The 115,910-nt window shown below is 44.8% G+C and overlaps 4 protein-coding genes, 2 long non-coding RNA genes, 1 other non-coding gene and 2 pseudogenes across 8 annotated transcripts; 6 read left to right on the top strand and 3 right to left on the bottom strand.

Annotated features, from left to right (window-relative positions):
- Window positions 1–11,750: 11,750 nt before the first annotated feature.
- LOC111978215 (SUN domain-containing protein 1-like) lies at window positions 11,751–31,365 on the bottom strand (annotated as a pseudogene).
- Window positions 31,366–36,479: 5,114 nt separating this feature from the next.
- LOC111977578 (HEAT repeat-containing protein 1 homolog) lies at window positions 36,480–43,410 on the top strand (annotated as a pseudogene).
- LOC111978837 (small nucleolar RNA ACA64) lies at window positions 37,725–37,849 on the top strand. Its single transcript, XR_002879240.1, has one exon. It is a non-coding gene; the product is annotated as a small nucleolar RNA ACA64 (small nucleolar RNA).
- On the top strand, window positions 38,224–39,221 carry LOC111977645 (uncharacterized). Its single transcript, XR_002879068.2, has 4 exons — window positions 38,224–38,368; window positions 38,529–38,767; window positions 38,969–39,086; window positions 39,158–39,221. It is a non-coding gene; the product is annotated as an uncharacterized lncRNA (long non-coding RNA).
- On the top strand, window positions 39,344–42,190 carry LOC111977643 (uncharacterized). The gene is made up of 5 exons (XR_002879067.1): window positions 39,344–39,479; window positions 39,623–40,079; window positions 41,513–41,660; window positions 41,769–41,932; window positions 42,069–42,190. It is a non-coding gene; the product is annotated as an uncharacterized lncRNA (long non-coding RNA).
- A 4,159-nt stretch (window positions 43,411–47,569) lies between the features above and the next one.
- Window positions 47,570–53,103, top strand: LOC111978556 (arginase-1). The gene is made up of 8 exons (XM_024008670.3): window positions 47,570–48,526; window positions 48,686–48,758; window positions 51,052–51,226; window positions 51,356–51,515; window positions 52,112–52,206; window positions 52,309–52,413; window positions 52,550–52,686; window positions 52,774–53,103. Exons 1-8 carry the CDS (start codon window positions 48,419–48,421, stop codon window positions 52,935–52,937), a joined length of 1,017 nt encoding a protein of 338 aa, XP_023864438.1. The 5' UTR covers window positions 47,570–48,418; the 3' UTR covers window positions 52,938–53,103.
- Window positions 53,104–53,208: 105 nt separating this feature from the next.
- On the bottom strand, window positions 53,209–65,833 carry LOC111978554 (prolyl 4-hydroxylase subunit alpha-1). The gene is made up of 15 exons (XM_024008668.2): window positions 65,675–65,833; window positions 63,824–63,930; window positions 63,497–63,593; window positions 62,154–62,305; window positions 61,496–61,633; window positions 60,732–60,980; window positions 60,242–60,453; window positions 59,513–59,689; window positions 58,841–58,911; window positions 56,522–56,621; window positions 55,915–55,968; window positions 55,652–55,717; window positions 55,381–55,449; window positions 55,164–55,260; window positions 53,209–54,993 (listed from the first exon to the last, which is right to left on the bottom strand). Exons 1-15 carry the CDS (start codon window positions 65,689–65,691, stop codon window positions 54,923–54,925), a joined length of 1,677 nt encoding a protein of 558 aa, XP_023864436.1. The 5' UTR covers window positions 65,692–65,833; the 3' UTR covers window positions 53,209–54,922.
- Window positions 65,834–66,184: 351 nt separating this feature from the next.
- lg18h10orf88 (linkage group 18 C10orf88 homolog) lies at window positions 66,185–70,601 on the top strand. The gene is made up of 6 exons (XM_024008669.2): window positions 66,185–67,065; window positions 67,336–67,533; window positions 68,116–68,185; window positions 68,380–68,580; window positions 68,833–69,197; window positions 69,633–70,601. The coding sequence occupies exons 1-6, from the start codon at window positions 66,905–66,907 to the stop codon at window positions 69,838–69,840; spliced, it is 1,203 nt and encodes a 400-aa protein (XP_023864437.1). The 5' UTR covers window positions 66,185–66,904; the 3' UTR covers window positions 69,841–70,601.
- A 4,325-nt stretch (window positions 70,602–74,926) lies between these two features.
- htra1b (HtrA serine peptidase 1b) lies at window positions 74,927–108,458 on the bottom strand. Of its 2 annotated transcripts, none has more exons than XM_024008843.2 (9): window positions 107,793–108,458; window positions 98,454–98,553; window positions 96,411–96,615; window positions 79,852–80,046; window positions 77,596–77,628; window positions 76,889–77,024; window positions 76,257–76,314; window positions 76,061–76,156; window positions 74,927–75,305 (listed from the first exon to the last, which is right to left on the bottom strand). In XM_024008843.2, exons 1-9 carry the CDS (start codon window positions 108,247–108,249, stop codon window positions 75,137–75,139), a joined length of 1,449 nt encoding a protein of 482 aa, XP_023864611.1. In that variant the 5' UTR covers window positions 108,250–108,458; the 3' UTR covers window positions 74,927–75,136. The 2 variants fall into 2 exon arrangements, with proteins under 2 accessions (XP_023864611.1, XP_023864612.1); XM_024008844.2 differs by having other exon boundaries at window positions 76,910–77,024.
- Window positions 108,459–115,910: the final 7,452 nt, after the last annotated feature.

The raw sequence follows: 115,910 nt of genomic DNA, 5'->3' as shown, positions 1-115,910 counted from the left end.
TTTACACATTTTCACCGTTTTATTACAGTTACCTTTTTTATGTGATCAAATGTTGTTGTTTTTTCATCTACGGTCACAATGAGATAGGGTGCAGGCCAGCCTGCCAGCTTAGTTGAGTCTGCCACTAGTACAGTCAGTGCAGTCAGCTCAACTTTTTATTGAGACAGTGTCTGTGCCTCGGTCTAGGTCGGAMAAAACTTAACATGGCAGTGTTGGCCTTAGCAATCTCACTGGATAAAATACCTCCTCTGTTCCTGTCGTTATTGAAAGAGATTGTGATCAGTGGAGATTTTAGCATGTAAATCTTGGTGGGGCAAACAAACCAAAAAATGTTTTAGATGCCAGCAAAGCCACTACACAACACAACACTAAACAATACATTAATTGCACTGTAACGGTTTCAAACGGTGCCCACAAACTGTTAGGGCCTACATAAAACTGTCCCAACAGCGAGCTTTCTTTTCAGCACCATGGAGTGAATCCTTACCACTGCTACACCTGGCTATCAGTGGAGCCTTGTCTGGCACCAAAACAGTTCATTCAGCCTCATTTACTGCCTTAAAAAAACTAAACATAGCTGATATGGCTGACTTGCTTAAACAAATGTGGTTTCTACTGACAATTAGGATGTACAAACTATGGCATAAGGGGACAACGAGCAGATTAGAGGCAATCCGTAATTTCGATTAAGACATAATGAGCGAGCTAGGACGGACATAGTCAATATAACTATTTGTTCAGCACTTTTGAAATGTACAGCAACAGAATTAAGAACATGGGCTGTTCTTACAGTATTCTCCCTGTACACCAAGTCAGAACCGTAGGATAAATAAAGGGGGTATATAAGCAGACAATGAAAACTCTTACAATATTCAATGATTACATTTCTCTAAAACAGGCTATAGGGAGAAAGGGACCAAATTATTAGGGTGAGGCACATAGGCTGCTAACAGCTTACTACACAACATACACTTACTATTACTTTCTTAGCTACAGTATACATATCTCCCTGGCATATTACATCATTTATGCAGCAGCATACAATACATTTTTGGACTCACCTTGTTGTGCCTTGCTCACTTGAACAGGAAGGTGGTGCGGCTGTCCTTGTGGGCAAATTTTGTCATCAAAATKTGTCATCAAGGTCCGGCATTCTCTGGATTTATGGTGCTTTCAAGACAACTGGGGGGGGAAACAAGGTTGAATCATGACGTCAGTGATCTTCAGGTCGGAGCTCTAGAAAGAGGCCTGAGTTCCCGACTTGGAATTCTGAGTTGGAGGACCGTTCAAAATGTATTTTCCCAGTCTGAGCTCTTTTTTTCTGAGTTCCCAGGTGTCTTGAACTCACTGAAGTCTGAGATTTCCCAGTTCCAAATTTCCAGTTGTTCTGAACCCGACRGAAATCATGCTGGATTGACAGCATGAATGTTTATCCTTTTAAGCTTGGAAAAGAGACCCTTTTACACCCAGACTTGGACCACATCCCACTCCACTGAATAGCACACTAGTGATTGGCTTTAGTAACGCTTGCAGTTAACCGCCACTGATTCCTTCCAAACCACTCATTGTTGAACTTGTCCAATGGCCGATGAGCACGGATACATTTTATCTATACTTTCTCTTCATATGACAAGGATTGAAAAGGATTTGCCAGTAGATTGTCGACGTGATTCATGATGATGACTGCTTGTCTAGCTTGCTAGATAAGATTTTGAAAGTATGATGTTGACCAGATCATTCCATCAAAGCTTTTTTTGTATACCCCTTTTCATGGTATCCAATTGGTAGTTACAGTCTTGTCTCATTGCTGCAACTCCCGTACGTATCTGGAGAGGCGAAGGTCGAGAGCCGGGCGTCCCCCGAAACACAACCCAACCAAGCCGCACTGCTTATTGACACAATGTCCACTTAAACCGGAAGCCAGCCGCACCAATGTGTCGGAGGAAACACTGTACAACTGGCAACTGTGTCGGCGTGCATTGCGCACGGCCCACCACAGGAGTCGCTAGTACGCGATGGGACAAGGAAATCCCTGCCGGCCAAACCCTCCCCTAACCCGGACGATGCTGGGCAAATTGTGCGCCGCCCCATCGGTCTCCCAGTCGCGACCGGCTGCAACAGAGCCTGGACTCGAACCCAGAATCTCTAGTGGCACAGCTAGCACTGCGATGCAGTGCCTTAGACCACTGCCCCACTCGGGAGGCCTCAGTCCATCAAAGCTACGGTAGATATAATGTGATTTGACATCATTTTATCTGTGGCCAATGACCTTGAGCCTTCTTGGATGGGCACTTATAATGTAACTCTATGGCAGCACTCAAGGGGCTTCAATTTTCGAGCTCTCTCCATAGATTTTGCGGTGACGTAGTGTCCCCATGAGTGGCAAAACACTGAGCCAATCACTACGCAACTAGAGAACATTACCAACCACTACGCTCCGTATTGTCCACTGGCTGCCCCACCACCACAGAAAGCACTGAGCTAGGATGAAACACCTGCATTTTGGAGCTGCCTTACTCAAGAAAGCAAAAAAGAGACCATGTTTGTATGAAGCTTTTTAAAATTGTTTGCAAACTGATATGGGACAAGTATTAATGCCAAAATAACATGCAAAACAGGCAATAAAATATCTCTATATATTTGCTTTTTTGCTAAACAGGTGGGGCTTGCCATGAATGACGGGTCGCCACTGATTGTGATAATATCTCACATCTCAAAATAGGACTATGTAATGCTAGATCCCTTACTTCCAAGGCAGACATAGTCAATGACCTAATCACTGATCATTACCTTGATGTGACCTTAATGTGATTGGCCTGACTGAAACATGGCTCAAGTCTGCGATTACTCACCTCAGATTAGACAAAGAGTTTTTCTTCAATTAGTCGGACGGGAGGGATACCCTACAGATACCCGACCAGGCCCAGATCCCCGTCATTCGCTGAAGAAGGAAACTGAGATTTTGCCTTGTGAGGATCAGGCGACGATCAGGCGACGAGTAACTAATCAGCCTTTGCCTTCCGTCCCGTTCAATCGCTGGAAAATAAATGGGACGAACTGTAAGCACGTATATCCTACCAACGGGACATTAAAAACTGTAATATCTTGTGTTTAACCGAGTCGTGGCTGAACGACGACATTAAAAGCTGGTGGGTTATTAACTATATCGGCAGGATAGAACAGCAGCCTCTGGTAAGACACGGGGCGGGGGCCTATGCATATACGTAAACTACAGCTGGTACACAATATCTAAGGAAGTCTCGAGGTTAAGTGTCTCATGATAAGCTGTAGACCACACTATCTACCTAGAGAGTTTTCATCTGTACTTTTCGTAGCTGTCTACATACCACCACAGACCGATGCTGGCACTAAAACCGCACTCAATGAGCTGTATACCGCCATAAGCAAACAGGAAAACGCTCATCCAGAGGCGGCTCTCCTAGTGGCCGGGGACTTTAATGCAGGGRAACTTAAATCAGTTTTACCTAATTTCTATCAGCATGATAATGGTGCAACCAGAGGGAGAAAAAAATTCTAGAGCAACTTTACTCCACACATAGAGACACGTACAAAGCTCTCCCTCGCCATCCATTTGGCAAATCTGACCATAATTCTATCCTCCTGATTCTTGCTTACAAGCAAAAATTAAAGCAGGAAGCACCAGTGACTCGGACTATAAAAAAGTGGTCAGATGAAGCAGATGCTAAACTACAGGGGAAAAAAGCACAGACTGGAATATGTTCAGGGACTCTTCCGATGGCATTGAGAAGTACACCACATCAGTCACTGGCTTTATCAATAAGTGCATCAAGGACGTCCGTCCTCATGGATTACAGGCAACATCCGCACTGAGATAAAGGGTAGAGCTGCCGCTTTCAAGGAGTGGGACTCTAACCCGGAAGCTTATAAGATATCTCGCTATGCCCTCTGACGAACCATCAAACAGGCAAAGCTTCAATACAGGACTAAGATTGAATCCTACTACACCGGCTACGACGCTCGTCGGATGTGACAGGGTTTGCAAACTATTACAGACTACAAAGGGAAGCATAGCCGAGAGCTTCCCAGTGACACGAGCCTACCAGACGAGCGAAATAACTTCTATGCTCGCTTTGAGGCAAGTTACACTGAAACATGCATGAGAGCATCAGCTGTTCCGGACGACTGTGTGATCACGCCATCCGCATCCGATGTGAGTAAGACCTTTAAACAGGTCAACATTCACAATTCCACAGAGCCAGACGGATTACCAGGATGTGTACTCTGAGCACTGACACAACAGTGGTAGGCCTGACCACAGACAACGATGAGACAGCCTATAGGGAGAGAGGTCAGCGACCTGACTGTGTGGTGCAAGGACAGCAACCTCTCCCTCAACGTGATCAAGATAAAGGAGATGATTGTGGACTACAGGAAGAGGAGGACCGAACACACCCCCATCCTCATCGACGGGGCTGTAGTGGAGCAGGTTGAAAGCTTCAAGTTCCTTGGCGTCCACATCACCAACAAACTAACATGGTCCAAGCACAGTTCTGAAGAGGGCACAACAAAACCTATTCCCTCTCAGGAGACTGAAAAGATTTGGCATGGGTCCTCAGATCCTCAAAAGGTTTTACAGCTGCACCATCGAGAGCATCCTGACTGGTTGCATTACTGCCTGGTATGGCAACTGCTCGGCCTCCGACCGCAAGGCACTACAGAGGGTAGTGCGTACGGTCCAGTACATCACCGGGCCAAGCTTCCTGCCATCCATGACCTCTATACAAGGCGGTGTCAGAGGAGGCCCTAAGAATTGGCAAAGACTCCAGCCACCCTAGACATAGACTGTTCTCTCTGCTACCGCACGGCAAGCGGTACCGGAGCGCCAAGTCTAGGTCCAAGAGGCTTCTAAACTGCTTCTACCCCCAAGCCATAAGGCTCCTGAACAGCTAATCAAATGGCTACCCAGACTATTTGCCTTGACCCCCCCCCCCCCTCTACTCTGCTGCTACTCTCTGTTATTATCTATACATAGTCACAATAACTCTACCTACATGTACATATTACCTCAATTATCTCGACATCGGTGCCCCCGCACATTGACTCTGTACCGGTACCCCCTGTATATAGCTCCGCTATTGTTATTTACAGCTGCTATTATTTGCTATTCTTATCTCATACTTTTTGGGGGGGTATTTTCTTAAAACTGCATTGTTAGTTAAGGGCTTGTAAGTAAGCATTTCACCCTAAGGTGCTGTTGTATTCAGCGCATGTGACAATTAAAAATTGATTTGATTTGAATTTACTGTGTTAAATGAGGACTCTCCTCCTGGTTACACTAGTGACCATATCCCCCTGCACATCCCATAAAGGCGAAGGTGTTGCTAAAATTTATGACCTCAAATTTGAATTTACGGGAAAAACATGACTGCGTTTTCGCCTTTTAAGCTTCTAGTCATGAAATCTATGCAGCCTACTCAATCACTTCCAACATGTCTCCAAACCTACATATTGCCATAGTCAAACCCTGGATCTAGTTTTGTCCCGTGGAATAAATATTGTGGATCTAAATGTTTTTCCTCATAATCTTGGACTATAAGACCACCATGTTATTACGTTTGAAATCGCAACAAATAATCTGCTCTAACCCCAACCAAAGATTATCAAAAACTGCGATATAAATTCTCTGACAACCCAAAGATTCCTAAATGCCCTTCCAGACTCCCTCCACCTACCCAAAGTCTTCAGAGTACAAAAATTAGTTAACCACCTAACCAATGATCTAAATTTAACCTTTTCGTAATACCCAGAACTGCCAGGACATAGGATTTTTTTATCCTGTATCTCTCAACACATTCACAAAAATAGTAATGGCCTCTAAACCTTCCAGCTGCCTACTGGACCCTATTCCAACTAAACTACTGAAAGAGCTACTTCCTGTGCTTGACCCTCCTATGTTGAACACAATAAACATCTCCCTATCCTTTGGATGTATACCAAACTCACTAAAAGTGGCCGTAATAAAGCCTCTCCTGCAAAAGCCAAACTTTTTTTTTTTTTACTATCGGCCTATATCTTATCTCCCTTTCCTCAAAAAAATGTGAGAAAAAGTTGTTGTCATTGCCTTCCTGAAGACAAATAATGTATACAAAACGCTCCTGTCTGGTTTTTGATCCCATCATAGTACTGAGAATGCACTCATGAAGGTGGTAAATTACCTTTTAATGGCATCAGACCAAGGCTCTGCATCTGCCCTCGTGCTCCTAGACCTTAGTGCCACTTTTGACACCATCGATCACATTCTTTTGGAGAGATTGGAAACCCTAATTGGTCCACACAGACAAGTTCTTGCCCGGTTTAGATTTTATCTGTCGGAAAGTTATCAGTTTGTCTCTGTGGAGGGTTTGTCCTCTGACAAATCAATGGTAAGTTTTGGTGTTCCTCAAGGTTTTAGGACAACTGTTGTTTTCACCATATATTCTACCTCTTGGTGATGTCATTCGGAAACACAATGTCAACTTTCATTGCTATGCGGACGACACAATTGCCCACCCTGGAAGCCTGTGTTTCAGACATGAAGAAGTGGATGGCGGCAAATGTTTAACTTTTAAACTCAGACAAAACAGAGATGCTAGTGCTAGGTCCTAAGAAACAAAGAGATCTGCTGTTTGATCTGACAATTAAATTTGATGGTTGCACAGTCGTCTCAAATAAAACTGTGAAGGACCTCTGCGTTACCCTGAATTTTCTTTTGACGAACATATCAAGAATATTTCATGGGCAAGATTTTTACATCTTCCTAATATTGCAAAATTCTGAAACTTTCTGTCCAAAAATTAATCCATGCTTTTGTCACTTCTAGATTAGACTACTGCAATGCTCTACTCTCCGTCTATCTGGATAAAGCACTACATTAACTTCACTTAGTACTAAATACGGCAGCTAGAATCTTGACTAGAACAAAAACATTATATCATATTACTCCAGTGCTAGCCTCTCTACACTGGTTTCCTGTTAAGGCAAGGGCTGATTTCAAGGTTTTACTGCTGACCTAAAAAGCATTACAAGGACTTGTTCCTACCTATCTCTCCGATTTGGTCCTGCCGTACATACCTACACGTACGCTACGGTCACCATACRCAGGCCTCCTTATTGTCCCTAGAATTTCTAAGCAAACAGCTRGAGGCAGGGCCTTCTCCTATAGAGCTCMATTTTTATGGAATGGTCTGCCTATCCATGTGAGAGACGCAGACTTGGTCTCTACCTTTAAGTTTTTACTCATCTCTTCAGTAGGTCTTATGATTGAGTGTAGTCCTGTCCGGTTTTGCGCCCCCTCTGGCTCTTGTGGTGGACAAGAGTTTTGTGGGCTATACTCAGCCTTGTCTCAGTGTAGTAAGTTGGTGATCTGTTGATATCCCTTCAGTGGTGTGGGTGSTGTGCTTTGGCAAACTGGGTGGGATTATATCCTGCCTGGTTGGCCCTGTTCACCAGATGTGCTACCTTGTCGTGCTGCTGCTCCAGTTGTAACTGTTCTGCGTGCGGCTATGGAATGCTGACCTGTTCACTGGACGTGATACGTTGTCCCCAACCTGATGTTTTCGACCCTCTCTCGCCCTCTCTCTCTCCCTCTCTACCGCACCGGCTGTCTCGACCTCTGAGTATTCAGCTATGGAAAGCCAACTGAAATTTACTTCTGGAGGTACTGACCTGTTACACCCTCGACAACTACTGTGTTTATTATTTGACCCTGCTGGTCATCTATGAACGTTTGAACATCCTGAAGATTGATCTGGCCTTTTAATGGCCATGTACTCGTATAATTTCCACCCGGCACAACCAAAAGAGGACTGGCCACCCCYCAGAGCCTAGGTTTCTTCCTAGGTTCATGTCTTTTGAAGGGAGTTTTTCCTAGCCACTGTACTTCTACATCTCCATTGCTTGCTGTTTGGGGTTTTAGGCTAGGTTTCTGTATAAGCAATTTGTGACATCTGCTCATGTAAAAAGGRCTTTATAAATACATTTGATTGATTGAATTGTCAGCAAACATGAATACATACAGTACCAGTCAAAAGTTTGGACACACCTACTCATTCAAGGGTTTTTGTTTATTTTTACTATGTTCCACATTGTAGAATAATAGTGAAGACATCTAAACTATGAAATAACACAAATGGAATCATGTAATAACCCAAAAAGTGTTTTATAAAAAATATATTTGATATTCTTCAAAGTAGCCACCCTTTGCCTTGATGACAGCTTTGCACACTCTTGGCATTCTCTGAACCAGCTTCACCTGGAATGCTTTTCCAACAGTCTTGAAGGAGTTCCCAAATATGCTGAGCACTTGTTGGCTGCTTTTCCTTCACTCTGTGGTCCAACTCATCCCAAACCATCTCAAGGGAGCATGATTATCCACAATAGTATTGAAGACATCTGCAAAAAGGCTGAAAGCTGAATCAGGTTCAGGGATAGCGGAAATATAATCAAGATCACATGTAAAAAACCCTGTTCACTGAAGTTTTTAAATAGCCTCTTTGTGATGACACATGGCTCAGATTTTTGTATTCTCACATCTCTAACACAAACAACTGGGTAATGGTCTCTAGTGTCTTGTGTGAAGACACCAGTAGAAACACACTGAGTATACCAAACATTAGCAACAGCTTCTTAATATTGAGTTGCACCTCCCTTTTTACCCCAGAACAGCCTCAATTCGTCAGAACATGGACTCTACAAATTCTTGATACACACGAGAATCTGTTGAGCGTGACAAACCAAGCAGCATTGCAGTTCTTGAATCAAACAGGTTCGCCTGGCACCTACTACCATACCTTGTTCAAATTCACTTAAATATTTTGTCTTGCCCACACATACACGATCCATGTCTCAATTGTTTCAAGGCTTAAAAATCATTCTTTAACCTGTCTCCTCTCTTTCATCTCCACTGATTGAAGTGGATTTAACAAGTGAYATCAATGAGGGATCATAGCTTTCACCTGGTCAGTCTATGTCATGGAAAGAGTAGGTGTTCTTAATGTTTTGTATACTATGTATATTTCTCTGGTGTATTTGTTAAAATAAGATCAATCAGAGTTGACTTTGAAGGATCTTTAGGGTTGGGCCGTGTAGGCTTAGTCACCAGCTGGTTTAGGTTTAGTCTGAAGCCTGCATTTACCAATCATAATTTAGGTCACCCAGTATAATAACTTCTGATTTAGTAAAAGAAGACAACTAGTTAACTCCTCAAGTGCACAAAGGTTAGCCGAGGGAGTACGATAGAMCCGTATAACAGTTATGGATAMATTTTYCCCCAGACAAAGGCTTGAAGATAGTAGCAAAAAAAGTTGGCAGAGGTAAATGGATTTCAGTTAATAAGAAACAGAGAAAATATGTTTTATAAGAATGGCCACTCCACCACCTCTACCCTCTCTGTCAGCGCTGAACACATTATAACCCTCAATATTAAAGCTGCAATATGTAACTTTTTGGGCGACCCAACCAAATTCAMATGTTTATTATAGTTCTGTAATKCTCATTGAAAKCAAGTCYAAGAAGCGGTAGATCTGTTCCATGTTTTGTTTTTTGAGTCTTTTACTTTCGGTTTTGTACACCAGCTTCAAACAGCTGAAAATACAATATATATATATATTTTTAAATATATTTCACACTGTATTAGATAGTTGGTTTAGATAGTACAATTATTCTCTATATCACACTTGCTTGTTTTGTCACATAAACTGATATTAGGTGAACTATTAGAATTTAGCAACCAGGAAATGGCAGAGCTATTTCTGCATAGTGGATCTTTAATATCATAGTCCAGAATATCCCAAGAGTTCCAAGTTTCAGTCAATACCAGAGTGTCTGGGTTCATCTGCATAGCCCAGTCAATATTATAAGAGTATAGAATATACAGTGTATATAATAGTATATTTTATCACCGCCTCAATAAAGATTATATCACAAAAAGCTTATTGTGGTTAGGCTAGAATTTCTATGCTGTAGTTCATGAGTTCATCACCGGTCCACTGATGGCGCATTTCCAATGAGGATTTACCCGTAACAGATGATCTAATATACAGTATTGACTAGATACTCAAGTGGCCAGTTTAACAATGAAATAAGCACCTTAAAAAATGGATGGCTGTCTGGAGCCGGCAAGATCAGGTTCATTCTAGTCAACGAGAGGGCAGACACGCTATGAACAATGGGCACAACTCAGATATAAAGTGTTTTTTCGAAAAGTTGCCGGGATGTCACGTGTCCTACTTACATCAGTACACTCGTAACAACCTAAACATGTAACTTCTATTTGATCAAATAAGCCACACATAGCAACTAAGCCATTCATTTTTTTGTTAACTAAATTCAACACTCTCATTGACCTCCATACAAAAACTCCTCGCTTGGTGAGCGGRAAAAACGTCACCTGCTGGAGAACACAGATTTTGGGCCCAGTTATCCCTCTCSCTTCGCCTCTTCCTCTCTGCCCCAATGTTTAACCCAGAAGGCTCAGACTTTTGTTTCCATGTATGCAGGCCATGTCTCAAATTCAAATTAGTATCATGTTACCTTTRGTGTGGTTACATAAGACAGGTTACTTAAACGAAAGTAGGGTTGGTGGRTGTATGAAGAACRTCTAGCAACCCAATGGTTGCGAGTTAAAATCTATCTCATAACAGACAACTTTAGCATTTTAGCAACTACTCACTACTTTTTAGCTATTTTGCAACTACTTAGCTAACCCATCCACAACCTTAACCCTTTAACCTAACAATGCTAACATTAGCCACCTAGCTAACGTTAGCATTAGCCACCGAGCTAACATTAGGAACAACAAATTGTAATTCGTAACATATCMTACGCATTGCAAATTTGTAAYATATTGTACAAATTGCAATACATAACATAYAAATTATAATTCGTAACATATCATACGAAATGGACGGACATCACAAATGAATACCATTCCAAACGTAACATATACTAATTTCAGTGCCCCGTATTTTCGTTGACTATGTTATGTCTACCCCGGAGTCCAGGTTGCACTAGGCCATGGTTCCAGCAGACCTGCTCTGACTTTGAGCCAAGGTTAGGCCACTGGTACTTTTCAGCATGCTTTTACATAACAATGGCTTACTGTGAACATGGGTTTACATCTTCGACRGTTAACACCTTCCCAAAAAGCAACGGTCTTGATTATGCAGTTATTGATCCTGCTCTTCACAAGTCCTCACTCTCAGCCCTAGATATGGAAACACTTCCCTAGTAAAAAAATCAGGGTGTATACACTAGTGTAACRCTGCTGTTACAGTCAAAAAGCAGCATGAGTCGCATTCATTGAGCAGCTCCTGTGAGAGAATATAGCTACTCTTTGCTACTGCTGCCCCTCCCTTATTGTTGAGTATAGCGACCCCCACTACCACCCCACTACCCCACTACCACCCCAGATGACAAGCTAGGACTAGGGACTGCTGCATTTGAGAATTCTGCACCGAGCATTTTCTCTGTTCAGTCTAGGATATAAAAACTGTCCATATAGCATTATTGCCATTTACTGGACTGGACATRATGGGTCAGAATCTGTGTGAATGGGGGCACACTTCAGGAAGATGGGTGGAGAATCAGACTTTAACCAAGCTGTGCCTGTGGGGCATGATAAAACAAAACATCCACATTTTTTAAAACTTCTCAGCCTAACATTTCCTTTCAAAGTTATTTAAAAAAGCAAAARTACTTTTTAAAATCAATGACCGTTACTTTACAASAACTGGAAATGAAGGTCTTTATTTGAACATTTCTTACAAGTTACAAAAGACAAAAATAAAATTATATTWAAAAAAAAACACCTGTATAGTCCCAAGCCAATTTTACAAATAGTCTGAAAAGCMTTTACAAAAATATATTACACAGATTGCTAAATCAGTAAGTCGGGACAAACAAATAAATAATGAGATTTACAACTGGGCACTTTTAAATTATCGATAAAASGTTAATGGTCAAAGCCTGATTTCTGTGGCTGAAGGGACCAGTGCAAGATATCCTTAACTTACTTGAGCAGTAATTCCCTTTAAAAAACAAACGAAATCAACATTTTAATAACTGCAGCATATACATCTTTCAAAGCATTTGACATTAGTAGACTTAAAATGACATACTATTGACAAAATGTATACTATTGACAAAATGTACACGTTCACATTATTCGTAAGAGAACATGCACCTGGTTTAACCATGTGCGAGAAGGGGCTCAACACGCAAGAATCCAGTTTGGTCTCAGAATACGTATAGCTCATGTCTAAATAGACTGAGAAAAATGTACTTGAAACATTTTTCAACCAGTAGTAAAGCACTGATTGTCATCAATAATTTTTTGCATAATATGCCTCCAGTCATCCGCAGAACATTCAAATGTAGGCAGGGTGGTCTGCTCTGTGCCATCAGTTGATACTGGGGTGACCGTGCACTCTGATGCGGTAGAGGCAGGTGTACTCCGTGTGTCCCCAGTTGGACAGCACCCGAAMCTCAATGGTCTGATAGGCTTCATCGTTCTCCTCCTGTGGATAGATAGCATAGGACACTCAGTTTACACTCAAGTTGCAAGACCTATAACTTGCCAAGTCACCATCTCTAATAGTGCTAGAGATAAATGCCATGTGGACAGTGTCGGGAAAGCTAYTCTGAAATCATAGTTTACCAAACTACCAATTACTTAAGATGCTAAAGCAAGCTAAATATACTGTAGTTTACTTAACTAAAGCTACTTTGAAACAGTAGTTCACTACATCCAAGCTACTTTGTGATAGATTATCATATCTAAAATCTGAAATGTCATAGACGAACAATTGCAAGAACAGATCACTCTGGAATCAGATTTTAACACAATGTGTAATTGAGCCTATTAAACACAAAAATGTGTTTTCAAGTGAGAATTAGGAAGKTCTGATAGCGAAAAAGGACATTCTTGCATATTTCATTTTCTTTTTGCAAAAACAGTGTGTAGTTCCAATAGTTAGTTACTTTTTTGCTGTGTAGCAGTATAACTAACTACTGAAAAAAACCACCAAGATTTGAATTAAGTTCATSTACCACCAAGCTACTGCAAAATGYAGTTAAACAACATGTACTTCACTACTCCCGAACACTGCATGTGGACTACTTACATAACATCTACATCTGACCAATCAAGCCCGTTGAGGCAGTGTTGAAGTGTACTTACGGTGACGGGATAAGTCTGTAGCGCGTCCCCATCCTCCTGGTAGGTATAGCTGCCAAGTAGCTTACCCTCCTCCTGGTATTCATCATCCAGACCCTGGAAACCGACGACACAGTTAGAAAACAGCAGAGAGCCACAGCRGTAAGTGTGTCAATCAGTACTGCTTCACCAGAGCACATTCACAGTAAACGTGACTGACTTGAGCATCTACTAGGTGTTCTTCTGAATGGCTTGTAAAGACAGTAATAACCAACATGTGAAATGTTAAATTGGGTAAGCAGTGTGGCTTACATAGACGTTAAAATGGCGCGGGGCGCTGTTGATGTTGCCTGTTGGCGACATGTCTTTGGGGATGTGCTCCAATGAGAAGGCAGAGGGCACGATCCTCATGGAAAGACGCATCACCAGGTAACCATGGGAACCCTGAAACGCCCAGCAGTTCCCTGGATGGACGTCAGGCTGCAGTAGAAGAGAGAGCATTGAGATCAGACCAGTGGATGAATGGGTTGGCTAGGCAGTATCAGGAACTAAAACGCTCCCAATATAATCCATTAATGTAATAAAAATCACCAAGCCATCAAAAAAAAGACTAGTCTCATGTGGTGACTTGAGTCGTACCTGTATGACCACGCGAGGAGACTGTGAGAAGTACCAGAGTGGGAGGCCGAACAGACTCATCAGTGCCGTCTTTGTCTCATACGTCTCAGAGCAGCGAGTGCCCAGGATGTTGCCACCTGCACACACGTAGCCATGATGTCACTTTCACGACCGTACACAAATGTCAGCCACCCTCACAACGAGGGCATAGCTGAAGCCAGTCACAGCAGAAACAGTGTACTGTACAAAGCCAAAACAGATCATTCTAAATAATAGGCAGTAGACAAACAGTCAACGTAGGTCTCCACACCCCGCCACCACAACAGCTGTGAAACTTTACCTCCAGACTCCAGAGCGTAATCCACCAGGCCGGTCCGATCCTGGGAGTAGAGTTTCAGAGCATTCTTCACCATCAGCTGCACATGCTGGAGGAGCAAGAGGGGAACAGAGTTGTTGGGTGAGGAACTGGAATAATGCAGACAGACAAGAAATAAGTCATTTAAAACACTGAATCTAATTTAAAACAATATTAAAAAAGTATATATGGCCTCCCGAGTGGCGCAGCGGTCTAAGGCACTGCAACGCAGTGTTGCGGCGTCACTTCCGGCCGTGACCTAGGCTGTGTCACAACCGGCTGTGACCGGGAGTCCGATTGGGYGGCGCTCAATTTGCCCAGCATCGTCCGGGTTAGGGGAGGGTTTGGCTGGGGAGGCTTTACTTGGCTCATCGCACTCTAGTGACTCTTTGTGGTGGGCCGGGCACCTGCAAGCTGACATCGGTTGTCAGTTGAACGGTGCTTCTTCCGACACATTGGTGCGGCTGGCTTTCGGGTTAAGCGAGCGGGTGTTAAAAAGCGCAGCTTGGCGGGTCGGGGGACGCATGACTCGACCTTCGCCTCTCCCGAGCCCGTTGGGGAGTTGCAGCGATGAGACAAGACCGCAACTGGATATCACAAAATTGGGGAGAAAAGGGGGATAAAAACTACAAAAACAAATTATTCAACCAACAAAAACGATAAATGTTTTTTCTTCACAAAATCAAACAACCTACCTCCTCGGACATCCCGGCCCCAACAGTGTGCATCACGGTCTGAGAGACAGTCTCAGTGCTGAGCATCTCCTGCCTGGCCCTGCTCTCCTCAAGCTGCAGGCTCACGTTCTGCAGGATGCTGAGCTCCAGGGAGGCCAGAGAGGCGTGCAGGTCGGCCCCGCTCACATAACGCTCAGACAGCCACTGCAGTAGCGACTCAGGGAGTTCCTTCTCCCCGGGTTCGGAATCTCCGGCCTGCTCACTGCCGTAGAACAGGATCCGCAGTTCCCGCCTCACCTGGGGAGACACCTGCTCAGACACCTGTCACAACCACAGAGGTCAAGGGTCAACAGAGCGGATTTATATAAAAGATCTTCAGGAAAAAATATTATGCTGAGATTCAGTCAGATATAATATTGAGTGTCTATATAGGACCAGCTATTCAAAGGAATGGAAGAGGCCATCTGGAAAGGCACATACTGGAGCAATGCATGTATAGAACAGAGAGAGAGAGCGCAAGCAACTCACCATGTCATGGAGTTTGTCCAAGCGGTCACCCATGCCCTGGCATCCCATCACCCCCTGCAGGTCCTGCCTAATGCTCCCCAGTGCCGCCTCCAGCCGTTGCACCTCCGCCAGCAAGGCATCATGGGACTCACTGTCCACACCCACAATCGAAGGGCACACACAGGGAGCAATATTAAACACCACTCGTGATTTCATTCAACTATTACAATCCAAAGGCAAAGGGTTGTGTGCTGAACTCACCTGACTGGCGCAGGAACTGGCGTGGCACTGGCAGTCTCAACTTGCCTCCTCTGCACCTCCTGAAGACATCATCAACATAACATGGATATATGACAACAAATACATTTTATACAGGTTCAACAGTAAGGTCTGTACATTTATATAAAATATTTTACCTCTATTTAACCAGGCAAGTCGATTAAGAACAAATTCTAATTTACAGTGAGGGCAAAAGGCCTTCTGTGGGGAYGGGGGCTATACATAGAACGTAGTATAGGATCTATGGATGTGTACCTCTGTCTTGGCAGCCAGTGTCTGCAGTAGAACCTCTAGTTGAGCAAGACGAGACTCTTGGCCCTGCTGCTGCACCACAACCTGCTCCTGCACAACACAGRAAGAGATTAATGAGCATCACATCCTGCTCCTGCACAACACAGGAAGAGATTAATGAGSAGAGGTAAAAAAGAAAAAAAAAGAAAGTATATATATATTTTTTAAGTTACCCAAGTAAGCGGACCAAATTATATACTCATTTACTTTTCATTACAAGCACAATTACTATCTGCTCCCTGAAATGGACCCCTGACTATCCAACCTGGAGAGTCACCTGTTCCCTCTGCAGTGCTGCATCCTTSTCCAGCTCTCTCCTCAGTAGGGTGAGTCTCTCCTCCAGCAGGCCAGACACCCACAGCCCCATGCCGTCCCTGTCCATCTGGGTGTCCAGCTGCTCTCGTAGAGAATGGTAGAGACCCAGCACTTCTCCGTGCTGCTGCTCCTGCCTCTGGCCCCTTCCCTCCACCTTCTCCCACAGTTGGGCCAGCCTCTGCTCCAACTGGGCCAGGTGCTCGGAGTCCACAGACACGGCCACACTGCCTGGCTGTTCACATACAGTGGAGGGGGATAGGGGTCAGGTCAGCTATACAGAGTATCAGGCCTTATCCATAGAATTGGAAGGTCTTAAGGAAGCTGACARTTATATAATGGTTGATTGAATACGTGCATCAACACCCCTCCTACCTGTGAGACAGCTGGTGGTAGTGGTGGTGGAGTCATGGTGGACTGCCCGTCTTTGGTCTGGACTTGGGCAGAGGTGAAACTGAGGGGGTAGGCCGTCCTCCACTCAGTGACGTTAACGGCAGGCAATACAGACAGCAGGCTGGACGGACCCCAGTGCCACAGAGCTGGGAGAACATCGAGAACGGAGGATTTAGGAGACGGAAGAGGTCACAGTGGGTGATTGTTCAGTACTATGGATAAGCAGCATGAGAGCTTTGGGATGGACACCGAGAGCGGTGCTACTCACCCAGTAGGATGAGGAATGGGAGCAAAATCAACAGGAGTTTGAGGAGCTTGGCAGGGTAACTACGACAACAGAAAAACACTTGTTAGTGTGATCACATATTATGGAGCTCCATCCACTACCACATACAGGTCACTGCCAAAATAATGGAAACACTTGAGTACATTTTATGTTGGCGTTTCCTTTAKTTGGGCAGTTACCGGTTCCTTGAGTATTACTCTCAGGCCCAAGAGACTCACCGTGTCAAGACGAAGATGTTGAGCAGAGAGAGAAGGGTAACCAGATGGTACCATCCAGTCCCAAGCCACCAGAAGACCCCCGTCGCTGCCTTGCCTGTACACACAAAGACAGACAGGGAGCAGATTAGTGAGCGTTCTTCAGGAGGCGGGAGGGGTAGACGAGGCACGTAAACACAGCACTAAGGATTAGAGAATCAAGTACATTCACCAGATGAGGTAAGAGGCAAGGACATAAATGCAGTGCAACAGGTTACGGGGTTAGTTAGTACAGACAGAGGCGATAAAGAAGGCTGAGCAAAAGTGTTCTCTGTCAGCGTAGATGCACAGTACAGCAGAGAGGAGCCTTTTTCAAGGAGAGCACAGCTTTAGCAAATCGCACCACTCCAATCAAACTCCTGTACAGTGTGACAAATCGCTCCCATTCTTGGCACCAACTTTAAAATGCCCAGAGAGACAGAAGCAGCAGGCAGAGGGGGGGATCACTTCTGCAGACAGTCTCTGCAGTTTCCTAGCCTAACGCATAGAGCAGTGAATTAGAAATGACGAAACGCAAAGGAAATGAGACAGGTAAGAATGTTAAACGGCAGTTAGTCATCTTAAATGGGAAAAGGTTAGAGAGATAGATATACTCCAAGCCAYCATTCTAATGGGTTTCACGTTAGGTAGGCAGACACACAAACTAGCCATGGGGAGACTAGGACTAGGAGGTATCATGCAGGGGTGTATCTGGAGGCTGGTTACACACGGCAAAATTATGACCTGGGGACCTAACTGCCAACCAGGGAACCGACAGCATCCTCCTCATCACGGCCCAGACAGCTGAGCCTGCCTCCTGCCCAACCCACAACACACTTGAGCCTGGGGACCAAAACATAACTTCATCTACTTACATACGACAGTAAAATAAGGACTAAATGTAGAACTCGTTTCAAGTATATCAGGATAGGCCAGAGTTTGCTGGATTAATAGGTAACCTGTGTAAACAGCGGCGAGCCACAGTGCTCCCAACACGTGGTGTGACCGGGAGGCCCATGTGGTGTAGGTTGCGTGTGTCTCTGCGTGCTGCTTCCGTTTGCAGTCATCACCTATTAGCATCAGCAGGGTGGATGAGCAGCAAAGGCAGAAATTAAACATGAAAATAAAAATGTTTTGAGAGAGGCAGGCTAAAAAGGCAGGTAGCCTAGCAGTTAAGAGCTCATGGCCAGTAACCAAAAGGTCGATGGTTCGAATCCCCGAGCCGGCAAAGGTTGAAAAATCTGCCGTTCTTCCCTTGAGCAAGACAGTTAACCTCCCAACAACAACAACTATTCCCCGGCGCCGAAGACGTCGATTAAGGCAGCACCTCTCTGATTGAATGCATTCAGTTGTGCGACTGACATATCCTCTACCAAGAGTACACTAACAAAAAGTACGTGGCAGGTGTGTGTCGTCACAAAGGTTACATAGGCTTACATGACAAATAACACCAACTCACATTCTTCTATTATTCACAGAAAACACRTCGCCTTGTAGTACATAGTCAAGGGTTCATGCACAAGCAAAGATATCGGTGTGGAGGTCAGTTACTCACACAGAGAGCCAATCAGATTYGTGCGCTTCCCGTCAGTCCCCAACTCCTTCACATGCATGCTTCCGCAGTAGCTGGAGAGAGCTGCAACCAATAAGAAAGAAAATCAGATAAAAACTAGCACAGCTACATATCRGTCGAGCATCCCTCTTTCCCTTTCTTCACCTGAACGCAGGCCGAGAGAGCGAATTTGCATGTCACCAGGGCAATAGCCAAAGCGAAGGTAGCCCATTTGTTTGGGAGATAGAGGGTGAAATCTGTGGGGTAAAAGTGCCATACAAACAGCCGAATAGGAAGGTGGAGTGATGTTAAAAGGAGTGAGAAAGCTGTAGGCAGGAAAAGCTGTGTTAGTGTCAGCCTCTGTCCCCCTGTTGAGAAAGATAGAGGACAGTCAGAAGCAGGTGACGAGGAGTTTTAGGTTAGTCAGTCAGCAGTGAGAGCCACCATGGTCATTCACACAGCCACTGCAACCTCCAGTGTCAGTGCAGATTCAKTACAGTGCAAGAGATTGCAAGCAGGGGTATTCCTAACATCAAGTTTCAACCAGTGACAACTAAGTACAGTCCCATGCAAATCATGCAACACCTGACTTGTGGATGCCCAACCCCGATGAATAATCTTTCAGCCTTTAAAAAWGCAAAGTGGAATACCTCCATTAACACATTTCCTGCCCCCACTGCCCATCTTCAGCAGAGCAGCCTGTATGAGCCCAGTCACTACAGACACTGTGGAAGCAGCTGCCCTACTGCTATGTTGCAGACTGGTGTCTAATACTGACCACAGCCCACCGAAAGAGACAGAGGATATTAAAAGGGAATAATCCGGCCTCCCGAGTGGCACAGCGGTCTAAGGCACTGCATTGCGGTGTTACTACAGCCTGGGGTTCGATCCCAGGCTGTGTCATTACCGGCCGTGACCGGGAGTCTCATTGGGCGGCGCACAATTGACCTAGCGTCGTCCAGGTTAGGGGAGGGTTTCGCCGGTGGGGGCTTTCTTTGGCACTCTAGCGACTCCTTGTGGCGGGCCGGGTGCCTGCAGGCTGACTACAGTCGTCAGTTGAACGGTGTTTCCTCCAACACGTTGGTGCGGCTGGCTTCCAGGTTAAGCGAGCGGGTGTTAAGRAGCACGGTTTGGCGGGTCATGTTTTCGGAGGAYGCATGACTCGRCCGTCGCCTCTCCCGAGCCCGTTGGGGAGTTGCARYRACGAGACAAGATCGTAATCACGAAATTGGGGAGAAAAAGGGGGCMAATAATCCAGATTGTATGATTATGTTGCACTTTAGCAAAGCATTGTCAGATTTCCTGACAGCCTATGCAAATCATGTGGTGGTAGCCTATCTCAGCACTACGCCGCTGTTAAGAATGCAGGAAAAAGTTGAGACCCAACTAAAACGTTGAATTATCCGCTATCCGCATTATTTATGACACAAAAGTGGGACGCTGCAAGGCAGATATGAGAGAGAGAGTGAAAGGCAACGCTGGCGCTGTAAAGACAGCAAGAAGCCGAGCCGGCGCAGAAGSTGATACCTTCTCCATTCTTGTGTGTCCTCATCAGTACACTCTTTAAGAGCAGTGAGAAGACGTATGCCACAGAGGCTGCTGYCCTCCTGCTCACAYGCACACAGGTGTCYGAGACGGACACCAGCAGACCTGAATCAAATCGATTCAACTTTATTGAAAATGCACAAAATCACAATGAATGTCAAATGTAAGAAAATGAAAATTGACATACTYGTGCATCAGCAATGACAACAACAACAAAAAAACACTGTGGATGATATGCCTTCAAATGGAATGGGAAGGAAAAACACTCCCAGATACAACACATGCAGTACTGAGCGCATACATATTATAGTACTTGGCTCTCACCCGTTTTGTGCTTGCGGCTCTTGTCCCTGGCGTAGACCATGGAGGGAGGGGACGTAGAGGGGGCTGTCAGGGCCTGGTAGCTGGTGGCAGAGCAGGCACCAGTGGAGGACGAGGAGTGGGTGCTTAGAGCCTCATGTCTGTCCGAGGGGATAGGGAAGTCCTTACAAAAGCTACCGTTCACCATGGAGGTCTGGGTCTGTACAGAGTTAATGTCTCCATTGGTCCCACACATACTGTGGTCTACCGTCATGGTCCGCTCTGTAACGCACAGACAGATTTGATAATGAAACACAAAATTGGCCTTTTTAAAAGGAATCCATTCAAGACACTGATGTCTCAAGCATGACAAGTAATTGTGATCGATAAGGTCGTAAAATAAATAAATAAATAAAATACTTTTATCTTCAGAAGCTTCATCCAAACCCCAGAAGCTGCCGACCAGCGTGCGCTCCTGGATGCACGACTCGTCCAGCATGGAGGCGTCACTGGCGGTCACGCTGCTGTTGTGCTGCTGGGAGCCATGCTGGCTCTTACGGGGCGTGGTGCAGAGCAGAGACTGGGAGCAGGAGACAGAGTGCTGCTGAGACCTCCTGCTCTTCAACCCCCTGGGAGAGGGAGAAGTGAACAGTCAGATTAGACATGGAAGCCACTGGATGTAACACGCAGGCCCAAATCCATAGAAGGAACCCCAGGGCAGCAGCAGCATCACTTACTTGGACTCTCTGCGACTGGCTCCTCCTGCGCTGAAGGAGGCACCGTGGTACACGTTGTGGTTCAGATTAGAGTCTAGGCTGTCGTCGCCATAGAGACCAGTGATAGTGTGCAGACGCAGGCTCCGCCGAGACATCCTGGGAGACTCGAAAACACTGGAGTGATCCTGTGCTCCTTCTCAAAGTCCAGGGCTGTTGTTAAGAAGCTGGAGCTGGGAAAACAAGGACGAAAAGACAGGAATGCATTTAGATTAAAATTCATATAATAAACATGTCATTTTCTAAGAAACAGTGAATCATTTGATTGGCAACATCAATGATTCTAATTCTAAAATCATATGTCACGCAAAAATACCAAAATAGATCCTAGTATTTAACTTCCTCTTCCTCTAGCATGCAGACAAAGCATGGAAGGCGCAATTGTTCCCCAATGGCAGCAAACATCTTACCGTAATGGCACTGTCACCCTCTGCTAGTAGTGCAAAACTTAAGCTGAGAGGCTGCGGTTGTTCTATTCCCCTGTCACCACACAGGGCTGGTTTGACAGGAAATGAGCACTGATGTTCCCCCATCACAGTAAAGAACACAGGAAGAGAAATGAGGCCACATGATGGGGCCTTCTCTAAACATGGTGATATTACAGCAAGAGTTGGGGACCTACATCTACTGGAAGCTGCTATAGACACACTTCTCCCATATTCCTTGCCCAGAGTTGGCCCAGATTTCAACAGAGATGAGTTATGCTCAACGTAGCCCTGCCAAGAGAAAGAAAAAAAAGCAAACTGTTGTTGCCATCTCTCAAGGAACAATCCCGGCATTCATATTGTTCGCCTTTGAAACCGTTTCTAAATCTGTACATGCGACTGATACCAGAAACGATCATTGGGCTAACTGAAGTCCCAGTTGGGAATAGCACAACGGTAGTACAACGTAACGGTAACTTTCCATATAACAATGCATGACAGGCTATTACAGCCTGAAACCTAATCTCTATAATAAAACACACACACAGAGCAAACAGGAGTAACCCTGCCTGCTGTCTAAAAATAGGCAAGCGCACAGACAAAGAACATAATGAAAGAGGATGATACATACAGATCCCCCCCACATCACCCAGCTCTCCAGAGTCCACCTCTCGTCACCGTCGCTCATCCCAGGGAAAAGCAGACAAACATCACAGACACTCACGCGAGACAGGGGCGATCAGGCAACTTAACACTACTTAATACTGTATGTAGCCAATGCTTCGTGTTTACTTCCTGTTGCCAGCGATAGACAAGCCTATTAGAGATTAAACTCCCCCCTCCCTTATCCTCTCCTCCTGTCTCTACAAAACAATTACACCAATCTATGAATTATGCACTTTGACATGATGAGTGATGTCAGTCCTTAGGTACTACAAAAAGGAGGAAGAGACTTGTTTAAAAAAATATATATATATATTGTGAAAAAAACACAAAAAAGTTACATATTGGGGTGTTCTTTTATGATATATTGTATTGCAATATTATTTTTGCACTAGTAGTCTGTAACTGCACCAAAACTCCATATTTTTTTCCTCCATAACTTTTTCAAAAATAGAGAGCCAATTTGTTTAACACTTATTTCCATGACTGTTCAAAACTCATTCTCATGGCTGTCTCTTGTTGCTCTGCAGCAGACATGGTGAGCAATATGTTTGGAACATGATCGAATCGCAATACATATCGTATCGGCACCTAAGTATCATATCGTGAGGTCCCTGGCAATTCCCAGTGTCCACATCAGTGTCCCAGAGCTTATTTAATATGATCTCATAAACGAAAGGAGAAACTCTCCAGGGCCCTTGCCCATGTAAAAAACCCAACAAATCACCCTGCTCTCCGGTTCTTTCCCTCCATGTCTTTCTATTCATGTCCTAAATTAAGCTGACAGGATTACAGAGGGCCTTGGCAGAGCCAATTATGTGCTTTCCGCTGCTTTGTCTGTTGCCCCTCCTGCCCCCTGCTAGGGGCACTCTATGCCCCTCCGTGGGACAGCAGTGAGTACTCAGCAGTCTCACCCAAATCCCCAGTCTGGGGTCTGGGCCAGGGGAGCCAGGCCCAGGACAGCTGCAGTGAGACCAGGCTGATGGGTACAGCAGTCCCTCTTCCTCTCGTACTCAGGGAAAAAAGTACAAGACATGTTTGTCACGGTTCTTACCCATCAGCTCCTGCACACACACCAAGTTGGTTATAGTTCAGACTAGAGGTTCTCAGCTCCAAAAAGTTGCACGCGGACAGACCCCAGGACAATCAGACCCGGACGGACCCGACAACAACAAGACCTAGACCCGATCCGTACCCTAATGGACCAGTGACAAAAAAAACAAAARAAATGCTCTCTGTTTAACGAATAGGTCTTTATATGTTGGCTAGGCCTTCTATAAGTCAATTCATAGGCTATGCAGAGCAGTGGTCAGGCCCATTCGGCTGTAGTTACATAGACCCAATGACAAACAAACATGACCCGACCCTGAGGGGAAAGTTAGAAATTTGGACCTGGACCCGTGAACACCTCTGAAACAGACATTCAATCATGACATATGACGGTTACTTGATTCCAAAAGATAGTGAGTATGTTTACATGCACACTAATGATAATTTGATATTAAACTGATTATGGCAGTAGTCATGTAAACTTAACTCTGCTTATTAAGGTTATAATCGAAATAAGCAGTTTAAATCGGAGTTCCAGCGTTGGCGCAAGCGTCCCTCTTCTCCGCGAGGGAAGGGAGTTCAGAAAAACTGAAATTATGCAATTTAGAAATAGTTTTCACGTATAGGCTTCCAAAAATAACATGGTGGCTGTGGTAGAACATTTCTTTTGATTGGCAATTTCCTTAAACCAAACTATTATATTTCTGATGATTCCACCAGAGCTGTTGCCAGAGAATTGAATGTTCATTTCTCTACCATAAGCCGCCTCACGACCACAGACCATGTGTAACCATGCCAGCCCAGAACCTCCACAACCAGCTTCTTCACCTGCGGGTCTCGTCTGAGACCAGCCACACAGACAGCTGATGAAACTGGGTTCGCGCAACCAAATAACTTCTGCACAAACTGTCTCAGGGAAGCTAACCTGCGTGCTCTTCATCCTCACTAGGGTCTTGACCCGACTATAGTTCGAYGTTGTAACTGACTTCAGTGGGCAAATACTCACCTTCAAATGGCCACTGGCATGCTGGAGAAGTATGTTCTTCACGGATTAATTCCAGTTTCAACTGTACCTGGCAGATAGCATGTAAGGAGTCATGTGGGTGAGCGGTTTGCTGATTTAAATGTTGTGAACAGAGTGCCCCATGCTGGGGTTATGGTATGGGCAGGCATAAGCTACTGACAACGAACACAATTGCATTTTATCGATGGCAATTTTACTGCACAAAGATACCGTGACGAGATCCTGAGTGTCACGTTCTGACCTTAGTTCCTTTGTTTTGTCTTTTGTTTTAGTTGGTCAGGGCGTGAGTTGGGTGGGTAATCTATGTTTTCTATTTCTGTGTTGGTTTTCTGTGTTTGGTCTGATATGGTTCTCAATCAGAGGCAGCTGTCATTCGTTGTCCCTGATTGGGAACCATATTTAGGTAGCCTGTTTTCTGTTGGGTTTTGTGGGTGGTTGTTTTCAGTCTTTGTGTGTCTGCACCAGATAGAACTGTTTCGGTTTTCACTTTGTTGTTTTTGTATTTTGAGTTGTTCACTTTCATTAAATAAGATGAACAATTACCACGCTGCGCATTGGTCCTCCGATCCTTCAAACTTCTCCTCCTTAGACGAGGAGGAAGACGACAGCCGTTACACTGAGGCCCATTGTGGTATCATTTATCTGCTGCCATCACCTCATGTTTCAGCATAATGCACAGCTCCATTTCGCAAGGATCTGTACAGAATTCCTGGAAGCTGAAAATGTCCCAGTTTTTCCATGGCATGCATACTCACCCATTGAGCATATTTGGGACGCTCTGGATCGACATGTACGACAGCGTGTTCCAGTTCCCGTCAATATCCAGCAACTTCGCACAGACATTGAAGAGGAGTGGTACAACATTCCACAGGAACAGCCTGATCAACTCTATGTGAAGGAGATGCATGAGGAAAATGGTGCTCACACCAGATTCTGACTGGTTTCCTGATCCACACCCCTACCTTTAAGGTACATGTGACCAGCAGATGCATATCTGTATTCCCAGTCATATGAAATCCATAGATTAGGGCCCAATGAATTTATTTCATTTGACTGATTTCCTGAAATGAACTCAGTAAAATCATTGAAATTGTAGCATGTTGCATTAATGTTTGTTCAGTGTAATAAAAAAAACTTGATTCACTTAGATCAAACAGGGATCATAAGGAGTAGGATTTCTTCTTACCAGGAACTTGAACTTTCCAAAAGTGGCAGTATCATTGTATGCTGAAAAAGTATTTGAGAGTGGAATGGGCATATTTGAGGGCAGTCTTTTAAAAAAAAACACACGTTCGGTCTGGTATTTATTTCCTGGATTGAGCTATTGTATAAATCCCCCAAAGCAGGTAGAAGTAGAAATGGACTAATCTCAGCTCCATTTAAGTTAAGAGGAACAAGACAGGGATGCCCTCTGTCCAGTTATTTATTTTCTTTAGMCACGGAACTCCTATCATCAATAAATCAGAACCCATTGCTCAATCCTGGGAATAGAGATTGGTGGATAACAACATGTGATATCATTGTATGCAGATTACATTTTACTGTATTTATCTGAACCAGAACATTATGTCATAATTTCTTTTGTAACTGTTGGACACGTATGGTACTGTGTCAGGATTCAAAGTAAATTGGGAGACAATTAGAAAGTGGGAATAATTTCAGTTGACTTTTCAAACTTGGAAAGTAGATTTCAGTGGAAATGGACAAAGGCACATGCCATGGGTGTTTTGATACCAAGCAATTTGGAGGAGGCCTATAAAATCAACTACTCTCCTCCTTTACYAGATAAGATTCAATCCGATGTTCAGAGATGGAGAACTCTTCCCATTTCTATGTTAGGTAGGGTGAACATATCACAACGGTTGATGCATTTAGTCCAAGCCTTACCAGTTTCAGTTCCATCCAACTTCTGTAAGAAAATAAATGGCCTACTCTCCAATTTTATTTGGAATGGTAAGAACAAGAGCCAAATTGAATGTTTTACACTTACATTAAAGCTGGAGGTCTTGGACTGCCTCCTATGAAAATGTATTACTGGGCCACACAACTGTCTTCACTTAAACAATGGACAGCAGACTATCCTTGTGCTTGGAGGAGTATTGAAGCCATAAATGTAATGCCATATAAATAAATAAATAAATAAATAAATATTTATATATATTTATTTCACTACTTTGGGTTGGTCCAAGGCTTTAAAGAAAAAAGACAACCCAATGATTTTCATTCAAATTCGGGAAAACGTACATAAATTCATGAAACGGAATAAATCCATATGCTTTTTGGAACAACCCAACATTATCTCCAGCATTTAAAGACAAATATCTTTAAGTCCTTTTCCCAACGTGGCATCATACATTTTGAGCATATGTATTATAATGGCTCTCTTTCATTAAATAAATTACAAGAAAATGTGGGTATGTAAGAGCAATTTCTTWAAAAATTCTTACAACTAAATAAAATCTTGAAAAAAATACAAAAAGAAGCTGCAATGCCAAAGTTGACTGCAAAGTTACAGTGCATTCGTAAAGTATTCAGACCCCTTGGCTTTTTCCACATTTTGTTACGTTACAGCCTTATTCTAAAATGGATTGAATTGGTCCCCCCCCCCTTCAATCTACATACAATACCCCATAATGACAAAGCAAAAACAGGTTTAGACATTTTTGCAAATGTATTAAAAATTTAAGGGAAATATATTTACATAAGTATTCTGACCCTTTACTCAGTAATTTGTTGAAGCACCTTTGATTACAGCCATTAATCTTCTTGGGTATGACGCTACACACTTGGCACACCTATATTTGGGGAGTTTTTCCTATTCTTCTCTGCAGATCCTCTCGCTCTGTCAGGTTGGATGGGGAGCATCGCTGCAGCCATTTTCAGGTCTCTCCAGAGATGTTAGATCGAGTTSAAGTCCAGGTTCTCGCTGGACCACTCAAGGACATTCAGAGACTGGTCCCGAAGCCACTCCTGCGTTGTCTCGGCTGTGTTCTTAGGGTCATTGTCCTGTTAGAAGGTRAACCTTCACCCCAGTCTGAGRTCCTGAGTGCTCTGCASCAGGTTTTCATCAAGGATCTCTCTGTACTTTGCTCCGTTCATTTTTGCCTCAATYCCAACTAGTSTCTCAGTCCCTGCCGCTGAAAAACATCCCCACAGCATGATGCTACCACCACCATGCTTCCCCGTAGGGATGGTGCCAGGTTTCCTCAAGATGTGACGCTTGGCATTCAGGCCAAGGACTTCAACTTTGGTTTCATCAGACCAGAGAATCTTGTTTCTCATGGTCTGATAGTCCTTTAAGTGGAGCTTCCGAGTGGCGCAGCGGTCTAAGGCACTGCATCTCAGTACTAGAGGCATCATTACAGACCCTGGTTCGATCCTTGGTTGTATCACAACCGGCCGTGATCGGGAGTCCCATAGGGCGGCACACAATTGGCCCAGCATCGTCCAGTTTAGGGGAGGGTTTGGCCTTCATTGTAAAATATGAATTTGTTCTTAACTGACTTGCCTAGTTAATTAAAGGTTAAAACTCCAAGCGGGCTGTCATGTGCCTTTTACTGAGGAGTGGCTTCCGTCTGGCCACTCAACCATAAAAACCTGATTGGTGGAGTGCTGCAGAGATGTTTGTCCTTCTAGAAGGTTCTCMCATCTCCACAGACGAACTCTGGAGCTCTGTCAGAGTGACCATTGGGTTCTTGATCACCTCCCTAACCAAGGCCCTTCTCCCCCAATTGCTTAGTTTGACCAGGCAGCCAGCTCTAGGAAGAGTCTTGGTGGTTCCAAACTTCTTCCATTTAAGAATTATGGAGGCCACTGTGCTCTTGGGGACCTTCAATGCTGCAAAAATGTTTTGGTACCCTTCCCCAAGCCTATGCCTCAACACAATCCTGTCTCCAAGCTCTACAGACAATTCCGTCAACCTCATGACATGGTTTTTGCTGTTCCATGCACTGTCAACTGTGGGACCTTATATAGACATGTATGTGCCTTTCCAAATCATGTCCAATCAATTGAATTTACCACAAGTGGACTCCAATCAAGTTGTAGAAACATCTCAAGGATGATCAATGGAAACATGACACACCTGAGCTCAATTTTCTTGTTTTATTTACAGATAGTCACGGGCACACTCCAACACTCAGACATAATTTACAGATAAAGCATGCGTTTAGTGAGTCTGCCAGATCAGAGGAGGTAGGGATGTTCTCTTGATAAGTGTGTGAATTGGACCATTTTCTTGTCCTTCTAAGCATAAAACATGTAACGAGTACTTTTGGGTGTCAGGGAAAATGTATAGAGTAAAAAGTAAATTATTTTCTTTAGGAATGTAGTGAAGTAAAAGTAAAAATTRTCAAAAATATAAATAGTAATGTAAAGTACAGATACCCCAAAAAACTACTTTCAAATAATTTTTACTTAAGTACTTTACACCACTGCTGCAAAGTAGGCTTACCTGGCAGAAGTATATCATGAGTAAGTATATAATTTGTATCTATTACTTGTAATTTGCTAACTTTGCCATAAAATGAGCAGCTGTACAGAAAGAACCATTGCTAGACCGGCAAAGACAGCACATTCAGCACTCACTAGACTCGCAATTAAAAGGGCCAGATGCACAATTAGAAGGGGATTATACCAAAAAAAGTCACATTTTCTTCCAGACCTAAAAAAAATATATACTTACGGGATTTAACCATTGACTTGGACACAAAACATCCAATTGCATTGTTTCTCTGAACAATTGTACATTTGAGAGTGATTTATAAAAAATGAATGTTAACCTTAAAATAAAACTGAGAAAACAATTTACGGGAAAAAAAAACAGATTTTTTTGGGCCCCCCTTTAGAGCTGTTTTTTAACCATTATTTTAGCAGATATATTGACAGAACAGTGCACTATTTTCACTTGTACACCAAGGACTGGGGGAAGAGTTGCAGGGGATAAAAGAGAAGAATGTGCCTATTTGAAAGCTAGAAGAAAAAAAAAATTGTAGCTCCCGACATGTTTAATAAAAAAAAAATTAGCGCTCATGCTAGAAAAGGTTGGAGACCGCTGGCCTAAAACTACCCAATCAAAATATTATCTATCCCTCAGGATTGAAAGTGGCCACACGAGCTGGCAGTTATAAACTGTTAAAATTCCAGTCATTAAAAATCTTAATTCCAAAATGTCTAACGCCCAACAAAGTGGGAGAAATAGCTACTAGTGTTGCTTGTTCTTTCCTCCAGAATTTGCAACTCATGTAGCTACACACAACCATCTTTGGTAAATTGTGAAGGGAGAATGTCAAATGTCACTTCAGTAGCCTTTTCAAACTTGAACCAATCAGCGAGGGAGTTCGATTAAGCTGAACCGCGGTGCACCAGTCTATGGGCAAAAGTGGAGCATCTCCCTTCTCAAATCGAAATCAAATGTGACTTGTCACATGCTTCATAAACAACAGGTGTAGGCTAACAGTGAAATCCTTACTAACATGTTATTTTTCAAAAATGTAGAGTGAAAGAAAATAGTGACAAGGAATAAATACACAGTGAATAACTAAAAACAGTGAGTGATGAACAGTAAATAATGAACAGTAATCTGCGAGCTCGGCCATGTTGTCAAGGCTGAATGGTGCATCATAAAGAAACATACCTCTTTTCCATATAACATATTTTTGAATTCCAGACTAGTCTTAATTTGGGGAGACAGTTAAATCGTTTATATGAAAATAAACTCATTACTCCACGTTCTTAGCCTACATCACTTTTTTTTTGAGCCGACATCAACGTCGACCAGAGCAGGGCACCTGCGTTCAGTTCGCGTAAACGTTTGCTATGTTGTAGAATGGTAGTACTGAACGACACGTTCAACCAAAACGTCGTTGTACGTTTTTAAAGTGACTACGTTTGCTCTCGTTTTGTGGGTGTGGCTTGAAGCAATGCGTTGCCATAAAAGGGAAGTGGCCATGCTGCCAGAGTTTACCAACCCAACCCCTTCCAGTGTTTCAACTGGTCGTTAAGTACAGCACCGTTTCCGTTCAATTGACCTATCCAGAAAGAAAAACTTACTGAACGCCGCCCCTGCCCACACCCGGAAGGCAGCCCGGTTCAAAAACGAATGCAATCAATTTTCACCCGATACAATCTCCTACACTGTGGCACCCCGGACAGATAATCGAATCCCCTCAATCAGCGCAATGTTCAAGGGAGGCTGAGAGCCTCACGCCCAATGGTAATTTGCCGTGGGCGGAATCCCGCGAAAAATGAACTGTCAAACAACAATTTCGTTACTTGCACACCCATCTTCTGCACATCTATCACTCCAGTGTTTAATTGCTATATTGTAATTATTTCGCCACTATGGCCTATTTATTGCCGTACCTCCCTTATCCTACCTCATTTGCACACACTGTATATAGACTATTGTATTAATGACTGTATGTTTGTTTATTCCATGTGTAACTCTGTTGTTGTTTGTGTCGCACTGCTTTGCTATATCTTTGCCAGGTCGCAGTTGTAAATGAGAACTTGTTCTCAACTAGCCTAACGTTACCTGGTTAATGAAGGTGAACATAAAAATGTAAAAAAGACTGGATGTTTCCACTTACCTGGCTGGGCTGATGGGACAGGTGATGCGCAGTGATTTCTCAGAACAGTAGCATTTCTCCGTCATATACCTAGCGTGGAGGTGTACATTAGATAGCTAACGTTAGTTTGACAAAGATGCGTGGCAGGCTCTCAAAATAAAACTAATCTCTGAATCCTTACAAACCAAAGTAACGTTTCATTTACACGTGAGTCTCAATATAACCATGAACAATTAATTAAAAATATCTCACAAGAGTAAGGTTATCGACATTTCTCTAATCTCTACTATTTCGCGGACCACGGTGTCGGTGACTGACCAACATATATTCTTCTGATGTTTTATGGAGGCGGTAAATAAACTTCACTGGTGCTTTATCGCCACCCTGGACTGGAGTAAAACACGGTGCTTTTGTTTTCTTATCTACACGGACAACAGCTTTTTATGTTATTTGAAGATTCTAAAATGACTGCTGTGTATTTTCACTACATTGAATATAGTATATATATATATATATATATATATATTTTAACTTAAGAAATAGATAATGGTTGTGGTTTGGCCACTTTGATTTTGAAGTACATTTCGTGAATCGGAAATAAAATACCGTTAGAATTGGCCCGAGTCATGTAGTAGCGAATAACTACTGTTATCAAAGCTGGAAGTTTAATAGCTAGCATAGGCTAGGCTGGCAGCCGGCTGAAAAGATGGCTGATGTGGAGCGTAAATATAATGGCGGGGAATCAAGGAGAATTTGAATATAGGAAACGGAGCAAAGTAGCATACAGTGATGGAAATGCCCCTTATCTTGTAGGAGTATGTTTTAGGAGCAGCAGGCTGGATTACCAATTTTGAAGAAACCATTTGAGATATCCAAACTGGTGGAGAGAGTGCTGGGTAAAGTGAATGCTGTGAGTTTTACGAGAGGCGGGCATGTTTTGACATTTCGTTCTTTTGGATCAGAAGGAGCTAGTTTTGCGTCTCGCCCGAAAAGTGCAACTGTCAAGGTGGTCATTTATGGCGTTAAGTGGGAAGTCGATGTTGCAGAGATTTAAAATATTCCTGGAGTGATTGATGCTTGTCGGATGAATCGTGTGGTGAATGAAGAAAAAGTTATGTTCTTTTGTTTTTTGATATGGTCTCTCCCTACTCCACTGCAGTTGGGATATATAAACTACAAAGTCAGATTATTGGTTCCAAGACTAAGTGTGACTGTAAAACTTTTGGACATGTTTCAAGTGTTTGCAGAAGGGCGAAGCCGAGATGTCCAAGTTGTTGAAAAGATAATATCATGTGTTTTGATATATGTGTAAAGGGTTGCGTCAATCAAATCTGGTATCAGGATAAAATGTGATTCAGAGTCACCGAATATACTTTAAGTATTTTTTATTAAACTCAAGCGATAAATGGTAAATGCAATTTTCGTATATACAGGTTCTCTGTATCACCACGCAGGGCAGAACAGAGAACTGACTTGTTTCCTGACAAAGTTCATCTAATATACTTCTGACAGAGTTAGTTCCCGCTTCTGAGCTGGCCTGTCAGAGTAGAGGCTAAGTGTGGTTTAGACTTTACTCAGCCTATCGCTGGCGCACAGGCTGGTCCCAGCCCCTGGCGCTCCAACTGTCCGACGCTGTTGCTGTGTAGATTACGCGCCCACACCCAAGACACTGAGGTCACACAAGCTTGGTTCCTGCTTTTCGTGTCCTCACTTAACACAGACGGTTCTGCAACATTGTTGAGCTATTTACACCTGCATAGAAAACATACTGTTCCCGCTCAAGGTTAACCACAGCTTCTCAGCACACTATCTGGGGCAAAATGTTACTTCCAGCACACACACACAGACACCCCCATTATAGGCCAAGCATATTTTCAATCCTCACACATGTTGTAATTGCGGTGGGAACCATGAAGCCACGTCTTTGGAATGTCCCACAAGGGTGAAAGAGAATGAGGAGGCCAAAGTCAGGGCTGTCCAGAGTTTTTCATTTGCAGCAGCTGTTAAAAGGGTTGAGAGTTTGAGTGGTGCTCCTGAGTCCATGGTGGTGGATAGGCCTTCACGGAAGGCTGGAGGGGTTGCCGTTCAACAGCAGGACCAAGAAATGTTAAAGATTAAGAAGGTGGACTTTGTGGCCTTTATAGCTATGGTGATTAATGCCATTGCGAAGGTGGAGAGGAAGTCCAGGAAAATAGATAGAATTGTGGATGAGGCAGAACGGTTCCTGGGACTCAGAGTTTTTGACGGAGGGGATGCATGGACTATTGACACGACGTACCACCCTCTCAGGTCATAGAAGGGAGATATGGAGATTTGAAAGGAAGGAAGAAGTTTTGGTTTTGTAAATGTTTTATTTTTGGTGGATTAAGTTAGGGAAAACCATCTCACATGGGTTTTATTTTAACCTTGTTCCCCCCCCCCCCCAATCCTGTCCAGTTGGTGGCGGCAATACACCTTTTGGGGTTGTAGTCTGCCATAAAATCCACAGAAGAAGAATGTTGTAAGTTGATGTGCCTACTGTTAATGTCTTGCTTTACCTTACCACTGCCTTTTCTCCTGCATGTTCCCAGGGTGCACAGGGCTTGAGGAACTCCTGAGCATCGAGCCTGCGTTCAGTGAGTTCCAGGAGACCCTCTTCAGCCAAGCCTCGGTGTGCCTGGAGCGCGGTGTCCAGTCCAAGGAGGTCAACGAGAAACTGGACGCAGGCATCTTACTGTTTCTCACACGGCTGTCTCCATACTTCCTGCTCAAGCCTGCCCAGAAGTGCATAGAGTGGCTTATACACAGCCCCCCCAAAGATAACTTGTCAGAGGGATTGTTTTTAGTACTTCTGAGAACTGAAGTTGTCTCACTGCTATGAAAGCTTAATGTAGACTGAAAATAGGTTGACATTTTGTCTACTGGTATTTCTTTCCTGTAGCCCTCACAGATTCCACATCCACCTGTATAATGGGGAGAGCCTGCTTTCCTGTGTTTTGCCCTTATTACGAGACTAAGGTGTTTGTCAGTCATTCAGTTAAAGGACCCCACTAACCTATGGAATTGGCTGGAGGGGCTTCAGGTAATTGTTATATGATTTATGAACATAACTATTGGAAGTTGACAGATTTGTTATTATTTTTCATTACATGATCAGCATGTCATCAATGGTCCTGTATGGCTCCGTTGATAGAGCATGACGCTTGTAACGTCAGGATTGTGGGCTCGATTCCCGGGACCACCCAAACATAAAAGGTATGCACTTATGACTATGTCCCTGTGGATAAAGGCGTCTGCTAAATGGCATATCATATATTATCAATGATCAATATATTTTGATTTCCTGACAGAAACCAGGAGTTCCCTTGGCCAGACGAACCCTAATCACTGACTGTTACAAAGACTTGGGCTTCATGGGTTTCCTCTACATCCTGGTCACTAAGTCAATCAAGGTAAACCCAATACACTGCTTTACATCTCCATGTTTCTTCAAGTATCAAGCACAGAGCCTCATCTTGACCTGCTAGTCATTTCTGCAGGCATATTCAGAAAATTCTGGAAACTGCCCAACTTCACGTGATTTTCTCTTTCCATGCGTCCACCCTTACTGTSCTACCTGCTGCCTCACCTGGTTCACGCCGTTGTCACCTCCAGCACTGGTGAGTAGAGGGTTGTGCGGTATCCAGATGTTCATACCTTCATACCGTTTTTTGTACCATACCGGGGTATACAGTATTACCAAATGTGCACACAAGGGGAGCTATAAAAAAAACTGAGGCAACAGGGATCTTGATCCAAGAGGGGATTGAATGTCTCTGCTCTAACCAAGAAGATTGATCATGAAATCTAGACACTTAGCTAGCAAGTTAGCAAACCAAATGCATAACCGAAGCCTGCACTGGATATAATTTATTTGACACATCTTAGATTTCTTATAGTTATACTTAACTTATAGTTATAAACAGTGGTGTAGCATGCAGCCCTCGCTAGGCAGGGGTGCCCCCAACCCAAAACATTTAAAATACTTAATTATTTTTACGGTATTAAAATTTCTAAATACCCCGGTATAAACGCTATATTGCCTATATTGCCTAAGTCTAGTGAATAGCAGTGCTATACCTGCATCTGACTAACTATAGGATCAGTTCACCCTCCTCAAAGCCATTATGTGATTCTTCCTTTTTCTTACCCTCTGCAGTCTTTTGGCTGCAGATCCTCAGGGACTCGAGACAACTCCCTCCTGCTGAGCCTGAAGCACCCGCTCCCCTCCCTGAGGCACACGGCTGTGGAACAGCTATTGGGAATTGTCACCTTGAGACAGTAGGGCTTTGACCTGGCCTTCCTATACGAGGCTCTGTTGGAGCGCATGAAGGAGGACGTCCCCGAGGTTGTGGCTGCAGCTTTGAAGGCTCTGGAGGTGAGTGGCTGGAACATCAGACTTTAAGGTACGTTCATATTGGAATCTACTAGGATTAAACCTAATTTATCCTATATATCCTACTCAACTCTTTCTTGATCCAGAGGACACTGTTTCATGTCTACTCACTGCTGCCATGCGTAGACCTCTCAAAGGCTGGGAACTGGTTAGTACTGTTCTCACCTTATTGAAATGTACATCAATTCCCCAGATATCTCCATATCCATAGTATGGTAGTGAATTGGTTCCATGTGCTTCCTCATAGGTGTCCACAGTCGAAGGAGGCAGTGAGGGTTCTGGAGGAACCCAGACTGGTTGAGGGGATCTCTGACCTGAGGGCTCGTGTCGTAGGGGATCTGTTGCCCTTCCTTGTGATCACCTCGGCCCTGCCTGACTCCCCAGACGGCCACTTGTGTGGCCCAGTCTCCACCCTCTTATACCAGCACCACCGCACTCAGGGCTGGGCCCATGGTAAACACATAAGAACATGGAGTTTCACAATAAAGGTCATTTTTTTTGTCTTTGTTAACACTTGGAAATGGCTTACTGAGAATGCAATGGAGGATACTTTTGTAAATAGAGGGATCAGGTATACTCTAAACTCGCTGCCACTAATATAAAGTTCTGCTTGTTAGGATTATTGACTTCCTGACACTAAGGTTGTCTGTGTACTAACTACATCCTATATCTGCTCTCAGCACTCAACGACGTGATGGAGAGGATTTCTCAGCCAACCAGCATCTCAACACTGACCAAGAACCTGTCTAACATGGACCCCTTCTCCAAACGCAATGCTATGAGTGATTAGTAAAAATTTGTTGGCGTATCCAAAGTACCATTGAAACAAACCTGCCTTGCTTTCCTGAAACTGATATGATGATTTTTGGATCTCCGCGACCTAGCTCAGGTAATATCCCTTTTTGTGGCTCGAAATTTGGATTAACATGCTGGTTTCAAGAGGAAATTGTCATAAGTAACACAACTCACCCTTGACCTCATTTGCATGTCTTCTAGCTGGCTGGGATGGTAGCGGGACAGCCTGCGGGAGAGGGCAGTGTTCATGGTGCTGAGCCAGACCTTACTGCAGGGCCTGGGGGACATGAGTGAGACCCAGCACCTCCACACTCCCCAGTGTGTCTACTCCCTGCTGGAGCCTGCAATACTGGAACTTACCCAGAAAGCCTTGCCTCAGGTGAGTGGGGGTGGCAGTTTGTACAACTACATAAATCAGAAGTTTCCTTTTGGGATATTTACGTTACGTCTTTCTACGATTTCTACGAATTCCTTAACCCTTTGTATGCTTTTCTGTACTGTTGAAATTGGTCTGAAGTGGTTTACCATCTTTTCCTCTTGTGTTGCCTGMAGCAGGAGGATATTCATGGTAGAGTACCTGTAGAGGGTAGGGCAAAGAGACGGCATATGGGGTGCTGCTGGTGTCACTGCTTAGAGGACTCCTATCCAGCCTCAAGTGCCACAACGCTTCCTTCAAAAATGTTCCTTTTTTGAAAGCAATTGGCTGCATATTGTTTTTCATCATGTTCAAGTAAAGGCCTGGATATCACCAGTTACTTTAGCCACTTGGTCACACACTGAGTAAGAAGGAAAGAGGCTGACAGACGGCTTGCTTCCTGTCTGGATTTCCTGTCAAGTGAGTCATGGTGGAACCCAGAGAAGCTGGACAGCAACACGTGCTGCTACCGCCATCTGCTGTGTCGTATGTTTGATGTCATCGTCACTGGGGCAAGCCAGGGGCCCCTTGCAGCCAGCTTCAGGGCCCTGATGACGCTACTCTTCTAGGTACTGAAACTTGATATGTTACACACTGGATTTCAGTGCACAGACGGATGCTTCACTCAACTCACTCGAAGGATAGTCCATCGTTCCTCTAGGTATGCTACAATATAACAATGAGGATGATGATGATAATCAATGTAAGGTACAGAGTGTTTGGAAGTAGGCGAAACAAAGCAATCTCCCGTTTTTATGATCAACTGTCTCACTTTGTCCACATTATTCCATTCCTCAAACCCCTCCATTTGTCCCAGGTCCACCTGAGTGATCCCCTGGAGCTCTTCAAGTTCCTGTGTGAGGCTACGGCAGTAACCTAGGAGACCAGCTGGACTGTAAGATCAATGCCATCCTGCAGACCCAGGCCCTCTGTGGGCAGCGCCCTCCTCAGCGCCCAGCCAGGGGAAACCCTCACACTGCTGGCATCGGGCTCATCACCAGGTACCCTTATTGGTGTAATCTATATTACATTACCAGACATGGATCATTTTATTGTATTTCATGTATAGAGTTTGGCACAGTCTGAAAATGACCTGGGGTTTATCAGTGGTCTGGGGGTGAGAGAACGGTCTACAGTATTGTGGTACGTTAAGCTTATTGCCTGCTCTGTGACGGTGTAATAAAACCCATGTGCTCACAATCACTGCAGTAGAAGACATTTCAACAAGTGGCTGTTGTATTACTGGTGTATTAGTAACAAAGTTGTAAATGTTTCTTCCCTCCATAGTGGTGCTCTCCCTGCTGGCCTGTCTGAGCTCCTCKGTCTGTGAGGTGAGGAGGACAGCCACAGCCACCCTACAGACCCTGGCCCAGGTGGACAGCTCTCCCTTTCACCCCACCATCGACAGGTGGGTGAGGGTGAGACACAAGTGAATACTTCATTTGTATTCTCAATTAAGCATTGTTGGTACAAAGTATCAAAATAAATCCTAAACACACACCTATTTTGTCTTATATTCACATGAAATGTTATTATACACACTCTTTCCAAATCGATGTGTTTCTGTAGGCCATGGGGAAGTTCTGTGAGGAGGCTGGAACAGGGACAGGCAAGGCCCGGGACAAGACCTGCTAGTGGGGTTGGAGGAGCTGCTGCTCAGTGTCCAGGTGGCCAGCTGCCCTGCCTACACCTCCAAAACCATACAGAGGGCTCTGGGAGAGGTGAGTGGACAGGGAGTGACAACAGACATTTAAGTAGTCCTTGCTGGAATATGAAAGATTGAAAAAACTCTGAGGGCTCTTTATATGGGAGCTCTTATCTGGGTGTTGGTGGTTTTTGTAAAGCCATATATTTTATATTCCTGCCTCCTTTTCTCCTCAGTCTGTGCCRTCTGTTCTAATGCCGGAGCCTGCTGGAGCAGAGCRGGCCGGAGAAACCCACCATTCTAAAGGACAAAGGCCYTGCTCATGCAGCTGGTCCTAGGGAAGTACAATGAACAGGCAGCCCCCCACCACCTGGTGAAGGACCAGGCCTGCATGGAGCTCTTCATCGAGGCCCTGGGCACGGTGTCTAAACCCTACCCTGATATCCCCTGCTTCCAGATCATCGCCCTATAACGGGTACGCTACTGTAGCAGCATACTCTGTGATGCAATATCTGTATGCTACTTATTTCCAATATTGTAGGAACAAAACAGAAAAATTGAATAAAACGTTCAGAAAATTCTCCAATGACAACCCTCTTTAAAAAAAATAATCTGTTTCAAAATGTTTTCTCCCATTTGCTCATACTGAACATGACCCTGTTGTCACATCACCAAGGCATTCTACTCAGCCCTGTGAGATGAGAAGGTCCAGCAGAGACTCATAGGGGTTTGACCTGCTGGTGGAGAGCAGGAGTGCTGTCTGTGCCCAGACCGTTGTCAGTGTCTTCAAACGGGTGAGGAGGAAYCTTTGCATACTGCATCTACTAGCACCGCACTAGATGCTAATGCTATCCTYTCACTGTAGAGTGCTGTGGACGGCATGCTAGTGGCTAACGAGCTAGACCCGCAGGWGYAAGATGCTGCAGAGGTGAGGAAYATCTACTCTAACTGGGCCTACAATAAGACCTAGCTWGATACAATAACCTCAATGGTTGCAATGCAATTTGACTTGAGTGACTGTGTTTCTGTGCCTTTTATATAGGAAGGCCAGGACACTTCTCAGGCAGTGCCAGAAGAGGGCGCTGTGTCCTGGGAGAGGGTGACTCATCCTAGAGCTGCTACAGCACAAGAAGAAGTTGCAGAGGCCTCAGATGCTAGTTCCYGCTCTCTTCAGCATCCTCTCTTAGGTACAACCAGCCATGCTGTTTCTCAGTGCCTTGGCCTTAGCTAGGCCAGCCATGTGTCCAGTTACCTACACTAGCATACTATTTAGAATACTACAATGGATGTTGGGACATAGACCAAGTGATGTTTCTCTCTGGCCACTCAGGTGCCTGGAGACGTCAACCGTGGAGCAAGACAACCTAGAGTACGCCAAGCATGTAGGCCATGTCTGTTCAAYGTCTGCCAGAAGCTCTCCCCCGACAGAGGACCCGTCAGCAAAGGTGAAGAGACGGAGAGACCCTGCTTTAGCCCAGGAGCACCCCCGAGGCTTTTAGGGGGTGTGTGTGTGACTGACTATGTTTGTCCTCCACACACAGATGTGCTGGATGAGTTCAACATGGAGCATCTCTCAGCCATCACGGAACCATTTCTCAGCTATTAGATAGCTTTTTCCAGTCRAAAGTGTGCTCCCAATGACCTCTTGACTCCGCCCCATCCTTTTCCAGGAGAAAGTCCTGCACATCATTAAGGCCATCTTCACGTTCATGGGCGCCAACATCACATCTGGACGACGCCTAGCGCTTTCAGATCATCAACAGCACCACTAAGTCAACGAACTAGCGGTCAGTGACGTTGGATAGCTACGACCTGTCCCATTGTCTCACTTCCACTCATCATCTAATAAGCTATGGATGYTAATTATATGGAGTTTTGGTTTTTTGATACAGTGCATTCGGAAAATATTCAGACCCCTTGACTTTTTCCACATTTTATTAATGTTACAGCCTTATTCTAAAATGTATTTAAATAAAATGTTCTCATCAATCGACACACAATACCCCATAATGACAAAGCGAAAACAGGTTATTTGACATTTTTTCAAATTTATTAAGAAATTAAAACATACCTTATTTACCTAAGTATTCAGACCCTTTGCTATGAGACTCGAACTTGAGCTCAGGTACATCCTGTTTCCATTGATCATCCTTGAGATGTTTCTACAACTTGATTGGAGCACCTGATTTGGAAAGGCACACACCTGTCTATATAAGGTCCCACAGTTGACAGTGCATGTCAGAGCAAAAACCAAGCCATGAGGTTGAAGGAATTGTCTGTCGATCATATATCTTACTGGCCAATAAAAAGACAAGATTAAGATGGGCAAAAKAACACAKACACTGGACAGAGGAACTCTGTCTAGAAGGCCAGCATCCCGGAGTCTCCTCTTCACTGTTGACGTTGAGACTGGTGTTTTGCGGGTACTATTTTAATGACGCTGCCAGTTGAGGACTTGTGAGGTGTCTGTTTCTCAAACTAGACACTAGGGCCTCCCACTCCTCTTTCTATTCTGGTTAGAGACAGTTTGCGCTGTTCTGTGAAGGGAGAAGTACACCGCGTTGTACGAGATCTTCAGTTTCTTGGCAATTTCTCGCATGGAATAGCCTTAATTTCTCAGAATAAGAATAGACTGACAATTTTCAGAAGAAAGTTTTCTAATGATCAATTAGCCTTTTAAAATKATGAACTTGTATTAGCTAACACAACGTGTCATTGGAACACAGGAGTGACGGTTGCTGATAATGGGCCTCTGTACGCCTACGTAGATATTCCATAAAAAATCTGCCGTTTCCAGCTACAATAGTCATTTACAACATTAACAATGTCTACACTGCATTTCTGATCAATTTGATGTTATTTTAATGGACAAAAAAAATTGCTTTTTTAAAAAACAAGGACATTTCTAAGTGACCCCAAACTTTTGAACGTGTGTGTGTGTGTGTGTATATATGAAGGAGGTGGCCAGCACTGTGAAGGCCCTCGCTATCCCACAACTACCCAGGTACACAGACTACATTTCTGTGTTTACAGTAGATACAGGCAGCACAGTTCAGACCAGTGCATTTGGCAGCTCAATTACTCATATTTCATATTTTCCTACAAACACTTGAATAGAACTTGTCAGGTTGTCCCCAAAAATATTGACACATAATACACCATAGGTATACTAGTCACTGTTGGTGACCGTAGTCTCCTTCCCCTCCTCCTGTTTTGTCAGGCTGATGCCTGCAGTGCTGCAGACTCTAGACATCACCTCTTTCCTCTCTGCTAATGAGGTCTACATGTTGAGTGCCGTCACAGCCCTGCAACACGTCACTGAGACCCTGCCTCACTTCATCAACCGGGACAATAGGACACCGCTACAGGTAACGTCTACTATACCATACACAAACATCCTTCTGTTTTTTTAGTTTTTTTTAACGTAATACATCTAATGGAACGTGTTATCCTGAAATTATGTGCTGGTGTAACAGCGTAATGTTGCTCGACTGAGGCGGGTGGCAGAGAAGGCCACCACCACCCCAGAGCTGGCTGTGTGACTGGCCTCCCTCAGGACCACCGTGGCCACCAAGGTTCCCTCCCAGGGTCCTGCTGCCAACCCTCGAAAAAGTACTAGAATAAGATGGACTCCAAACAGGTATTTGGTGCCTAACCTGCAGTAGCCTGTGTGATATGTAAGGATGGAGTAAATACATAATGGATAACGTGTTCACACTGTGTGGTCATGTACGGTATTGATTTGGTACAATTAGGAGTGTTTCATTTTTACGCAGCCAGCTTGTTCCCCTGATGGGCATCTTGAAAGAGCAGGTTGGTCACATGGAGAAGGATCAGCTGACCTCCCACCAATCAGAGCTCACGTCCTTCCTGATTTCTTTGGACTTCCGGGCCCAACACTGCCAGGTCTGTCTCTCTGTCCCATGAATTGATGACCGTTTGTCTGAAAGTCATCGCTTTGTTTTGACTGCTGTGTTTGGTTTGCAGGGTGATCTGGAGAAGACTAAGGAGATGGAGGGCTATCTGATTGACTGTCTCCTGGTCTTGGTCATGAAGCTGTCTGAAGTCTCCTTCAGGCCACTGTTCTTCAAAGTAAGAGTCCTTATGATCCCAACTACCAGTTATGTATGTTGTTGTTTTTTTTGACGGTAAGCTGATTTCCAACAGCCATAGATCACAGTGTAACTGCAACTTTTATCTGCTAGAGACATGATTTTTAAAATCTGTTGGTCCCAATGCAGMTCTTCGATTGGGGCATGACTGAGAGCGCAGCCAAGGACCGCCTGTCGGACAGCATGGCAGACAGCATGGCAGACAGGCTCTAACCCCTAGGGGTTCTCCATCCTGTTCGCCGGTCACCTGGTCAAGCCCTTCTCGGACTTGCTCCGCCAGACCAACATCACAAAGACAGGTGCGTCTCTGCTCTCTCTCCTGTGTGGTTACACACTGCCTGTTAATCTAAGAGCTCTAAAAAAGGGTCTGGATTAGTTTGGCTTTGCTGTAAAACAAAAGTCATGCTTGATGGGGATTTTCCAGGTTCACTGCTGGTTCTCAATAACAAATGTGAAGGATAAACGCAAGGCAATCTTTTTCGCTCATTTTTGTCTCTTATCATGCATTCCTTCCCTTGTTCAGACGAAGCATTCTTCGACACAGAGGACAACATTGAGAAGAGCTGCCCGCTGCTGGAGTACATAGTGGACTGCCTCCATAAGATCTGCCTGTATGACACAAAGCGCTTCGTCAGCACGGAGAGACCCAATGCCCTCATGACCCCTCTGGTCGATCAGGTCAGCCTCCCCTCTCTCTCACATTACTTTAATAAAGGACTCATCCACAAAAATGGCCACCATTACAACTGAGAGACTTCCTAATATGGATGCCTTACACATGTCCCAATGCTCTAATCTGTTCTTGTGATCCCCCATTACCCCCCTATAGCAGTGGTGTATAACTGTCTGTGTATAGTTGGAGAACACCCAAGGTGGAGAAGAGGTTTACCAGACCAGAGTCACCAAGCACCTGGTGCTGTGCGTGGGCCACTTCTGCTTTGCCGTAATAGACGACACTCGGTGGTAGACCCTCAACTACAAGATCCTGCTGAAGACACGACACAGCTCGGCCAAGGTGAGATATCTGGGACATGAGAAGGCTGTACACACAGCTGATGTTGATCCTGAAGTTGGATTCTGGATATCTTTGATATTTGTTCTCTTCATCAATTCTCCACGTCTGGTCTTGAAGAGTGGCATGATGTTCTGGCTTTTTGTCCCAGTCTAGTGCCAACAGACATCTGATTCAACTAATCATTAAAGGCCCAGTGCAGTCAAATGTAATTTTCCTGTTTTAWATATACACTGCTCAAAAAAATAAAGGGAACACTTAAACAACACAATGTAACTCCAAGTCAATCACACTTCTGTGAAATCAAACTGTCCACTTAGGAAGCAACACTGATTGACAATAAATTTCACATGCTGTTGTGCAAATGGAATAGACAAAAGGTGGAAATTATAGGCAATTAGCAAGACACCCCCAATAAAGGAGTGGTTCTGCAGGTGGTGACCACAGACCACTTCTCAGTTCCTATGCTTCCTGGCTRATGTTTTGGTCACTTTTGAATGCTGGCGGTGCTTTCACTCTAGTGGTAGCATGAGACGGAGTCTACAACCCACACAAGTGGCTCAGGTAGTGCAGCTCATCCAGGATGGCACATCAATGCGAGCTGTGGCAAGAAGGTTTGCTGTGTCTGTCAGCGTAGTGTCCAGAGCATGGAGGCGCTACCAGGAGACAGGCCAGTACATCAGGAGACGTGGAGGAGGCCGTAGGAGGGCAACAACCCAGCAGCAGGACCACTACCTCCGCCTTTGTACAAGAAGGAGCAGGAGGAGCACTGCCAGAGCCCTGCAAAATGACCTCCAGCAGGCCACAAATGTGCATGTGTCTGCTCAAACGGTCAGAAACAGACTCCGTGAGGGTGGTATGAGGGCCCGACGTCCACAGGTGGGGGTTGTGCTTACAGCCCAACACCGTGCAGGACGTTTGGCATTTGCCAGAGAACACCAAGATTGGCAAATTCGCCACTGGCGCCCTGTGCTCTTCACAGATGAAAGCAGGTTCACACGCACATGTGACAGACGTGACAGAGTCTGGAGACGCCGTGGAGAACGTTCTGCTGCCTGCAACATCCTCCAGCATGACCGGTTTGGCGGTGGGTCAGTCATGGTGTGGGGTGGCATTTCTTTGGGGGGCCGCACAGCCCTCCATGTGCTCGCCAGAGGTAGCCTGACTGCCATTAGGTACCGAGATTAGATCCTCAGACCCCTTGTGAGACCATATGCTGGTGCGGTTGGCCCTGGGTTCCTCCTAATGCAAGACCATGCTAGACCTCATGTGGCTGGAGTGTGTCAGCAGTTCCTGCAAGAGGAAGGCATTGATGCTATGGACTGGCCCGCCCGTTCCCCAGACCTGAATCCAATTGAGCACATCTGGGACATCATGTCTCGCTCCATCCACCAACGCCACGTTGCACCACAGACTGTCCAGGAGTTGGCGGATGCTTTAGTCCAGGTCTGGGAGGAGATCCCTCAGGAGACCATCCGCCACCTCATCAGGAGCATGCCCAGGCGTTGTAGGGAGGTCATACAGGCACGTGGAGGCCACACACACTACTGAGCCTCATTTTGACTTGTTTTAAGGACATTACATCAAAGTTGGATCATCCTGTAGTGTGGTTTTCCACTTTAATTTTGAGTGTGACTCCAAATACAGACCTCCATGGGTTGATAAATTTGATTTCCATTGATAATTTTTGTGTGATTTTGTTGTCAGCACATTCAACTATGTAAAGAAAAAAGTATTTAATAAGAATATTTCATTCATTTAGATCTAGGATGTGTTATTTTAGTGTTCCCTTTATTTTTTGGGGCAGTGTATTTCCACACTGAGGTAGGAATAATACTGTTAAATTGTGAAAATGATAATGCCCTTTTAGGGTAAGAGCTGTTTGAAAAGACCACCTATAATTTCGTCCTGTTTTGGTAGGTGGAGTTTTGGCCTTCCAGTGTGGCATCACCAGGCGGTAAATTAGTTAATAGACTAGAGTTCGAATCCTCTCGGACAATAACAGCTAATTTTCAGTTTTCCCCTCCCCACTCAGACCACTCCCAGACAATCCTTGCTAAATTCTTGTTTAAGTAATTGCTCTTTGCGAAGAAGCTTTAAAAAAAAAAGTTTTCTAATAATATTTTTATTTATTTAAAATAATTGCAGTATGGTACTTAAATGTTACCCAGAAATTATTTGATATTGAGGTACAAACATCTGCATTGGACCTTTAAGACCACGATTAGSTGGTTTGTTAGTGCTGGGTCGGCACAAAAACCCACCTGCAGCTCTCCAGGACCAGGAGTGATCATCCAGTGACYGTGTTGTCCCCTCTCCCGTCAGGTGCGTTTCTCTGCCCTGCTGATGCTGCTGGAGCTGCCTAACTAATCCGAGGGAGTACTACATGGTCCTCCTGCCAGAGACTGTCCCCTTCCTGAACTGATGTAGGGTAGGTTGACTGTGTCATAACTTGTACACAACCTGTTTTCTATCTCTGCTGTTGTACTGTTTTGTAATGTTAGCATATTAAGACCTGTTTGTCTACCTTGTTTTCTGTGCAACATCGTTTCATTCCACTTCAACAGATGTGGAAAACCTCTTCAAATGGGCATATTGTATTATGATCTATAGCTATAATTTGATAGCAAACTTTTGCTTGCACATTTTTTTATTTTGCCTGTAGCGTAGCTAAAAAGGAGCGTTGTTCATAATGTATGGTTTGGCAGAATGCAAACCTCCCTCTAATGTGCCTCCAAGGTGGGTGAAGAAAGTGGTTAATACCAGGGTTGGGTAATGGAAGCTACGTATTGATGTGTTTAGGGTAGTTAGGTTTCTTGGTCGATGGCCACCATTTTGTGAAAGAATGGCACTGGAGGAGATGGCGGACGTTTTAAAAGCTCCTAACCGATTGTGCTATTTGTTTTTTTTTCACGTTTAACTTATTTTGTACATAATGTTTCTGCCACCATCTCTTATTCCCGAAAAGAGCTGCTGGATATCAGAACAGCGACAACTCACCTCGAACTGGACAWATATTTGTTTTCTTTAACGAGTCGAATGTAAAGGATTTACTCCAGATACCCGACCAGGCCCAAATCCCCGTCATTCGTATTGTTGGGTTCTGAGAATATGAAAATATACTTATCCATGTCACTGATGGAGTGCTGAGGTTTAGAGGGCCTACACCAGAAGTTAATGGTTATAGGAGGAAGGTATATAGTGTGCAATTAAGCTTGCAATGTGTTGAGTGCAGGGAAGCGATTACATGTGGCAGGCATTGATAAGGGGAGAGAGCCATGGATCAGTGATGGAGGGAGATTGAGGTCAGGTTTACATTTACATTTACGTCATTTAGCTGACGCTCTTATCCAGAGCGACTTACAAATTGGAAAGTTCATACATATTCATCCTGGTCCCCCCGTGGGGAATGAACCCACAACCCTGGCGTTGCAAGCGCCATGCTCTACCAACTGAGCCACACGGGATCAGGTCAGGTCACCTTAAGGGAGAAATAAAAGTTTATGGCCCGTATCACTAGTGTTCTGCCTAACAGTAAAGAATGATGTTTGTACAGATGGGTAGGAGGAGATTCAGCCTATGAGGAACGGTTAAATATCAGTGCTTATGTGAAAAATGTTTTTGTCTAATGCAGCTGTATTGATCCTCTGGGAAGAATAAACTTGGTTACGCTTTCATAATGTCTGAGTTTTTTACACTGAGAATTATAACCTAACGGTATGAAGAACAGATGCCAATATAGGGGATGTAGGTTCAGGTGCCTTGTGAGAATTTGTCGGCGAGTGGGTAACCCGCCTCATCMGTCCTATTGGCCAATGTACAATCAATCATTGGAGAATAAACTGGATGAGCTCCATTCAAGACTATCCTACCAACAGGACATTAAAAACTGTAATATCTTATGTTTCATCGAGTCTTGGCTGAACGACGATGCGGATAATATACAGTTGGCTGGTTTTTCCATAAGACAACAGCTGCCTCCGGTAAGTCTAAGGGTGGTGTCTATCTGCCAATAACAGCTAGTGCACTCCGACTGTATAAAGCCATAAGCCAAATTGCGTTGTGGTTGGAGGAGAACACTTACATTTTGTCAAGGCGAACAAGGGTGGCCGAGACCGAGGCGAAAGGGTGGCCGAGACCGAGGCGAGTGCACTTTTCGGGTTTGGATGCTGAAATAATGAGTGGACGAACGTACGCGGGTAGCCTATAACAGCGCATTTGTTAATAAGCGATTGTTTGACAATCAGATGAAAACGTTGACTGATTGGGTTTATGCCACATTAAAAAGCATAGGGGGCGTGTCCATAAGGTAAGCTAAGATTTCCCTAAAGTAAATTGAATTGCCAAAGTTATATAGCCTAATTAGCTTTATCCTGTCTATACAGAAAKAAAKAAATTCGTTCTTACTTGGCCACTRAACCAGAAAGCATAATTTGGCCACAGAGGATCATTAGCTTCTTTAAATATATATATACTATTTGTCACATGCGYCGAATTCAACTGGTGTGGATTGTTTTAAATCGCAAAGCCTACAGTCGGAAGGGTCCGCAATTTGGGCAGCGCGAACAAATACCAAAAGAGTTGATTGTTGAGTTGCGACTGTATGTGAAAAGCAGAGATCCAGCCGGGCATATMGCAATATTTAAAAATTCAATCGCTGAAAAACTGTTTGGAAAGCAAATGGCTATTGCTGTAAATAAGATCGGCCATATCCCCGGTGTGAAATAMAAGGCGGAAGATTAGGTTATGCAATTTTTAATTCCGAGTGGAACAAAGCCGCTAACCCTTGAAGATGCTGGGGCGGTGCCGAAACTTTTACCTCTAGACCCGACSGTTACAGCTGACATGGCTCCCAATTGGGTTTAGGCTACTGTACCACGCTCACGCCGGTGTGTCGTCACACTGGTGGTGCGCCTTTTGATTTCAGTGAACAATTTGATAGTATAAGCAACTCCTGCGCAGCTCTTCTGTGCTCCTGTACAGTGTGTCCCGACACAGGATAATGGTCCTTATAAAGAGCTCGAGAGGATTGCAACTCGCCTTCCGAATTTATAAGCGAAGTCATCATCACTCAGTTGGAATTATTGGAGCGCCTTTTTCAAAAGGACAGGTGTGTACTGTAATTTATTATAGGCTATTGATAGGTATACCATTCGATATGTTATCGAATAGGCTTAATATACTACCGTTCAGATACAATAAACTATACATTTGTGCTATATTATGTGTTGCTGTAATACACAGTCCTATTAATCTATCTCTATTGCAGCCGAGGGATGGTGTGGAGAAAGGACCAGACCTCATTCGCTCCGCCGGATTGGTGGAAAAGCTCAGAGCGCAAGGTGACGTCCTGATATTGCSTTTTACACTCATTCTGTAATATAGGCTGTAGGTAGCTACAGTGCAGAAATGAAGACRCTTGCGCTGAATAAAATTGTGAAAATAGATAATGTACAGTGAAGGGAATCTGTTTACAATCTGTTTTCTGTAAGCTATTGATTTGATCAAATGAGTAAGTGATCTCTCTAAGATCAGTCTCCAGATATCTAACATTTTGTTTTACTTGGCTTGGCAGAAGTGTTGAGATTAAATAATTTAACATATTGGGGATCAGTTTGAAACCTGGTGTCAAATGACAATAGCATTTACACAAGCGAACAGCATGATTTACTTTCCATGGCCACATTCAATTCAGAGGAGGCTGGTGGGAGGAACTATAGGAGGACGGGCTCATTGTAATGGCTGGAATGGAGCAAATGCGTCAAACAAATCAAATCAATAAAAAATGTCACATGTGCGACTTACTGTGAAATGCTTACTTACAAGTCTTTAACCAGTAATTAAGTTAAGAAAAATAAGAGTAAAGAAAATATTGACAAAATAAACAMGTTTTTTGTTAAAGTAACACAATTAAATAACAATAACGAGGCTATATACAGGGGTACCTGTATCGAGTCAATGTGGGGGTTTCCATATGTTTGATGTGTTTTCCATATGTTTGACGTATTTGATACAGATCCATAAATTCCATTCCAGCCATTACAATGAGCTCATCCTCCTATAGCTCCTCACACAAGCCTCCTTTGCTTAAATTCCAGGGCAGTTCTGAACCATATGAATGAGTGACAAAACATAGGCTAGGGTACAAAGAGAATCCTTTTGGGGAAAAATACACCTGAACTTAAACTTGAGATCATGACCAGCGTATCACCGACAGGAGTGATGTCCTTTGGAAAGACTACCAGTGAGACTGACCTGTCCTCTGAAGTGTTTAGTCATAAGAAGTCTTCCTGGGAAGGCAGGAGAGGGACTGAGGGATCTGTGTGATCCAAATGGATTAACACGTGAGCAAGATCTGTCTGTCTGTGTCCCCGTGTCAGCTTCTGCCCATGTGTGTGATCACGTGAGATCAGAGACATCCTAGGCACCCTCTCTGTTTTATTCATGGCACACAGCACAAGGGATCTGATAGGCCTAGCTCTCCTGACCTTGCATAACTCCCCCTTCCATGTGTGTCTGTGTGTTTGGGTTATGACAATGGTAGCCTCCTGCACACAGTATGCATGCCAGTGAAAGTGTGCTCACTCACTCACCCACCAGCAACAGTTGAGGGCACTTTGGGGGAACAAGTGCTCTGTCAATGCTTAGCCTGTCTGTGTGCTCTATAGAGAGAATAGCAGACAGACATCTCAATCACTAACATAGTAACAAACACAGTAAAATAAGTAATTTATTTAAACTTCGAGAGAGCTCATTTGCATTGGCAAAATGGGGAGGATTCAACATTTTGCATCTAGGCAAAATGGAGGAGTTGTTTTACATTGCAAATAAGCTTAGAGGCAAGGACTAGGTCAGGGGTATTCAACTCTGACAGACCTGGGCAACTCCAGTCCTCGGGGSCCTGATTGGTGTCACACTTGTGCCCCAGTCCCAGCTAACACACCTGACTCCAATAATCAACTAATCATGATCTTCAGTTTAGAATGCAATTATTTTAAATCAGCTGTGTTTGCATGAGTTGGGGGGAAAGTGTGACACCAAGCAGGCCCCCGGGGACTGGAATTGCACAGGCCTGCCCGACGAGGTCCGGAGCCTGCTGGTTTTCTCTTCTACCTGCTAATTAATTGCACACTCCTGGTGTTCCAGGTCTAAATCAGTCCCTGATTAGAGGGGAACAATGACAATACAGTGGAACTGGCTTCAAGGTCCAGAGTTGAGTTTGAGGGGACTAGGTTATAACATGTACATCACATGTCAAACTCATTCCACTGAGGGCCGAGTGGCTGCGGGTGTTTCGCTCCTCTCTTATACTTAGTTGATGAATTAAGGTCACTAAATTAGTAAGGACCTCCCCTCATCTGGTTGCCTAGGTCTTAGTTGTAAGGAAAAACCAAACCGGCAGACGCTAGGCCCTCCATGGAATGAGTTTGATACCCCTGATGTACATGGATGGTACATTGTAATTACTATGGTGATCCATTGATACCTTATTAATGAGAGTGTGTGGCTTTTCTTTTCAAAGTGATGCATTGAGAGCTTCTTCCTTGATTAATTTTGACACCAGATTACTGTAAGTGCATTGACTAATACATTTCCTTCGGTGACTGTTGTGTTGCCCAATCTCATCCTCCGCAGGCTGTGCAGTCAAAGACTATGGCAACGTGACGTTTGAGGAGGTGGCCAACGATGAGCCCATAGGCAATGTGAAGAGACCCAGAGCGGTGGGCAGCGCCAACCAACGTCTGTCTGCTGCCGTCCACGCCGTGAAGAATGACGGACACACCTGTGTGATGCTGGGAGGAGACCACAGGTGTGTGTGTCATATCCACTCATATTAGAGCAAGAGCCCAGTGTCAACAACCAGCCAAAATTCGCAGGATTGTGGGCAGGGTGTTTTTCCTGACTATATGATATGGAATTCACTCATGATTGTGTCCAGTTTGGCGATAGGCTCGATCCAGGGGCATGCAGCAGCTAAGAAGGACCTCAGTGTGGTATGGGTGGACGCCCATGCAGACATCAACACACCCCTGACCTCCCCTACAGGCAATATCCACGGACAGCCCATGTCCTACCTCATCCATGAGCTGCATYCCAAGGTGATCTCTCTATCCTTCTCTCTCTCCTATTCCCCCCAAAGGCATCCCCAAGTTTTAATATTTAAAATACTGTACCATACAAAATGTGGTTGTTTTGCCCTGCAACAGAGTTGAAAATGTTAGATCAGCCACACCTTGGTATTCGCAATACCAGTATTTACACAGTTGTGCAATGTCAGTTAGTTTTGAGGGTTTACTGTAAGACTTCCTCTTCCTGTGCACGTCCTTGGTCATCATACATTTTTTCGGAATTGATTTTAAAAGGAAAAATGTTGATAGAGAATAGTCATATCAGTTATGTTTACATTTTAGGTGGTGACAGTATATATTTAATTTAACCTTTTATTTAACTAGGCAAGTCAGTTAAGAACAAATTCTTATTTACAATGACGGCCTAACGGGGAACAGGTGGGTTAACTGCCTTGTTCAGAGGCAGAACGACACATTTCTACCTTGTCAGCTCGGGGATTCGATCCAGCAACCTTTTCGGTTACTGGCCCAACGCTCTAACCACGAGGCTACCTGCCTGCCCCAAAATTCTACATGGGTGTGAGCTACAGTTCTAGATGCGGACTTGTCTCCTTTTCTTTGATTAGATTCCAGTTCTGCCCAACTTCTCCTGGATAAAGCCATGTGTATCAGCCAAAGACATAGTCTACATTGGCTTGAGAGACGTGGACCCAGAAGAGCAGTATGTTTTTGCCTGTCATTCTGACTCATACATCGTATTATATAAGCTTGCACTACATCCATTTGTTTACTGAAGAATTAAAACAAACTCTTCCATTTATAGCCATATCCTGATGTTGCTGGGTATCAAAGGTTACTCCATGACCGAGGTGGATCGCCTTGGAATATCCAAAGTGATGGAGGAGACGTGTGACTACATCTTCTCAAAGTATAACCGCAACAATTTTGTTTTAATTTCTTGCTATTAATGGTAGACTACATCAGACACTGATAAATCAATGTGAATATTGGGCATTGACGTGTTCTGCTGGCAAAACACTGATTTGAATGAATTGATTTAACAGGGTGAAGAAGCCCATCCATCTGAGCTATGACATCGATGCCCTGGACCCATCCATCTCCCCRGCCACAGGAACCCCAGTAGTGGGAGGGCTGACCTACAGAGAGGGAATCTACATCACAGAGCACATCTGTCAGACAGGTGAGAGGGCTCTCACACACAGTAGAGGCTGCTCCAATGTGTCTGTGGTCAGTCAAGTGTGTGTTGAGCTGTGTTTCGTCTCCACAGGGATGCTGTCTGCAGTGGACATGGTGGAGGTGAACCCAAAGAGAGGCAAGACAGAGGATGAGATCAGCTCCACGGTCAACACTGCAGTAGATCTGATACGTGGCTGCTTCGGAAAGCTCCGGGAGGGAAACCACCCTGCAGACTACAAGATGCCCCTGCCTTGAGCTGCCAACTACCACAGAGCCTTCTATTACAGTGAAGGGCTGTGGCCAGCACCACCTTTCTGCACTTCAAAATCATCTACTCTTTTTCTGTAATCTAGTTAACAAATTGCCTTTTGTATCAAATCATGAAGAGATTAAAATAGATACCATATTTTTTCCCCCAGAACTGCTTCAGGGTTTGGTTGGTATGAATATTGTAATATAGGAATACTTCTGCAGTTCCAGTCAATTGAGTCTGGTCTRGACAAATGTCACACTGACTCGCTCACACTGTAGTCTTCAGTGAACACTTATTTATTTAGAAAACATTAAATCTCACATGTACAATATCTGGCCACACATCCCATTATTACATTTCAAATAAAATAAGGACYGCACCTTGRAGCAGAGGAGGCTGGTGGGAGGATAGGCTCACGTTGTTTCCATTCCAGACATCGTAATGAGCCATCCTATCGCCTCCCACCAGCCTCTTCTGCTTTGGAGTGTATATAGCCACATTCTCTAACAGATTTCCCAGGGTCAGCATAGGCTTAAACTGTGGAGTGATGCATGGGATTAATAATCCTATTGATTCTTAGCACCATCTTTCATTCAGAGATWAAATCCTTTGATTATCAGACCAATGAATGATCAGGTAGGAGCTTTGCTTCTGTAACAAAACGGATGAGTCAGCACTTACAGACTGCTGTATTTCACCAAGGCAGAAAGAGGAGTTGGAGAGACGGGAGGAACAGAGGGACTCAGACACAGTGGCTTTGAATGTCAGTGTTTATCTGTGCAGCAGTAATGTTTGCCCTGGAGTGAATGACCTCAGGGCTATTGCCCCGTGCCAGACATGGCATTGTAGATATATGCAGCATTTACCATGAATGCAAACATTGCCTTCCGCAATAGGGATCAAACACTGTATTAGATAGTCACTGTTCTGAGACCTGCCCCAAGTGTGATAATAGCCCAGACCCTGTGCATACTGTACTGTGTAAAACTCTAAGCATGTTAATGTTTTTTGATGGTAACATTAGAACAAGTCTTTGCCCTCACATTGATGCTTTCYTATCGAATACCTCAGGTAGTACTGCCACATTTTAAGACGCATAAACAACTACAACGGTCATAATTTAGAAGCCTGGCCTGCATATAGTATCATCCTAATAACTAACCCTGATTGTCATAGTGCAACCAACCAATAAACCTCCATCCTTCCCATGAGCCCTCTATCTAGCCCCAGTCCAACCCGACACCTGTTAGAACATCCATTTTTGTGGCTCTGGCCAACATCAACCCCTGATTACAGGATCATTGGGTTGTCCCCCCATTGAAGTTGAAGGTCTGATATGTGGGGTCATCTGATTCTGACCTGTTGATGAGGGGGACAGTGACAGTGCATTTATAACTGGTCTCGGTCATCTGTGTGCTGGGAAGCAGTGGGGGAGGAAGGGATTGGAGTGATGGTTAAAAGGAGTGGAGGAAGGGATTGGAGTGATGGTTAAAAGGAGTGGAGGAAGGGATTGGAGTGATGGTTAAAAGGAGTGGAGGAAGGGATTGGAGTGATGGTTAAAAGGAGTGTTTCAGGTAGAGGAAAAGAGTAGTGCACACCAAAACATGTAATGTGTAGGAAGTTGAAAGGGAGAAGCAGCTGTGTTGCTTGCTCTAATTAACTTAGTATCTTGTATCAAAGTCCCTGTTAAGGGTGAGAATGAAATAAAAAAAAGTTCCTCAGGTTAAGACAGCTGTGCAGTCGGAGTGTGCAAAACCCATGACGGAAGGCACAGACTGGGAGCGAAGCGCTTCGGACCCACTGGTGAACCACTCACACACACTTCAACTACAAACAAATGTGACATCACATGAGCAGCCAGAGCCTCAGTGAACACTGAGTTTTGGAGAGCAGGACGAGAGGTCAGAGGGCACTTCACAGCCCACAGAGCCAAGAGTCAGGAGGGTCCAGGAAGAGGGATGAGAGGAGAAAAGCGTATTCCGTTTGATCATTCTGACTCGTTCAGAGTGCAACGTCTTCTGAACTCCTGGCCTCGCTCGTGCATCCACTTGTTAGACACTGGAGAAGGAAGAGGAAACTAAGTCAGGAGGACATGACCAACAAGTACCCACTTAACTGCTGCAGCAAACCGTTAGCGGACCTGACACAACCGTATCACTGCCCTCGGGGCAGACCTGAAGTTCTCAGGGTGTAGGAAATAGGATGTAATGAGAGACAGGTCGGCTCACCCCACTTGTTGCCCACTAGGACTGGGCAGGCCGCGTGCCGCGTGCTGTAGTCACCCTCTCCACTGGCAAACAGGTTATACCAGAACACTGCACTTCCCTGAAAAGTTTACACATACACAAAGCTCTTTATTTAGCATCAACATGACAAATAAATAAACCCCATCACGCACTTAACAGGACAATTATTCAAAGTGAACACCACAGCTGTGTGTTTCACCTTTTTGGGCCACACTGCAGCTCCCACATCAGTAAAGACAGTGGCTCCCCCTGAAGGCACGTCACTCATCTGCAACAAGAGAGCCTCGTCAAGCCATCGCATCATACCACTTTAATACGAGAGCTTTTTATTTTTTTCCAACCTAATCGAAACCCATTTCTTTTTAAATGGAACCTTTGAAATTAGATTTACACATGRGTAAAATGGAAGACCCAAAATTGTATCCACATCTATGAACTAGAGCTGAAATAGTGAATTGCTTAATACTAACGTAAATGAGCCAGGTGGCGATACGGTTYCCGGTGCCCAGCTCCTTAAATGCATCCGGTTCATCTTTCTACAAAGACATGGAACATACACAAAGGTTCAATAACACTAACAGTGAAGTCAAGGAAAAACTGCCATCCACATATGAACCCACTAGCAACAGTTGATGCACGTGTGCCAGCCATCAACAGTCACCCACTGGCTCTCAGTCATACAGCATAAAGGTCATAGTTCCCTGACCAGAATAGAAAGAGAAGCCTTGTTTACCCGTCCAAAGTCAAAGTGGGGCTCGTATTGCCCGCCCACGCCGTAATTTGCCACCTGAGGAGAGATGAACAGAGGACAAACTCAGTGACAGATGCTGTGTTGTCATTAGAGACACTCGTCTAGTACTTTGGTAGGCTCTTCCTAAGTAGAAAACAGCAGTAAAATTGATTCCTTTTGCATTCATTGCTTGCACTGAGTTTTTATACAGTTGCTATAATAGGCATACTGTATAAAAGGGAAAGGGGGATACTTAGTCAGTTGTACGATTGAATGCATTCAACTGAAATGTGTCTTCCACATTTAACCCAACCGATCTGAATCAGAGAGGTGCAGGGGGCTGCCATAATCGACATCCACGTCTTCAGCGCCCGGCGAACAGTGGGTTAACTGCCTTGTTCAGGGGTAGGACGACAGATTTTTACCTCGTCCGCTTGGGGATTCGATCCAGCAACCTTTCGGTTACTGGCCCTACGCTCCTCCTACCCGCCAATGTATATTCACATCATTGGTTGCTAAACTACACAGATGTACTGCCAGGGTATCCCCTCCTGCCAGTGCTCCAGTCCTACTAAAGTCCCTCAGCCACCCTGATGTTCGGTTGTGTTACCTGTAGCTCCTCTGCAGTCTTGACATTCAAGCCGGTGATATCCTCAATGCGCTGGTTTATCTTGTCCACTACTGGATCTTCGTAGGCGGTTAGCCATGCACTGTGATGAGAGACGGAGAGTTTCAGAGTAGTAAAATACATCTTTATTTAGCATCAAAATTGCAGTCAGGCAGCTGTAAAATGTTATTCTAGATTAGTGTGTCCACAGTTAACAGTTAAGATAGCAGCATGGACAGCATGTGGTAGTACTGTAGGTTAGAAGGGGTATACAGATGTAGGATCTTAATTTGATCACCCTGTTGCAGGAGAGCTTTCCTGCAATACAGGAAATGTAAAACGTGTAGTGCATTTGAGGTTTAAAAATGCTTCGGAAGACTTGATTTTCCCTTACGAAAAATGCATCGACCCCTACAATTATGATCCACATAATTCACATTTCCTGTTGCTGCAGAACTGTTTTCTTGCTGTAGCAAACTGGCTCAAATTAAGATTCTACGTCTGTAGGAGAAGGAAACAGGCTTGTTGAAACAGGTGAAAGAGAACATATTTATCCAGTCTCAGGGCAAAAACATTAAAAACTAACCGTTTCTCACCAAGGAAGTTGGGGGCATTTATGAGGAAGTGACCATTTATGAGTTTGGGCTATTCATTTAAACAAACAGACCCCAGTCCCTTCTGTCCCTCTGTTACAGACCTTGCTGTTTGAAATGTATAAATATAGATTGAAACGCTATGGAGTAACAGAAGATGCTGGTAAGTGTCCAGCAGGGAGCAGAGTTGACTGGGGAGACCAAGATCTCATCCTTTCATTGGGTAGGGGCCAAGCCTCACTTCAAAACATGTTGAGTCAGACAGGCCCACGTCTCAGGCGCTGTTTACACTCCCTCATTTAACATGAATGTTAGATGAATAGAATAGATGAATAGGAATTGCCTCAATCTATTCATTCTGAAGTATACATGTGCGAGTGTCCTCACTGGATGACAGGGTTATGTTGGAAGTACTGTCATTAGAGTCCGGGCAGAATGCTGGCTCACATCCTTAGATATAAATACTCTCAGCTGCATGGTTACAAAAACGTTTTCTGTATCGGAGTGCTTCATTAAACCATTCATCTAACAAGAAGAAAAATCTAGAGCCTAACCGAGAACCCTGATAACTAAATGCCCCTAAGATAATTCATAAACACATTGAGCAGGTCAACTGCAGTTAATCTATTTCCACAAGGGGGCGCTCTATAACCACACCACATTAATCAGGCTTGAAGGGAACAAATAGGCAGGCAGACCCCTTTCTACAAGAGGAGATTCCACCCATACACTGAAACATCATTCTGTAAGATGCGCTAGAGCCTGCACCAAGATAACAGAAAAACTCCTGTTTTCAAAGAAAAAGAGTAGGAAAAACAGCCGTTTGCCACTGCATGGATTGTGTTGTCATGTCGATCTGATGGGTTGGAGAGGAGAGGAAGTGATGTCATTGCAGCAGGAGGAGAGAGGTGGAAAGGTAGGTGTATCCGTAAGTAAAGTTTCACAAAAGGGGGTGAGAGGTAGGGATGAGGAGGGCAGACAGGGCCTCATGCAGGCCCCTCTCCGTCACCTTTGACCCCTTACCTCTTGGAGACTCTAATGGGCTGTAGTGAGTTTCCCAGTTTGGGGGTCATGCACGGTGGTACGCCTTAGCTAGTATCCCGGATGGTTCACATTACAGTCACAGATCACAGTGAGGAGGACAGAGACACAGAGGAAGAGGAGAGACGGAGAGATAGAGACATCACTGAATGATCAAGCAACTGTATGAGAGACAGACTGACGCTAGGCCAGGGCATGCGGACCATCAGGTCTAAAACCATTGCAGTACATGACTTGCAACTTGTAATGGTCACAGCCAAAACATAAATGAGACGCTACCAAAGGTAGAATATATAAAACTGGCCTAGTCGCACCCCGACTACTGTTAATGGAATCATAACAAGCAGGTACTGGTCTCCTGTTCCTCCCTCTTGTTATGATCAAAGCAGTGGCGGGACATCTTGGCAAGAGCGCGGGCCCAGAGGGACTGAATTATACCTTCAAAATCAACCTAGCTTCCAATATACCCAAAGTGTCTACCATCTCACAGGAATGTTACTTGTTCAGGCAATATTTCCCCAAACATACAAACTGTCAATTTAAAATCCGTTATAATCCCTCTACGCTTAAATTGCAGAGTTCCCGATTAGCTGTTGTGCTCTTGCCAAGGTTCCTGCCCAAGCGGAGGGAGAGGATGCGGGGTGCGGAGGGGTACAGCGCTGTGCCCATCCCTGCCTGCTGGTCTTACCTCTTGCTGATGCGATAGTGGGCGGTCTCCAGTACACCAGTAATGGGGTTGGAGATGGTGGCCCGGCGCAGCTGTGGAGCCAACAGCCAACCGGCAGAGAGGACACGGGTTACAGGGACAATCCCTGTTACACACTGACTGGCTGCTGGACCCACATACACTACGAGGCTACATTAAGTCTGTGCTGTGTGTCCCTGCTGGGCCCCCTTACCCTCTCCAAGAGCTGAACTCTAGCTTGAGTTAGGGATCTTTATAATTTACATTAATACACGATTCATGCAAAAGTCTGAGTTCTGTGTTGATATGAAGCTATGACTTAGTTATGACCACTCGATTCAGTTATGACCTTTCGAGTTGATGTTCATTGCCGAGTCACCAACTCACTTCTAGTTCTAACTGTGCTATCAAATACTACTCTATGTACCAAACAAATGGGATGTTGCTCTTATCCAGCCAGTGTGTAACAAATAAACACACACACGGGAACACAGTCAGGTCCTCGTGCAGGGTGGGCATCCCCAGTCTTCTTACGRCAGCATGCATCTTAGACACATTCTAACATCTACCACACCTAAGGTTGCATCATTTCCCCCCCAAAATTATCCTTATTATAATTCTGGAAAACCACACGCCAGACCCAGTCTTCCCCCGGAGGTTGAACTTTGAACTCACCCTGGGTTTGGCAAGCTCTTTGACCTTCTCGATCTCGCTGTTGGAGAGGATGTCGTGGTAACGGATGATGCGTGGGCGGTCCCACTCGTCCTCCTGCTTGACGGGACCCAGCACGTACAGGGGGTGGCGGTTGTTGTCAGAGTAACGACAGAACATACGACTCTGGCGACGCGGGGTCTGACAGATGGAAGAGAGGGATACAGATCATACATGATCCATTGGGCCACCCGAGCTCCCCCCACACGCTTAGTGGAGGTCAATTTGCAGTGTATAAATGTATTCAAATAAAGCCTTTCAAGGGGACTAGGAGTTAAAATACATAGCCATTAGAAGCTGTGCATGCAGAGTGTGTGTGTTAGCCAGTGGAGGCTGGTGAGGGGAGGACAGTTCATAGTAATGGCTGGAAAGGATTGAATGGGATCCAAAAAATGGAAACCATGTGTTTGATACCTTTCCATCTATTCCATTCCAGCCATTACTACGAGTCTGTCCTCCGATTTAAAGTGCCACAAGCCACTGGTTAGTACAGTTCAGTGGAGGCTGCTGAGCAGAAGACGGCTCATAATAAATAGCTGGAAAAAATCAAATGGAATGGCATCAAACACATGGAAACCAAGCGTTTGATGTATTTGACACCATTCCACTAATTCCGCTCCAGCCATTACCACGAGCCGGTCCTCCCCAATTAAGGTGCCACCAACCTCCTGTGGTACAGTTAGTGGCTCTCACCATCTTGATGCCTTCGCCGCGACACAGCTGTTCATATTTCCTCCTCTCAGGCAGGTAGTCTGCAGGTCTGCCCTTCTTGTCAGATGCCTCTCTCTTCTCCCGCTCTCTCTTCTCCTTCTCCTTCTGGCCCTCCTCCGCCTCCACCTTGTTCTGCTTGGCCAGCTGGTACTCAAAGTACTTCAGGTTTCCGTTGGCTCGCTGGTGGGCAGAGTCTGAGAAACACAACAGACTCGGTTAGGACAGAAGATGAGTACAATGATGAGTCCTGCGCAGTACAATCAAGACATGAAAAACAAATATCATACACATACTTGGGTGACAGTCCTTAAAAATGTATTTCAGTAATCTGACTAGGTTGGACTGGTGAAAGCCATAGGGAGGTAACCCCGTTTTCAGTTATAGATTCAGACACAAAGTATCAATTTCAAAAGTATTCAAACAGGCCCTTGGCATTACATAATGTACAAGTACTACAGCAGTCTCCACTCACCCAATTTGAGTAGTCTCTTGGTGTAGTCCAAGGCTCTCTCTAGCTCCCCCTGCTGGTAGATGGAGTAGCTGAGGTAGTCTAGGATGGTTACCATGTCCACGCTGGACTCCTCTCCCCCATCCAGCTGTTTCAGGGCCTGCTCCATCCACAGCTCTGTGTGGTAGTAGTCGGCATCAGAGTAGGCGATCTTCCCCAGCTCAAAGCAGTCCTCCACTGTCATAGGGCTCATAGCGACATCCTTATTGGTTCCTGTGTGTAGATGTTAACATGTGCAGAGTGACACACACATCTCCATCTCAGCAGCATTTGCATGCAGTTCACTTATATGGCATCTCTTGTAAGTCGCTCTGGATAAGAGCGTCTGCTAAATGACTTAAATGTAAATGTAAATTTCAAGCATCCATGTGGACTAACTGGGGTGTTCCACTGCATGTGGTGAGCACGGTGCACAATTTCCCCCTGCAACAGTAGGAGCAGCCATCACTGAAGCTCTAACATAACCTCTGCCGGCAACACGTCCGCTGCTAATCCACTCTTGGTATGAAGCTCCCACCGCATGCCCTAAGCCCCTAGCCAGCCTCTCCCTGCCTGCCCCTCACTAGGCAGTTCCCCCATGGAGATGGTGAGCGTGTCTAGCCAGTAGATGCCCTAAGCCCCTAGCCAGCCTCTCCCTGCCTGCCCCTCACTAGGCAGTTCCCCCATGGAGATGGTGAGCGTGTCTAGCCAGTAGATGCCCTAAGCCTCTACCTCCCAGCCCCACTCACCAGGAAGCTCCCCTGAGGAGATGGTGTGTGTGTCCAGCCGGTAGGTGTCCTGAAGCCTCATCAGGGCCTTGGCTGCCCCCGTCTGGTCGTCATCATTGGGGAAGTACTGTCTCTGGATGGTCAGGTTAGAGATGAACCCTGGAGTATGGGAAGGAAAGACGGTTAGGAACATCAATTCTACCATCTTCACACAGGGTGGTATAGATGCTAAAAGACGCTTGGAGAACAATGGCATGACGTCATTGTTTTAGCACTATCCGCTGAGTTGTTAAACTACATGGTTCAATGTGCCAATAAATCAGCACAATCTACTCTGAAGCTGAAATTGGGACTGTGTGTGTACTCTGCTAATGAACATGCATACAAAACAATAAATATTGGAGAGCAACGTACAATACGGTGAACTTAGCAAAACGAGGAATGTGGTAAGTGCATGGAGGCCGTCATCTATATGCACTTCAGTTATTTCATTMATCTCTGTAGAAACAGACCCTGTTCCATCACTTCAGTGATTGCTAAAAATGCCCGATTATATGACTGATTATATTGTTTTTTAAATTTTATTAAGTTGTCAATTAGCACTTAGCAATAATTGAATCTTTATGTGGTAACATAGCATTTACAGTCATTAGAAGAGAGGCGTATGAGTAACCCTGACCATCAGACATGTCCTTGAGGACCAGGCTCTCCAGCTCTCCCCACTCTGTGTTGAGCCTCTTCATCAGCTTGAAGGCGTTGACCGGGTGGCCCAGGAAGCCTTCTGGGTCCTGAGTGGCTGTGGCCGACAACACATCCAGCTTCTCAGCCCACCTGGACACACCATGGAGGGAAAAGGCATTCAATATAGGCTACTCCTCTTGACCTGCACTGTTGGAACTTACCAATTTCACTGTACCCTGTGCACGTGACTAATAAAGAAAGAAAAACAAGTGACTCAGAAGCAAACAGTGAATCCTTTTCATATGACATGCAACTTCATATACGAACTCATGTATAAACTCCCACACACACATCCATCAGCAGCTTTGAAAAGGCAAAAAAAGAGAACAGTTACATCATGTCCTGCACGTGACACACCCTGTTGGTTTATTGTGTCATCTTCATAGCCAGAGAAAACTAGGTCTCTGGTTAGCCAGGCCCATTGTAAGCTAGAGACATGGCAATATGACACCCTCTAAAGACATGTTACAGATACAGGTAGTGTCGTGAAGCAGGATATGTACACCACCGGAGGCTGGTGAGGGGAGGATAACTCAGCGTAATGGCCGGGACGGCGCAAATGGAACGGCATCAAACACCTGGAAACCATGCGATTGATGTACTTGATACCAGTCCACTGATTCCGCTCCAGCCATTACCACGAGCCCATCCTCCCCAATTAAGGTGCCACCAACCTCCTGTGACGTACATTCCTCTCTTTGACAGTCTTTATAGCATGGTGCCTTGTGGGAGAGAGCAACGTAACCAAGAGCGAGAGAGTAGCTATCTGGGTATTGGGGCTCTCAATTTATAACCTGCCAGAGCCTGTGACTGTGGGAGACAGATGGATTGAATTGATATATAACGAGGACTGCCTGTGACTGTGGAGACAGATGGAGATATAAAGAGACTGCCTGTGACTGTGGAGACAGATGGAGAATAAAAGAGACTGCCTGTGACTGTGGGAGACAGATGGAGAATATAAAGAGACTGCCTGTGACTGTGGGAGACAGATGGAGAATATAAAGAGACTGCCTGTGACTGTGGGAGACAGATGGAGATATAAAGAGACTGCCTGTGACTGTGGGAGAGCAGATGGAGATATAAAGAGACTGCCTGTGACTGTGGGAGACAGATGGAGATATAAAGAGACTGCCTGTGACTGGGGAGACAGATGGAGATATAAAGAGACTGCCTGTGACTGTGGGAGACAGATGGAGATATATAAAGAGACTGCCTGTGACTGTGGGAGACAGATGGAGATATAAAGAGACTGCCTGTGCATCGGGGCTCTCCTCTCACTTTTTGACCTGCTCTAGTTTGTCCTCCTCAGCTCTGATGTAATCCTTCAGAGAGGTGACCAGGTCCTTCTCTGTGTACAGCAGATCGGTCATCTGACCTAGGGAACACAGTGAAACACATAGGGKTCAGAAGTTGTACTCGTTCTTCTAYGCGTTCAACATTGTAGACATGTTTGTAATGTTCACGTCGGTGATAAACAACGTCTTTCATAGGGAGCAATGCCGTTCAAGCCAATGTTTGTGACCAAGACAGGCTGGAAGCGATGAAACTACTGAATAAAGGGATCAATGGAGAGATGTTCATGAAACGAGAGGACATTTAACCTACCAATGGAAGTGAAGAAATCTTTGTCAGCGGAGGACGTGTAGAATAGACAGGTCAACAACACACAACAGACTCCCCTCAACTCCATCTTTGCACTGCCGCACAGGGGTCTGTAAAACGAGGTAGATGAGTTGCTCGTCCGTTACATATCATATTAATACCTGTGAGATGTTCGGGCACTTGGACACACTATCCACTGATGATCTCATGACAGGAAACTTCTGAAAGACATATTTTTATGAAACTAACAGCTGCAATCAAAATACTTCTGCGAGTCTCGGCATGCTAAGTGGCTGAGCAGAAGCTTGTGAAAATGTGTTGCCCACACAGGGGATACAGCTTTGCCAGACTTGCCTTCAGAACCCACCGAGTCTGCACGCACCAAGTGAATATACAGCCACTGCCGGCACCCTGCATGGCCCTTTTCACTGCTCTCACAAGGCCTTTGTTCTTTACACAACTACTACTGTGTCAGCCACGCTGCTAAAAAACAACACTTCATAGACTCAAAGCGGGGATTTTAAATGACTGTCTATAAAAAACATGTTTTAACTATATGTCTAGCTAAGAGGTCAGTACTCCATTTGACCAGAGGGCATTTGAGGCTTTAGGATGACAGAGTACAAGTTGGACAGTGAGAGCAGCAGCTGCATCCCAAGGAGAGCAAGGGGCAGAGGGGGCGGGGGCCGAGGTAGAAGGGAAAGGCTTGATTTCCCTTTTGGGCTGCTATTTACAACGAGCAATCAAATACCTGGGAGAGTACACAAACGGCTGGCAGTAGGTGCTGTAAATAAATAGGCCAATGAGCTTCATTTCCTTTTATGATGGTCTGGATTTGATTTTGGATAGGTAGGTACCCTTGAAACAGATGTGCAACAGGTGAACAGAGGCCCAGGGCAGATGACCTATCACCCAACCCTATCTAGGTAAATGGAAAGTAGGTCTTTCATCAAAAGGTCAGGAATGTGTGAGATGTGACCCAACACGACTACAAAGAGCTATTAGATTAAGAAAACTGGTGAGGAGATGCAGAGGTGATGCATCTGTGCCTGCTATTACTGTTCACTAAAATAAAGTGTAAATGTTATATAATACATTTTAAATTCAATGGAGTGTATGGACGTCCCAAGGCTCCCAGACAGCAAGGACCCTACAATTGTGGAGAGGTTCAAACCAGGGAGTATAATTCAGGGAGACAAGACTGCCACGTACATGCCCCTCCCCCCATCGCAGGGATTTTTGGAAGCACCATCAAAATAGATTTCCTAGCCTTGGAGTAAACCATACTGCCAAAAACTAGAGTTGACTGCAAATTAATGTTTTAACACATTTTTTATGGGCTTGCAGATATGTTTCTGTACATTCTAATTAGGCAACTATCTACTCTTGAAATGCCAACATTCTCAGCGTTGCAATATGTGAAGAAATCTTTGTCAGCGGAGGATGTGCAACAATGTTCCTACCAATTGTTTCCAGCAACATGCATGTTACTGTCACACGTAGCAAGTAAATAAATACTAAGGAGATTAAAAAATAATAAACTCTGCGCATAGCAAAATTTTACTCCAGCTGCGACACAAAACTTTTTTTTATACCTTAACACATTTTGTTCCTACTACAGCAGGCCAAATATCAGCTGCGATAAAATTAAAATAACTCAAATGTATTGTTCAATTTGCAACAACGATGTGACTGGCAATTTTACAATGTAAATCAGCGGTAACATCAAGGTGTTATTTCAGAGAGGGATGCAGCAGACCAAAACGAATGGTCATAGTGACTGTAACGTTCCTCTAATACTTCAGTGAGCAATATCATGCAGTAATTTAGAACATCAATTACATATTTCGGTACCTTATTCCGCTCAGCATTTCTTTCGGAAGAGGGTTCAAATCCCCACGTCGAATGCCACCGCTGTTTTCTCAAAATCCTCGGTATTTTGAACTGGGCTGCGGTTAACTGGTAGGTTTATGTACCGGTTTCCATTTTCTCTTTATTGCCATTATACAGGATGGGGAATGTCGCCACCTGGCGGTTGGATTTAAACAGTGAGTGAAATACAGTATTGCTGTGTAAATCTGTGCCCTGGTTTTAATGTCTATGGTAAATTCACTCAAAACTACTCCAGTCAGTCTTTCATGTTAAAAAAAACTAAAGAGGGAAAATAAATAACATGTTTAAGGCTAGTTGTTTTTCCATTGTTTTTAAATGTTGTTTTTAATATAAATGTTTTTGTTTTTCATCCACGAAATGTCACCATTAATTAATAATTTATATTTGTAATTGGATGGTTACTACTATCATTATTAATTTTTACAGTCTACTGGTTTGGACTCTTATTTTGAAGGAAGAAAAGCGTTACACAGAAGTAGAAGATCCACAGGGTCGTCGCTAGTCAACACAGCCACAAAGTCATACATTCCGACCTATTTCTACATTTTCTCTTCTAAAATCTAATTTTAAGCCTAAACTTAACCACACGGCTAACATTATGTCTAACCATAATCTTAAATTAAGACCAAAAATGATTTTGTTTTTATGATTTTTGAACGATTTTTGAACAAAAGCCAATTTTGAGTTAGTGGCTGTGCTATTTAGTAGAAACCGATCCACAGAAGGGGAAAAAAGCGTAACCCAGAAGTGCTTCATTGGTGGTGTAACATCATAAACAAGCCGTGCTTTCATCGAAGTTGCTAGCTAGTTAGTCGTCTGGTCGCCAGATATGCTTTCTAAAACGATTGGTTGATGTAAGGTATGAATTGTAGCGTTTTAACTGACGTTTCCATCCATTGACCCAAGAATGGACGGGCCGCCTGTATGCTAGCTAACATGCTAACGTTAGCTAGCATTTCCTTGAGAGTCGATAGGATTGCTTGATATGTTTTTTTACGGTTACCGGCTGGCATAGACAAACCAACAGTGTGACTGAAATAACTGTTTCTGCCCCAGCATTTGTTCATAACGTCACTGTGCTGTAGAAGAGGAATCTGTTTTGTATTTTACTAGTCCATTTGGCTAGCTAGTTAGCTACCCAAGGCCAGATAGGTATTACGTTTAGGGAAAGCGGCCATCATCATAATCATCATGGCCAGTATTGACGTGAGCACAAGCAAAGATGGACCTGTCAACGGGCACACGTCATGGGCTTGCAAATCACAGGAGCGCCAATTCTCTGACATCCTTCTCCCAGTAGAGTCAAGTAACAACACTGACATCAGTCAGATCGACAGAGACACACCAAACGGGTAAGACACCTTGTTTATCATCTTCTCCACTGACAGACATTCCCATACCACAGTGACCTCGTCAACCTTTAAATGACCACACCTAAACGGTTTATGCATGCCTTAACTCAAATCGAAACGTTCCAGGAAGCCCCAGACTGTCATAGCTAGCTATCTAGACTAACTTCCACTCTCTAGAATAGTTACAGCACTGATATTAAAATCCTTGATTTTCTTAATAAAAATACTGCTACCCTTTGACATTTTGATCTCTCTCTTGTTTGTCCTCAGGTGTGTTCCAGTGCTCCTGGAGCAGTTAGAGGAGGGGTCTCCGTGTGTCATCACCCTGTGCTGTGCACCCCACTGCCCTGCCCTCATCACCAGCCTGCTGGTGACCAGCGAGGCCCGCACAATCGAGGTCTACTCCCAGGCTGGGGACTACTGTGGCACCTGTCGCGGGGAAAGAGACCCCAACACACAGCCTGACAGGTGTGTATGTATGGATATATATATATAATAGTCATTTACAACATTAACAATGTCTACACTGTATTTCTGGTCAATTTGATGTTGTTGTAATGGACAAAAAAAAGACTTTTCTTTCAAAAACAAGGACATTTCTAAGTGACTTAGAAAGCAGCTAAGTGAAATTCTATTATTGCAATTCTGTTACTGGGTGTAAATTTATTTCACTATAGATCAGTAACCCACTTTATTTTTTTAAAGTTAAGCTGTCATGTCATAGCTGACACACCATTCTTTCTGCAGACATTTTTTAAACTTAATCCAGAGCAGATATTTACGTTTTTGGGAAGCGTGGTCACATAAAAAAACGGACAGATTTGACAGAAATTCTGTTACCAAACTTTGCATCTGCATAGTTTGTCCAGTAAATGTTTTTTTAATAAACATTTCTGAGTAAATTATTAAAAGCATTCCTTGTGCATAGAGTTGTATGGTTTTGTTAAACTTAGAAATTCATGTTTTTTGTTTGGCATACATTTTAAAGCAAAAAATGGGTACAGTATCATAATTGGGTGTAATGTGGTACGTCCTCTCTCTGCTTTTCAGTGCAGAGAGAGGACCCTTCTACAGGAAACACTTAATATTGGAGTCCCCTGCTGCATCATGTGAGGTGAAGGTATGCATGTCAACCACAGCTTTCAAATCAACAGTAGTGTCTGTTACTACTTCAGTCCCGTTCCTGTTTATTCTCTACTAGCACAAAGCAATGTCTCTGTGAACATGAAATCCATTGACTCATCCCCTTTACCTGTCTAGTTAGGATTATTATGGGTGGTGCCCTTTCTTGGGCTAACCTCTGCGTTTTCTCAGCTGCTGTCTCTTGGTGGGCGAGGGAGCGTGGCTGTGGCTCGGGTCGTGATGGGCCTACAGACACTGACGCCTGTGGACTGCTCTCTGAGCCTGGGGCCCAGCATCGACATGCTCCGTGTGCAGTCCATGGTGGAGGAGATGGGTGCCAGCCTCTCACCGGGGGCCCAGAGCCTCATGAACATGGTCCAGTTTCAGCAGAAGGTGGGTTCTCCGCTGACGTCAAAGCATCACAGTCACCAATACAAGTCAATAGAAACCTCAGTGGAAAATTACGCAGTCCGAAATTACACAGGAGACACTGGCTCTATTGTATTGTGTTGTGTTGTATTGTTCATTCTTCTACCCACCAAGATGGCTGTCAGATAGCGAGAAGCTCAAGACTAGTGAACAGAGAACACAGAAGACAATCGCTGTATTGTATGGTAAATCAAGCTCTTTGGTATTTTTTTCCAGAACAAAGCTGACTCACTGAGTGCGTTTCTGCCCCTCCTCATGAGCAGTGGGGCTCTCTCTGCTCTTGCTAAAGTAACGAACGGACCCTCTTCAGCTCCAGCTGACATTCAACACCCCTCAGTCAACACTAGCCTCCAGCCAGACGAGATGTCTGACTCTGCCTCCTCAGATCCATGGCCCCAGTCTCGTGCAGCCTGCGATACTCACACCGGCCTGGCAGACATGATGTCACCCTTTCTTAACGGCCAGCCAGGAGGACGGAGGCCATGCATCAGCCCAGACTTGCTCCCTATGCTGCAGAGTGTGTGTGGGCAGGTGACGCAGCTCCGCATCGAGGATGCCTCAAAGACATCCAACGGCCCGCGGTGAGTATGATGACTGGTGGTGGGTCTAACTACAATGTAAAACTCCCTCTGAATGTTTACATGGTGTGGTTGGAGTAGAATGGCGTCCAGATGTTGTGGTTAGGAGTCAAGTGGATGGAGGATGTCAGGGCTGACCATGTCTGTCTGGGTTTGGTAATGGGTTTGGTAATGGTTCTGGTAATGGGTTTGGTAATGGTTCTGGTAATGGTTCTGGTGGCATTGTGGTGTGTCTGTTTATGTTCCAGGAAATGTCTGAGTATGGTTTGTCTGTATGACCATACAGGTCTTGTTGTCAGGGAAAACTCCCGGTCCAGTGAAACCTGTGAGGATAGCGAGGATATGTTCAAGGGCAATGTTATCATGGGAGGGTGACAGCACCAAAGGGAGGTACTTTAATTCTTATGAAAACCTATTCTGTGATGGATCGTCTTGCAGGCAGGAGCATGCATGCTGCAGAGGGCTGGAGCAGGTTCTGGAGAGATGTCTGGGCGAGATGGAGAGGAGGCTGATGGAACACATGGACCAGAGACTGGATGCCATGCAGCTGCGCCTGGAAACGGCCTTACTGCAGACCCTGGCCCTTCCCCTTAACCACCTCAAGACCACAGCACCCACGCCTGACCAGCCTCAGGCCCTGCACTAACTCCATCCCAACTCCGGCCTCTAACCAAGCCACAGCCCCTGCCTCATCCCCTACCCCAGCCCCCATTGACTCTAACCCATTGCATTGGCTCCAGCCCCTACCTTATTCCCAGCCCTAGCCCCCACTGACTCCAGCCCCTACCTTATCCCCAGCCCCATGCACAGCCCCTACACTGGCTGCGACCAATAACCCGCACCCAATAACCCGCACCCAATAACCCAACTCCCCAGAGACAAGCTGCTTATTTTACTGTAGTTTTACCACTTGTGCACGTTTGTAAAATAATGTCTGACTGTTGTAAATTTGACTCCCTTTCATATTCTGTGTATTAACAGACTGGTTTAAATAACTGCACTGTATGATCAAGAGTGAAAATAAATCTATTTATACTGTAACAAAACTACAGAATATGTTTATTATTTTTTGTGCAAGGGTAAAAGAAAATAAGAATCTAACACAACCTGCTCTCCAGTCCACACCTGCTAAACATATTCATTCCTCTGTAATGTAAAACATGAAATGTTTATGTTGGTAAAGGAGAAGCACTAGGTGGAGCCGTTGGTTTGGTGTCTTTGGTAGGACTCCATTGCTGCATCCTTGAACAGGTCACCACACCCTGGGCTGATCTTTCTGGGAAAAGCTCAGCTGACTAAATATTTGAAGGATTATGTGAAACATGAATTTACCAGAATGATGTGCTGGATGTTTGGCGTGGATTACAGTACCAGCTAAATCAATAAATAACTATGTCTGAGAACAATCATCCTTTGTATAAATCATGATCATGCATCAAACTGGATRGAAACAGTCGAATCCCACTGGGCACAGACACAGTAAAACATTTAGTGGCAGAGACACCATGTGACGGCTGCCACTGCCTGCTTTAACAACCCTGGATGATGTCTGTCTGTGTTGTCCTCACTCCTGATCATTCTACATAAATCCATTGGGCCAGGTTACAGAGTGGGCCAGTGTTTTCCTCCAGGATCTGTAGACTAGACATGTATACTTCAGACCGCTTCGAACTACAGCGCCGTAGGTCAGTGCTGGTTGACTGGACCCGGCCAGGCAGAAGTAGGGCACAGCTTCCTGTAAGCAAAGGGCAGGTCCTAGTATGCTCACTAAGAAAAGCATGTAGTGGTACCAACTGTATCAACGCTATCCAACTGCTGGTGCTGCTACTCTGCATGGCAATGAAGGGAACTAATCAAAACCTGTTGTATTAGGATCTTTATGAAGTGTAAAGTAGTGGGAAAAAATCAACACAGCAGTACTGTAGCCTACTATGTCTGTGTGCTCTTGGAAATTAATACTCTATTTGTAACATACAGATTAGGGCCTGTATGTCACAGAGTAGGAGTGTTGCTCTAGGATCAGTTTAGCCTTTTAGATGTGTGACCATGTTGCGGCATTGACAGGTGGGACCTGATCCTAGGCCAGTACTCAGAGGCTGAGCCCAGAGCAATCAATATTTTAATGATTTGAATACAACAGTGAAAGAATGGCCTCGGGCCTGTCAGTAAGAAACCCTTCTCAGATCGACATAATTCAGATTTATTGTACTGTTAGTTTTAATATTGCAGATAGATTGTATTGTTAGTTAGCACAACGTATTCTCATTTGGCCCCAGCCCGACACTGATATTAACCTGGATGGATGAGTCATCCAGTAAACTAGTCTCTATTATTAATACATGTTCATCACATCCTTAGCGTTCATCTACACTGTAACTGTAGCCTTTCAGGGGGTAGTCTACATCCCCACTAACACATGGGAATTACATTAACATCAGATCACTTAGTTTGACTAATGGGACATTTACAGTATTTCTAGAAACCTTGAGCTTATCCTTCACAGTACATTAACCAAACATTTCATCGATGAGGCCTCTGTAACTGATGTCACACGGTGTTTGCGTCCCAAATTGCACCCTGTTCCCTATATCGCGCACTACTTTTGACCATATCCCTAAGGGCCCTGGTTAAAAGCAGTGCACACAACATAGGGAATGGGGTGCCATTTGGGACGTTTGAAAGGTAAGAGTGAGGTCATGTTTTCTATCTAGGTTTTGAACCCAAAGAACATGTAACGGAAAGGATACTGTCGATTATTACGTATTATACAACGGGTGGGTCTAATCCTGAATGCTGACTGGTTGAAACTGCATTCCAGACGGTGTCTATTCCACAAGTTAACGTAATGGATCCTTCCCTATATATAAATCACCTCATACTGTGGCTCATTCACATGATACTTAATGTCGCACCCTAAGCAGTTCGCTGAGGATATATGGATGACCATAATAAAATGTAAGAGATGACCAATGGCTTGAGAGATGACCTAATTCTGTCTGTGTCTTTCCTTTACTGCAAATCAAATCAAATGTTATTGGTCGCGTACACAGATTTGCAGATGTTATCCCAGGTGCAGCTAAATGCTTGTGTTTTTAGCTTCAACAGTGCAGTAATACCTAGCAATACAAATACAATACACACATAATCCAGAAAAATGTAGAAATGAAGAAATATCAGAACGAGCAATGTCAGAGACCGAAATATATACAGTATATACACTCAGTGTACAAAACATTAGGGACATCTTCATAATATTGAGTCCCCCCCCTTTTGTCCCCGGAACAGCCTCAATTTGTCAGGGCATGGACTCTACAAGGTGTTGAAAGCGTTCCACAAGGATGCTGGCCCATATTGACTCCAATGCTTCCCACAGTTTTGTCAAATTGTCTGGATGTCCTTTGGGTGGTGGACCCATTCTTGATACACACAGGAAACTGTTGAGCATGAAAAACCCAGCAGCGTTGCAGTTCTTCACACACTCAAACCAGTGCGCCTGGCACCTACTACCAAACCCCGTTCAAAGGCACTTAAATATTTGTCTTGCCCATTCACCCTCTGAATGGCAAACGTACACAATAACCCGTCTCCGCCCGTTAATTTACACTGATTGAAATGGATTTAAGTGACATCAATAAGGGATCATAGCTTTCACCTGGATTCACCGGGTCAGTCTATGTTGTGGAAAGAGCAGGTGGTCTTAATGTTTAGTACACTCAGTGTATATATATATATATATATAAACACCTACTCATTCAAGGGTTTTTCTTTATTTTTACTATTTTCAACATCGCAGAATAATAGTGAAGACATCATAACTATGAAATAACGCATATGGAATCATGTAGTAACCAAAAAAGTTTTAAACAAATTAAAATAGATTTTATATTTTATATTATTCAAATAGCCACCCTTTGCCTTGATGACAGCTTTGCACACGCTTGGCATTCTCTCCACCAGCTTCACCTGGAATGCTTTTCCAACAGTCTTGAAGGAGTTCCCACATAAAACTTTTGACCGGTAGTGTGTATATATATACCTGCAAGTTCCTGGACATTTCTGTGGAGAATGGCCCTAGCCCTAGCCCTCCGATCAAACAGGTCCCAGACGTGCTCAATAGGATTGAGATCCGGGCTCTTCGCTGGCCATGGTAGAACACTGACATTCCTGTCTTGCAGGAAATCATGCACAAAATGAGTAGTATGGCTGGTGGCATTGTCATGCTGGAGGGTCATGTCAGGATGAGCCTGCAGGAAGGGTACCACATGAGGGAGGAGGATGTCTTTCCTGTATCGCACAGCGTTGAGATTGCCTGCAATGACAACAAGCTCTGAGATGCTGTGACACACCGCCCCAGACCATGACAGACCATCCACCTCCAAATCGATCCCGCTCCAGAGTACAGGCCTCAGTGTAAAGCTCATTCTTTCGWCGATAAACGCAAATCCGACCATCACCCCTGGTGAGACAAAACCACGACTCGTCAGTGAAAGCACTTTTTGCCAGTACTGTCTGGTCCAGCAACGGTGGGTTTGTGCCCATAGGCGACGTTGTTGCCGGTGATGTCTGGTGAGGACCTTCCTTACAACAGGCCTACAAGCCCTCAGTCAAGCCTCTCTCAGCCTATTGCACAGTCTGAGCACTGATGGAGGGATTGTGCGTTCCTGGTCTAACTGGGGTAGTTATTGTTGCCATTCTGTACCTGTCCTGCAGGTGTGATGTTTGGATGTACCGATCCTGTGCAGGTGTTGTTACACGTGGTCTGCCACTGCGAGGACGATCAGCTGTCCGTCCTGTCTCCCTGTAACGCTGTCTTAGAAGTCTCACAGTACGGACATTGCAATTTATTGCCCTGGCCACATCTGCAGTCCTCATGCCTCCTTGCAGCATGCCTAAGGCACGTTCACGCAGATGAGCAGGGACCCTGAGCATCTTTCTTTGAGCACGTCTGGGACCTTTTGGATCGGAGGGTGAGGGCTAGGTCCATTCCCCCCAGAAATGTCCGGGAACTTGCAGGTGCCTTGGTGGAAGAGTGGGGTAACATCTCACAGCAAGAACTGGCAAATCTGGTGCAGTCCATGCACTGCAGTACTTAATGCAGCTGGTGGCCACACCAGATATTGACTGTTACTTTTGATTTTGACCCCCCCTTTGTTCAGGGACACATTGTTCAATTTCTGTTAGTCACATGTCTATGGAACTTGTTCAGTGTATGTCTCAGTTGTTGAATCTTGTTATGTTCATACAAATATTTACACGTTAAGTTTGCTGAAAATAAACGCAGTTGACAGTGAGGACGCTTTTTTTGCTGAGTTTATGATCCAAACCATAACCATGCCATGGTCATAGTCCCAGTCTGTGCATAGAGCAGCCAAGCTGGATGTGTACACTGGCCTTTACTAGATGTGTATAGTTCAACCATCAACATTCATGCAGTCAGCGTTAGGATTTTCATATCAGTAAGGAACACCACTTTTTTAAAAACCATTTTATTCCCTCTGTGAAATTGTGGTCAAAACATACCAAGAGAAATACAATTAAAAAACATCAACAATATCAACAACAAACCAGATTAAGGACACCCTTCACTTCTTCTCTCTGACTGAGGAGGGTTCTCTGTGCAAGGATGTTAATAGAGTATAAAAACAAACGTGATGGCAATAATCAGTTTCAATGAGTGTGGAAGTATCTTTTTGACTCATACATGAGGACAAATAATAAAATAAAAAACTAGCAGGGGTGCTAAAATCTGTCTTTATTAACCTGGACATATTTGAGCTCCCAGAGGGTTAGGTGTGGGCCTCACAGACCTCTGTAGTTTGAGGGTAGTGGAGGGGGGGAGACACTAGTAGTTACAGGTTCTAAGGTAGGGTGTGGCTCCAGACACACCCGGTTTAAGGTCCGTGATTTTCAACACTGAGAACCAGCTCGTGGTTGCTGAGAAGTCAAGGGTCAATCTCCTCTGGGACGACGGTGAGCATGATGTCCTCGTTCCCCCGCCGGACCACCATCCGCAGCGTGTCTTCCCTCTTGATGGAGCTGCTGACGTCACTGGCCGAGGTGATTCGCTGGCTGTTGATGGTGATTATGACATCACTCTCCTGCAGGCCACCTCTGTGGAGGAGAGAGGGGGGAATGTAGCAAAAAAGAAATGCGCTTTACTGATAAAGTACGTTAGGCTCTATAAGCAGTGTACCATTAGATCTCTCATTCCACAGAATATAAATATAGCCTCTTTATTTGAGAGAAGGGAGTTTTCCCCATTCCAAAAAAAGCTAAATGAACTTACAGAGGCAGTAACATTCTTGTTTGACACTGTGAGAAACTAAATCTGACCATGGTCTCTGAAAAATCTAAGACCATTTTGCTAACCTTGGTACCACAAACCCCACCAGACAAAAAGAAAGCTATTCATTTCCTTGAGTGGGAGACCACCGCCTCAGCACAAATAATTTTATGTGGCCACAAAAAATATACAGAGTGCATTCTGTAGGAATGAATAACCTTCTGTAGATAGACTGCTCTATCATGCTGTTTATGTGGTCATGAAATGCTAATTCATTGTGCTATGAGGCCAGTCTAATTTTAAGAGTAGACGACAATGAACTCTTAGCAACCTTTATGAGAGGGATGGAGACTTTGCCAAATACCAAATGAATCATTAAATTCTCCTGTCCTAATCTAAGGTCGAGGACTTTAACTGTTCTGTTTTCAGTACACTCTTAGAAAAAAGGGTTCCAAAAGGGTTGTAGGAGAACCCTTTTTGGTCCAGGTAGAACCCTTTTGGGTTCCACGTAGAACCCATTCTTCAAAGGGTTCTCCTATGGGGACAGCCCGAAGAACCCTTTCAGGTTCTAGATACTACTTACGTCTCAGCTGGTGTTTTTGGGATGACCTCGATGACATATGCCCCTGAGGTAACATCGGGGAAGTCTGATTGTCTCTCCTTCAGCTCCTTTGCAAGCCTATGGGAAAGGAACCAATGAAAACAGAGATGTGTTTAATGTAACGCAGGTATGTGGAAGAATTTAATTCACAAGATGAACCAGGCTGGCTGAAACTTACATTGGTGTGAGAGTCATCATCCTCACACCGATATATTTCTTACTTGTTGATAATTTCCCTAAAGAAAAGAGGATAAATGCTGCATTAGCATGCACATGGTGATAAACATTGACAATTCAATATGCAGTACCTGGTCAAAACCATTAAACTTTAGATAGGTCTGGCACAATAATCGGGGGGGGCAGGACTGAGTTTGGGAAACCCTGGTCTAACCGACAATAACCGTAAACTTAAAAATAAATGGCCAAAATCGTCTTAATACATGCATTTTAAGAGGGGGAGATTATATATATATATTTTTTTAAACTTTATTTTCAAGTAGATACAACTAACCCAATAGCAGTTTTGTTTATTTTATTTGTACTTATTTATTTTATACATGAAGAGGGTAAAGTTGGTTTTATGAGCAGAACGGCAAGGTCAAAATATAGATATTTTTAAAACAGGGGTTTCACCAAACCTGAGTTATATTCATTAGGTATGTCATTGGTAATTTTCAAAGATGCATTCATTTATGATGCATCACAAGCTCAAAACAATTGTTGAAAAAAATGACAACTATGACAATAACCGTGGTCATTTGCGTGACAATTTATCGTTAGCTCAAAATTCCATAATCGTCACAGCCCTACCTTTAGATTGGTAATCTGTACCTTTAGATTGCCTGTCATGGGACTCTGCCAGGAACTGACGGATCTTGTCTGAGGGGATGGCGAAGGAGATTCCTGCTGTCACCTTCAGTGTGTTGATCCCAATCACCTCTCCGTCCTGAAGACAGAAACAACACACATTATTCAAATACATCCTCCAGATTTGTCATAGATGTACAATGAAAGGCCCAGTGCAGTTAAAAACATGATTTCCTGTGTTTTATATATATTTCCACACTATGAGGTTGGAATAACACTGTGAAATTGCGAAAATTATGATAATGCCCTTATGGTTTAAAAAGCTGTTTGAAAAGACCGCCTGAAATTTCAGCCTGTTTTGGTGGGATGGAGTTTTGGCCTACCTTGTGACATCACCAGGTGGCAAATTAGTTAGCAGACCAATAAGAAAGAGACTTCCAAACCTCTCTGCCAATAGCAGCAGATTTTCAGCTTTCCCCTCCCCACTCAGACCACTCCCAGACCGTTTTAGCTAAATTCTTGCTTGAGAAATTGCTCGTTGCTAAGAAGCTATTTTAGTATATTTTTGACCATTTGAACTGAAAACAATCAGAGTAAGGTACTTCATTGTTACCCAGAAATGATTTGATACTGAGATAAAAACGGCTGAAWTGAACCTTCAAGACCATTCTGAAAGATGTAATTCTTATCAATAAGAAATGATATCTTACCAGATTGACCAGGGGTCCGCCAGAGTTCCCATACTGAAAAGGAACAACATTCAGGTTAAAGGGATGATCAGATGGCATATCTACAGCTCCTTCGTGTGTAACGAGGCAAATAAGGGGGAGCTACTGTTGTGTGTTCCACAACTAAATGCCTTGAACTGACAGCTGTGTTCCACAACAACATTTTCCACAACTAAATATCCACAACTAAATGTTCCACAACTAAATGCCCTGCACTGACAGCTGTGTTCCACAACTAAATGTTCCACAACTAAATGCCTTGAACTGACAGCTGTGTTCACAACGAAATGTTCCACAACGAATGCCCTGCACTGACAGCTGTGTTCCACAACACTAAATGTTCCACAACTAATGCTTGAACTGACAGCTGTGTTCCCAACTAAATGTTCCACAACTAAATGCCTTGCACTGACAGCTGTGTTCCACAACTAAATGTTCCACAACTAAATGCCTTGAACTGACAGCTGTGTTCCACAACGAAATGTTCCACAACTAAATGCCCTGCACTGACAGCTGTGTTCCACAACTAAATGTTCCACAACAAATGCCTTGACTGACAGCTGTGTTCCACAACTAAATGTTCACAACTAAATGCCTTGAACTGACAGCTGTGTTCCACAACAAATGTTCCACAACAAATGCCTGCACTGACAGCTGTGTTCCACAAACGAAATTTGTTCACAACACTAAATGCCCTGCACTGACAGCTGTGTTCCACAACTAAATGTTCCACAACTAAATGCCTTGCACTGACAGCTGTGTTCCACAACGAATGTTTCACAACTAAATGCCCTGCACTGACAGCTGTGTTCCCAACTAAATGTTCCACAACTAAATGCCTTGAACTGACAGCTGTGTTCACAACTAAATGTTCCACAACTAAATGCCTTGACTGACAGCTGTGTTCCACAACGAAATGTTCCACAACTAAATGCCCTGCACTGACAGCTGTGTTCAACTAATGTTCCACAACGAAATGCCCTGCACTGACAGCTGTGTTCCACAACTAAATGTTCCACAACTAAATGCCTTGAACTGACACTGGTTCCACAACGAAATGTTCACAACGAAATGCCTGCACTGACAGCTGTGTTCCACAACTAAATGTTCCACAACTAAATGCCTTGAACTGACAGCTGTGTTCCACAACGAAATGTTCCACAACTAAATGCCTTGCAACTGACAGCTTGTTCCACAGCTAAATGTTCCACAACTAAATGCCTTGAACTGACAGCTGTGTTCCACAACTAATGTTCACACTAAATGCCTTGACTGACAGCTGTGTTCCACAACTAAATGTTTCCACAACTAAATGCCTTGCACTGACAGCTGTGTTCCAACTAAATGTTCCACAACTAAATGCCCTGCACTGACAGCTGTGTTCCACACTAAATGTTCACAACTAATGCCTTGAACCTGACAGCTGTGTTCCACAACGAAATGTTCCACAACGAAATGCCACCTAAATGCTGCACTGACAGCTGTGTTCCAACAACTAAATGTTCACACAATCCATAAATGCTTGAGACTGACAGCTGTGTTCACACAACGAAATGTTCCACAACTAACTGTTTTCAAACTACAGCCTTGAACTGACAGCTGTGTTCCACAACTAAAATGTCCACAACTAAATGCCTGCACTGACAGCTGTGTTTCCAACTAATGTTCCACACCTAAATGGCTTGACAACTGACGCTGTGTTCCACTAACGTAAATGTACGCAGCAACTAAATGTTCCACAACTAAAATAAAAAAAAAAAAAAAAAAAAAAAAAAAAAATAAAAAAACAAAAAAAAAAAAAAAAAAAAAAAAAAAAAAAATTAAAAAAAAAAAAAACAAAAAAAAAAAAAAAAAAAAAAACAAAAAAAAAAACCACAAATAAAAAAAAAAAAAAAAAAAAAAAAAAAAAAAAAAAAAAAAAAAAAATATTGGCCTGCCTGACAGCTGTGTTCCACAACTAAATATCCACAACTAAATGTTCTACAACTAAATGCCTTGAACTGACAGCTGTGTTCCACAACTAAATATCCACAACTAAATGCCCTGCACTGACAGCTGTGTTCCACAACTAAATATCCACGACTAAATGTTCCACAACTAAATGTTCCACAACTAAAYGCCCTGCACTGACAGCTGTGTTCCCCAACTACATKTTTCACAAATAACTGTTCCACAACTAAATGCCCTGTGTGACAGCTGCTTGTGTGTGTGTGCTGATGATGTGGATGTATCACTCACGTTGATGATAGCGTCCGTCTGGATGTAGTCCATATCAGAGTTCCTCAGGCCCAGCTCCTTGCCTCCTCTCTGGGTGGTGCTGACGATACCTGTGGTGACCGTGTTCTGCAGGGAGAAGGGGCTGCCGATGGCCACCACAAACTCCCCAGGCCTGAGGTCAGCTGAACGACCCAGCAGCAGCACCGGCAGCTTCATCTAAACACAGAGACACAGGACTCAGATCAGTCAAGATGTGTATTCTATAGAGGGCATTCTGAACAGAAACAGTTGGCATGAAGATACAGTACTAGTTGTAGCTACAGTACATTCAGTATCTACGGTAACAAGACCACCCCTCTTTTGAGACATGCCGGAAGTGCCTTTGTTACATCCTGTTTGTTTATGCACGACGGGCGCCAGTTGAACAACAAACATATGGGGGTCAACATAGCGTTCCGTAAATCTACTGAGAGGAAGTGACGATATGGCCTGACGTCTGCATACTCTGCATGCTTTATGAAATGATATCAAGGCAATGATTTGCCACTTCATCCATCTCACTGACACAATCTACAATAGACAAAATCCATCAACAATGACAGGAGAATGGATAAGAGTTATACAGTTGTCACTATGGCTGGGTTACACCAGACCTAGATATTAATAGGACGGGACAGGGCAGGGGGGGCAGGATGTGGTGATGGGTCATGGGGATACAGCCACAGGTATATGGGGAGAGGAACCATTGGCCCCCTACCCTGSGCTCAGTGCTCCAGGAATCCAGACCTGACATCCAGGCCATACACAGGAATAGCAGGCTGCTCCCTGGCTRACAGCCCTAAGCACTCTACCAGATGGGCTGGAAATGGGATAAACTGACACATTCCAGGAAGRCGGTCAGGTGGATGGAATGGGACAGACTGGGAGGAAGGGCTTTTGGCACACAGTGTCAGTGTGTCTGTCTGCCATCCAGCAGTCAGCAGGTTATCTGTCACACTGGTCGCTCAAGATCCACTGCGAAATTAGACGTCTGTCCAGGTAAGGAGGAGATTACTTTAAAACTGGCCACTAAGGGCAACAATGAGCGCTATTGTACATTGAGCGCTATTGAGCGCTATTGTACATTACATAACCCAAGTAGGCTTGGGTTATGCTAGAGTGTTGCAGAACTTAACCATTCAGAATGAATGCCTAAACCTTCAAAACGTCTGATTCTGCAGTATGGGGTATTGTGTGTAGATTGATGAGGGGGGRAAAAACAATTGAATCAATTTTAGAATAAGGCTGTAACGTAACAAAATGTGGRAAAAGGGGTCTGAATACTTTCTGAATGCACTGTAGATCAGAACAATAGAACAGCCCAAGCTACTGAAAAGATTTCTCAAGTCAGGATTAGGAGGAAAACCTCTGGAGGAATACCTCTGGAGGAAAACAACTCCTGTACAGCACAGTACTCTGTATACTACTTCCAGCACCTGGAGCACATCACTCTAGTCTAGTGAGATAAGGACATGGGCTTGAGTGACCCAGTTTTCTCTGGGCAGTGAGAGGCAGGCAGTTTTTTGCATTCCATGGTATTGTACTCACAGATGCATTATCAGATCACCCGTCTCCCAGTAACAACTCTGCCCCCTCTACCCTCTTCCACCCTCCTCTTCCATCCACCTCCAACCTCCTCTACCCCCCTCTTCCATCCACCTCCACCCTCCTCTTCCATCCCCCTCCAACCTCCTCTACCCTCCTCTTCCATCCACCTGCACCCTTCTCTACCGCGCCTGCCACCCCGTGCCTGCTTGCCATCCAGCCTCCACCTTCCTCTACTCCTCTTCGAATCCACTCCACCCGCTCTACCCCTTCCACCCTCCTCTTCAGATCCACCTGCCACCTCCTCTACCCTCCTCTTCCTCCACCTCCCCACCCTTCTCTACCTCACCTCGCTCTTCCATCCACCTCCACCCTCCTCTAGCCCCGATCCCATCCGCGTCCACCTCTCTCTACCTCCACCTCCACCCTCTGCTTCCCACCTCCGACCTCTCCCTTCCATCCTACAATACTAAATAAGCTAAAGTAAAAAATTAAAAAGTGCAAATAAAGACATAACAAAAGAGGCTAAATACAGGGGTACCTCCGGGCAGAGGTCAGTGTGTGGCGGTGCAGGTTAGTCGAGGTAGTTTGTACACGTGACTATGCATAGATAATAAACAGCGAGTAGCAGCAGTGTAAAAAAAAAAAGGGGGGAAGAGGGTCAATATAAATAGTCCGGGTGGCCATTTGATTAAAACAGAAACTTCATCGGTGCTCGGTTTCTGCAAGGATGCAGGGCAGTGAAACTAGTCTCGCTTTGTCTGTCCTTGAGTGTGTCTCGATGTAACAGGATCTTAGACTTGATGMAATGATGCATCCTAACGTTCCCTTGACTTTCCAGTTTCCATTGCGCTCCTAAGCTAATAGGATACCTTGTCAGCTCTCAGTGACTGGGATGATATTTGCTGCTGAGCCCTCTGATACAGTGCCAGTGTGGAACGGTGAGAGACAGGCCTGTGTGTGACAGTGGAAATGACCAGACTGTCAGAGAGGTAAACATCAGGGGGGAACGGGGGGGATAATGGGTGCAGAGGGGAGTGTCAGACCTGGCAGCCGTATGCAGGAAGGATCCACTACTCAGGGCTGCTGTCTGTTGCTGCTAGAGTGATTGACGAGGCACCTGTTGGCACAGTGTGTGTGTGTGCGTGCCTGTCTGCTTGTGTGTGTGTCAGCTTGGTCTGTGTGTACCTGAGTCAATAGGGACTGAACAGTCAGATCACCAAGAGAGTTAGACTTGTTTGCTCAGTACTGATAAATGCTGAAATATAATTTAAAAAATAAAATATACTGTATATCATACACAAGAGGACTGTGACTGCCAATAAAAGCAGTGTCTTATACACACACAATAAATCCAGAGCTAGATGAGAAATTATAATGTCCAGTGTCAAATTGTTTGCAGACATCCAAATTAGTCCATTTGAGAAGCAGCTTGTGTTTCCATTTGGGATGAACAACACTGTAAAGGTATCAACAGATTCACCAGTCTGTATTCAAGGCCAATCACACATGCTTATGGAAAACCTCATCTTCTACTGCTACGGTCTCCTGCCAGGAAAGAGGGCACCTTACTTTTTCTCCCTCACTTCTCATTAATAACCTTTAGCCGTGGGCGCACACACACACACACATACAATATTCTGTCTCTGCTTCCATATGGACCGGCAGAGACCATCTGGCCTGCTGAGGAGTGACAGACTCCATCCTAGCTGGAGGGGTGCTCTCCTCTTATCTACGAACATAGACAGGGCTCTAACTCCCCTAGCTCCACAATAAGATAAGGTGCAGGCCAGGCAGCAGGCTGTTAGCCAGCCTGCCAGCTTAGTGGAGTCTGCCACTAGCACAGTCARTGTAGTCAGCTCAGCTRTCCCCATTGAGACCATGTCTGTGCCTCGATCTAGGTTGGGCAAAACTAAACATGGCGGTGTTCACCTTAGCAATCTCACTGGAATAAAGACCTCCTCCATTCCTGTCATTATTGAAAGAGATTGTGAAATCTCACATCTCAAAATAGGGCTACTTAATGTCAGATCTCTCACTTCCACGGAAGTTAAAGTCAATGAACTAATCACTGATCATAATCTTGATGTGATTGGCCTGACTGAAACATGGCTCACACTAGTGACCACATTCCCCTCGCATCCCGCAAAGGCAGAGAGGTGTTGCTAACATTCACAATAGCAAATTTCAATTTTTGAGCTTCTAGTCATGAAGTCTATGCAGCCTACTCAATCACTTTTTATAGCTACTGTTTACAGGCCTCCTGGGCCATATACAGTGTTTCTCACCGAGTTCCCTGAATTCCTATCGGACCTTGTAGCCATGGCAGATAATATTCACACTTTTGGTGACTTTAACATTCACATGGAAAAGTCCACAGTCCCACTCCAAAATGCTTTCGGAGCCATCATCCACTCAGTGGGTTTTGTCCAACATGTCTCACTGCCACAGTCATACTCTGGACCTAGTTTTGTCCCGTTGAATAAATGTTGTGGATCTTAATGTTTTTCCTCATAATCCTGGACTATGGGACCACCATTTTATTATGTTTGCAATCGCAACAAATAATCTGCTCAGACYCCAACCAAGGAKCATCAAAAGCCGTGCTATAAATTCTTGGACAACCCAAAGATTCCTAGATGCCCTTCCAGACTCCCTCCACCTACCCAAGGATGTCAGAGTACAAAATCAGTTAATCACCTAACTGAGGAACTAAATGTAACCTTGCGCAATACCCTAGATGCAGTCGCACCCCTAAAATCAAAAAACATTTGTCATAAGAAACTAGCTCCCTGGTAAACAGAAAATACCCGAGCTCTGAAGCAAGCTTCCAGAAAATTGGAACGGAAATGGCGCTACACCAAACTGGAAGTCTTCCGACTAGCTTGGAAAGACAGTACTGTGCAGTATCGAAGAGCCCTCACTGCTGCTCGATCATCCTATTTTTCAACTTAATTGAGGAAAATAAGAACAATCCAACATGTATTTTTGATACTGTCGCAAAGCTAACTAAAAAGCAGCATTTCCCAAGAGAGGATGGCTTTCACTTCAGCAGTGATAAATTCATGGATTTCTTTGACGAAAAGATCATGATCATTAGAAAGCAAGTTACGGACTTTAAATCTGCGTATTCCTCCAAAGCTCAGCTGTCCTGAGTCTACAAAACACTGCCAGGACCTAGGATCAAGGGAGACACTCAAGTTTTTTAATACTATATCTTTTGACACATTGATGAAAATAATCATTGCCTCCAAACCTTCAAGCTGCATACTGGACCCTATTCCAACTAAACTACTGAAAGAGCTGCTTCTTGTGCTTGGCCCTTCTACGTTGAACATAATAAACAGCTCTCTATCCACCGGATGTGTACCAAACTCATTAAAAGTGGCAGTAATAAATCCTCTCTTGAAAAAGCCAAACCTTGACCCAGAAAATATAAAATAACTATCAGCCTATATCGAATCTCCCATTCCTCTCAACATTTAAAAAAAAAAGCTGTTGCGCAGCAACTCACTGCCCTTCTGAAGACAAACAATGTAAACGAAACGCTTCAGTCTGGTTTTAGACCCCATCATAGCACTGAGACTGCACTTGTGAAGGTGGTAAATTACCTTTTAATGGCCTCAGACCGAGACTCTGCATCGGTCCTCGTGCTCCTTGACATTAGTGCTGCTTTTGATACCACTGATCACCACATTGTTTTGGAGATTGGAAACCCAAATTGGTCTACACGGACAAGTTCTTGCCTGGTGTAGATCTTATCTGTCGGAAAGATATCAGTTTGTCTCTGTAGATGGTTTGTCCTCTGACATATCAACTGTAAATTTCGGTGTTCCTCAAGGCTCCGTTTTAGGACCACTATTGTTTTCACTATATATTTTACATCTTGGTGATGCCATTCGGAAACATAATGTTAACTTTCACTGCTATGCGGACAACACACAGCTGTACATTTCGATGAAACATGGTGAAGCCCCAGAATTGCCCTCCCTGGAAGCCTGTGATTCAGACATAAGGAAGTGGATGGCGGCAAATGTTCTACTTTTAAACAGAGATGCTAGTTCTAGGTCCCAAGAAACAACGAGATCTTCTGTTGAATCTGACAATTAATCTTGATGGTTGTACAGTCGTCTCAAATAAAACTGAAGGACCTCGGCGTTACTCTGGACCCTGATCTCTCTTTTGACGAACATATCRAGACTGTTTCAAGGACAGCTTTTTTCCATCTACGTAACATTGCAAAAATCTGAAACTTTCTGTCCAAAAATAATGCAGAAAAATGTATCCATGCTTTTGTCACTTCTAGGTTAGACTACTGCAATGCTCTACTTTCCGGCTACCCGGATAAAGCACCAAATAAACTTCAGCTAGTGCTAAACACGGCTGCTAGAATCTTGCCTAGAACCCCAAAAAATTATCATATTACTCCAGTGTTAGCCTCTCTACACTGGATTCCTGTTAAGGCTAGGGCTTATTTCAAGGTTTTACTGCTAACCTACAAAGCATTACATGGGCTTGCTCCTACCTATCTTTCCGATTTGGTCCTGCCGTACATACCTACACGTACACTACTGTCACAAGACGCAGGCCTCCTTACTGTCCATAGMATTTCTAAGCAAACAGCTGGAGGCAGGGCTTTCTCCTATAGAGCTCCATTTTTATGGAATGGTCTGCCTACCCATGTGAGAGACGCAGACTTGGTCTCGACCTTTAAGTCTTTATTGAAGACTCATCTCTTCTGTAGGTTCTATGATTGAGTGTAGTCTGGCCCAGGAGTGTGAAAGTGAACGGAAAGGCACTGGAGCAACGAACCGCCCTTGCTGTCTCTGCCTGGCTGGTTCCCCTCTCTCCACTGGGATTCTCAAACCCTATTACAGGGGCTGAGTCACTGGCTTATTGGTGCTCTTCCATACCATCCCTAGGAGGGGTGCGCCACTTGAGTGGGTTGAGTCACTGACGTGATTTTCCTGTCCGGGTTGGCGCCCACCCCTTGCGTTCGTGCCGTGGGGGAGATCTTCGTGGGCTACACTCGGCCTTGTCTCAGGATGGTAAGTTGGTGGTTGTAGATATCCCTCTAGTGGTGTGGGGGCTGTGCTTTGGCAAAGTGGGTGGGGTTATATCCTGCCTGTTTGGCCCTGTCTGGGGGTATCGTCGGACGGGGCCACAGTGTCTCCCGACCCCTCCTGTCTCAGCCTCCAGTATTTATGCTGCAATAGTTTGTGTCTGGGGGATAGGGCAGTCTGTTATATCTGGAGTATTTCTCCTGTCTTATCCGGTGTCCTGTGTGAATTTAAGTATGCTCTCTCTAATTCTCTCGCTCTCTTTTTTTTGTCTCTCTTTTTCTTCCTAGGTTCCGGCCCTTCTAGGGAGTTTTTCCGAGCCACCGTGCTTCTACACCTGCATTGCTTGCTGTTTGGGGTTTTAGGCTGGGTTTCTGTACAGCTCTTTGTGACATCAGCTGATGTAAGAAGGGCTTTATAAATACATTTGATTGATTGATTGATTGTATCTGTTCAGGCCACAGCTGAGTGTACAGACCCACAAATACCTATTCCACTTCCTGTAGTGTAACAACCCTTCCTGTCCCCCAGGCCAGAGTTGCTCTTCACATTGAGATACTCTAGCATTCAAACATGGTGAGAAAATACGATCGAAGTCTCTCATAACTCTAAACCTATAAGTGTACGATATAATATTGGGAAAAGACCGATAACACCATAGCCAAGTTGGCTTTTCTGAAGGCAAGGAATTGCATTTGGTGACATTTTCCGTGTCTCTACAATCGTTTGAGTCCACAGGATCCGTGACTGTGACTGACCTGGACATTCCTAAGGGGTCACCCTGGTTTGGCTATCTTCTGTCTGAGGAAAGACAAATGGGAAAATGGGCTAACTTTGAGAAATGGGGCCATTGGACTTGAGAATGTGTTTTCTTTGGCTGGTTCCTTTCTGGCACTGGCCATAGCAAGTATGAGCATCTGAAGTGATTCACCATTTCCCTCTCTGTTGATGTGGTCTTTCTGCACCAGCTTTAAACGGATGACAAATGCCCTCTGAGGCTGCTGAAAAGGGGAAAGGATGAGATAAAGACTAACACACACGTGTATATATATAACCCATTCCAATAAAGGCTAATCAAACCCAGATTTTGACAAGAATGTCAATGTTCAGTCCAGGCAGAAGGGGAAGCTTGTGACTGGCTGTTCTTAGATCAGGGACAAGCTCAGTAAATCATACTCAAACCCTCAGACTAATGGATTACGTTTTCAGGACCTGATTCTGGGCCAGTTAGCCAGCCCTGGGTCATGGGGCTCCTTCTCAGAGCTCTACTGGTTGTTACAGTGGACTTAACAGTTCTAGACAAACTTACCATGTCACTTTCTTTCCGGTTATTAAGAGATATAGCAAATCTATGCAGACAGAAGTAATGTCGGTTACTGAGAACGACACACATTGCCTCCTTCTTTCCAACCATTAGGAATTGGAAATACATCGTATCCCAGAGATTTATAATCGGGGATGTCCCTGAGGGAGCAAAAATAACATAATTCAGAGCCAAGAAAGAAACACAAGCCTGGGAATGCCGGCGGAGACATATATTGTCTTTCATCTCTGTTCTGCAACACTWGAGTGTGACTCTCTTTTGTCTAACAGACTCCAGTCCAGTTTACTTTTCTCCAATTGAATAACACATATGTTGCAAATGTACTCTTAAGTAACAGAGTGCAGGCTTGGACCTAGTTTGGATATGTCTTACTGCACGTCATGAAAGAATGCAAGGATGAGTGATGACTTTGTTGATGCGAGGTAGCGTCTCTCCACTTAGAAAATTCCATCTCTCTTTGTAATCTTGTTTGATTGGCACAAATCGACTAGGTGGATCAAACCACAGGTATGAAGGGTCTACCTATGGGCTGGGATGGGCCGGCTCCTTCTCTGCTCTTTGGTTTTGGATTAGTCATGGAACATAAAAAATGCAACATCTGCTGGATGGAGAGAGCGCTGAATGGTAGAGTTTAAACATCTGTTTCGTTTACCTAACGCTTGTTTACTCTATCCAAATGTTTGGATTGATTCACCTCCATCAGTGCGGGGGTGTTGAGACGACTCTGTCTCCGTCAAGAAGATTCAACAACATTTCTCAATTGGGTCTTCAGACCGAATCCTAACTTGATGTCTGTCAAATCTAATTGAGACCAGATTAATGTGAAAACTAGTTGCGTAACGCACGCAAATGCCAAGTTATAATTCAGGCTATCATTGTCAACAGTAGCAGTGTAAAAGATGGTTAACTCGGACGACAGAGTTAGGCAGCATCTCTTTACTGATCAGTAGAAACAAGTTCTTCATGGCCTTATCTGACATTAATGCAGACAGTATCAAGCCTCCACCTGTGAACCAAATGGTGCCAGGACCTTCCTCTTTACAGTACATCTGACTACTCCAACAACCTTCATAAAAACTGGTCTTAAGAGGGGAATTGGACAGCGGTACTTTGATAGATTGGAAGAAGTTGTATACCACGTACTACTACTGTAAAATATATCTCAAGGCAGTTCATTCAGTGTGACGGGGTAATGTGTAACGGATGTGAAATGGCTATCTAGTTAGCGGTGGTGCGCGCTAATAGCCTTTCAAATCGGTGACGTCACTTGCTCTGAGACCTTGAAGTAGTGGTTCCCCTTGCTCTGCAAGGGCCACGGCTTTTGTGGAGCGATGGGTAACGATGCTTCGTGGGTGACTGTTGTTGATGTGTGCAGAGGGTCCCTGGTTCGCGGCCGGGTCGGGGCGAGGGGACGGACGTAAAGTTAAACTGTTACAAATGCCCTCCAGATTGTGGTTATAGCACAATTGGGGACCTTATCCTCCTGTATGCAGGAAGCATGGCTCCAGGAAAATGTTCTGTACTGTTCAGATCCAGGAGAATGAAAAGGTCAGCTGAGGTCCCCTTCACTGACTTTTCAATGTAGATGCTTTATTAACGAGCATGTAAACAATGGATTCTTATGGATGCAGTAACAGCTCTTTTCCATCATCCACGCTTTGGCGGCATTGAGGGAATATAATCAATGGTCCTTTGTGCCCATAGAATCCATGTTGGATGACAACCAAATCTAGACTCAGCTGTGTTTCTGCTGAACAAACACCGCACAGACTGGAATCTTTTAGAATAGCAAGAGAGCATAATATTGGTTTAGGTGTCTCGCATAAGACTGAGATACGACAGGTCTGTGTATGTGTAAACTGTCTTCCAATGGCACAGCACATCAGTTCACAACACGAACTACATAAAAACCCAGCCACCACAACACAGAGCCCCAGCCAGAAAAACAATGGCTTCTCTTGTTGTGTGGACTGTGATTAACTATGGCGCTCCTGTGGTTTGACAGAACTGTACATAGCGTTGGCATGTGACTCATCCATAGGTAGTCACTTAGTGACACTTCAAGATGGACACATTTCCCCAACCAGTATCTATTTGTCCTCGATAGAGAACTGCAACAGCACAACAGGTGTCAAATCTATCATTTTCTATTTTCATTTTCTATTTTCGGCTGGTGTTAAGGCGGCGCTAGTGTCAAACGCACGTTCGTTTGCAATTTCGTTATGTAAAAACTGGCGCCCTAACACCAGATTCGGCAATTTACCTGTTTTATATCAGCTTGCATGCGCTCAGATGGGCGGGTGGAAATATTTGAGATGTGTCCTTAAAAACATGATCCAATGTGCTAATTTCAGGCAGCGTTCATAGAGATATTTAAGACCAACCAAAAGCTGGTTTTAGCGGTATCGCAGTCATGGATTTTGACAGCTGAAACGTAGCCTATCCAGCCGTGACGCACACTACCCTACACAAAGAACAAGAGTAGCCTGACGTGCTTTTGGTGCCTGTATACTTCGTATTTAGAAACATAAAAGACTAACGTTTTCCCCCTTTTATTTGATTAAAAACCAAGCATAGCCTCCTCTCAATTAAGGCTTTTTTTGTCTGCCCAATGCAATCACGTAGTAGTCAAGACTGTCAATAAAGTTTGGCTCCTGAGACCGCTTGGAAATAAATCTTAATCACCAAAGCTTTAATAAAATATCAAGTTTAAGAGGAGTAAAACTTTGAGCTGACATTCCCTTTTTATCTATGCATTGTAGGCAAGCCCACATTATTTTAGCCATGCAGGTCCCGTTTTGGTGTGTGTAAAAGCCTCCATAGTCTATGTTGTTTTAATAGTATATGTCCACGGGGAGAGATTATGGTGCCTGTAAGTGTGACATAGCCTATTTAAAACAAGTTGTTGTTTCGTTTTGTTTAGAATTTGATTATAAATATATGTTCTCTTTTTAGCCCTTATAATTAATTAATTTAATATTGTTTATTGACAACGTTTGGCATGTCCCTGCTCAGCCATAAATCAATTTACAGTAGGCCTAGCCCCTATATCAGTGGGAATTATATTGAAGCCACGCAATTACTTAGAACAATATGGTCTGCAAATGGGTTCAAGTTCATTTATTTAGCAAAGATGGGAAAGGTCTACATTTTGTTAATTTGTTTCTGTAAACCATTTGACTAACCTTGGAATTGATTCCAAGGCAATACATAAAATAACGTGAATACACAACCACATATTTCGCCATGGAACACGTTCTGATTGGCCAGTGAGGGGCCAAGACTCGACAAACTCACAACTTGTTTATTCATCAACCCATTCCTTTCGCGCCAATGCCAGCAAGTGCGCCGACAATGGTGATGGGGAAAATAGCAAAAATATCTCTGACACACCCCTGAACCTATGACCCTACCGTCTGAGCTTACGCTTCGAACGCACCGACAGCATCATTGCATTTTAGTACACCAGAATTCGATTTATTTCCAATGATAAATCCAACGTATGCACCACACCAAACGCACTGCAACTGCCTCTGCAACGGAATGCTGCAAGGCAAACGCAGCGTTTCATTGGAAATGAATGTAATTCTGGTGTACCAAAATGCAATTACGCTGTCAGGTGTGTTCAAAGCGTTAGGTTTGTTAAAATAGAGCCCTATGCACTCTACAAGCTTAATAGCCTTAAACATATTCCCCTCTGATATCAGCTAACGCCCTGCCGATCCAAGCGTTACAATTAGCGAACTTCCTCAGCCAAGTCCTAAGGGCCATAATTATATAGTGTGCAGATAGCATCAGTGAAAATATTAATGCACTCCCGAAAACATGTTTGATCATTGTCAATAAGCTATGCAATGGAGGACTGTAATTCCTGTCACAGAGGATCAGTCATTTACCACTGATTTCCAGGCTTCCTCTAAAGTTCACGGAGACCTAGACATGTACAGGATATATCCCAAGCAATCCATATAATTATAATACAGTCATGTACAACATCTAGTACTTACTTTATCATCAACCATCTAGTTGTTATTATAGTCAATACAAGATCAAATCAAATCCAATTTTATTGGTCACATACACATGGTTAGCAGATGTTAATTCGAGTGTAGCGAAATGCTTGTGCTTCTAGTTCCGACAGTGCAGTAATATCTAACAAGTAATCTAACAATTCCCCAACAACTACAAGATACACACAAATCTAAAGGGGTGAAAGAGAATATGTACATGTCGTAAATGGATGAGCGATGGCCGAGCGGCATAGGCAAGGTGCAATCGATGGTATAAAATACAGTATATACATGTGATATGAGTAATGTAAGATATGCAAACATTATTAAAGTGGCATTATTTAGAGTGATTTGTATAAAGTGACTAGTGGTCCATTTATTAAAGTGGCCAGTTATTGGGTCTCAATGTAGGCAGCAGCCTCTCTGAGTTAGTGATTGCTGTTTAGCAGTCTGATGGCCTTGAGATAGAAGCTGTTTTTCAGTCTCTCAGTTCCAGCTTTGATGCACCTGTACTGACCTTGCCTTCTGGATGGTAGCGGTGTGAACAGGCAGTGGCTTGGGTGGTTGATGTCCTTGATGATCTTTTTGGCCTTCCTGTGACATCGGGTGCTATAGGTGTCATGGAGGGCAGGTAGATTGCCCCCGGGGATGTGTTGTGCAGACCGCATTATCCTCTGGAGAGCCTTGCGGTTGAGGGCGGTGCAGTTGCCGTACCAGGCGGTGATACAGCCCGACAAGATGCTCTCGATTGTGCATCTGTAAAAGTTTTTCAGGGTTTTGGGTGACAAGCCAAATTTCTTCAGCCTCCTGAGGTTGAAGAGGCGCTGTTGCGCCTTCTTCACCACACTGTCTGTGTGGGTGGACCATTTCAGTTTGTCTGTGATGTGTACGCAGAGGAACTTAAAACTTTCCACCTTCTTCACTGCTGTCCCTTCAATGTGGATAGGGGGTGCTCCCTCTGCTGTTTCCTGAAGTCCATGATCCTCTGTTGATGTTGCGTGAGAGGTTGTTTTCCTGACACCACACTCCGAGTGCCCCCACTTTCTCCCTGTAGACTGTCTCGTCATTGTTGGTAATCAAGCCCACTACTGTTGTGTCGTCTGCAAACTTGATGATTGAGTTGGAGGCGTGCATGGCCACACATTCATGGGTGAACAGGGAGTATAGGAAGGGGCTGAGCATGCACTGTTGTAGGGCCCCAGTGTTGAGGGTCAGCGAAGTGGAGATGTTGTTTACTACCTTCACTACCTGGGGGCGGCCCGTCAGAAAGTCCAGGACCCAATTGCACAGGGCGGGGTTGAGACCCAGGGCCTCCAGCTTGATGATGAGCTTGGAAGGTACTATGGTGTTGAATGCTGAGCTGTAGTCAATGAACAGCATTCTTACATAGGTATTCCTCTTGTCCAGATGGGATAGGGCAGTGTGCAGTGTGATGGCGATTGCAGATCATTTAGATAAGTTATCTTTGCCTTCTTGGGTACAGGAACAATGGTAGCCATCTTGAAGCTTGTGGGGACAACAGACTGGGATAGGGAGCGATTGAATATGTCCGTAAACACACCAGCCAGCTGGTCTGCGCATGCTCTGAGGACGCGGCTGGGAATGCCGTCTGGGCCTGCAGCCTTGCGCGGGTTAACACGTTTAAATGTTTTACTCACGTCAGCCACGGAGAAGGAGGGGGGGCGCAGTCCTTGTTAGTGGGCTGCGACGGTGGCACTGTATTATCCTCAAAGCGGGCAAAGAAGGTGTTTAGTTTGTCTGGAAGCGTGACGTCGGTGTCCGTGACGTCGGTGGCTGGATTTCTTTTTGTAGTCTGTAATTTCCTGTAGACCCTGCCACATACGTGTCTGAGCTGATGAATTGCAACTCCACCTTGTCTCTGTACTGGCATTTCGCTTATTTGTTTGCCTTGTGGAGGGAATAGCTACACTGTTTATATTCAGACATTTTCCCAGACCTATTTCCATGGTTAAATGCGGTGGATTGCACTTTCAGTTTTGCACGAATGCCGACATCCATCCACGATTTCTGGTTAGGGTAGGTTTTAATAGTCACAGTGGGTACAACATCTCCAATGCACTTCTTTATAAACGCACTCACCGAGTCAACGTATAGGTTGATGTTGTTCTCTGAGGCTGACGGGAACATATTCCAGTCCACGTGATCAAAACAATATTGAAGAGTGGCTTCCGATTGGTTGGACCAGCGTTGAATGGTTCTCGTCAATGGTACATCATGTTTGAGTTTCTCCCTATAAGACGGAAGGAGCAAGATGGCGTCGTGTTCGGATTTGTGGATTTCCCCAGCTACAATAACTGCAGCCTCTGGATGTATGGTTTCCAGTTTGTATATAGTCCAGTGAAGTTCCTTGATGGCCGTCTTGGTGTCTGCTTGAGGGGTAATGTACACAGCTGTGACTATAACTGACGAAAATTCTCTTGGTAGGTCAAATGGCTGGCACTTGATTGTAAGGAATTCTAGATCGGGTGAGCAAAAGGACTTGAGTTCCTGTATGTTGTTATGATTACACCATGAGTTGTTAATCATAAAGCATACACCCCCGCCCTTCCTGTTCCCAGAGAACTGTTTATCTCTGTCGGCACAATGCATGGAGAAGCCCGGTGGCTGAACCGATTCCAACAACATATCCCGAGAGAGTCATGTTTCCGTGAAACAGAGAATGTTACAATCTCTGATGTCTCTCTGGAAGGCAACCCTTGCTCAAATTTCGTCTACCTTGTTGTCAAGAGACTGGACATTGGCTAGTAGTATTCTCGGGAGCGGTGTGCGATGTGCACGTCTACGGAGCCTGACTAGATGACCGCTTCGTCTGCCCCTTCTGCGGCGTAGTTGTTTTGGATCGCCTACTGGAATTAGATCCATTGTCCTGGGTGGTGGTCCGAACAGAGGATCCACTTCGGACGTTGAACTTATATCCAATAGTTCTTCCCGGTTGTATGTAATAAGACTTAAGATTTCCTGGGCTCCAAGTCACTGAGCGGGGAGAGAAACAGAGAAACAGAATCCTGTCCTTGTTGCCAACAGGAGACCATTTCTCTTCACTGTCTGTCAAAGCCTGTACAGACTCATCCTTTGACGCAATGGAAACAGAGCAGCGAGCGAGCCACAGCACATGCAGCTATATGCCTCGCAGGAGTACATCAGTGTTGCTCCCACTCCGCTTTGAGGACGGTCCTCCGCCATTACACCAACGCAGTGTAATCGTTCCACCTCACACTCCAAGACAGGGTCAGGGAGTTTGACCACTCTGTCTGGAAGGGGTCCGTCAGTCCTTGGATTCCCTCCTAAGGGTTCTCTTTGTGTTGTTGGTGAGGTTATTACAGTGTAATTGTCGGTTTAATGACTTTCGACAATTTAGGTTTCTAACTTATAATGACTTGAAGTCATTATGGAAGTAAAAATACACTGTCTATGCTCAGAGACAAACAATAAAACCTTTCAGAAGTGGATTTATAATGTTGACACTTTCAGTTGCAAATCACATAAAACGTGACACGCTATTGAGCAGCATCCAGGAGTCAGCCAGAGGCTTGTCTGGGAGGACTCACAGTAACGTGGCACAGGAGCCGGCCAGTGTAGGGGAGTTAGACACCCTATGCTCTAGATACACCCCTTCAAACACACACACACACACACACACACACAACATCACACACACCACACACACACACACACACACACACACACACCACACACACACACACACACACACACACACCACACACACAACACACACAACACACACACACACCACACACACACACACACACACACACACACCACCATACACTTCCTCCGTTTCAGTTTCTGGGACTATTCATTGGAACTAAGCCTGGACTGGTTCACACACACAGAGGGAACATTTTCCTCCTTGACACCCAAACAGCTCTAACCCTCAACTGGGTAATTACTCTTTTGGTAATAGTAGGAGAAGCAGACATATAAAACATAATGTTGACCCTAGTTATTGAACAACTGGACCAAAGATGAAAACTGTTCATTCAATCTAATCATACCAAAAAACGACCCTATTATCACAAGATACACATTCTCACAATTCATCATGTTTGTTGCTGAGGTGTCCTATTTCAACGATCTGACCTAGCTCAATTAAACCTAGCGGCCACCAAGATGATATGAAAAGTATTTTCATGCAGGGATTTGTCAGCCATAAATTAATCCAGTCTGTGTGAGCAGATGAATGACAATCTGTAAGACTGATGTTATTTGTCTTTGACCATTCAGAGCCACTGTTTAAAATCTCTCCATCACATTCCTGTTCTCTGCATCATCTCAGAGAGAAAGCAAGAGAGAGAGAGAAGAGAGAGGAGGGGGAGAGAGAGTGAGGAGGAGCGAGAGGAGAGAGAGAGAGAGAGAGAGAAGAGAGAGAGTACCAGAGAGAAGCCCGAGACGAGAGAGAGAAGAGAGAGAGAGATAGAGAACATAGAGTGGAAAGAGAATTGATTAGGGAAGGATGGGAGTGAAAAAGAGAGAGAAAAGGGAGGTTGAGGTAAACAGAAGCACCGGTGCATTCAGAGACTGCTGAAGAAGAGAGGCTTGGAGAGAGGTAACAGGGCTTACCGGGACGTCGATCTTGATGAGGGCGATGTCGGCCTTCTCGTCCACGTCTTTGATCTTGGCGTCGAAGGTAGCGCCACTCTTCAGCTCCACCTTCACCCGGTGCTTATTGGCCACCACGTGGGCGTTGGTCACGATCAGGCCGTCCTCTGACACTACAAAGCCAGAACCACTGGCCACTGCCACCTCCCGCTTAGAGAATACCATCCTGGGAAGAGGACAGAGACAGGAGACAGAGGACAGAGACAGGAGACAGAGGGTGAGACAGGGAGGCAGAGGGTGAGACAGAAAGACAGGGTGACAAAGGTGCGAGACAGAGAGACAGGGTGAAAGATCGCGAGACAGGGAAACATCCTTCATTGGTTTTCACCTAAAACTGTTCCACCTAAGACTGTTTGAAGTGCCTGCAACCAAGCTCTGTGATGTCCTGTAGTAGAACAATTTCAGAAAATCGGCCAAAGCATATGTTCTGCAATATCTGTAAATCCACGTCCATGAGCAGAAGACCAGATGGTACTGCAAAACATACTGTATACCATTTAGCTCAAAGCCCCTCTTAAAGATCCCTTGAATGAATAACCTGATGATGTGTTTATCAACAGTAGGGCGGGAGAATGTTTGTGTCCTCATAGCAACAGCAGGATCAACTTTGTAAACAATTTATACAAGGTCCTGAGTCAGGCAGACAACTATGTACACAGCTGTGACAGGCAGGAGATCTGGTGGGAGATCTACAGTGTTTAATATAGGTCTATAACGTTACTTGTCTAACACTCCATCCACTCCTATATACCTTAGAGTGAAATTGGTCACTTTCTTTAACTTTTACTGGGAAAAACCGCATGAGATACAGTACCTGTTCTACTGTGGTCAGTGTGAGTGTGTGTGTGTGTGTGTGTGTGTGTGTGTGTGTGTGTGTGTGGTGTGTGTGTGTGTGTGTGTGTGTGTGTGGGGTGTGTGTGTGTGTGTCCAGTGTGTCTGTGTTCAGTGTGAGTGTGTGTGTGTCCAGTGTGAGTGTGTGTGTGTGTGTGTGTGTGTGTGTGTGTGTGTGTGTGTGTGGTGTGTGTGTGTGTGTGTGTGTGTGTGTGTGTGTGTGTGTGTGTGTGTGTGTGTGTGTGTGTGTGTGTGTGTGTGTGTGTGTGTGTGTGTCTGTCAGACCTGGCCATCCCACAAACAAAAATACAGTTTACTATAGAATACTACAGCACTTACTATAGAATTCTGTAGTAAACTGTAGTATACTGTAGAATAGTATACTACACACTGTTGTATCCCTCGATCATGTGTAGTACGTAATATAGCATTTGGTAGTATACTGTAGAGTACTATAGTAAATACTACAATAAAAAAACACTGTAGTGAATACTACAGAAATGTCAACAAAAACACTACAGTCGACAAAAACACAACCCTAATTTGTGCCATAAGTGAGAAACCTATATGCCAAGTAAACACCATATATTGTGTTCCCTAAAGGATATAGAAAAGAGCAGAAGCTCTGACCTCTCCGTTCAGAACCCAGTCCTACCTACATGTTATGGCACATTAGCTCTTTTAGTACTTCTCCAGTAGGAGAAAGACCACACCTCTATGTCAAAGATAATAAAACAAAACCACTTTAGCAAACAGTACAGTAATGTCCCCAAAAAGACTACAGTAAACACTACAGTAAACAACTGTCCGCAAAAACACTACAGTAAATACTACAGTATACCTTACTACAGTCCTCAAAAACACTACAGTAAATACTACAGTATACCGTACTACAGTCCGCAAAAACACTACAGTAAATACTACAGTATACCATACTACAGTCTGCAAAAACATGACAGTAAAACTACAGTATATACTGCTCTTTTTTTACTACAATATGTATACTATAGTAAACTGGAAATACTACAGTATACTACAGTAAATATTACAGTATACACCGTAGTATTTTTTCATGTTCGATGTTTCTGTGTGTTGGTGTGTGTGTGTGTGTGTGTGTTGTTTTGTGTGTGTGTGCGTGTGTGTGAATGTGATGCAGAGAAGAGAGGTTCTTACTTGCGGTAGAGTTCAATATGAACCACAGCAGGAGCAATCTTCTCAACCACGTCAGCAATAAAGTTGTATCTGTGGCGCAGACTGTCTGGATTCTCCTGGCCTGGGAAACATCAAACACATACAGGGTTATATATTTGCCACAAGCCCCGAAATATTTCCAAATACTTCTGGGTAGGAAAATGATTATTTTGGCTTGGACTGGAACAGTGGGCATATCTATCTGTATAAAATGTTTGCTCAAAGTCTAAGCACTATACTGTGCATGTATATATATATATATATATATATATATATATATATATATATATATTACACTCTGTAAAGTCCCAAACTCCCAGGGGTACGGGCAATGCAATCCATTTATATTTTCCAACTGGGCTATACATTTGGGTGAGTTTTTCTCTCTCGCCTGAGCAGCCTTGTTTCACTGCCAAAAATACAATTAAACCATCTAGTGTTCAGCGAAATAACAACACAATGTCAAATACAGGTAGCCTAGTCAAATAATTAACATCCAACCACATTAACAGTTACTCTCTCGCGGGAATTCCACTAAGGGTCCGTATGTAGCCAAACGTAGCTGCTGCTCATGTTGGTATCTGTACTGATGGCGCAAAAGCCATGACAGGGAGACATAGTGGAGTGGTAACGCGCGTGCAAGCAGTTGCTCCCGACGCCACTTGGGTACACTACAGCATCCACGGAGAGGCTCTTGCTGCCAAGGGACTGCCTGACAGCTTGAAAGACGTTTTGGACACTACAGTGAAAATGGTTAACTTTGTTAAAGGAAGGCCCCTGAACTCTTGTGTATTTTCTGCACTATGCAATGATATGGGCAGCGACCATGTAACGCTTTACAACATACAGAAGTACGCTGGTTATCAAGGGGTAATGTATTGACATGTTTTTTTAAATTGAGAGACAAGCTTAAAGTTTTCTTTACTGACCATCATTTTCACTTGTCTGACCACTTGCATGATGACGAGTTTCTCACACGACTGGGACATCTGGGTGATGTTTTTATCTTGCCTGAATGATCTGAATCTAGGATTACAGGGACTCTCCGCAACTATATTCAATGTGAAGGACAACATTGAGGCTATGATTAAGAAGTTGGAGCTCTTCTCTGTCTGCATTAACAAGGACAACACACAGGTCTTTACATAATTGTATGATTTTTTTGTGTGGAAATGAACTCAAGCTTACGGACAATGTCAAATGTGATATAGAGAAGCACCTGAGTGAGTTGGGTGCACAATTATGCAGGTACTTTCCTGAAACGGACGACACAAACAACTGGATTCGTTATCCCTTTCATGCCCTGCTTCCAGTCCACTTACTGATATCTGAACAAGAGAGCCTCATCCAGATTGCAACAAGCGGTTCTGTGAAAATTTAATTTAATCAGAAGCCACTGCCAGGTTTCTGGATTAGGCTGCGCTCAGAGTATCCTGCCTTGGCAAATCACGCTGTTAAGACACTGATGCCCTTTGCAACCACATACCTATGTGAGAGTGGATTCTCGGCCCTCACTAGCAGGAAAATTAAATACAGGCACATTGTGTGTGGAAAATTATTCAAGACTGAGACTCTCTCCAACACAACCCAACATTGCAGAGTTATGTGCATCCTTTCAAGCACACCCTTCTCATTAACCTGTGGTGAGTTATTCACCGTTTTCAATGAACAAATAAGGTTTTATATGTAAGATGGTTAAATAAAGTTAAAATTATTGATTATTATTATATTATTACTTGTGCCCTGGTTCTATAAGAGCTCTTTGTCACTTCCCACAAGCCGGGTTATGACAAAAACTCACACTCATTCTTATGTTTAATAAATGTATCATATAGTGTGTGTGTGGCAGACTTACAATGATGGAAAAAAACTACATTTGAGAGTGCACTGACCATGGTGCTAGAGGGGGTACGCTGCTGGATGTTGAATGTTTGAAGGGGTACGGGACTATAAAAAGTTTGGGAACCACTGCTCTACACTATACTCTTATAAAGGAGCTTTAAAGAGCGCAGGGGACCTCCTATCATCACTATACTGTATAAACATAAGCATATTCTCTATTGATAACATCCAGATCGGTAGTGCGAGGGACAGAACTCAGCTGAATCTAAAAAAGGGAAATTGGAACATCTGCTTTGAGGCTCCGTATTGTACTGCATGGTCAGTCCAGCTGAAGATCTTCTGATCTCCTCACTGAGCTTATGAAACTCAGGAAGTGACTCAAATCTGAAGTTTTATAACCATAACACTTGATCTTTACCTTGCGCAACCTTTGGTTATGGAACAGCTGCAGTGCGTGCAAAACATGTGCAATTACGCCTTCACCTCCTCCCTTTGGGTCTGTGTCGGTCCAGTCAAAGAATATCCCTAGGTCTATCCTCCATCTCCTCCCTCTAATAAATAGCATCTTTCCAACCCACCTCGCAAACTGACAAAAGAGTTCTCATAGGTTGTGTGGTTTGGTCTCACACAACCTATGATAGGCAAAACAATAACTGGTGTTTCCCCCTTTTATCTTACATTCCAACAACAATGCACTGCAGATGGGCTGCTGAACTGGGCTGAGCACTCCCAATCACCCCAACCACAACATCATGGACATTCACAATGAGACCCGCGGAGGCTCCTCAGAGGAGGAAGGGGAGGACTATCCTCCTCAGTGAATTTCATACAAATAAAAATTGTAAAACATTTAAAAGTTATCATTTTTAGATAAAACTATACTAAATATATTCATGTCACCAAATAATTGATTAAGACACACAATTTTGCAAAGGTCTACAGTAGTCTCAACAACACTCTGTAGGGTAGCACCATGGTGTAGCCGGAGGCCAGCTAGCTTCCTTCCTCCTCTGGGTACATTGACTTCAATACAAAACCGAGGAGGCTCATGGTTCTCACCCCCTTCCATAGACTTACACAATAATTATGAGAACTTCCAGGGGACGTCCTCCAATCTATCAGAGCTCTTGCAGCATGAACTGCAATGTTGTCCACCCAATCAAAGGATCAGAGAATTAATCTAGTACTGAAAGCATACACTACAGCTAGCTAGCACTGCAGTACATACAATGTGGTGAGTAGTTCATTCAAAGAGAAAGAAAGACAGTAGTTGAACAGTTTTGAAGAAATTAATTACTTCCAAAATGAAAGAGAAGCAAGAGAGAAATAGAGAGTGAGAGAGATTGTCATATTTTTTAAACTTTCATATTCACTTACTTAGCTAGAAAATGCAGCTAGCTAGTGTAGCCTAGTGAAACACCCTTCTCAAACAGAGGGATGCTATGTTAACTAGCTGGCTATGACTTTCCAACACAACACTGGAACTCTTCCAAGTCAAGGTAAGCTTTTGGTTTGACAAATGTATTGTCCCTGGGGCCCGCCAGGGTAACTGCTTACTGACTGTTCACTAACGTTACTGCATGATTGTAGCAGAGTTACTAACGCGTTAGTTCTATTAGCTATGCTGACTATGGTGTTACTTTAGCTAATATAGTGACAACGATGTAGGCTGTGTGTAGCGGTTATGATATGGTTTGGCTTGGAAAGGTTTTTTCGCCTGGTCACATACAGCTGATGTATGTGCCTCGGCTTATGGTAGAGAAATTAACATTATATTCTCTGGCAAAAGATCTGGTGGACATTCCTGCAGTCAGCATGCCAATTGCACACTCCCTCAAAACTTGAGACATCTGTGGCATTGTGTTGTGTGACAATTTTAGAGTGGCCTTTTATTGTGCCCAGCACAAGGTTGCACCTGTGTAATGATCATGCTGTTAAATCAGCTTCTTGATACGCCACACCTGTCAGGTGGACGGATTATCTTGGCGAAGGAGAAATGCTCACTAACAGGGATGTAAACAAATGTGTACAAATAATTGTTGCTAAATAAGCTTTTTGTGTGTATGGAAAATGTCTGGGATATTTTATTTCACCTTATGAAACATGGGACCAACACTTTACATGTTGCATTTATATTTTTGTTCAGTATAGATTGGCATATTAGATTCTGGCAACATCAATTCAACAGGTTATGACAGCCTAGTCTGTGTTTGTTTCATTAATATTATCTTAGGCTATAAGGACTTTCACAGACCTCAAACCACCCAGAGAAGTGGCATAGCAGTCTATATATTTCCAGATCCAGCCTCCACCATCATGACTAGTCAACTTCTATGTAATAATTCTTTCATCGTGTTGCCGAAAAGAGTAAGAGAGAGGGGAGAGTTCACTCGACCTGACCTGCATACAGAGACATGCACTCAGGCACACCATGTAAAATGGCTTTCAATCAAATCACATACAAATACTTCAGCTTTGATAAAAGGTCAAAAGATCAGTTGTAAATTGAGGACTCTCTATCTTTCTTAATCACCATCAGTCACACCATCTATTTTGTGCACTGAAAGCCTATAGCATGATTGAACAGATACAGGCACACACAGGCACACACACACATGCACGCACAAATACACACACACACAAACAAACACACACCCCAATTGAAATTGTATCACGTGGAGCGAGAAAATAATAGCCCTCTAACCTTACAGATGTGTGTTTCTCTGCCAAGTGGATCTCCTGATTATGGGGCATGCCATGGCCTGTCTGTCTATTCTTACCCACTGATGGTTTCCTGATGAGTCCATCAGCTATATGACAAGGGGTGCTTGGCTTGACTGTCTGTCAGGCTGCTTTGGCCCCTCTCACAATCTGAAGTGAGTACATAGAGAGAGAGACACAGAGGCTGGCAGGAAGTGTTATGTCTTAATACTGTAAACATGGTCAAAGACAACTGTGTGGAATAGATCTTCCTCAATAGGTTCTTCTTTATTTGACTACAGCAACAGTGTTGCATGATTGAGGGGTTTCTTGCAGAATCTGTGAGTCCATTTAAATACTTGAGGATTTAGACCAGGCTACCACGTTTCAGAATAGACCACAACCTCTGGTGGGCTAGTGCCCTGGTCTTAGCAACAATGTCTGTCAACCACCCAGCCCTCCCCACTCCTGTGACAAGAGTGTCCATGTTTGCCCATGGGTATTTTAATCAAGCATCCACTGTTATTCCCATGGTGCTGTTGACATCAGTTGCTTAGGAGTTCTTCCATGCTACTCCCTCTCCCGCTATTGAAGGCACTGGGTGGCAATGGGTTGCAGGCTGGACCCTCTGACTACCACACACGCACACACACACACACACACACACACACACACACACACACACACACACACACACACACACCACACACACACACACACACACACACACACACACACACACACACACACACACACACACACACACACACACACACACACACACACACACACACATTGACTCTGTCTCATCCAATATGATGTTGGACGTCTTGACGTTGCCAAAGCTCAACCCCAGACTTCAAGTGAGTTTATGTGAGTGTGTTTGTGCACCTTGGCTGCCGTGCTCACCACTAAACTAATGTTTAACCTGCTGTGAGCTCCTTACATTTGAAAGGGTATGGAAAAAACAAGCTTCGAAGCAGTGTTTGCACTTGTCTGAGCGATGGTCAAATCCAATCATGTAAACAACAGGTGTAGACTAACAGTGAAATGCCTACTTACAGGCATTTCAACAATACAGAGAGAAAATCTTAAAAATAATAGAACGATAATAACACAAGGAATGAGTAATGATAACTTGGCTATATACACGAGGATACCAGTACCGAGTCTATGTGCAGGGGCACGAGGTAATTGAGGAAGATAACTACATACAGGTATGAATAAAGTGACTAGGCAACAAGATAGATAATAAGCAGTAGCAGCAGCGTATGTGATGAGTCAGAATAGTTAGTGCAAAGGGAGGGGTCAATGCAGATAGTCCGGGCAGCCATTTGATTAATTGTTCAGCAGTCTTATGGCTTGGGGGTAGAAGCTGTTAAGGAGCCTTTTGGACCTAGACGGTGCTCTGGTATAGAGGTCCTGGATGGCAGGAAGCTTTGCCCCAATGATGTACTTGGCCGTATGGACTACCCTCCGTATCGCCCTGTGGTCGGATGCCAATCAGTTGCCATACCAGGCAGTGATGCAGCCAGTCGAGATGCACTCAATTGTGCAGCAGTATAACTTTTTGAGGATCTGAGGGACAACGGCAAATCTTTTCAGCCTCCTGAGGGGAAAGAGGCGTTGGTGTGTGTGGAGCATGTTAGTTCCTTAGTGACACCGAGGAACACCGAGCCCTGTTGATATGGATGGGGGCATGCTCGGTCCTCCATTTCCTGTACTCCACGATCAGTTGCTTTGTCTTGCTAACGTTGAGGAAGAAGTTGTTGTCCTGGCACCACACTACCCAGTCTCAGGCCTTCTCCCTGTATGCTGTCTCATCGTAGTCGGTGATCAGGCCTACCACCATCGTGTCGTCAGCAAATGGTGTTGGAGTTGTGCGCGGCCACACAAACGTGGGTGAACAGGGAGTACAGGAGGGGACTAAGCACACACCCCTGAGGGGCCCCCGTGTTGTGGGTCAGTGTGGCGGATGTTTTCTTGTCTACCCTCACCCCCTGGTGGCGGCCCGTCAGGAAGTCCAGGATCCAATTGCAGAGGAAGTTGTGTTCAGTCCCAGGGTCCTGAGCTTAGTGGTGAGCTTGGAGGGCACTCTGAACTGTTGAACTCTGAGCTGTAGTCAATGAACAGCATTCTCACATAAGTGTTCCTCTTATCCAGGTGGGAGAGGGCAGTGTGGAGTGCAATAGAGATTGCGTCAACTGTAGATCTGTTGGGGCGGTATGAGAATTGGAGTGGGTCCAGAGTGTCTGGGATGATGGTGTCGACATGAGCCATGACCAGSCTTTCAAAGCATTTCATGGCTACAGATGCAAGTGCTACGGGGTGATAGTCATTTAGACAGGTTACCTTGGCGTTCTTGGGCACAGGGAATATGGTGGTCTGCTTGAAACATGTAGGTGTTACAGACTAGGTCAGGGAGAGGTTGAAAATGTCAGTGAAAACACTTGCCCGCTGATCAACGCATGCTCTGAGTACACATCCTGGTGATCCATCTGGACCTGTGGCCTTGCGAATGTTAACCTGTTCAAAGGTCTTATGTTAACCTGTTTAAAGGTCTTACTCACATCGGCTACAGAGAGCGAGATCACACAGTCGTCTGGAACAGCTTGTGCTCTGTCACTGTCTGTCACTGTCAGCTGTGGAGCAGTTCGTCACAGCACTCACCATCATGTCACTCATACAGAGAGCTGAGCATCATCAAGAGCAAATAAATAAACAGGTATTAACATAGTATTAACTAACTTAGCTACCAATTAACTAAACATGTCTCAAATTTGATTTGAACCTCTCCAGCAACAAAACATCTTATTGTTAGAGATTCCATTCACACTTCTTTCCATTCAAAAGGTATTAAGACACCATTCCATTCACTTTCTACTGACAGAGTTTAGTTGATTTTATATCCATGCCTGTCAATCACACATATACAGTACATATGGAACAAGTCACCTCATGACGAAACGGGTCTACAAAACATGGCTCAACGACTGTAGAATTTGACCTAGATCTTGATCTGTTTAGAAGTTATACAATCGACTGACTTCATGAGGTACAGATGCTATGCTATCGTAGGTGGGAGCAGCTCATGTAATGGCTTTATGACTGAGAGTTCTACCATATCTTTGGCTTGGCTGAAACTCCTGGAAACCTCCCTCAGTGCTGAGCGATACTGTCCTCAGTTATTGAGTGAAACAGCTATTTTTAAGGTATCAAGGTAAGCCAGTCCTCTGATCTGATGGTGCTAAACAGAGTCCCAAAATCTGAAAGGGAGTTTTGTGTTCAAAAGTTGGGAGAGGGAGGAGGAGGAGGAGAAGAATGAGGGAGTGATGAGTGGGTAGCAGGAGTTGGATACTCAAAAGGGTTCTACCTGGAACCAAAAGGGGTTATTCAATGGGTTCTCCTATTGGAACAGCCGATGGAACCCTTTTTGGTTCTAGATAGCACCTTATTTCCAAGAGTGTACTGTAGCAGAAAGCTGGCTGGCACAGAATGATCCAGGTGTGAATGGTGTGTTCATAGCTGTGTGTGTGTATGTATGTGTGTGTGTGTGTGTGTGTGTGTGTGTGTGTGTGTGTGTGTGTGTGTGTTTTCAATGTGTACCTTGAGGCCAAGCATCACAACTATACACATCCCAGAAGCAGAAAGACCGTATTTATTTACACTGCATACACCAAGTTCCCAAGAAAGCCTTGAAAGCCTTGCACGCAAAAACTAAAGTAGGGCAGTTGATTGGGGTGGATGGGTAGGCGTGTAACGTAAACGTCTTGCATCCCAAGGGTTCCGTGTTCAAATCTCGTAAGGACAATTTTAGCTAATTAGCAACTTTGCAACTACTTACTACTTTGCAACTAACATGTTGGCTAACCCTTAACCTAATTCCTAACCTAGTTAACGTTAACCAATAGATAGATAACGTTAGCCACTTAGCCACCTAGATAACGTTAGCTACAACAAGTTAGAATTAGCAACATATCCTACATTTTGCAAATGTGTAACATATTGTAACGACCCTGGGTTTATAAGCGCGGAAATCGACTCTGCCGCTTGAGCATGCTTTTGCGGCACAGTCGATAGCGCGCCGGACTTCGGGCTAGAAGGTCGAGGGTTCGAGACCTGCTCCCTGCCTGTTTCATTACAATATTGTAAGAATTGCAATTCGTAACCTATCATACGACATGGATGATGGACGTCCACATATTAATACATACTATACGAAATGTAACATATCATACTAATTGGAGTGACCCAGATGTATGTTTACTATGTCCAGGTCGGCATGTGAAGCCCATACCGGTTAATTAGTCAAAATAACATGGACAGGGAAGAAAACCTAAACAGCCACGAAGGCACACCATTGAAATGTCAATCAAACTGCAAGTAAAATGTGTTATTAACCAACAAATTAAGATATTTGTTAAATATGGTATCCTTGTGAAAAACATGTATGGCACAAAATCTCTATCTGGTTTAACCGTAGGCTACTGGTAAATGTGTTGGGGTGTGATTGTTATACATGTTGGGACATACTGGCTGTGCCACTGGGCTAGGCTACAGTAAAACAGATCCATTTGAACTCGGTAACATGTTATTTCGGGAGATGGGATGTTTTAATGAGCAAACAATTATGACGATTCAACGCAGACCAATTCAATGGATAATATTATTTCTATTTGGTCTACACCTTTTATGCATTATGGTTTTACGCACAATATTGCACTTGCTCAGGCTTTAAACAAGACATAATTTGTTATACATTGTGTTGAATTCCAATACCTTTGCTACAGGTTCCTCTCTGTATGAAGATGACCGGTGGCTGCTGCAGCTTCAGAGCCCGATTACTCACTCTCTTCAGTTCGCAGATGTTTTGGTAGGACACCCCGTCACTGCCGCACACCGGGTCCGAACCTTTGCAGACGCACACACCGCTTTTGCCCCGACGCCTCACTGTGGCGGACACCCCAATTCCGTCCGTTATCGAGCATTCCATGCCCTCTCCGCACTCCGGGTCCCCTAATCTCCCTGTGCCGCCGCATGCCTCACCCTCTTCGGACGCACAGACCGGACAACAGTCGCATTGGTCAAGTATGTCGCCGGCCATGCAGTCCGCAGGGATCGGGGGACATAGAGATTTGTCACATTTATCTGGACAGCCGATGACATATCGCTTGGTTCTTGCCTCGCAAACTAAAGGAGCAAGGAGAAAAGTTGCGCAGATGACCGACCAAAACATTGTTAAATATTAAATTGAAAAAAATTCAATGTTGTCAAAAAACGAATTTTCAAACGTTTCTACAAAAATGTTTTATCTGCATAAATAATAAACGTTGCATAAATGTGAAAATAAATGTCAGTTGCTTTTCACTAAACTGTGCTTCGTTAGTCTACTGCTGTCAGACAACAAAGCTGCTGTAACTCCCTCTGTGATGTTGCAGAGTTTATAAAGGCAACAACACGTTGTAGCAATATAAACAAGACAGGGGATGGGTGGGCTCTACTGACGTGCAGAGGGTTCAGTACATATGCCTCCTCCACCCGCCCTGTTACTGAGGCTATGTCAGAGCATCAGAATGTACCCTGAGTTCATTTCAAACTGATCATACATTGCTTCATTCAGTTGCTCAAAGAAAAAATGGAAATACACTTTTGCTCTTATAGTAGCATCGCCTACCCATTCATTTCCACTGCATATAACTGAGTTGTATAGATTTAAGTACTGCACTGGACTAGGCCTAATAATTGTTGTGGAAATTCAAAGATGCCCAAAGCAATTGCATGCTCTTTGATCATTGATTTTTCCTTTGCCAGACTATCAATGTTCAACAATCTGGTTACGTAAAACAAAAGCCACTATAGATGCTTGGTGCAGTGTAATTTTTTTTTATAGGATCCTCAGAAGTTGAATTTACAGCCGGGAAAGTGATGAAGTGAAAGCAAAGGTTATCATAGTTCAGTTTAAAGATTTGGGGTTGCAGTCCTTGATTTGTTGATGGTCTGGGTCTGGGTAAGGGCCAGGCATACGCCTACAGTATGTTATGTCCATTAATGTTATTGCATGATTCTGAGAACCCTAATGTCTACGTCAGTATTCTGGAATGCTCATCCATTCCATGGCATCGTACTGGAATCCAAAAGCAAATATAATCACTTCCATGTGCTGTTTGTAATGGATTGATCGAATACCCTAAAGTCCTAATGCACTTTAAATGACAGATGCTTGCAATGGTCTTTGAAGAGTTTCTCTCCCACAATGCATCATTTCCAAGGGTGCTGTGAGCCTAACTCTGGTTTTGTGTTTGTTGCTATTACCACTCTCATTGTGACTAAATGGGATACAGCTTTTGTCAGATTACAATTTATGTAGCAGGTTAGAATAATTTACGCAGCAGGTTAGGATACTTATGGTAGCACGTTAGGAGAATTAGGTTAAGGTTAGGTTAAAAGGGTTAGGGTTAGCTAAAATGTTTCAACCTGTCACGACTCCTACCGAAGGTGGCTCCTCTTCCTGTYCGGGCGGTGCTCGCCGGTCGTAGTCACCGGTCTACTAGCTGCCACCATCCCTTTTCCCTTTTCCCTTTTCTGTTGGTTTTGTCTTATTAGTTACACCTGTTCCTTGTTTACGTTTAGTGGGGCTATTTAAGCTGGTCAGCCGCCTGCTCTTTGTGCGGGCTTATTCTTTTCACTGTGTTTGTGTGTGGTAGTGTATTTTGGTAGTGTGTTTTGTTGGGTATCGTGTTTGTTGCGCCCGTGTGTGTTGGCGCGCACGATTTGTTCCCTGTGCCTATTAAAGCACTACTCAGTTCCTTCTGCCTCCTGCGCCTGACTCCGCACCCACTACGCTTAAGTGCGTCACAGAAGCCCGCACCCTAACAATATATGGAGTCAGCAGGAGCCGCGGCCACCCCTCTTCCATCGATGGAGGAACGCGTCCTCCACCATACCACCATCCTCCATCGGATTGGGTCTGCAATGGATCAGATGATGGAGCGCATGGACCGATGGGAGAGGAGTGGTCTCCCCACCTCATCTCCGGCTCTTCCGGACGAGTCCACCTACTCCTCTGGCGGCGTCCGGTTCCAGCGCACTTCGTCTTGCGCCCCCGAGGGAGTACGATGGAGCGGCGGCTGGGTGCCAGGGGTTTTTACTCCAGCTCGAGTTGTACCTGGCTACCGTGAGGCCGATTCCCTCGGGGGAGGAGAGTGTGAGAGTCCTCGTCTCCTGGAGTGGGCTCTGGAGCTCTGGAGTGGGCCCGACTCGGCGAGGGATCACTATCCCGAGTTCACCCGCCGTTTCCGGGCCGTGTTTGACCATCCTCCGGAGGGCAGAGCGGCGGGTGAGCGACTATTCCACCTTAGGCAGGAGACGAGGAGCGCACAGGATTTTGTGTTGGAGTTCCGGACTTTGGCCGCTGGGGCCGGGTGGAATGACCGGGCCCTGATAGACCATTACTGGTGCAGCCTCCGGGAGGACGTCCGCAGGGAGCTAGCTTGTCGGGACGCCACTCTCTCCCTCGATGAACTGATAGACATGTCAATCCGGCTGGACAATCTGCTAGCTGCCCGCGGGCGTTCAGAAAGGGCCCTGTCAGTTCCACCTCCCAGCCCTCCTGCTCCTACTCCTATGGAATTAGGGGGGGCTGCTTCGAGGGGTACCGGAGGAGGTGGTTCCTCCTGCACCAGCTGTGGTCGGAGAGGACACACGGCCGACCGGTGCTGGAGGAGCCTGTCTGGGAGTCGAGAGGGCAGGCAGAACACTTCTCGGTCACCCCAGGTGAGTCAGCATCAAACTCACCCAGAGCCCCCTGTTGGTCACATGTTTGTCTTAATTTTTTTTCTTGAATTTTCTCCCACTTTCCAGCATAAGGCGCTAGTCAATTCAGGCGCAGCTGGGAACTTTATGGATCGCGGACTCGCCCGGAAGCTGGGTATTCCGCTGGTGCCGATAGATCCCCCCTTCCCCGTGCACTCCTTAGATAGCCGACCATTACGGTCAGACCTAGTCAAGGAGGCCACGGTTCCAGTGGACATGGTAACGCAGGGGAATCATAAGGAGCGGATTAGTCTCTTCCTTATCGATTCACCTGCATTTCCAGTGGTGCTGGGGGTTCCCTGGCTGGCCAGTCACAATCMCAGGATTTCGTGGAGACAGGGGGTTCTCCAGGGGTGGTCAGAGGMGTGTTYAGGTAGGTGTATGGGAGTTTCCATCGGTRCCAYRTCGGTGGAGAGTCCAGACCAGGTGTCCACTGTGCGCATTCCCTMTGAGTATGCCGATTTGGCTATCGCCTTCTGTAAGAAGAGGGCGACTAAATTACCACCCCRTCGACAGGGGGATTGTGCGATAAACCTCCAGGTAAACGCTGCGCTKCCCAGGAGTCACGTGTACCCATTGTCRCAGGAGGAGACGTTGGYTATGGAGACATATGTCAYGGAATCTCTGCGACAGGGRTACATTCRGCMCTCCACGTCACCWGTCTCCTCGAGTTTCTTTTTCGTGAAGAAAAAGGAGGGAGGTCTGCGTCCGTGCATTGATTATCGAGGTCTCAATTCCATCACAGTGGGGTTTAGTTACCCGCTACCTCATCGCCACGGCGGTGGAATCATTTCACGGAGCGCGGTTTTTCACGAAACTGGATCTCAGGAGCGCGTATAATCTGGTGCGTATTCGGGGGGGAGTCGAGTGGAAAACCGCATTTAGTACTACATCTGGCCATTATGAGTACCTCGTCATGCGTATGGGTTAAAGAATGCTCCAGCCGTCTTTCAATCGTTTGTAGACGAGATTCTCAGGGACCTGCACGGGCAGGGCGTGGTTGTATATATCGATGATATTCTGATCTATTCCGCCACACGCGCCGCGCATGTGTCTCTGGTGCGCAAGGTGCTTGAGAGACTGCTGGAGCATGACCTATACGTTAAGGCTGAGAAGTGTGTGTTCTCCAAACGAGCCGTCTCCTTCCTGGGTTATCGCATTTCCACCTCGGGGGTGGTGATGGAGTGTGACCGAGTTAGGGACGTGCGTAATTGGCCGACTCCGACCAATTTTTAGGGTTTGCCAATTACTACCGGAGGTTTATCCGGGGTTTTGGTCAGGTGGTGGCCCCCATTACCTCACTGCTGAAGGGGGGGCCGGTGCGTTTACGGTGGTCGGCAGAGGCTGACGGAGCCTTCAATCGGTTGAAGGCGCTGTTCACTGATGCGCCTGTGTTGGTGCACCCGGACCCCTCTTTGGCATTCATAGTGGAGGTAGACGCATCCGAGGCTGGGGTTGGGGCCGTGCTATCACAGCGCTCGGATACGCCACCGAAACTCCGCCCCTGCGCTTTCTTTTCGAAGAAGCTCGGTCCGGCGGAGCGTAACTGTGATGTGGGGGACCGGGAGTTGTTAGCTGTAAAGACCCTGAAGGTGTGGAGACACTGGCTTGAGGGGGCTAAGCACCCTTTCCTCATCTGGACTGACCACCGCAATCTGGCATATATCCGGGCAGCGAGGAGACTGAATCCGCGTCAGGCAAGGTGGGCCATGTTTTTCACCCGGTTTAGGTTTACTATCTCGTATAGACCGGGTTCCCTTAACACGAAGGCCAACGCGCTGTCCCGTCTCTATGACACGGAGGATCGGCCCATAGATCCAACTTCCATCCTTCCAGCTTCTAAGCTGGTGGCACCGGTTGTATGGGAGGTGGACGCGGACATTGAGCGGGCGTTACGGGTGGAACCTGCGCCTCCTAAATGTCCTACAGGTCGTAAGTACGTGCCGCTTGGTGTCCGTGATAAATTGATTCGGTGGGCTCACACACTACCCTTTTCGGGTCATCCTGGGGTGGCGAAGACAGCGCGAGGTCTTAGGGGGAGGTACTGGTGGCCCACCTTGGTTAGGGACGTGAGGTTCTATGTCTCTTCCTGTTCGGTGTGTGCCCAGAGTAAGGCTCCTAGGCACCTTCCTAGAGGGAAGTTACAGCCCCTCCCCGTTCTACAGCAGCCGTGGTCTCACCTGTCAGTGGACTTCCTGACCGATCTCCCCCCGTCTCAGGGGAATACTACGGTCCTGGTTGTTGTGGATCGGTTTTCTAAGTCCTGCCGTCTCCTCCCATTGCCCGGTCTCCCTACGGCCCTACAGACTGCGGAGGCCCTATTTACCCACGTCTTCCGGCACTACGGGGTGCCGGAGGACATCGTCTCTGATCGGGGTCCCCAGTTCACGTCCCGAGTGTGGAGGGCGTTGATGGAGCGGCTGGGGGTCTCGGTCAGCTTGACCTCTGGTTATCACCCCGAGAGTAATGGGCAGGTGGAGAGAGTGAACCAGGAGGTGGGTAGGTTTCTGAGGTCGTATTGCCAGGACCGGCCAGGGGAGTGGTCTAGGTACGTCCCATGGGCGGAGTTGGCACAGAACTCACTCCGCCACTCCTCCACGAACATGTCACCATTCCAATGCGTGTTGGGCTACCAGCCGGTCCTGGCACCATGGCATTAGAGTCAGACCGAGGCTCCTGCGGTGGAGGAGTGGGTGCAGCGCTCCAAGGAGACCTGGAGGGCCGTCCAGGAATCCCTCAAGCAGGCCGGTGAACGGCAGAAGAGGGGAGCTGACCGCCACCGCAGTGAGGCCCCCGTGTTTGTACCGGGGGACAGGGTCTGACTCTCGACCCGAAACCTACCCCTCCGCTTGCCCTGCCGGAAGCTGGGGCCGCAGTGTGTGCGGCCCTTCAAAGTCCTGAGGAGGATAAACGAGGTGTGTTATCGATTACAACTCCCTTCCTATTATCGTATTAACCCCTCGTTTCATGTGTCTCTCCTCAGGCCGGTGGTAGCTGGTCCCCTGCAAGAAGGTGAGGTGCCGGAGGTCCCTCCACCCCCTCTGGACATCGAGGGRTCCCCGGCGTAYACAGTACGTGCTGTTCTGGACTCGAGACGCCGGGTGAGGGGCCTGCAGTACCTCGTGGACTGGGAGGGGTACGGTCCGGAGGAGAGGTGCTGGGTACCGGTGGGGGACATCTTGGATCCGTCACTGTTGAGGGATTTCCATCGCCTCCATCCGGATAGCCCTGCGCCTCGCCCTCAGGGGGGCGGGCTTATTGTGCGGGCTTATTCTTTTCACTGTGTTTGTGTGTGGTAGTGTATTTTGGTAGTGTGTTTTGTTGGGTATCGTGTTTGTTGCGCCCGTGTGTGTTGGCGTGCATGATTTGTTCCCTGTGCCTATTAAAGCACTACTCAGTTCCTTCTGCTTCCTGCGCCTGACTCTGCACCCACTACGCTTAAGTGCGTCACACAACTTTTGATATTCATTTGACAAAAGCTGTATTCTTTCTAGCCATGACTGAGGCCTTTAGTATGATTGACAACTTTTTTTGATTTTAACCTTTATTTAACTAGACAAGTCAGTTAAGAACTAATTCTTATTTACAATGACAGCCTAGGAACAGCCTTGTTCAGGGGCAGAACATATTTTTAGATTCGATCTAGAAAGCTTTTGGTTACTGGCCCAACGCTCTAACCACTAGGCTACCTGCCGCCCCAAAGCAACAGGAACAACAGTGAACGGGAACAACAGTGAACAGGAACAGGAACACCAAGCGCTTGCTCATTTTGGTTTAAGTGTCGACAGCTACAGTGAATGTAACACTAACTCCCAGGCAGTTATGCTGGAGAAACCGCCCACTCTTCACTTTTCTCATAGCCACTGGGAGTGAGAGCGTTGGGAGTGTTTGGGAGCTGTGTTGATCACTTGTAGGATCTGAATAACTAAATTTGAAAAATATGAATTATAATTTTGTTACAAATCTATTCTGACAGATTGTGACAGGAAATTGTTATGTATGATCACAATTAGATTCTCGAGGATGCCACTACAGAAAACAACTAACATCAACGAGTGTCAGAGTTGACTGAATCGGAGCGTCCTATAGGGCCTAGCTTAAGAGAACTCACACAGTGCTGCTGGTCTGAGAAAAGTGATTCTGACCCACTGGCATGTTCAGGGATCGTTTATGGGACCCTCGACATCTCATCACAGTTTATGAGTGATGCTGGAGGGGAGTCAAACAGAGCTCCGGGAAACATCCCTCCCCTTCACTCCTCTCTATCCTCCTCTCCATCCCCTCATCCATGTCTTCCGAACCTGGCTGTTCCAGCACGTATGAGTCACACCCGCTCGCCTTTCACAGCCCCAACATCAACACAGAGACACACTCCAAATGGCCCACAAAACGAATGAGTCTCAACCCATTCCCATCAGCACAGCTCTGCTCATTTCGTGGTTTTGACTACCACCAGCAGAAACATTACTTTACTGTAGCTTATGTAATACTGTGGATGTTGATAAGTAAGAACGTTTGTGGTCATTGGAGGGACAAGACACTATGAACGTCTTATATCAGCTAGGGGGAGGTCATTTCAGCATGGTTAAATTGCCATGCTCTATAATTAAGTAATAAGGCCAGAGGGGGTGTGGTATATGGCCAATATACCACGGCTTTCAGGCAATCAGCATTCAGGGCTCGAACCACCCAGTTTATAATGATATTTCTGCCAGCCGAGACTCCACAAGCAGAACAAACAGGGTTTTGACTTGAAGTATTTGGTATTTTATTAGGATCCCCAATAGCTGTTGCAAAAGCAGCAGCTACTCTTCCTGAGGTCCACACAAAACATGAAACATAATACAGAACATCACTCAACGACAGAACTACATACATTTTTAAAAAGGCACACGTAGGCTACATATCAATGCATACACACAAACTATCTAGGTCAAATAGGGGAGAGGTGTTGTAACACGAGGTGTTGCTTTATCTGTCATTTGAAACCAGGTTTGCTGTTTATTTGAGCAATATGAGATAGAAGGAAGTTCCATGCAATAAGGGCTCTAAATAATACTGTACATTTTCTTGAATTTGTTCTGA

This window comes from Salvelinus sp. IW2-2015, linkage group LG18, assembly GCF_002910315.2.
Source record: "Salvelinus sp. IW2-2015 linkage group LG18, ASM291031v2, whole genome shotgun sequence".
Lineage (NCBI taxonomy): Eukaryota > Metazoa > Chordata > Actinopteri > Salmoniformes > Salmonidae > Salvelinus > Salvelinus sp. IW2-2015.
Note: the sequence above shows the minus strand (reverse complement) of the source record. Positions and strands in the feature narration are given on the sequence as shown.

Coding starts and splice junctions, on each gene's coding strand:
- lg18h10orf88 (XM_024008669.2), top strand. CDS start 66,905: ATGGCCAGTATTGACGTGAGCACAAGCAAAGATGGACCTGTCAACGGG. Junction 67,066..67,335: donor GACAGAGACACACCAAACGG/GTAAGACACCTT, acceptor GTTTGTCCTCAG/GTGTGTTCCAGTGCTCCTGG. Junction 67,534..68,115: donor CCCAACACACAGCCTGACAG/GTGTGTATGTAT, acceptor TCTGCTTTTCAG/TGCAGAGAGAGGACCCTTCT.
- htra1b (XM_024008843.2), bottom strand. CDS start 108,249: ATGTTTTGGTCGGTCATCTGCGCAACTTTTCTCCTTGCTCCTTTAGTT. Junction 76,157..76,256: donor ATGATGACTCTCACACCAAT/GTAAGTTTCAGC, acceptor CCTTTCCCATAG/GCTTGCAAAGGAGCTGAAGG. Junction 75,306..76,060: donor CCAAAAACACCAGCTGAGAC/GTAAGTAGTATC, acceptor TCTCCTCCACAG/AGGTGGCCTGCAGGAGAGTG.